This window comes from Amblyraja radiata, chromosome 43 (genome assembly GCF_010909765.2).
Source record: "Amblyraja radiata isolate CabotCenter1 chromosome 43, sAmbRad1.1.pri, whole genome shotgun sequence".
In the NCBI taxonomy this organism is placed as follows: Eukaryota; Metazoa; Chordata; class Chondrichthyes; order Rajiformes; family Rajidae; genus Amblyraja; species Amblyraja radiata.
The window spans coordinates 6,930,001-7,073,688 of record NC_045998.1 but is presented as its reverse complement, the minus strand read 5'-3'; the positions used below and the strand labels follow the sequence as shown (position 1 = coordinate 7,073,688).

The following is a 143,688-nucleotide window of genomic DNA, read 5'->3' as shown; positions in this document are numbered from 1 at the left end:
AACGCAATATCCTTCCTCTCTATTGCCGTTATTCCCTCCCTTATTAAAAGGGCCACCCCTCCTCCCTTTCTTTCCTGTCTATCTTTTCTAATTGTCGAGTACCCCTCTATATTTAACTCCCAGTCCTGAGCCCCTTGCAGCCATGTCTCCGTAATGGCCACGATATCATAACTATATATACTTAATTGCACCGTTAATTCATTTATCTTATTTCGAATACTCCGTGCATTTAGATAAAGCACTTTCAGATGATTTTTACTACCCTTCCTTTCCGTTTTTGCCCCTTTTACATCTAGAGCTTTATCTTCACACATTCTGGATCCTCCTGTCACATTTTGATTTTCCGCTTCCCTAGCCTCCCTAGATGAGCCCTCCAATCTATCCTTCCAAAGCACTGCTGTAATATCTTCCCTGACTAGCAATGCAACACCACCACCTCTTGCCCCTCCAATTCTATCACACCTGAAGCAACGAAATCCTGGAATATTTAGTTTCCAATCACAGCCCTCCTGCAACCATGTTTCACTGATCGCCACAACATCATACTTCCAGGTGTCTATCCAGACTCTAAGCTCATCCACCTTTCTTACAATGCTCCTAGCATTAAAATATGCACATTTAAGAAACCCCCCGTCTCTTCTTCTCTGTTTATTTCCTTTTTTTTCTTTCTCCTCTTGTGTCCGAGTGCTTCCCTTTTCTGCTTCCTGCCTCCCATTCGGTCTACTAGCTTTCTCTATTTGAGTCCCTCGCCCCAACCATTCTAGTTTAAAGTCTCCCCAGTGACCTTTGCAAATTTCCCCGCCAGGATGTTGGTCCCCCTCGGGTTCAAGTGCAACCCATCCTTTCTGTACAGGTCCCACCTTCCCCAAAAGAAGTCCCAATGATCCAGAAACTTGAATCCCTGCCCTCTGCACCAGTCTTTCAGCTGTTGCACTGTTTTGTATATATCTCTGAAAAATCAATCAAAATTTAAGTGAAAAAATAGGTGACGGTAGTGGAAATGGCAGAGGATGATGTGTTGTATGTAGAGGCTGGTGGGGTGAAAGATGAGAATCAATGGATCTGTTCTATCTGGGGGCAGGGGAGTGAGTGCAGAACTACAGGACACAAAGGATATAGGGGCAGGATGGAAGGAGGTGTACAGATAACATTGGAAGTCAGTAGGTTTGCAGTAGATGCCAGTCTATTGCCTGTCCTCTTTGAGGGAGACAGAGAGATCAAGAAGAGGGAGAGGGGTCAGCATTGTGCCACGTTTTTACGGACATTTTCAACTTCCCACTTCTGAGGTCTGAGGTCCCCACCTGCTTTAAAAGGGCATCAATTATTGTCCAAGAAGAGTAAGGTGACTTGCCTCAATGACTATCGACCAGTGGCACTAACGCCGGTGGTGATGAAGTGCTTTGAGAGGCTGATCATGGAGCAAATCAACTCCTACCTCGACAAAAGCCTGGGCCCACTGCAGTTCGCTTACCGCCACAACAGATCAACGGTGGATGCGATCTCGCTGGCCCTCCACTCCGCACTGCACCACTTGGACAAGTCAGGATGTTATTCATCGATTACAGCTCGGCATTCAACACAATCATCCCCTCCAAACTGGTTACCAAACTCGCAGAACTGGGTCTCTGCACATCCCTCTGCAACTGGATCCTCGACTTCCTCATCCACAGACCACAGTTTGTTCGTATTGGTGGAAATGTGTCAGCCTCGATAACAATCAGCACGGGAGCACCTCAAGGCTGTGTGCTCAGCCCCCTGCTGTACTCACTCTATACCCATGACTGCGTAGCCAACCACAGTGCGAACTCCATCATCAAGTTCGCTGACGACACCACTATTGTGGGGCGTATCACTGATGGGGATGAGTCAGAATATAGAAGGGAGATCGAGCAACTGTCCATATGGTGCCAGCGCAATAACCTGGCCCTCAACACCAGAAAAACCAAGGAACTGATTGTGGACTTTGGAAGGAGTAGGAGGGGGACCCACAGCCCCATTTATATTAACGGGTCGATTGTTGAAAGGGTCAAGAACTTCAAATTCCTGGGCGTGCACATCTCTGAAGATCTTTCCTGGTCCGAGAACACTAACGCAATCATCAAAAAAGCTCATCAGCGCCTCTACTTCCTGAGAAGATTACGGAGAGTCGGTTTGTCAAGGAAGACTCTCTCTAACTTCTACAGGTGCACAGTAGAGAACATGCATCAGGTTGCATCATGGCTTGGTTTGGCAATTTGAGCGCCCTGGAGAGGAAAAGACTACAAAAAGTAGTAAACACTGCCCAGTCCATCATCGGCTCTGACCTTCCTTCCATCGAGGGGATTTATCGCAGTCGCTGCCTCAAAAAGGCTGGCAGTATCATGAAAGACCCACACCATCCTGGCCACACACTCATCTCCCTGCTACCTTCAGGTAGAAGGTACAGGAGCCTGAAGACTGCAACAACCAGGTACAGGAATAGCTACTTCCCCACCGCCATCAGGCTATTAAACCTGGCTCGGAGGGCCGCGTCAAGGTTTTCACTACACCGGGTGAGGCAACGTCATTTCTGAACACAGAGTTAAAAGACATATCTTAAAAACTTTGACGCCACTCTGAGTGTTCAGAGGGTTGATTATGTTTCAACATGACTCTTTGTAGTTCAGAGAATTCAATTGGTCTGTATGAGACTGTCAATTTATTTAATTCAGCCGTGGCTGGCGGCGGAGCTTCTTGTAGCTTTATTCAGCTAGACACTTTTTTGTTTTTGTTGTTGGAGGTACTCACCTCGCGTGCGTTTAGCGGCCCCAGGCTTAGAGGGACACCCGTGCTTCGTTTGGGGATGCACTCTGTGGGTGGGTAGGGAATATGTTTAGGGGGTTGTGTGAGTGTGGTGTTTTGCACCACAATGTGTGGTGTTTATGTGTTTTTTATTGTCTTTTGTGTTTTTTTGGAGGAATGTCAGATCGTCTTTGTCTCAGGGATAATGTCAGTACCTGACAGCACTGCACATAGCAGCATTAATAACAACTTAACTTTAGTCTCATGGAATGTGAAGGGTCTTGGTCATGTAATTAAAAGGGGTCGCGTTTTCTCACATCTCAAATTATTGAAGTCGGATATAATTTTTATACAAGAAACGCACATCGGGGTAAACGAACAGGGTAAACTGAAAGCAAACTGAATTTCTCAGGTTTTCCAAGCACCTTTTACTCATAATGCCAGAGGGGTTGCTATTCTTTTTCGTAAAAGTATTACATTTCGCCTTGAATCTATGATAGCAGACCCTTATGGCAGATACTTAATGATTTCAGGTCACATAAATTCACTTCCAATAACTATGTTTAATATCTATGCCCCAAATGTTGATAATCCTGATTTTTTGCATAACATTTTTGATATGATACCAGCCTCTAGCCCTAATGTCATTATTGGAGGTGACTTCAATTGTTATTTAGACCCAATCCTGGACAGGCTCTCAACAAAACCGGCTCCTACCATAGCTTCAGTGCAAACTTTAAATTATTTAACTAAGACTAGGAACATGGTTGACATTTGGCGATTGCAGCATCCTACTAACAGAGATTTATCTTTCTATTCTCATGTCAACAAATCCTACACCAGGATTGACTAATTTTTGATTTTGTCTGAATTACTTTGCCCACAAGTATCAACACAATATACAGTAGACAATAAAAAATAAAACATAAAACATAATTTAGATGAGCCAATGGGAACCTAGAAATTGCAAGTTATTCAAAAGTTGGACTGTCAGGTGTCTCCAATGGTGGTCGGGAGGGACTGGACAAGAAAGACAATAGAGAAAACTAATTGGGTCTATGTTCAGGGAAAACCAGAGAGCCTCACGACCTTCCTGGAGGAGTATTGAGGTGTAGGGGGCTTGGACATAGCAGAGGGATTACAAAGAATGTTGATGAACAGACATTGAGGTCTGACATAGGATGCAGCCCTGTGGAATACACTGGTGAGGAAGGTATAGGGTGATTTCACGAAAGGTCACTGGAGCGTAGTTCCGCACCCACGTGACCGCAAAATTTAACTGGGGGATAAGCGTCACTTCCGGTACATGTTAGTGAATGGGAAAACACGCACTTTCACACACGTTAAAAACATCGAAAACGAGCTGCAATTAACTGTGCCAGTCGGGGTGACCATGAGGCACAGCTACCTAAATTTACAGTTAAAAAAAAAAATAGAAACTAAGGTAAATTCAAGAGGGAGCTGAAGGTGCAAAAACAGCGGAAGTTGTTAGCGGACATTTGTCGTGGAGATTTAAAGATCCAAAATATCGGGAATTATCGCGTTTTCTCGCTGCATTTCATCAAAAGTAAGGCATTATTGGCTTTGTTATCTTTATTCATTTGTTAGATGAAAAGTATTAAAAGTTAGAAATCCTTCAGTAAAATTGCAAAATCGCCCATAGTTCTCAGGTGGGTTTTAACATGCAAAATGAAAACGCTTCTGAAGCTCCATTTACCATTTAAATAATCGTAAACTCTCAATGCGTTTGGAAATAAATGCAAGCTAAGGAATGGGATAATTGTCAGCTGTTAGTTGGACAAAATCAGGAGATTTTATTATTTGCCAAAATATATTTCTCAATGTTTCTTGTTTAAAGCCTGCACAATCACCCAAACTACTTATTTATTTATGTCGCAATGTGAGTACAAACTTCCCCAAGCCCTGCCTTGCAATCACAGTGGGCACTACATTGAGAAATATATTTTGGCTAAAAAGAGGTGGGACTATCATTGTTTGAAATAGTTGAATTCCACATCACTTTCATTGGTTAGCTGATATCCAGGGATTGCAGTGTTTCGCAAAACTCGTAAATTATATAAATCTTACCATTAATGACAGAAATAAAAAGTTATCCTTGTTTATGAATTTCGATGTTGCAATATTTAAAATTGAGTGGGTTGGTGGAATATCTGCGGGGCCGAGTTATTTTTCGCGCTTTAATGGTGCCGGTGAAAGCAGAGGGCCTCATAATGGGGCCGAAGAGCAATCAGCTGGCGAGGTTTGCTTGGGTCGTGTACACGCATTTTGAGTCGTTATGAGATTTATAACATAAATAGATCCACCCGAGACGTTGGATCAGCGGCGTGTGATTCCGTTCAGCAACAGCGGGCGCGGAACCGTGCTAAATAAAGTCCCGCTGATAGCCCGGGCCTCCGCTGTGAAGGGATAAGAAACAGCTGGGCAAAGCACGTGAAGGACAAGACAACCCAGTGACCCAAAGGCTGTTTCAGAGCCACTCGCTGTTTTTGTGAAGCGCCGAACCCGTGGAAAAGGCGCAATAAAGACGTGTCATTGAGGTTAGAACGCGTCACAAGGGGATTCACATGGTAACCGGGTCCGTCCGGGACACTGGAGCCCGTGGGGTCAGACTCCGCTCGGCAGCTGTGACTGCGGTGCCAGTTGTGGTAAGAAAGGCCGGGACCATAATGTAAGAGGACAATTAACAGGACACAGCTCTTTCCACTGCCGGGTTGGTGGCTCTTAAAAGAGCCTTTTGTTGTCCTTGGTTCGGAGTTTAAGCGCGCTCCCCGCGGATGCGGCGGGCCAGCTGGATGTCTTTGGGCATGATGGTGACTCGCTTGGCGTGGATGGCGCACAGGTTGGTGTCCTCAAAGAGCCCCACCAGGTAAGCCTCGCTGGCCTCCTGCAGGGCCATGACGGCCGAGCTCTGGAAGCGCAGGTCTGTCTTGAAGTCCTGAGCGATCTCACGCACCAGGCGCTGGAAGGGCAGTTTACGGATGAGCAGCTCGGTGGATTTCTGGTAGCGCCGGATCTCCCGCAAAGCCACGGTGCCGGGCCGGTAGCGGTGAGGCTTCTTCACTCCGCCCGTGGCTGGAGCGCTCTTCCGCGCCGCTTTGGTCGCCAGTTGTTTGCGAGGAGCTTTCCCTCCGGTCGATTTGCGCGCTGTCTGCTTGGTCCGGGCCATTGTGCTTCAACACTTGTATTACAGCCTGAAATAGAGGCACTGGAATGACGGAGCCGGCTCTGGAGCCGACTTTTAAAGCCTTGGTGAAGGGCCGGCCCACAGCGTGAGATTGGCTGTAGTACAGATGCAAACATGTCGTTCCCGCGCAGCGATTGGCAGCAGCTCAGTCAGCAACTGGCCGCCAGTTTCAGGTCTGAGGCCGGCGGGGAAAAAATGATTCGTGACCAAATACAGAGATTTGTGAGTGGCGGGCGGAGCTCAGACAACCAGTGAGGGCAGGCACACTAGTGTGGTTGGCTACTGGTTCAATTTCAAATTGCCCGCCAATTTAACAGCAAGCGAGAACAGAGGTAAATACTCCCTTGCAATTGTGAATGCAGCATTATTTGTACCTACCAACTTAAATTTCGAATTAATTTAAATCACCTCCGTAAACCACTAAGTCTGAATATGCGGTGCGAATTTACAGACCCGATGTGGAAACTGACGGCATTCAGTTGTACCTGAGACTGGAGATAAACCAGCTTCCCTGGAAAGTTTCGAGTCGACCTTTGTGTTGCTGGATTTACAAAGCGCTATGTGGCAAAGGGGATAGCCTCTGTGATCTTCGGCCTGGAGAATGGTCTAATATAAGCTCCTCCTCAGTTTAAACCTTCAGAAAATCTGCCCAACTTCACCTTTCCTCATCACAACCGCTGAAAGCAAGAATCAATTAAATACATGCAACTGTCGGGCAATAACTAAAAGTTAATTCTTTCCATACTTTCATGCTCCCGGTCACTGCTCCCTCAATGAAATGGTGGGTGGCTCTTAAAAGAGCCTTTGTTTTGTCGATTGGATAAAGGGAAGAATTCTTCAACCGCCGAAGCCATAGAGAGTGCGGCCCTGGCGTTTCAGAGCGTACACCACATCCATGGCAGTGACCGTCTTACGCTTGGCGTGCTCGGTGTAGGTGACCGCATCCCTGATCACATTCTCCAAGAAAACCTTCAGCACCCCACGGGTCTCCTCGTAGATGAGACCAGAGATTCGCTTGACACCGCCACGCCGAGCCAGGCGGCGGATAGCTGGTTTGGTGATGCCTTGGATATTATCGCGAAGTACTTTGCGATGCCGTTTGGCTCCGCCTTTGCCCAGTCCTTTGCCTCCTTTCCCTCTGCCAGACATGTTTCTTCACTCAAGTCGCTGCACAATAAATGACCGAATGCTACTGTGTGCTTTTATATACAGCGCCCCGACCTGGTCGAGAAAGGCAGAGAGAGAGAGAGAGAGAGACAGGGAAAGAGGGGAGGAGACAGAGTCAGAGTGACAGACAGAGCAGAGAGCGGCCTCCCCCGGTTTTCTGCAGCCGCCAATTCCCAACGGTTTGCTGACAATACACCCAAGACTCAGCGCCCCACAAACTTTCACAGGCACGGATTCCACATTAAAGAGCAATCAGTAATATTTCTGTCTAAATGCATTGACAATTAATGAGTCTCCTTCCCATTCATCTTCAGAGCCCGTTCCCTCTCCCCATATCATCCCTCCAACACAATTCAGCAGTTTACAAACACATTAACCCACTGATCTGAGGATCCTCCCGAGTTGGACTTTGGGCTGTGAGCGGGAATTCACCATCAATGTTGCAGTTTCAGAGAAGCCGTAAACTGCGCCCAATCACGGTGTTTATTTCAGACACCAGGGAGGGGGCAGTGAATTACCGGGGATCCCAGGTTTAATGGGAATTATTTCCCGTTGGCAGAGCCTCGTCCTGGGACTGTAACCCTTTATTCAGGATCAGCTCTTTCTGGGGAGATGTGAGTGGCTCTGAGAAGAGCCGTTGGGTTTATGTATTTACAAGTTGATCGTTTCAATTCATTTTCTTGTCGTTTTCTTCAGGACTTTCGCCGCTGGTTTCGGCTTCGACGCTTTTCTCGACGTCTTGACCACTTTCACCTTTGTTACTGGGGCCTTCCTGGGGCTCTTGGGCGCCGCCTTCTTGGCAGCTGATTTCTTAGCCACCGGTCTCTTAGGTGTTGGTTTCTTGACCCCAACTTTCTTGGCGGGAGATTTCTTTACCCCAACTCTCTTGGCGGGAGATTTTTTGTTTACAGTTTTCTTGGATATTTTCTTTGCCGGTGGTTTCTTGGACGGGGTTTTTTTGACGGTCGGATTTTTGGTCTTCGAAACCTTGGACGCTGGTTTCTTTGCCATTTTCACGGCGCCTTCTTTCGCAGCGGCCTTGAAGGAGCCCGAGGCGCCCTTGCCCTTGGTCTGAACCAGGGAGCCGGTTTCCAATTTCCTCTTGATGGTCACCTTGATGAGCTTGTGGTACTTTTCAACATCGATACCGCAGGCGACCAGTCCCTTCGATACCGCCACCAGGGACATTCCTCGCCGTTCCTGGCAATCCGCAACAATCTTGTCGATCCGTTCCCCCAGCTTGGGACCGGCGGTCTTTTTCCGGGCGGCCGCCGCCTTCTTCTTGGGAGCCTTGGTTTGGGCGGGCGGAGGAGCCGCTTCGGCGGCTGCGGTCTCGCTCATATCAGCAACTCTGCACAAGTGATCTCTCACAGTCAGGACTGGGTGAGAAATGAAGCGAGAGGCGGCGGCACAGAGCAACTTAAAGGCAGAGAGCGGACGGGGCGGAAACATCCTGTTGGCAGCTCCCGGCGCCACTGTGTTTCTCTCTCCTCAAAAAGTCTCCGATTCTCATGAAAATCGGACACCTTTGTGTCCCAGACCGCCCCTTGTCCGTCCTTGGTGCCGGAAGGTTTGCTTTAGAGAAAGTTTGACCCGAATTAAATGCAGCATTTTCCATTTAAACTGGTTTCATTGCCGCGCTGAGCGTGTTCTCTGCCCCGATCGCTGACATACTCGCTACTTTTCGACTGAAATGTTAAAACTAACTAACACGTTGCGGTTCGTTCGTACCCCAGGATTGAGATCACTGGCGGGGCGAACTTGTGACAGGGAAACATTTTCATTTTCCACCCGGGGGGCTTGGAAATCCGGCGATATGATGGCACCCACAAACACAGTGACACCAGTCTAAATCGCGGGCCCCTTTAATATGTAGAAACGAGGAACTGCAGTTGCTGGTTTACAGAAAGAGACACCATATACTTGTTTAACTCAACGACTCAGACAGCATCCATGTGTAAATCCATGCCAAAATAGAGCCAGAATAGAACCAACATTTAGCAGAGGATTCATGCATTACAAGGCCTTTTTGGCAGAGTCTGTATTTCAGTATAAGAACCCACAAGCTGCTGGCTGGTGCCAGGAAGTTTAGGTCGCAGATCAGTGTTTCAGATAAGACATGTACAAGTATCTCTTCAATTGTCAATATGTATGAGATTCTTGTAGAGGACCTCCACCATATTGTAAATGCATGAGTTTGATTGGATTGCTGCAAAAGAAATGTAAATAATGTTGCAAGATAGTTCCCCTGCTGTTTGTTGATTGGCCAAAGTGTTAAGCCCGAGCAGAATTGTTTTGAGTTCCAGGGTAAATGTTGTATTATTCAGTAGACTAAGTAAGTTTATTGGCCAAGTATTCACGTACAAGGAATTTGCCTTGGTGCTCCGCCCACAAGTAACAACATGACATACAGTGACAGTTACGAATGACTCAGAAAACACTAAACATTTATAGTAATAAAACACCAAATGATAAAACACTTCTGCAAGAAACATTGTTTTAGGTATACTGTAATTGGTTGGCAGAACTGTCAAAAATGTATTGATGTAATTAATATGATTGATTGGACTGTAAAGAGACCACCCCTATGTAGTTTGGCCTCTTAAGGTTCACGAACCAATAAAATGTAGCCTCATTTTAAATCAGTGTCGATCTTCTGGAGGGGCGCTTGGGACTGCGCGACCTTTTGGTGTGTGTCTGCTTGCATGAGGCTGAAGGGCTTGGCCAGGCAGAGACAAGGATCGAACCTGTGGTGGTTTATGTATCGTAGAGGGGAATTTGCTGTTCATTCTCAAAATAAGGTTCAATTGGTCCAGTGCCTGAGTCAATGTTTTTTACTGAACTAGACTAGGGGGGTAAGCTGGAGAAGAGTGTATTTACACATAGAAACATAGACACATAGAAATAGGGTGCAGGAGTAGGCCATTCGGCTCTTCGAGCCTGCACCGCCATTCATTATGATCATGGCTGATCATCCAACTCGGTATCCTGTATCTGCCTTCTCTCCACACCCCCTGATACCTTTAGACACAAGGGCCACATCTAACTCCCTCTTAAAGATAGCCAGTGAACTGGCCTCAACTACCTTCTGTGGCAGAGAATTCCACAGATTCACCATTCTCTGTGTAAAAAATGTTTTTCTCATCTAGGTCCTAAAAGACTTCCCCCTTATCCTTAAACTGTGACCCTTGTTCTGGACTTTCCCAACATCGGAAATAATCTTCCTGCATCTAGCCTGTCCAACTCCTTAAGAATTTTGTAAGTTTCTATAAGATCCCCCCTCAATCTTCTAAATTCTAGCGGGTACAAGCCGAGTCTATCCAGGCTTTCTTCATATGAAAGTCCTGCCATCCCAGGAATCAGTAGGGTGAACATTCTCTGTACTCCCTCTATGGCAACAATGTCTTTCCTCAGATTAGGAGACCAAAACTGTACGCAATACTCCAGGTGCGGTCTCACAAAGACCCTGTACAACTGCAATGGAACCTCTTGACTCCTATACTCAAATCCTATTTCTATGAATGCTAACATACCATTCGCTTTCTTCACTGTCTGCTCACCTCAGTCTTAAATGACCTCCCCTTTATTCTAAGACTGTGACCCCTGGTTCTGGACTCGCCTAACATTAGGAACATTTTTCCTGCATCTAGCTTGTCTAGTCCTTTTACAATTTTATATGTTTCTATAAGATCTCCCCTCATCCTTCTAAACTCCAGTGAATACAAGCCTAGTCTTTTCAATCTTTCCTCATATGACAGTCCCGCCATCCCAGGGATCAATCTCGTGAACCTATGCTGCACTGCCTCAATCACAAGGATATCCTTCCTCAAATTAACAGACCAAAACAGTACACAATACTCTAGATGTGGGCTCACCAGAGCCCAATACAACTGCAAAAGAACCTCTTTACTCCTATATTAAATCCTCTTGTTCTGAAGGCCAAAATTCCATTAGCTTTCTTCACTGCCTGCTGTACCTGTAAGCCAACTTTCAGTGACCGGTGTACAAGGACGCTAAGGTCTCGCTGCACCTCCCCCTTACCTAACCTAACCCCATTGAGATAATAATCTGCCCCCTTGTTTTTGCCGCCAAAGTGGATAACCTCACATTTATCAATATTATACTGCATCTGCCACGCATCTGCCCACTCACTCAACCTGTCCAGGTCACACTGCAACCTCCTAACATCCTCTTCACAGTTCACACTGCCATCCAGCTTTGTATCATCCGCAAACTTGCTAGTGTTGCTCCTAATTCCCTCTTCCAAATCATTAATATATATGGTAAATAGTTGCGGCCCCAACACCGAGCCTTGCGGCACTCCACTCGCCACTGCATGCCATTCTGAAAAGGACACGTTCACTCCTACTCTTTGCTTCCAGTCTGCCATCCAATTTTTTATCCATGTCAACACACTACCCCCATTACCATGTGATCTAATTTTAATCACCAGTCTCCCGTGCGGGACCTTATCAAAGGCTTTCTGAAAGTCTAGGTACACTACATCCACAGGCACCCCTTCATCCATTTTACTTGACACATCCTCAAAAAATTCCAGAAGATTAGTCCAGCATGATTTCCCTGTCATAAATCCATGTTGACTTGGACTAATCATTTTACTGCTATCCAAATGCCCCATTATTACGTCTTTAATAATTGACTCCAGCATCTTTCCCACCACCGAAGTCAGGCTAACTTGTCTGTAATTCCCTGTTTTCTCTCTCGCTCCTTTCTTGAAAAGTGGGATAACTTTAGCTATCCTCCAATCCACAGGAACTGATGCATGGCAGATGCAGTTTAATGTGGATGAATGTGAGGTTATCCACTTTGGCGGCAAAAATAGGAAGGCAGATTATTATCTAAATGGTGCCAAGTTGGGGAAAGGGGAAGTACAACAGGATCTGGGGGTCCTTGTTCATCAGTCACAGAAAGTAAGCATGCAGGTACAGTAGGCACTGAAGAAAGTGAATAGCATGTTGGCCTTCATAACCAGAGTGGTTGAGTAAAGGAGCAAAGAGGTCCTTCTGAAGTTCTGCAGTTGTACAGGGTGCTAGTGAGACCACACCTAGAGTATTGTGTGCAGTTTTGTCCACCAAATTTGAGGAAGTACATTCTTGGTATTGAGGGAGTGCAGTGTAGGTTCACAAGGTTAATTCCCGAGATGGCGGGGCTTTCATATGTTGATAGAATGGTGTGGCTAGGTTTGTATATTCTGAAATTTAGAAGGATGAGAGGAGACCTTATTGAAACATATAAGATTATTAAGGGTTTGGACACGCTAGAGGCAGGAAACATGTTCCCGATGTTGGGGGAGTCCAGAAACAGGGGCACCTCCAGATTCAGGGACAGTTTCTTCCCGGCTGTTATCAGCCAACTGAACCATCCACTCACTAACAAGAGAGCGGTCCTGACTTCCCAGCTACCTCTTTGGAGACCCGATGATTATCTTTAATCGGAAATCACTGGACTTTATCTTCCACTAAATGTTATTCTCTTTATCCTGTATCTGTACACTGCGGACAGCTCAATTATAATCACGTATCGTCTTTCCGCTGAATGGATAGTAAGCTAAAAAAAGCTTTTCACTGTTCCTCGGTACACGTGAAAATAATGAATGCAGACTAGTAATATGTTGAGGGTTACAAATGCCTCAGATTTGGGATATTGATTGTATGGAGACTTGAATATAATACTCCAAGTGTGGATTCACCAATGTCTCGTGCAATTGTAACATGACCTCCCAACTTCTATACTCAGACGATTTACGAGGATGTTACCAAGAATCGAGGGCCTGAGCTCCAGGGAGAGGTTGGGCAGGTTAGGACTTTATTCCTTGGATTGCAGGAGGATGAGGTGTGATCTTACAGAAATGTATAGGATCACAAGGGAAATAGATATGGTGAATGCACACTCTTATACCCCCAGGCTAGGGGAATCAAGAATCAATGGACATAGGTTTGTGAGAGGGGGAAAAATGTAATAGGAACATGAGGGGCAGCTTTTTCCACAGATGGTGGTCAGTCTGGCTCGAGCTGCCAGAGGAGGTAGTTCAGACAGGTACTATCACGTTTAAAAGGCACGTCGACAGTACATTGATAGGAAAGGTTTAGAGGGATATGGGTCAAACGTGGACAGGTGCGACCTGTGTAGATGGGACATGTTGGTCGATGTGGGCAAGTTGGGCCATTTCTATGCTGTATGACTGTGACCGTGTGGGACAGGGAGGGGAAGGAGAATTGCGGAGAGAGAGAGAGAGAGAGAGAGAGGCACATTGGCTTTCATTAATCAGTGTATTTAGATGGTGGGAACTTGCATTTCAGTTGCACAAGACGTTAATGAGGCCGAACTTGGAGTATTGTGTTCAGTTTTGGTCGCCCTTTTATTTGAAGGATGTTCTTATGCTGGAATGAGTGCAGAGGAGACTTATATGAATGTGTAAGAAGGAACTGCAGATACTGGTTAAAACCAAAGATAGACATAAAAAGCTGCAGTAACTCAGCGGGATGAGCAGCATCACTGGAGAGAAGGAATAGGTCATGTTTCAGGACGAGACCCTTCTTCAGACTTGTTAGGGATAAGGGAAGTGAGAGATATAGACGGTGATGAGGAGAGATAAAGAACAATGAATGAAATATATGGAAAAAGGTTAAGGTGATATAGGAAACAGGCCATTGTAAGCTGTTTGTAGGGTGTAAATGAGAATCTAGTGCAACTTGTTGGGATAGAGAGTGGGGGAATGCCAAGGCGACCTGAAGTGAGATAAATCAATATTCAAGTTCAAGTGAGTTTATTGGCATGTGTCCCTGTATAGGACAATTAAATTCTTACTTTGCTTAAGCACACAGAAAATAGTAGGCATTTACTACAAAACAGATAAATGTGTCCATATACCATGATATAAATATATACACACATGAATAAATAAACTGGTAAAGTGCAAATAACAGAAAGTGGTTATTAATAATCAGAGTTTTGTCCACAGTGGTATTCATACCACAGGTAAAATAGGAAATGCTGTTCGTCCAATTTGCATTTAGCCTCACTCTGACAATGGAGGATATCGAGGACAGAAAGGTCTGTGTAGGAATGGGAAGGAGAATTAAAATGTCCAGCAATCGGTTCATGCGGGCTGAGAGATGCTGTTGCACAAAATGATCGCCCAGTCTGCAATTGATCTCACTCAGTGGCAGACTGGGTCTAAAAATATTGGTTGCCAGGAGACAAAGGGGGCCCACCCACAACTACAATGCTATCATTTAATGTTCGTATCGAATAAATAAAAATTTCAGAAAATTCATATGGAAAAAAGGGTACAATTAAAATTGTTGTGGAAGAAATGTGTATTTCTTAGTAATTACAATAACATGTACTGTACATATCATTGGCTGTAGATACCAAATGTAAATACAGAATGTTATAATTGATTTTTTTTTTTTTTAAATGTTTTAAAGTAATTGTTTGATATTTTTAAATAGTTTACTGCGCAATTACACATTAACAGATAGTTCAAAAGCACAATAGAGCATTGCATGCAGTCCACTATATTAAGAGCAATCATTTGTGTTCACTGATGATTGTGCGAATCTGCCAATAATTGCTTCTGCATCCAATTCATCTAACAATTCCTTTTCAATGGATAGCAACATGTATGATTCCACATTCTCCTCAGAGAGCGAATTTCTTAACCTTGTCTTTATGATCTTTAGCTTTGAAAAAGTCCTCTCACATTGGACTTGAGTAACTGATAGTGTGCAGATGACTTTATTAAGTTCATAAAGGTTATCATATGCCTTGTCATGAAGTCTGTTGGATGCCGGAGTGTTTAGTACACACGATGGGCAAGTGCTGCAAATTTTACAATTGTTGCAACTGGAATCCATATTCTCACCATCATTAAGCAATAGCTTTAATACATCAAAGTTTGAAGCAGAAGAAAACAATTCCAATATTACTTGACCTTTGCTGATTTGTGGAAACAGCTTAATAATACCTTCCAACGCTTCATCTTCAAGCCCTTCTCTGCAATAGTTTTAAACTTTGCTGGGTCCAAGCAGGACAAATCTTTATACAACTGTTTGTGTTGTACAAAGCGTGATTCTAGTGACTGGACAATGCGATCCATTATTGGGTTAAACACATTTACTCGAAAATCAGCTAGAGAATCTGAGGTACACAAAAATGCTGGAGAAACTCAGCGGGTGCAGCAGCATCTAGGGAGCGAAGGAAATAGGCAACGTTTCGGGCCGAAACCCTTCTTCAGACTGATGGGGGGTGGCGGGGAGAAGAAAGGAAAAAGGAGGAGGAGTTGCAGTTGCTGGTTTACAGAAACAGACACCATATACTTGTTTAACTCAACGACTCAGACAGCATCCATGTGTAAATTCATGCCAAAATAGAGCCAGAATAGAACCAACATTTAGCAGAGGATTCATGCATTACAAGGCCTTTTTGGCAGAGTCTGTATTTCAGTATAAGAACCCACAAGCTGCTGGCTGGTGCCAGGAAGTTTAGGTCGCAGATCAGTGTTTCAGATAAGACATGTACAAGTATCTCTTCAATTGTCAATATGTATGAGATTCTTGTAGAGGACCTCCACCATATTGTAAATGCATGAGTTTGATTGGATTGCTGCAAAAGAAATGTAAATAATGTTGCAAGATAGTTCCCCTGCTGTTTGTTGATTGGCCAAAGTGTTAAGTCCGAGCAGAATTGTTTTGAGTTCCAGGGTAAATGTTGTATTATTCAGTGGACTAAGTAAGTTTATTGGCCAAGTATTCACATACAAGGAATTTGCCTTGGTGCTCTGCCCACAAGTAACAACATGACATATAGTGACAGTTACGAATGACTCAGAAAACACTAAACATTTATAGTAATAAAACACCAAATGATAAAACACTTCTGCAAGAAACATTGTTTTAGGTATACTGTAATTGGTTGGCAGAACTGTCAAAAATGTATTGATGTAATTAATATGATTGATTGGAATGTAAAGAGACCACCCCTATGTAGTTTGGCCTCTTAAGGTTCACGAACCTATAAAAGGTAGCCTCATTTTAAATCAGTGTCGATCTTCTGGAGGGGCGCTTGGGACTGCGCGACCTTTTGGTGTGTGTCTGCTTGCATGAGGCTGAAGGGCTTGGCCAGGCAGAGACAAGGATCGAACCTGTGGTGGTTTATGTATCGTGGAGGGGAATTTGCTGTTCATTCTCAAAATAAGGTTCAATTGGTCCAGTGCCTGAGTCAATGTTTTTTACTGAACTAGACTAGGGGGGTAAGCTGGAGAAGAGTGTATTTACACATAGAAACATAGACACATAGAAATAGGGTGCAGGAGTAGGCCATTCGGCTCTTCGAGCCTGCACCGCCATTCATTATGATCATGGCTGATCATCCAACTCGGTATCCTGTATCTGCCTTCTCTCCACACCCCCTGATACCTTTAGACACAAGGGCCACATCTAACTCCCTCTTAAAGATAGCCAGTGAACTGGCCTCAACTACCTTCTGTGGCAGAGAATTCCACAGATTCACCATTCTCTGTGTAAAAAATGTTTTTCTCATCTAGGTCCTAAAAGACTTCCCCCTTATCCTTAAACTGTGACCCTTGTTCTGGACTTTCCCAACATCGGAAATAATCTTCCTGCATCTAGCCTGTCCAACTCCTTAAGAATTTTGTAAGTTTCTATAAGATCCCCCCTCAATCTTCTAAATTCTAGCGAGTACAAGCCGAGTCTATCCAGGCTTTCTTCATATGAAAGTCCTGCCATCCCAGGAATCAGTCGCGTGAACATTCTCTGTACTCCCTCTATGGCAACAATGTCTTTCCTCAGATTAGGAGACCAAAACTGTACGCAATACTCCAGGTGCGATCTCACAAAGACCCTGTACAACTGCAATGGAACCTCTCGGCTCCTATACTCAAATCCTATTTCTATGAATGCTAACATACCATTCGCTTTCTTCACTGTCTGCTGCACCTGCATGCCTACTTTCAATGACTGGTGTACCATGACACCCAGGTCTCGTTGCATCCCCCTTTCCTAATCGGCCACCATTCACATATCAGTCTACTTTCCTGTTTTAGCTACCAAAGTGGATAACCTCACATTTATCCACATTATACTGCATCTGCCATGCATTTGCCCACTCACCCAACCTATCAAAGTCACCTTGCAGCCTCCTAGCATCCTCCTCACAGCTACACTGCCCCCCCAGATTCGTGTCATCCACAAACTTGGAGATGTTGCATTCAATTCCCTCATCCAGATCATTAATATATATTGTAAATAGCTGGGGTCCCCGCACTGAGCCTTGCGGTACCCCACAAATCACTGCCTGCCATTCTGAAAAGGACCCGTTTACTCCTACTCTTTGCTTCCTGTCTGCCAGCCAGTTCTCTATCCACATCAATGCTGAACCCTCAATACCGTGTGCTTTAAGTTTGCATACTAATCTCTTATGTGGGACCTTGTCAAAAGCCTTCTTAAAGTCCAGATATAACACATCCACTGGTTCTCCCTTATCCACTCTACTAGTTACATCCTCGAAAAATTCTATAAGATTTGTCAGACATGATTTACCTTTCATAAATTCATGCTGACTTTGTCCAATGAATTCACCACTTTCCAAATGTGCTGCTATCCCATCTTTAATAACTGACTCTAGCATTTTCCCCACTACCGATGTTGTTAGACTAACTGGTCTGTAATTCCCCGTTTTTTTTATCCCTTCCTTTTTAAAAAGCGGGGTTACATTAGCTACCCTCCAATCCTCAGGAACTACCCCAGAATCTAAACAGTTTTGAAAAATTATCACTAAGGCATCCACTATTTATGGGGCTACTTCCTTAAGTACTCTGGGATGCAACTTATTTGGCCCTGGGGATTTATCGGCCTTTATTCCATTCAATTTACCTAACACCACTTCCCGGCTAACCTGGATTTCACTCAGTTCCTCCATCTCATTTGACCCCCGGTCCCCTGCTATTTCCGGAAGATTATTTATGTCTTCCTTAGTGAAGACAGAACCAAAGTAGTTATTCAATTGGTCTGCATGGAGAAAATGGATAAGTGATGTTTCGTTTCAAGATACACTTCAGACTTTCGTGCCTTTAATATGCTCCCTGTCGCAAAGTTCACATGGAGACATATAGCATGATCAAGGCCCTTTGGCCCAACTTGCTCCTGCCGACCAATATGACCCTCATACACTAGTCCCATTCTTAATTGTTGATATTAAGGTATTTTGCATTCGTCTTGATGTAAAGGTATTGTACATTTTATCTGTTCCTCTCATCATTTTATACACCTCAATAAGATCACCCTTCAGCCTCCTTCACACCAAGGAACAAAATCCTAACCTGGATCTCACTGTAGCTCAGCCCCTCAAGACATGACAACACACTTGTGAATCTTCTCTGCACTTCCAGCTTAAAGACATCCATCCTATAACAGGTTGTTAAAACTGAACTCAATACCCCATTGCAAAATTGGCAACATATTGTACAACTGTAACATGAAATCCCAACTTCTATGCCCAGTACCCTGACTGATGAAGGCCAATGTACCATGGCACGGTGGCACAGTGGTAGAGTTGCTGCCTACAAGTGCCAGAGACCCAGGTTTGATCATAACTAAGGGAGGTGTCTGCACGGAATTTGTACATTCAAGGATGTGGCCCTAGAAATCGTGGATGCCAATTTGCAGACGACGGAGAGCTGGGTGGCAGTGTGAACTGTGAGGGGGATGCAAAGAGGATGTAGGGTGACTTGGACAGGTTGGGTGAATGGACAGATAGAAATATAGAAACATAGAAAAAAGGTGCAGGAGGAGGCCATTCGGCCCTTCGAGCCAGCACCGCCATTGATTGTGATCATGGCTGATCGTCCCCTATCAATAACCCGTGCCTGCCTTCTCCCCATATCCCTTGACTCCACTAGCCCCAAGAGCTCTATCTAACTCTCTCTTAAATCCATCCAGTGACTTGGCCTCCACTGCCCTCGGTGACAGGAAATTCTATAAATTCACAACTCTCTGGGTGAAAACGTTTTTTCTCACCTCAGTCTTAAATGACCTCCCCTTTATTCTAAGACTGTGACCCCTGGTTCTGGACTCGCCTAACATTAGGAACATTTTTCCTGCATCTAGCTTGTCTAGTCCTTTTACAATTTTATATGTTTCTATAAGATCTCCCCTCATCCTTCTAAACTCCAGTGAATACAAGCCTAGTCTTTTCAATCTTTCCTCATATGACAGTCCCGCCATCCCAGGGATCAATCTCGTGAACCTATGCTGCACTGCCTCAATCACAAGGATATCCTTCCTCAAATTAACAGACCAAAACAGTACACAATACTCTAGATGTGGGCTCACCAGAGCCCAATACAACTGCAAAAGAACCTCTTTACTCCTATATTAAATCCTCTTGTTCTGAAGGCCAAAATTCCATTAGCTTTCTTCACTGCCCTGCTGTACCTGTAAGCCAACTTTCAGTGACCGGTGTACAAGGACGCTAAGGTCTCGCTGCACCTCCCCCTTACCTAACCTAACCCCATTGAGATAATAATCTGCCCCCTTGTTTTTGCCGCCAAAGTGGATAACCTCACATTTATCAATATTATACTGCATCTGCCACGCATCTGCCCACTCACTCAACCTGTCCAGGTCACACTGCAACCTCCTAACATCCTCTTCACAGTTCACACTGCCATCCAGCTTTGTATCATCCGCAAACTTGCTAGTGTTGCTCCTAATTCCCTCTTCCAAATCATTAATATATATGGTAAACAGTTGCGGCCCCAACACCGAGCCTTGCGGCACTCCACTCGCCACTGCATGCCATTCTGAAAAGGACACGTTCACTCCTACTCTTTGCTTCCAGTCTGCCATCCAATTTTTTATCCATGTCAACACACTACCCCCAATACCATGTGCTCTAATTTTAATCACCAGTCTCCCGTGCGGGACCTTATCAAAGGCTTTCTGAAAGTCTAGGTACACTACATCCACAGGCACCCCTTCATCCATTTTACTTGACACATCCTCAAAAAATTCCAGAAGATTAGTCCAGCATGATTTCCCTGTCATAAATCCATGTTGACTTGGACTAATCATTTTACTGCTATCCAAATGCCCCATTATTACGTCTTTAATAATTGACTCCAGCATCTTTCCCACCACCGAAGTCAGGCTAACTTGTCTGTAATTCCCTGTTTTCTCTCTCGCTCCTTTCTTGAAAAGTGGGATAACTTTAGCTATCCTCCAATCCACAGGAACTGATGCATGGCAGATGCAGTTTAATGTGGATGAATGTGAGGTTATCCACTTTGGCGGCAAAAATAGGAAGGCAGATTATTATCTAAATGGTGCCAAGTTGGGGAAAGGGGAAGTACAACAGGATCTGGGGGTCCTTGTTCATCAGTCACAGAAAGTAAGCATGCAGGTACAGTAGGCACTGAAGAAAGTGAATAGCATGTTGGCCTTCATAACCAGAGTGGTTGAGTAAAGGAGCAAAGAGGTCCTTCTGAAGTTCTGCAGTTGTACAGGGTGCTAGTGAGACCACACCTAGAGTATTGTGTGCAGTTTTGTCCACCAAATTTGAGGAAGTACATTCTTGGTATTGAGGGAGTGCAGTGTAGGTTCACAAGGTTAATTCCCGAGATGGCGGGGCTTTCATATGTTGATAGAATGGTGTGGCTAGGTTTGTATATTCTGAAATTTAGAAGGATGAGAGGAGACCTTATTGAAACATATAAGATTATTAAGGGTTTGGACACGCTAGAGGCAGGAAACATGTTCCCGATGTTGGGGGAGTCCAGAAACAGGGGCACCTCCAGATTCAGGGACAGTTTCTTCCCGGCTGTTATCAGCCAACTGAACCATCCACTCACTAACAAGAGAGCGGTCCTGACTTCCCAGCTACCTCTTTGGAGACCCGAGGATTATCTTTAATCGGAAATCACTGGACTTTATCTTCCACTAAATGTTATTCTCTTTATCCTGTATCTGTACACTGCGGACAGCTCAATTATAATCACGTATCGTCTTTCCGCTGAATGGATAGTAAGCTAAAAAAAGCTTTTCACTGTTCCTCGGTACACGTGAAAATAATGAATGCAGACTAGTAATATGTTGAGGGTTACAAATGCCTCAGATTTGGGATATTGATTGTATGGAGACTTGGGCATAGAAATGCAGTTTAATTTGAGCAAGTGTGTGTGATGGTGGAAGTTGGAACATGTTTTGCACCAGCTGTGAACAGTTGGATAAAGTTGTAGAGACTTTGTAACTGCGGATGCTCATTTAGTAAAAAAAGGACACAAAGTGATGGAGTAACTCGGAGGCCCAGAGCACATCTTTGGTGAAAAAGGAGAGGTGATGTTTTAGATTGGGACCCTTCAGACTTTAATTTAGACTTTAGAGATATAATGTGGAAGCAGGCCATTAGGCTCACCGAGTCTGCGCAAACCAGCGATCTCACCGTGCACAAGTATTATCCTACACACAAGGGACAATTTACAATTTTACCGTAGACAACTCAATTACAAACCTTTACTTATTTGGAATGTGGGAGAATACTGGAGCACATGGGGAAAGCACGTGGTCAGGCCATCAAAGAGCTCTGGCACATGATTCCTGGCACCATCCTTGTTAATCTTCTCTGCACCTTTTCCAGTTTAACGACATCCTTCCTATAGCACGGTGACCAAATTGAATATAATACTCCAAGTGTGGATTCACCAATGTCTCGTGCAATTGTAACATGACCTCCCAACTTCTATACTCAGACGATTTACGAGGATGTTACCAAGAATCGAGGGCCTGAGCTCCAGGGAGAGGTTGGGCAGGTTAGGACTTTATTCCTTGGATTGCAGGAGGATGAGGTGTGATCTTACAGAAATGTATAGGATCACAAGGGAAATAGATATGGTGAATGCACACTCTTATACCCCCAGGCTAGGGGAATCAAGAATCAATGGACATAGGTTTGTGAGAGGGGGAAAAATGTAATAGGAACATGAGGGGCAGCTTTTTCCACAGGTGGTGGTCAGTCTGGCTCGAGCTGCCAGAGGAGGTAGTTCAGACAGGTACTATCACGTTTAAAAGGCACGTCGACAGTACATTGATAGGAAAGGTTTAGAGGGATATGGGTCAAACGTGGACAGGTGCGACCTGTGTAGATGGGACATGTTGGTCGATGTGGGCAAGTTGGGCCATTTCTATGCTGTATGACTGTGACCGTGTGGGACAGGGAGGGGAAGGAGAATTGCGGAGAGAGTGAGAGAGAGAGAGAGAGAGAGAGAGAGAGAGAGGGGCACATTGGCTTTCATTAATCAGTGTATTTAGATGGTGGGAACTTGCATTTCAGTTGCACAAGACGTTGATGAGGCCGAACCTGGAGTATTGTGTTCAGTTTTGGTCGCCCTTTTATTTGAAGGATGTTCTTATGCTGGAATGAGTGCAGAGGAGACTTATATGAATGTGTAAGAAGGAACTGCAGATACTGGTTAAAACCAAAGATAGACATAAAAAGCTGCAGTAACTCAGCGGGATGAGCAGCATCACTGGAGAGAAGGAATAGGTTATGTTTCAGGACGAGACCCTTCTTCAGACTGGTTAGGGATAAGGGAAGTGAGAGATATAGACGGTGATGAGGAGAGATAAAGAACAATGAATGAAATATATGGAAAAAGGTTACGATGATATAAGAAACAGGCCATTGTAAGCTGTTTGTAGGGTGTAAATGAGAATCTAGTGCAACTTGTTGGGATAGAGAGTGGGGGAATGCCAAGGCGACCTGAAGTGATATAAATCAATATTCAAGTTCAAGTTCAAGTGAGTTTATTGTCATGTGTCCCTGTATAGGACAATGAAATTCTTGCTTTGCTTAAGCACACAGAAAATAGTAGGCATTTACTACAAAACAGATAAATGTGTCCATATACCATGATATAAATATATACACACATGTATAAATAAACTGGTAAAGTGCAAATAACAGAAAGTGGTTATTAATAATCAGAGTTTTGTCCACAGTGGTATTCATACCACAGGTAAAATAGGAAATGCTGTTCGTCCAATTTGCATTTAGCCTCACTCTGACAATGGAGGAGACCGAGGACAGAAAGGTCTGTGTAGGAATGGGAAGGAGAATTAAAATGTCCAGCAATCGGTTCATGCGGGCTGAGCGACGCTCTTGCACAAAATGATCGCCCAGTCTGCAATTGATCTCACTCAGTGGCAGACTGGGTCTAAAAATATTGGTTGCCAGGAGACAAAGGGGGCCCACCCACAACTACAATGCTATCATTTAATGTTCGTATCGAATAAATAAAAATTTCAGAAAATACATATGGAAAAAAGGGTACAATTAAAATTGTTGTGGAAAAAATGTGTATTTCTTAGTAATTACAATAACATGTACTGTACATATCATTGGCTGTAGATACCAAATGTAAATACAGAATGTTATAATTGATTTTTTTAATTTAAAAAATGTTTTTAAGTAATTGTTTGATATTTTTAAATAATTTACTGCACAATTACACATTAACAGATAGTTCAAAAGCACAATAGAGCATTGCAGGCAGTCCACTATATTAAGAGCAATCGTTTGTGTTCACTGATGATTGTGCGAATCTGCCAATAATTGCTTCTGCATCCAATTCATCTAACAATTCCTTTTCAATGGATAGCAACATGTATGATTCAACATTCTCCTCAGAGAGCGAATTTCTTAACCTTGTCTTTATGATCTTTAGCTTTGAAAAAGTCCTCTCACATTGGACTTGAGTAACTGATAGTGTGCAGATGACTTTATTAAGTTCATAAAGGTTATCATATGCCTTGTCATGAAGTTTGTTGGATGCCAGAGTGTTTAGTACACACGATGGGCAAGTGCTGCAAATTTTACAATTGTTGCAACTGGAATCTATATTCTCACCATCATTAAGCAATAGCTTTAATACATCAAAGTTTGAAGCAAAAGAAAACAATTCCAATATTACTTGACCTTTGCTGATTTGTGGAAACAGCTTAATAATACCTTCCAACGCTTCATCTTCAAGCCCTTCTCTGCAATAGTTTTAAACTTTGCTGGGTCCAAGCAGGACAAATCTTTATACAACTGTTTGTGTTGTACAAAGCGTGATTCTAGTGACTGGACAATGCGATCCATTATTGGGTCAAACACATTTACTCGAAAATCAGCTAGAGAATCTGAGGTACACAAAAATGCTGGAGAAACTCAGCGGGTGCAGCAGCATCTATGGAGCGAAGGTAATAGGCAACGTTTCGGGCCAAAACCCTTCTTCAGACTGATGGGGGGTGGCGGGGAGAAAAAAGGAAAAAGGAGGAGGAGGAGCCCGAGGGCTGAGGAAGGACAGCAAGGGCTAACAAAATTGGGAGAATTCAATGTTCAGGCCCGCAGGATGTAGACTCCCCAAGCGGAATATGAGGTGCTGTTCCTCCAATTTCCGGTGTTGCTCGCTCTGGCCATGGAGGAGACACAGGACAGAGAGTATCTGAGGAATTTATTTCATCATCAATAAGCTCATCTGCCATTCTTTTCTTCTTCCTCTGCCTCTTAACTGGCAATGCTGTTTCCAACACATCAATTTCCAATGTTTGATTTTCATCCAGGAAAACATACACCCAACAACTTTACGAAGATTACCAATGTAGATTTGTTTTATATGCCAAATATTATGCCGCATATATGCCACATATTATGAATATTGATGATTGCAAGAATAACTTGAAGGAACGTCAGATAAACCCCTACTTGATAAAAAATATAAAATAACTTACTTACACTTCAATAGGATATTACAGCACGGAAACAGACCATCTCGGTCCTTCTAGTCCGTGCCAAACACTTATTCTCACCTTGTCCCATCAAACCGCACTCAGACCATAACCCTCCATTCTTTTCCTAGAAACATAGAAACATAGAAAATAGGTGCAGGAGTAGGCCATTTGGCCCTTCGAGCCTGCACCGCCATTCAATATGATCATGGCTGATCATCCAACTCAGTATCCTGTACCTGCCTTCTCTCCATGCCCCCTGATCCCTTTAGCCACAAGGGCCCCATCTAACCCCCTCTTAAATATAGCTAATGAACTGGCCTCAACTACCTTCTGTGGCAGAGAATTCCAGAGATTCACCACTCTCTGTGTAACATTACATCCCAACTTCTATACTCAATGCTCTGATTTATAAAGGCCAGCACACCAAAACCTTTCTTTACCACCCTATCTACATGAGATTCCACCTTCAGGGAACTATGCACAGTTATTCCTAGATCCCCTATTCCTATTCCAAGGCTGAAGTAGGGTTGTGGCCCGAAACGTAGCCTTTCTCCTTCGCTCCATAGATGCTGCTGCACCCGCTGAGTTTCTCCAGCATTTTTGTGTACCTTCCGTTTTCCAGCATCTGCAGTTCTTTCGTTAACATTATTCCTAGATCCCTCTGTTCAACTGCATTCCTCAATTCGCTACCATTTACCATGTACGTCCTATTTAGATTTGTCCTGCCAAGATGTAGCACCTCACACTTATCAGCACTAAACTCCACCTGTCATCTTTCAGCCCACTCTTCAAAATGGCCTAAATCTCTCTGTAGACTTTGAAAATCTATTTCATTATCCACAACATCACCTATCTTAGTATCATCTGCATACTTACTAATTCAATTTACCACACCATCATCCAGATCATTGAGGTTTATGAGAAACAACAGTGGACCCAACACAGATCCCTGAAGCACCCCACTAGTCACCAGCCTCCAATCTGACAGCCATCCACCATTACTCTCTGGCATCTCCCATTCAGCCACAGTTGAATCCATCTTGCTACTCCACCATTAATACCCAACAATTGAACCTTCTTTACCAACCTTCCATGTGGAACCTTGTCAAAGGCCTTACTGAAGTCCATATAGACAACATCCACGCTTCACCCTCATCAATTTCCCTAGTAACCTCTTCAAAAAATTCAAGAAGATTAGTCAAACATGACCTTCCAGGCACAGATCCATGTTGACTGTTCCTAATCAGACCTTGTTTATCCAGATGCTTATATATATTATCTCTAAGTATCCTTTCCATTAATTTGCCCACCACTGACGTCAAACTAACAGGTCTATAATTGCTAGGTTTACTCTTAGAACCCTTTTTAAACAATGGAACAACATGCGCATTATGCCAATCCTCCGTCACCGTTCCCGTTTCTAATGACATTTGAAATATTTCTGTTCCATATCAGAAAGGGGAAAGTTAGGGAGGGTGGTGAAGACACGACAATAGTGGGGGTTAGGGTCAGAGGAGGGCCGGGGAGTACACAAAGGCCAAGGCGAGATCTGGTGGGAGAGATGGTGGATGTACAGAGAGGAGAAGGCCATGAGGACTACTGTATGATCGGGGTAACCTGGTTAAAACAAAGATACTGGAGCAAGAGCAAGATGGTCCACTCGGCGAAAAGGCCATCAGTAGTAGGTCATGGGTCTTTTTTGCGCCATCTTGGGAATTGACTTCCGTCATGGTGTCCACACCTACAAGCGTAGCATGCTATTCTGCTATAAATTGCTCGAATCGCCAATGCAGGCGGCCCAACCTGTCTTTCTTCAGGTACCCCACTAAAAACGAAAGGCGAGAAAAAAATTATTACATTCAACCGTGCAGTGAAAATTTTATTTAGCCTGCCCGATCTCTCCGTATAGCTCAGATAGTCGAGTCCTGGCAACATCCTTGTAAATCTTCTCGTTACTTTCTCACTTAATGACATCAAGAGCATTTTGTTACGAGAGCTTTGTCGTGGAAGGACAAAGGTTGTCACATAATTTATTTCTGCCTCTGTGATCTCATACAAATTCAGCTGAACATCTAGACTGTTGCACATGTGCAGCTTCCATATCGAAGGGAACAACGATATGCCATGAGGAGCACACATTAAAGCCTTAATTTCCTTCCCAATGTATGATGACTGTAACCATATACAATTCTATTCCTATGATCCCAACAATGTAATATATAAGACATAATTTGTTAACTTTTATATTAATGTCTCTGTTAATACGTCCAGCATCCTATTTACTTTATTAATTGCTATGTCAACCTGCCCCACCTCCTACAAGCATTTATACACAAATATACCCTTGTCCCTGATGCTGGAAGGCCAATGATGCTGTGTCCCCCGCAAACTCCTCGGAGACAGTAACATGTAAAGATACTAGATCAAATTTGTATCCTAACTGAAACAATTGATAATGGCACAATATTCGTGCCTCGGGTTCTGGGGGGTGTCCTGAGGCGGCTCCCAAGGGTCGGGCCATCCTAACTGTCGAACCCCTCGGCACGGGAGTGGTTCAGTCCGGAGGCGGCCCTTAACCAGAGGGATTAATAGCAGGGGTTTGGGTGCCATCTTTCTCTCGTCTGGACTCCCCTACAACCGGGAGGAACACAAATAAAGGTGCCTCTCGAAATACCTGACTCCTCTCTTTCGTTTTGAGACCTACGCACCACAATAGCATGTATGGCAATTTTATTTTAATTTATGAAATATTCATTAAAATATAATTATACATAAGGCTACACAGTTTAGGCTAATAGAATATGTACTTGTATTTAATTCAAGGAAGAACATCCATATAAAACTTTCTCAAGCATAATTTAGACAACATTTTAATGATTTAATCGGACATCAAAAAATCAAAATGATGATTTTCTTTTGGTACTGAAATTGATGCATCACATCTATTTTAAATGATAATTAGCAGTAGATTAAAAGTGGACGACATCACACTTGAAAACGTTGACCATTTTCCCAACCTTGGCAGCATTCATTCCTCAAAAGCTGAGGACGACCATCGCCTCAGTTGTGCCAGCGGAGCCTACGCCACATGAGTCTTTGAAGACTGATACCTAAAGGCCCAAACAAAACTGCTGGTCTACAGAGCCATTGTCCTCTCTACCCTGTTGTATGGAGCTGAGTCATTGACCACCTACAGCTGGCACCTGAGAGGCCTGGAACAATGCCATCAAAGATGATTCGAAAGATTCTGAGAATCAGCTGGGAGGACAAACGCATTAAATCGGCATTTTGGAGGAAGCCAACATGACCTGCATCACCACCACAATAATGCAGCACCAACTTCGATGGACTGGCCATGTCATTCACATGTCCAACACACGTCTCCCTCAACAAATCCTGCACTCTCAATTGAAAGAATGTTGGTGAGCCCCCAGTGGTCCAAAGAAACGCTTCAAGGACAACATCAAGAACAGTTTGAAGGAATTGTACATCACATCAAACAACTGGGAGCACATTGCACTGGACAGGCGCTCCTGGAGGAAACCTGTGCAGGAAGGAGCTGCACGTTATGAATAGGAACTACGCCATGTCGCAGGGACAAAGCGACAGTACCGTAAGTAGAGGGAGAAGGGGGCTCGATGACTACCAAGCACCGCCAGTCTCCACTGCCCACGTTGCACCAAGGTGTGTTGATCGCGGATCGTTCTCTACAGACATCTGCAGACCCACAAGTTGACGACACTATGTAAAGGACAGTCTTACCTGTTTCCAGTGACTGCCGATGATATGCTAAATCCATTTCATTGGTATACCTCTAATTTTTTTCCCCTTTCAAGTTTTTATTTGTCTTGGCAGTGTCACACAACATACAGACTGAACATTCTACTACAACCTGATGCCACTTTAGTTGATCCTGCCCTCATATTCATCCATCATAAAGCATATGACACATCTACATCTGACTTTGGCTCATTGATGGTGCCTTCTGAATACTTTCTAGCATTCTGTGAAGTGTGTGAGAATGTGTTTCGCACAGAATTTGACGATGTCAAAATGACGAGGATCAACATTTCCCATCTAATAAACAGCAATACACAATGCACAGGATTACAAGGGCATGAAATTGTGCTGACATGACGTCAAGACTAGAATTGTAGCAATCTTTGTGAGTGTTTACATACATTATTGACTCAAATTTAAGAATAGAAAAATGCAGGACATGACCGTTAAAAGGAAGTGTAAAAATGTTCAAAAAGTAGCACATAAGTAATGTACATAATTTTCTTAAATAATTTATTCGAAGTGATACACTTGTTTATATACAGTCTGAAATTGTGATTGCAACACAAAATATTGCAAATGACAATTTATTTATTATTGTTTATACGTTGGACATTTTATCCTTTAGGCTAAAAAGAGGAGGGACTATCTGAAGAAGGGTTTCGGCCCGAAACGTCGCCTATTTCCTTCGTTCCATAGATGCTGCTGCACCCGCTGAGTTTCCCCAGCAATTTTGTGTACCTTAGGGACTATCATTGTTTGAAATAGTTGAATTCCACATCACTTTCACTGGTTAGCTGATATCCAGGGATTGCAGTGTTTCGCAAAACTCGTAAATTATATAAATCTTACCATTAATGACAGAAATAAAAAGTTATCCTTGTTTATGAATTTCGATGTTGCAATATTTAAAATTGAGTGGGTTGGTGCAATATCTGCGGGGCCGAGTTATTTTTCGCGCTTTAATGATGCCGGTGAAAGCAGAGGGCTTCATAATGGGGCCGAAGAGCAATCAGCTGGCGGGGTTTGCTTGGGTCGTGTACCACACATTTTGAGTCGTTATGAGATTTATAACATAAATAGATCCACCCGAGACGTTGGATCAGCGGCGTGTGATTCCGTTCAGCAACAGCGGGCGCGGAACCGTGCTAAATAAAGTCCCGCTGATAGCCCGGGCCTCCGCTGTGAAGGGATAAGAAACAGCTGGGCAAAGCACGTGAAGGACAAGACAACCCAGTGACCCAAAGACTGTTTCAGAGCCACTCGCTGTTTTTGTGAAGCGCCGAACCCGCGGAAAAGGCGCAATAAAGACGTGTTATTGAGGTCGGAACGCGTCACAAGGGGATTCACATGGTAACCGGGTCCGTCCGGGACACTGGAGCCCGTGGGGTCAGACTCCGCTCGGCAGCTGTGACTGCGGTGCCCGTTGTGGTAAGAAAGGCCGGGACCATAATGTAAGAGGACAATGAACAGGAGGACACAGCTCTTTCCACTGCCGGGTTGGTGGCTCTTAAAAGAGCCTTTTGTTGTCCTTGGTTCGGAGTTTAAGCGCGCTCCCCGCGGATGCGGCGGGCCAGCTGGATGTCTTTGGGCATGATGGTGACTCGCTTGGCGTGGATGGCGCACAGGTTGGTGTCCTCAAAGAGCCCCACCAGGTAAGCCTCGCTGGCCTCCTGCAGGGCCATGACGGCCGAGCTCTGGAAGCGCAGGTCTGTCTTGAAGTCCTGAGCGATCTCACGCACCAGGCGCTGGAAGGGCAGTTTACGGATGAGCAGCTCGGTGGATTTCTGGTAGCGCCGGATCTCCCGCAAAGCCACGGTGCCGGGCCGGTAGCGGTGAGGCTTCTTCACTCCGCCCGTGGCTGGAGCGCTCTTCCGCGCCGCTTTGGTCGCCAGTTGTTTGCGAGGAGCTTTCCCTCCGGTCGATTTGCGCGCTGTCTGCTTGGTCCGGGCCATTGTGCTTCAACGCTTGTATTACAGCATGAAATAGAGGCACTGGAATGACGGACCGGCTCTGGAGCCGACTTTTAAAGCCTTGGTGAAGGGCCGGCCCACAGCGTGCGATTGGCTGTAGTACAGATGCAAACATGTCGTTCCGCGCCGGCAGGGAAAATATTATTTGTGACCAAATACAGAGATTTGTGAGTGGCGGGCGGAGCTCAGACAACCAGTGAGGGCAGGCACACTAGTGTGGTTGGCTACTGGTTCAATTTCAAATTGCCCGCCAATTTAACAGCTAGCGGGAACCGTGGTAAATACCAAAGAGCTCTAAGATCTTTGGTAAATACTCCCTTGCATTTGTGAATGCAGTATTATTCTGTTCGAACCAACTTAATTTCGAATTAATTTAAATCACCTCCGTAAACCACTAAGTCTGGATATGTGGTGCGAATTTACAGACCCGATGTGGAAACTGACGGTATTCAGTTCTACCTGAGACTGGAGATAAACCACTGCTTCCCGGGGAAGTTTCGAGTCGACCTTTGTGTTGCTGGATTGACAAAGCGTTAAGTAGCAAAGGGGAGAACGGAGATTGCCTCTATGATCTTTGGCCTGGAGTACAGTTAACTATAAGCCCTTTCTCAGTTTATTACTTCAGAATATCAGCCAATGAGCTGTCCTCATCACAACCGCTGAAACTTCAGCTTTCCTCATCACAACCGGTATGTTAGCATTCATAGCAAAAGGATTTGAGTATAGGAGCAGGGAGGTTCTACTAAAGTTGTACAGCGTCTTGGTGAGACCACACCTGAAGTGTTGCGCACAGTTTAGGTCTCCTAATCTGAGGAAAGACATTCTTGCCATAGAGGGAGTACAGAGAAGGTTCACCAGACTGATTCCTGGGAAAGCAGGACTTTCATATGAAGAAAGACTGGATAGACTCGGCTTGTAATCGCTAGAATTTAGAAGATTGAGGGGGGGTCTTTTCGAAACTTACAAAATTCTTAAGGGGTTGGACAGGCAAGATGCAGGAATATTATTCCCGATATTGGGGAAGTCCAGAACAAGGGGTCACAGTTTAATCATAAGGGGGAATTATTTTAGGACCGAGATGAGAACATCTTTTTTTTACAGTGGCGAATCTGTGGAATTTTCTGCCACAGAAGGTAGTTGAGGCCAGTTCATTGGCTATATTTAAGAAGGAGTTAGATGTGTCCCTTGTGGCTAAATTGATCAGGTGGTATGGAGAGAAGGCATGTACAGGATACGGAGTTGGATGATCAGCCATGATCATATTGAATGGCGGTGCAGGCTCGAAGGTCCGAATTGCCTACTCCTGCACCTATGTTTATATGAAAGCAAGAATCAATCAAATGCATGCAGCAGTCGGACAATAACTAAAAGTTCATTCATTACACTTTCATGTTCCCGGTCAGTGCTCCCTCGGTGAAATGGTGGGTGGCTCTTAAAAGAGCCTTTGTTTTGTCGATTGGTTAAAGGGAAGAATTCTTTATCCGCCGAAGCCATACAGAGTTCGGCCCTGGCGTTTCAGAGCGTACACCACATCCATGGCAGTGACCGTCTTACGCTTGGCGTGCTCGGTGTAGGTGACCGCATCCCTGATCACATTCTCCAAGAAAACCTTCAGCACCCCACGGGTCTCCTCGTAGATGAGACCCGAGATTCGCTTGACACCGCCACGCCGAGCCAGGCGGCGGATAGCTGGTTTGGTGATGCCTTGGATATTATCGCGAAGAACTTTGCGATGCCGTTTGGCTCCTCCTTTGCCCAGTCCTTTACCTCCTTTCCCTCTGCCAGACATGATGTTTCTTCACTCAAGTGGCTGCACAATGAAAGGCCGAATGCTACTGTCTCCTTTTATACACAGCGCCCCGACCTGCTCGAGAAACACAGAGAGAGAGAGACAGGCGAGAAGGGGAGGAGACAGAGTCAGAGTGACAGACAGAGCAGAGAGCGGCCTCTCATCCCCAGCTCCTCCCCCGGTTTTGTGCAACCGCCAATTCTGCAACCGCCAAACGCCAGTTTGCTGACAATACACTCGAGACTCAGCGCCCTGCAAACTTTCACAGGCACGGATTCCACATTAAAGGTCAATCACTAATATCACTGCCTCAATACTGTGACGTTACTTCGTCTTCTTCCCATTCATCTCCAGAACCTGATCCCTCTCCCCAAACCGCTTCTCTCTAGACCTCACCACCTCCATCGCAGGTAACAGACTACTGACCGACATCTACTACAAACCCAGTGACTCCCATGGTTATCTGGACTACACTTCTCATCTCACCCTGCTTCCTGTAAGGACTATATCCCCCAACTCCCAATTCCTCCGTCTACCAGTTATTAAAGATGGGATAGCAGCACATTTGGAAAGTGGTGAAATCATTGGACAAAGTCAGCATGGATTTACAAAAGGTAAATCATGTCTGACGAATCTTATAGAATTTTTCGAGGATGTAACTAGTAGCGTGGATAGGGGAGAACCAGTGGATGTGGTGTATCTGGACTTCCAGAAGGCTTTCGACAAGGTCCCACATAAGAGATTAGTTTACAAACTTAAAGCACACGGCATTGGGGGTTCAGTATTGATGTGGATAGAGAACTGGCTGGCAAACAGGAAGCAAAGAGTAGGAGTAAACGGGCCCTTTTCACAATGGCAGGCAGTGACTAGTGGGGTACCGCAAGGCTCAGTGCTGGGACCCCAGCTATTTACAATATATATTAATGATCTGGATGAGGGAATTGAAGGCAATATCTCCAAGTTTGCGGATGACACTAAGCTGGGGGGCAGTGTTAGCTGTGAGGCGGATGCTAGGAGACTGCAAGGTGACTTGGATAGGCTGGGTGAGTGGGCAAATGTTTGGCAGATGCAGTATAATGTGGATAAATGTGAGGTTATCTATTTTGGTGGCAAAAACAGGAAAGCAGACTATTATCTAAATGGTGGCTGACTAGGAAAAGGGGAGATGCAGCGAGACCTGGGTGCCATGGTACACCAGTCATTGAAAGTAGGCATGCAGGTGCAGCAGGCAGTGAAGAAAGCGAATGGTATGTTAGCTTTCATAGCAAAAGGATTTGAGTATAGGAGCAGGGAGGTTCTACTGCAGTTGTACAGGGTCTTGGTGAGACCACACCTGGAGTATTGCGTACAGTTTTGGTCTCCAAATCTGAGGAAGGACATTATTGCCATAGAGGGAGTGCAGAGAAGGTTCACCAGACTGATTCCTGGGATGTCAGGACTGTCTTATGAAGAAAGACTGGATAGACTTGGTTTATACTCTCTAGAATTTAGGAGATTGAGAGGGGATCTTATAGAAACTTACAAAATTCTTAAGGGGTTGGACAGGCTAGATGCAGGAAGATTGCTCCCGATGTTGGGGAAGTCCAGGACAAGGGGTCACAGCTTAAGGATAAGGGGGAAATCCTTTAAAACCGAGATGAGAAGAACTTTTTTCACACAGAGAGTGGTGAATCTCTGGAACTCCCTGCCACAGAGGGTAGTCGAGGCCAGTTCATTGGCTATATTTAAGAGGGAGTTAGATGTGGCCCTTGTGGCTAAGGGGATCAGAGGGTATGGAGAGAAGGCAGGTACGGGATACTGAGTTGGATGATCAGCCATGATCATATTGAATGGCGGTGCAGGCTCGAAGGGCCGAATGGCCTACTCCTGCAACTAATTTCTATGTTTCTATGTTTCTACGCTGCATTTGCACCCAGGATGAGGTGTTCCAAACCAAGGCATCGGAGATGTCCTCATTCTTTAGGGAACGGGGGTACCCCTCTTCTAATATAGAAGAGGCTCTCACCAGGGTCTCCTCTATATCCAGGAGCACCGCTCTCACTCCCATCCCCCTCCTCGTAACAATGACAGTGTACCCCTTGCCCTCACCTTCCACCCTACCAGCCATCGCATACAACAAGTAATCCTCTGCCTTTTCGCGGGACCCCACCACTAGCCACATCTTCCCATCTCCTCCCCTTTCAGTTTTCCATAGAGACCGTTCCCTGAATAAGTCCCTGGACAATTCGTCCTTTCCCACTCAAACCACCCCTTGCCCTGGTACTTTCTATTGCATCCACAGGAACTGCTACACTTGTCGCTTTATCTCCCCTCTGGACAATACAATACAATATTTATTGTCATTTGAGCCTCAGTGAGGCTCAAACGAAATTCCGTTTCCACAGCCATACAAACAAAGACAATTTCCTACAGACATACACACAATTTAATTCACACAAACATCCATCACAGTGAACCCACTGTGATGGAAGGCAAAGTCTTTTCTCTCCCCTGTTCTCCATTTCTCTCCCGATGTCCAAGCCCCAGGCGGGCGATAATAAGTCCCACGGACATTTTAGGCCGTGCGGGGCGATTTACCTCCCGGTCTAAAAGTCACAATGTTGGAGCCCCCGGCGGGCGCTGGAATGTCCCACGGCCATGAAGCCGCGCCGGGCGATGTACGGCCCCGCTCCGGGTCGTTCCAACCCCGCGACACGGGCTGGAGAAGTCGCGTTGCGGGAGCTCCGGGAAGCGGTCTCTCCACCCGGACCAGCAAGCTCCCGATGTCCCAGTCCACCGGACCTGCGACTGCGTTGCTGGAGCCTCCGAGCCCCAGGAGTCGAGTCGCAGCAGCGAGTCACCACCGCTCCCCACGCACCGAGGCCGGCCAGCCCCACGATGGTGAGTAGTCCGCAGCTCCGCAGTCTCCCGAGCCCCCAGGTCGTTCAGGTTGGAGGCCGCTCCACGGTGCTAGGCCCCAACAACAATGGAGACCCGACAGGGAAAAGGTCGGATCTCCCGGACAGGGAAAAGATTTTAAAGTTTCTCCCTCCCCGCCCCCCACATATACACATTTAAAACCAGTATTAAAAACCACCAACACTACATTTAACTAGACAAAAAATAAAAAAAAAGGCAGACAGGGGCCGCTGCAACGGGTGAGTCGCGCCGCCGACTCCATCCAAGGACGCAAGCAGTCTTTCCAGGAGAGGCAGAGGTTCACCTGCACCTCCTCCAACCTCATCTATTGCATCCGCTGTTCCAGGTGTCAACTGCTCTCAGTGAGACCAAGCGCAGGCTTGGCGATCGCTTCGCCCAATACCTCCGCTCAGTTCGTAATAACCAACTGGCACAGCACTTCGACTCCCCCTCCCATTCCGAATCCGACCTTTCTGTCTTGGGCCTCCTCCATGACCAGAGTGAGTCCCACTGCAAATTGGAGAAGCAGCACCTCATATTTTGCTTGGGTAGCTTACACCCCAGCGGGATGAACATTGACTTCACCAATTTCAGGTAGTCCTTGCTTTCTCCTTCCTGCCCCTCCCCTTCCTAGCTCTCCCACAGCCTACTGTCACAACCTCTTCCATTCTTTTTCCCGCCCCCCCCGACATCAGTCTGAAGAAGGGTCTCGAGCCGAAATGTCACCTATTCCTTCGTGCCATTGATGCTGCATCACCTGCACAGTTTCTCCAGATTTTTTGTCTACCTCCCACATAATTCAGCAGGTTACAACCACCCGTTAATTAAAGTAACCTCCAGAGTTGGGCTTGTGCCGTTAGCGGGGTTTCCTAAGTAACATTAGCGGGATCCCTAAGTAACATTAAATTCTCCAATTGTAGGTAATTGACCTATAAACAACCCCCAAACACCACCCCTTGTATTTTAACACCCCCCCCACCCCACTCTTCCCAATGCCCCACAGGGAATTACACCCCATTCCTCCCCTTCCACCCATATTCCATCCGCAGGCATCACAACTTGTACCTCTCCTATCCGCATCTCACACCTTTTGTTTTTTATCTCTAGAGTTTGTCCAACCATTTGCCCGTCAAACCATCCACCCCTCATCAGTAACCATGTATTAATTATGTAGGAAGGAACTGCAGATGCTTGTTTAAACCAAAGATAGTCACAAAATGCTGGAGTAACTCAGCGAGACAGGCAGCATCTCTGGAGAGAAGGAATGGGCCTTGACTTTTCAGTACAGTTAGCTCCAATCTCACTGAATCTCTTCCAGTTACTTCCCCACCACTGATGTTTATTGGCCTTTAGTTCGCTGGCTGGTACTTGTGGCCTCCAGTACCACGGCAAACCAAGTGTAGACTCGCCCATCGTTTCACTGAATATTTGCACCCAGTCTATCAAGGCCTACTACCAGTCCCCATTGCTAACCATTTTAACTCTCCTTCCTTCCCGTACTGACCTTTCTATTCTGGGCCTCTTCCAATACCGAAATGTTCCAACCATTAGTCTCTCAAAACTCCCCTCGCGTGTGTTCACCTATTACCTGCCACACTTTGTCCTGCCTCTGTCTCCCAGCTTTCTCTCCCCCTCCGACAATCAAACTGCAAAAGGGTTCCAGACCGAAAACATCACCTGTTCATGTTGCCCATAGATACTGCCTGATCTGCTGAGTTATAACCATATAACAATTACAGCATGGAAACAAGTCATTTAGGCCCTTCTAGTCTGTGCCGAACACTTATTCCCTTGTCCCACTTAGGAAACCTGAACGAAAACCTCTGGAGATTGTGCGCCCCACCCAAGGTTTCTATGCGGTTCCCGGATGTTGCAGGTGGTTGCCGGAGGGTGCAGGTAGTTGAAGCAGGTAGGAAGACTGACAAAAACCTCCGGGAACCTCATTTAACTGGACAAAAAAATACAAAAAGACAGACAGGCTGCAAGGGTCGCTGCTGCAATGTGAGTCACGCCGCCAACCGCAAATTATGAAGCTAAGGAGACATTTTTCAGTCCATGGGGCACCACATACTCTTCTGTCTGATGGGCATTTCAAAACCCAGCGCTTTAGAGATTTTGCTGCACAGTGGGACTTTACTCATTTCACCAGCAGTCCGGAATATCCCCAATCGAATGGACTGGCAGAACGGGCAGTCCACAGCGCAAAACAAGTGATGGAAAGATCGCACAGAGCACAGTCGGCCGTGTTCTTGGATCTCCTTAATCTCAGAAAAGTACCACGTGACACCACACTTGGCTCTCCAGCACAAAGACTGATGTCCAGAGAGACAGGTACCACTCTTCCTGTCTGAAAGCAACTGCTGGAGCCACACATATACAAGCCGCAGGTGGTTCACGCTCAACAACTCAATAAAAGGCTGTCACAGATGGCGTGCTATAATCAAGTCGCCCCCTCCAGTGTTTGATGGAAGGAAGGTTACAAACCCAGAAAGGTTCTGATCGCATGGACACGGTCAAAGAGGGATGCCAGTAGCCAAGATCCTATCTTGCTCAGTCAGAGGGATGCTTCTACAGAAGGAATCAAAGACACATTTTACCGGTAGATGAGCCGGTGCCGTACGATCCTATGGATTACCCAGATGAAATGATGGGGACAGAAGACATAAATGCTCTTCTAAATAATGGACATGTGACAGTGAACCGTGAAGTTTTGGGATCAGATGCCCATGTCTGCACCTGTGGAAGAACCGCCTGTGATGTTGGTCCCAGTGGAGAAATCGACTATGAAGAATACACCTGTGAAACCTGTGCCGGTGGTGCCATCACCTGTGAGAAGTACCACAGAAGGGCTCTACAAGAGACGTGCAGGATGGGTCTGCAAGCCGAATCCCAAATACAAAGACTAAATGTTTTTTTTATTCAAACCGTAGTTGCTTTGGTTTGCTTTGCTTTGCTATAGTAGTTAGTTAAATGATCATTTTATTCATTTTTTATATATGTAAGCTTGGTTACATGTTTTCTTTTAGTTTATGAGGCAGGAGCTAAAGAAAGAAGATGTAGATCAGTCACTATATTTCTGATCCATGTCAGGTATTTGTAATGACTTGTCATGGAATGTAACCTAGCTTGCTCATTACTAGTATTCAGGGTGCGGTTCGGCAGTCTGATCACAGATGCTGGAATGTATGGAGACTTTCATCTGGTCTCCACATCCAATGGTATATAAAGAACTTTATATGAAGTTGAATGACTTATCGTTAGCACCACTTCATACACCTGCCTCACTCATTCTCTCTGTAACCCCCTCTGGAGCAGTGACCATCCTCCATCTGTGGCCTCTTTAGCATCCTTGCATTCCTTCCCTTTTCAGACTGGAGGCTTCTGCTCAGTGAGTTTGCTGGTTCTTCTATTCTTTGTCATACATGAATGAATAAGTTTATTGGCCAAGTATTCACGTACAAGGAATTTGCCTTGTCCGCCCGCAAGTGACAATGACATAGAGTGACAGTTAGGAATGACACATGAAACATTAAACATTAATAATAAAACATTATTGATTAAACATGTGAATTAAATTAAATACCAGAGCACAAGGAGGCTACAGATTTTTGGTTATTGAGTAGAGCTACTACTTGTGGAAAAAAGCTGTTTTTATGTCTGGCTGTGGCAGCTTTGACAGTCCGGAGTTGCCTTCCAGATGGAAGTGATTCAAAGAGTTTGTGGCCTGGGTGAGAGGGGTCAGAGATGATCTTACCCACTCGCTTACTGGCCCTTGCAGTGTACAGTTCATCAATGGAGGGTAGGTTGCAGCCAATAACCATCTCAGCTTGAGAGGAATAGATTGTATAAATTCACACGCTTGCATATGAGTCATTGTGTGAGAATGTACATGATATCGTTGGGAAGCTTGCAGGTGACACCACAATTGGCAGTATAGTGTACAGGAATAAAGGTTGTTTATGCTTACAGCAGGATTTGAATCAATTGGGAAAGTGGACAAGGAAATGACAGATGGAATTTAACACATTGATGTGTTAAATTGATGGATTTTTGGTAGTGGATTTACTGTGGATAGTGATATCAGCGCAGGGGATTTACAAGGTATGGTTGGATCTTGCAGAGGTGTTGTTGAATAGATTGACCTTGGGATACCAGTACACAATTGCCTGAAAGTGGCAACACGGGTAGAGAGAGTGAAGAAGGCCTACGTCATTCTTTTCTTCATCAGCTGAGGCTTTGAGTACAAGAGATGGACATCAATTATACAAACTGTTGATTACAGAGTATTGAGAGTATTGCCTGTAGTTCTGGTTGACACATCACATGAAAACATTGCTTCAGATAGTGCACAGAAATTATTGCAAGAATGTTGCCTCGATTCGGTTGGCTTGCAGATGAGATTGGGAAGGCTGCTCTGTCAGGAGCGAGGAGGCTGAGAGATGACATGTTAGGGGTGCATAACATTCTGAGTGGCGTAGGTGGGGGATAGCTAGAATCTGTTACCAGTGGTAGGTGTGCTTAACTGGAGAGCACAGATTTAAGGAGGGAACATAATTTAAGTTGATTTGAGGTGTAAATGCTTCACACAGGATCGTTATTATCTGAAATGAGTTGCTAGAGGCGGTAGTGGTGCAGAAACAGAAACAAGATTGAAGACATACCTGGGCAGGTACTTGAATAAGTAGAGCACAAAGGGATATGGAATAATGCATCCAGGTGGGATTAGTATAGGGCATGATGATGATGGTGGTGTGTGTGGGGGGAGGGGGGAGGGGGGGGGGGATGGAGGGGGGGGGGGATGGAGGGGGGGGGTGGAGGGGGGGGTGGAGGGGGGGGGTGGAGGGGGGGGGTGGAGGGGGGGGGATGGAGGGGGGGGGGGGATGGGGAGGGGGAGGTGGAGAGAATATTCTCAGTGGCCTGATTCTGCACTGTACAACTCTGTGACTGTGACACACCACCACTGCCTGCACTGGCTTTGGCTGCCTGAGTGCTCAGCTCTGAGCTTGCCTCACTGAACCATTTGTTTTTTGAGATGTTACTTGGATCGTCTATTAATGAAAATTTTAAAACACAAAGAAAGATAGTGCAAGGCAATCAAGACTTTATTTAGTAGTGACAAATACAATGGCTGTGTGATACAAAGATTCATGTGATCATAGAAACATAGAAATTAGGTGCAGGAGTAGGCCATTCGGCCCTTCGAGCCTGCACCGCCATTCAATATGATCATGGCTGATCATCCAACTCAGTATCCCGTACCTGCCTTCTCTCCATACCCTCTGATCCCCTTAGCCACAAGGGCCACATCTAACTCCCTCTTAAATATAGCCAATAAACTGGCCTCGACTACCCTCTGTGGCAGAGAGTTCCAGAGATTCACCACTCTCTGTGTGAAAAAAGTTCTTCTCATCTCGGTTTTAAAGGATTTCCCCCTTATCCCTAAGCTGTGACCCCTTGTCCTGGACTTCCCCAACATCGGGAGCAATCTTCCTGCATCTAGCCTGTCCAATCCCTTTGAATTTTATAAGTTTCTATAAGATCCCCTCTCAATCTCCTAAATTCTAGAGAGTATAAACCAAGTCTATCCAGTCTTTCTTCATAAGACAGTCCTGACATCCCAGGAATCAGTCTGGTGAACCTTCTCTGCACTCCCTCTATGGCAATAATGTCCTTCCTCAGATTTGGAGACCAAAACTGTACGCAATACTCCAGGTGTGGTCTCACCAAGACCCTGTACAACTGCAGTAGAACCTCCCTGCTCCTATACTCAAATCCTTTTGCTATGAAAGCTAACATACCATTCGCTTTCTTCACTGCCTGCTGCACCTGCATGCCTACTTTCAATGACTGGTGTACCATGGCACTCAGGTCTCGCTGCATCTCCCCTTTTCCTAGTCGGCCACCATTTAGATAATAGTCTGCTTTCCTGTTTTTGCCACCAAAATGGATAACCTCACATTTATCCACATTATACTGCATCTGCCAAACATTTGCCCACTCACCCAGCCTATCCGAGTCACCTTGCAGTCTCCTAGCATCCTCCTCACAGCTAACACTGCCCCCCATCTTAGTGTCATCCGCAAACTTGGAGATATTGCCTTCAATTCCCTCATCCAGATCATTAATATATATTGTAAATAGCTGGGGTCCCAGCACTGAGCCTTGCGGTACCCCACTAGTCACTGCCTGACATTGTGAAAAGGGCCCGTTTACTCCTACTCTTTAACCATATAACCATATAACCATATAACAATTACAGCATGGAAACAGGCCATCTCGACCCTTCTAGTCCGTGCCGAACACATAATCTCCCCTAGTCCCATATACCTGCGCTCAGACCATAACCCTCCATTCCTTTCCCATCCATATAACTATCCAATTTATTTTTAAATGATAAAAACGAACCTGCCTCCACCACCTTCACTGGAAGCTCATTCCACACAGCTACCACTCTCTGAGTAAAGAAGTTCCCCCTCATGTTACCCCTAAACTTCAGACCCTTAATTCTCAAGTCATGTCCCCTTGTTTGAATCTTCCCTACTCTCAGTGGGAAAAGCTTTTCCACGTCAACTCTGTCTATCCCTCTCATCATTTTAAAAACCTCTATCAAGTCCCCCCTTAACCTTCTGCGCTCCAAAGAATAAAGCCCTAACTTGTTCAACCTTTCTCTGTAACTTAGTTGCTGAAACCCAGGCAACATTCTAGTAAATCTCCTCTGTACTCTCTCTATTTTGTTGACATCCTTCCTATAATTAGGCGACCAAAATTGTACACCATACTCCAGAATTGGCCTCACCAATGCCTTGTACAATTTTAACATTACATCCCAACTTCTATACTCAATGCTCTGATTTATAAAGGCCAGCACACCAAAAGCTTTCTTTACCACCCTATCTACATGAGATTCCACTTTCATGGAACTGTGCAGTTATTCCCAGATCCCTCTGTTCACCTACATTCTTCAATTCCCTACCATTTACCATGTACGTCCTATTTTGATTTGTCCTGCCAAGATGTAGCACCTCACACTTATCAGCATTAAACTCCATCTGCCATCTTTCAGCCCACTCTTCCAACTGGCATAAATCTCTCTGTAGACTTTGAAACTCTACTTCATTACCCGCAACCCCACCTATCTTAGTATCATCTGCATACTTACTAATCCAATTTACCACACCCTCGTCCAGATCATTGATGTACATGACAAACAACAGTGGACCCAACACAGATCCCTGTGGCACCCCACTCGTCACTGGCCTCCAACCTGACAAACAACCATCCACCATTACTCTCTGGCATCTCCCATTCAGCCACTGTTGAATCCATCTTGCTACTCCACCATTAATACACAACCATTGAACCTTCTTAACCAACCTTCCATGAGGAACCTTGTCAAAGGCCTTACTGAAGTCCAAATACACAACATCCACTGCTTTACCCTCATCAATTTCCCGAGTAACATCTTCAAAAAATTCAAGAAGATTAGTTAAACATGACCGTCCAGGCACAAATCCATGTTGACTGTTCGTAATCAGACCCTGTTTATCCAGATGCTTATATATATTATCTCTAAGTATTCTTTCCATTAATTTGCCCACCACTGACGTCAAACTAACAGGTCTATAATTGCTAGGTTTACTCTTAGACCCCTTTTTAAACAATGGAACAACATGCGCAGTACGCCAATCCTCCGGCACTATTCCCGTTTCTAATGACATTTGAAATATTTTTGCCATAGCCCCTGCTATTTCTACACTAACTTCCCTCAATGTCCTAGGGAATATCCTGTCCGGACCTGGAGACTTATCCACTTTTATATTTCTCAAAAGTGTCAGTACTTCCTCTTCTTTGATCCTCATAGTTTCCCTAGCTACTCTACTTGTTTCCCTTACCTCACATAATTCAATATCCTTCTCCTTGGTGAATACCGAAGAAAAGAAACTGTTCAATATCTCCCCCATCTCTTTTGGCTCTGCAGATAGTTGGCCACTCTGACTCTCTAATGGACCAATTTTATCCCTCGTTATCCTTTTGCTATTAATATAGCGGTAGAAACCCTTCGGATTTACTTTTACCTTACTTGCCAAAGCAACCTCATATCTTCTTTTAGCTTTTCTAATTTCTTTCTTAAGATTCTTTTTACATTCTTTATACTCCTCAAGCACCTCATTTACTCCATGCTGCCTATAACTATTGTAGATCTCCCTCTTTTTCCGAACCAAGTGTCCAATTTCCCTTGAAAACCATGGCTCTTTACAATTTTTACGATTTCCTTTCAACCGAACAGGGACATAAAGATTCTGTACTCTTAAAATTTCACCTTTAAATGTACTCCATTTCTCTTCCACATCTTTCCCATAAAACAAACTGTCCCAATTTACTCCTTTTAAATCCTTTCGCATCTCCTCAAAGTTAGCCTTTCTCCAATCAAAAATCTCAACCCTAGGTCCAGTTTTGTCCCTCTCCATAATTATATTGAAACTAATGGTATTGTGATCACTGGACCCGAACTGTTCCCCAACGCATACCTCTGCCACCTGACCCATCTCATTTCCTAACAGGAGGTCCAGTACCGCCCCTTCTCTAGTAGGTACTTCTATGTATTGTTGCAAAAAACTATCCTGCACACATTTTACAAACTCCAACCCATCCAGCCCATTTACAGAATGTGTTTCCCAGTCTATGTGTAGAAAATTGAAATCTCCCACAATCACTTCCTTGTGCTTACTACTAATATCTGCAATCTCCTTACATATTTGCTCTTCCAATTCTCGCTCCCCATTTGGCGGTCTATAATACACCACTATAAGTGTTGCTACCCCTTTCCCATTTCTCAGTTCCACCCAAATAGCCTCCCTAGACGAGCACTCTAATCTATCCTGCCAAAGCACTGCTGTAATATCTTCCCTGATAAGCAATGCAACACCTCCACCTATTGCCCCTCCAATTCTATCACACCTGAAGCAACGAAATCCTGGAATATTTTGTTTCCAATCACAGCCCTCCTGCAACCATGTTTCACTGATCGCCACAACATCATACTTCCAGGTGTCAATCCAGGCTCTAAGTTCATCCACTTTTCTTACAATGCTCCTAGCATTAAAATATACACATTTAAGAAACCCACCCTCTCTTATTCTCTGATTATTTTCTTTTTCTTCTCTCTCCCCTACATTTTGGGTCAGAGTGCTACCATTCTCTGCCCCCTGCTTCACACACTGACTGCTAGCTTTCCCAATTTGAGTCCCTCCCCCCAACCATACTAGTTTAAAGTCTCCCCAGTAGCCTTTGCAAATCTCCCCGCCAGGATATTGGTCCCCCTTGAGTTCAAGTGCAACCCGTCCTTTCTGTACAGGTCGCACCTTCCCCAAAAGAGGTCCCAATGATCCAGAAACTTGAATCCATACCCACTGCACCAGTCTCTCATCCACGCATTTATCCTCCACCTCGCTCCATTCCTACCCTCACTGTCGCGTGGCACAGGCAGTAATCCTGAGATTGTTACCTTTCCTGTCCTTCTCCTTAACTCTCTACCTAACTCCCTAAATTCTTCTTTCAGGACCTCTTCTCTTTTTTTACCTATGTCGTTGGTACCTATATGCACCACAACCTCAGGCTCCTCTCCCTCCCATTTCAGGATTTCTTGGACACGTTCAGACACGTCCCTGACCCTGGCACCAGGGAGGCAAACTACCATCCGGGACTCCTCTCTTTGCTTCCTGTTTGCCAGCCAGTTCTCTATCCACATCAATATTGAACCCCCAATGCCGTGTGCTTTAAGTTTGTATACTAATCTCTTATGTGGGACCTTGTCGAAAGCCTTCTGGAAGTCCAGATACACCACATCCACTGGTTCTCCCCTATCCACGCTACTAGTTACATCCTCGAAAAATTCTATAAGATTCGTCAGACATGATTTACCTTTTGTAAATCCATGCTGACTTTGTCCAATGATTTCACCACTTTCCAAATGTGCTGCTATCCCATCTTTAATAACTGACTCTAGCAGTTTCCCCACTACCGATGTTAGACTAACTGGTCTGTAATTCCCCGTTTTCTCTCTCCCTCCCTTCTTAAAACGTGGAGTTACGTTTGCTACCCGCCAATCCTCAGGAACTACTCCAGAATCTAAAGAGTTTTGAAAGATTATTACTAATGCATCCACTATTTCTGGAGCTACTTCCTTAAGTACTCTGGGATGCAGCCTATCTGGCCCTGGGGATTTATCGGCCTTTAATCCATTCAATTTACCCAACACCACTTCCCGGCTAACCTGGATTTCACTCAATTCCTCCAACTCCTTTGACCCGCGGTACCCTGATCCTTACATACAGAACCGTTACAGATTTCACAAAGACTCTTCAGCATTCTCCTGATATCAGATTGCTCTGACAACAGCTGTAAATCATGCAACTTCGACAAACACATCCCCGTTTGGATATTCTCAACTTCCTCCCACGGCAGCTCAACAAATGTCCTGTTGCTTTTCTGACCTAATTTTACATATTATTTTTACAATTGCCATTTGATCTTTTACATCTCCCACTGTGACCAAGCTGTCAGCCATCTCTCCCAGTGTTACCCACGGTGTTTCACCAATTTACATGTAGATGGTGTACATATGAATTTCAGCAAAACATTCAACAAGGTACCACATGGTAGGTTGCTCTGGAAGGTTAGATAGTATGAGATCCAATGAGAGATAGCTGAATGGAATTAAAATTGACTTCATGGAAGGAAGCTGAGGGTGATGGTGGAATGCTGCTTCTTGGACTGGAGGCCTGTGACCAGTGGTGTGCCTCGGCATGGTTCTGGGTCCATTAATGTTTGTCACCTATATCACTGATTTGCATGAGAACATACATGGCAAGATTAGCAAGTTTGCAGATGGTACAAAACTGGGTGCTATTGCAGTGAAGATGTTGGTCAAAAACTGCAGCGGTGTCTTGATCGGTTGATCAAATGGGCTGAGAAATGTTTGATTGAATTTAAAACAGATATGTGACGTATTGCATTTTGGAAAGTCTAACATGGGTAGGACAAACACAGTGAATGGTAGGTCTCTGGGAAGTGTTGTAGAACAGAGGGATCTAGGACTGTAGGTACATAGGTCCTGAAGTTCAAGTCGCAGGTAGATTGGAGGATCAAAAAGGCTTTTGACATATTGGCCTTCATCAGTCAGTATTGAGTACTATTCTCTTGTTTCTCTTATCCCTGATTCTTAATATGAAGAAGGGTCTCGACCCAAAACGGTCACCTATTCCTTTTCTCCAGAAATGCTGCCTGAACCACTGAATTACCACAGTTTTTCATGTCTACCTATTGAGCATAGCGGTTAGGAGGTCATGTTGCAGTTTTATAAAACATAGCGTAGGCTGCATTTAGAGAATTGTTTTCAGTTCTGGGCACTATTTTACAGGAAAGATGTTGTCATTGGAAAGGGTACAGAGAAGGTTTACAGAAATCAGAATGAAGAGGAGAAGAATTATAGAAGTCCTGGTACCAGGACTCGAGGGTCTGTAACCACGTATTAATTATGTAGGAAGGAACTGCAGATGCTCGTTTAAACCAAAGATAGTCACAAAATGCTGGAGTAACTCAGCGAGACAGGCAGCATCTCTGGAGAGAAGGAATGGGCCTTGACTTTTCAGTACAGTTAGCTCCAATCTCACTGAATCTCTTCCAGTTACTTCCCCACCACTGATGTTCATTGGCCTTTAGTTTGCTGGCTGGTAATTGTGGCCTCCTGTACCTCGGCAAACCAAGTGTAGACTCGCCCATCATTTCACTGAACATTTGCACCCAGTCTATCAAGGCCTACTACCAGTCCCCATTGCTAACCATTTTAACTCTCCTTCCTTCCCGTACTGATACTTACAGCCATGAGCGAATGGCGGTGCGGGCTCGACGGACCTGGTGGTCTACTCTCGCACCTACTTTCTATGTTTCTATGTTTCTATGTTTCTATTCTGGGCCTCTTCCAATACCGAAATGTTCCAACCATTAGTCTCTCAAAACTCCCCTCGCGTGTGTTCACCTGCCACGCTTTGTCCTGCCTCTGTCTCCCAGCTTTCTCTCCCCCTCCGACAATCAAACTGCAAAAGGGTTCCAGACCGAAAACATCACCTGTTCATGTTGCCCATAGATACTGCCTGATCTGCTGAGTTATAACCATATAACAATTACAGCACGGAAACAGGTCATTTAGGCCCTTCTAGTCTGTGCCGAACACTTATTCCCTTGTCCCACTTAGGAAACCTGAACGAAAACCTCTGGAGATTGTGCGCCCCACCCAAGGTTTCTATGCGGTTCCCGGATGTTGCAGGTGGTTGCCGGAAGGTGCAGGTAGTTGAAGCAGGTAGGGCGACTAACAAAAACCTCCGGGAACCTCATTTAACTGGACAAAAAAATACAAAAAGACAGACAGGCTGCAAGGGTCGCTGCTGCAATGTGAGTCACGCCGCCAACCGCAAATTATGAAGCTAAGGAGACATTTTTCAGTCCATGGGGCACCACATACTCTTCTGTCTGATGGGCATTTCAAAACCCAGCTCTTTAGAGATTTTGCTGCACAGTGGGACTTTACTCATTTCACCAGACACCATATCCCCAATCGAATGGACTGGCAGAACGGGCAGTCCACAGCGCAAAACAAGTGATGGGGAAAGATCGCACAGAGCACAGTCGGCCGTGTTCTTGGATCTCCTTAATCTCAGAAATGTACCACGTGACACCACACTTGGCTCTCCAGCACAAAGACTGATGTCCAGAGAGACACATACCACACTTCCTGTCTGAAAGCAACTGCTGGACCCACACATATACAAGCCGCAGGTGGTTCACGCTCAACTACTCAATAAAAGGCTGTCACAGATGGCGTGCTATAATCAAGTCGCCCCCTCCAGTGTTTGATGGAAGGAAGGTTACAAACCCAGAAAGGTTCTGATCGCATGGACACGGTCAAAGAGGGATGCCAGTAGCCAAGATCCTATCTTGCTCAGTCAGAGGGATGCTTCTACAGAAGGAATCAAAGACACATTTTACCGGTAGATGAGCCGGTGCCGTACGATCCTATGGATTACCCAGATGAAATGATGGGGACAGAAGACATAAATGCTCTTCTAAATAATGGACATGTGACAGTGAACCGTGAAGTTTTGGGATCGGATGCCCGTGTCTGCACCTGTGGAAGAACCGCCTGTGATGTTGGTCCCAGTGGAGAAATCGACTATGAAGAATACACCTGTGAAACCTGTGCCGGTGGTGCCATCACCTGTGAGAAGTACCACAGAAGGGCTCTACAAGACACGTGCAGGATGGGTCTGCAAGCCGAATCCCAAATACAAAGACTAAATGTATTTTTTTATTCAAACCGTAGTTGCTTTGGTTTGCTTTGCTTTGCTATAGTAGTTAGTTAAATGATCATTTTATTCATTTTTTATATATGTAAGCTTGGTTACATGTTTTCTTTTAGTTTATGAGGCAGGAGCTAAAGAAAGAAGATGTAGATCAGTCACTATATTTCTGATCCCTGTCAGGTATTTGTAATGACTTGTCATGGAATGTAACCTAGCTTGCTCATTACTAGTATTCAGGGTGCGGTTCGGCAGTCTGATCACAGATGCTGGAATGTATGGAGGCTTTCATCTGGTCTCCACATCCAATGGTATATAAAGAACTTTATATGAAGTTGAATGACTTATCGTTAGTACCACTTCATACACCTGACTCACTCATTTTCTCTGTAACCCCCTCTGGAGCAGTGACCATCCTCCATCTGTGGCCTCTTTAGCATCCTTGCATTCCTTCCCATTTCAGACTGGAGGCTTCTGCTCAGTGAGTTTGCTGGTTCTTCTATTCTTTGTCATACATGAATGAATAAGTTTATTGGCCAAGTATTCACGTACAAGGAATTTGCCTTGTCCGCCCGCAAGTGACAATGACATACAGTGACAGTTAGGAATGACACATAAAACATTAAACATTAATAATAAAACATTATTGATTAAACATGTGAATTAAATTAAATACCAGAGCACAAGGAGGCTACAGATTTTTGGTTATTGAGTAGAGCTACTAGTTGTGAAAAAAAGCTGTTTTTATGTCTGGCTGTGGCAGCTTTGACAGTCCGGAGTTGCCTTCCAGAGGGAAGTGATTCAAAGAGTTTGTGGCCTGGGTGAGAGGGGTCAGAGTTGATCTTACCCACTCGCTTACTGGCCCTTGCAGTGTACAGTTCATCAATGGAGGGTAGGTTGCAGCCAATAACCATCTCAGCTTGAGAGGAATAGATTGGATAAATTCACACTCTTGCATATGAGTCATTGTGTGAGAATGTACATGATATCGTTGGGAAGCTTGCAGGTGACACCACAATTGGCAGTATAGTGTACAGGAATAAAGGTTGTTTATGCTTACAGCAGGATTTGAATCAATTGGGAAAGTGGACAAGGAAATGACAGATGGAATTTAACACATATGAAAGATAGGGCAAGGCAATCAAGACTTTATTTAGTAGTGACAAATACAATGGCCGTGTGATACAAAGATTCATGTGATCATAGAAACATAGAAACATAGAAATTAGGTGCAGGAGTAGGCCATTCGGCCCTTCGAGCCTGCACCGCCATTCAATATGATCATGGCTGATCATCCAACTCAGTATCCCGTACCTGCCTTCTCTCCATACCCTCTGATCCCCTTAGCCACAAGGGCCACATCTAACTCCCTCTTAAATATAGCCAATAAACTGGCCTCGACTACCCTCTGTGGCAGAGAGTTCCAGAGATTCACCACTCTCTGTGTGAAAAAAGTTCTTCTCATCTCGGTTTTAAAGGATTTCCCCCTTATCCTTAAGCTGTGACCCCTTGTCCTGGACTTCCCCAACATCGGGAGCAATCTTCCTGCATCTAGCCTGTCCAATCCCTTAAGAATTTTATAAGTTTCTATAAGATCCCCTCTCAATCTCCTAAATTCTAGAGAGTATAAACCAAGTCTATCCAGTCTTTCTTCATAAGACAGTCCTGACATCCCAGGAATCAGTCTGGTGAACCTTCTCTGCACTCCCTCTATGGCAATAATGTCCTTCCTCAGATTTGGAGACCAAAACTGTACGCAATACTCCTGGTGTGGTCTCACCAAGACCCTGTACAACTGCAGTAGAACCTCCCTGCTCCTATACTCAAATCCTTTTGCTATGAAAGCTAACATACCATTCGCTTTCTTCACTGCCTGCTGCACCTGCATGCCTACTTTCAATGACTGGTGAACCATGGCACCCAGGTCTCGCTGCATCTCCCCTTTTCCTAGTCGGCCACCGTTTAGATATTAGTCTGCTTTCCTGTTTTTGCCACCAAAATGGATAACCTCACATTTATCCACATTATACTGCATCTGCCAAACATTTGCCCACTCACCCAGCCTATCCAAGTCACCTTGCAGTCTCCTAGCATCCTCCTCACAGCTAACACTGCCCCCCATCTTAGTGTCATCCGCAAACTTGGAGATATTGCCTTCAATTCCCTCATCCAGATCATTAATATATATTGTAAATAGCTGGGATCCCAGCACTGAGCCTTGCGGTACCCCACTAGTCACTGCCTGCCATTGTGAAAAGGGCCCGTTTACTCCTACTCTTTGCTTCCTGTTTGCCAGCCAGTTCTCTATCCACATCAATATTGAACCCCCAATGCCGTGTGCTTTAAGTTTGTATACTAATCTCTTATGTGGGACCTTGTCGAAAGCCTTCTGGAAGTCCAGATACACCACATCCACTGGTTCTCCCCTATCCACGCTACTAGTTACATCCTCGAAAAATTCTATAAGATTCGTCAGACATGATTTACCTTTTGTAAATCCATGCTGACTTTGTCCAATGATTTCACCACTTTCCAAATGTGCTGCTATCCCATCTTTAATAACTGACTCTAGCAGTTTCCCCACTACCGATGTTAGACTAACTGGTCTGTAATTCCCCGTTTTCTCTCTCCCTCCCTTCTTAAAAAGTGGGGTTACGTTTGCTACCCGCCAAACCTCAGGAACTACTCCAGAATCTAAAGAGTTTTGAAAGATTATTACTAATGCATCCACTATTTCTGGAGCTACTTCCTTAAGTACTCTGGGATGCAGCCTATCTGGCCCTGGGGATTTATCGGCCTTTAATCCATTCAATTTACCCAACACCACTTCCCGGCTAACCTGGATTTCACTCAATTCCTCCAACTCTGACCCGCGGTACCCTGATCCTTACATACAGAACCGTTACAGATTTCACAAAGACTCTTCAGCATTCTCCTGATATCAGATTGCTCTGACAACAGCTGTAAATCATGCAACTTCGACAAACACATCCCCGTTTGGATCTTCTCAACTTCCTCCCATGGCAGCTCAACAAATGTCCTGTTGCTTTTCTGTTGATGAAGAGGAGAAGAATTATAGAAGTCCTGGTACCAGGACTCGAGGGTCTGAGCTATTGGCAGAGGTTGAGCAGGCTGGGACTCTATTCCCTGGAGCACAGGAGGATGAGGGGTGATCTCATAGACGTGTATACAACCTTGAGAGGAATAGATTGGATAGACGCACAGAGTCTCTTGACCAGAGCAGGGGAACCGTGAACCAGAGTACATAGCTTTAAGGTGAAGGAGGAAAGATTAAATAGGGATCTGCGGAGTAACTTTTTCACACAAAAGGGTGGTGGGTGTATGGAACGAGCTGCCAGAGGAGATAGTTGAAACTATAGCAATGTTTAAGAAACTATTGGACAGGTGCATAGATAGGACAGGTTTGGTGGGATCTAGACCAAAGGCAGGCAGCATGTCCCATCTACACTCTATGTAGATGGGACATGTTGCTTGATGGGCAAGTTGGGCTGAAGGGCCTATTTCCATGCTGTTTTACTCTATTATCAGTGCTTGTGTCATAAATACCGGCTTCCACCATCCCCTCTGGCAGTGCATTCCAGATATTACCCAGTGCCTTGGTAAAAAACGAAATGATTCCTCATAGCCCCCGCTAAATTTCTTTCTTTTCTGCTTAAACCTGTGCCTACGACACCTCTTCATGGGGTTAAGGTTTCTTACTGTCTACCCTATCAGTGCCTCTTATAATTGTGTACATCTCCAGCTGGTTCGCTTCCATCTCCCCAGCACCATGAAAACATGCCCAGCCTGTCCTGTCTCCCCTCATAACTGAAACATTTCACCCCAGGCAACATTGTGGTGAATCTCCTCTCCTCTAGTAGACTCAAAAAATCATACAGCATTGAAAAAGGCCCTTTGGCCCAACTTGCCCATGCTGTCTAAGATTCCCCTTCTACACTTTGCTTCATCTTACACTAAACATTACACCATTTATCCTGTATCTGTACACTGTGATGGCTTGATTGTAATCATGTATACACTTATCGTCGACTGGATAGCGTGCAACAAAAGGCTGGTACACTGGTACATGTGACCATAATAAACTAAACTAGTTTAATCTGCCCAGCGTTAAGCCCATGTCCCCCTAAATCTTTCCAATCCATGTACGTGTCCAAATGCCTTTTAAATTTTGTTGTAGTACCTGCCATAGCTACCTCCTCTGGCAGCTCATGCTATATACCCGCCACCCGCTGTGTGGAAAATGTTGCCCCTCTGCTTCTGATTACTTCTGTCCACTCTCAGCTTAAACCTATGTCCCTTGGTTCTTGTATTGCCCTTCTCTGGGGAATGTGCATTTACCATGTCCATACTCCTCATGATCTTATACATTTCTATAAGATCATCCCTCAGTTTCCTGTGCTCTCAGGAATAAAGATCCTAGCCTGCGTAACCTTTCCCAATAGCTTAGGCCCACATGTCCTGGAAACATACTCATAAATACTCTGGCCACTCTTTTCAGCTGAATAACATCCTTCCTATTACAGGGGAACCATAATTGAACACAATACCTCAAATGCGTCCTCGCCAATGTTCTGCACAACTCATCACAGGCCTCCAGCCCCATTAAATATCCTTTCACCATCACCCTCTGCTTCCTTCCATGAAGCCAATTCTCTATTCTATCAACTGGCTCTCTGTGGATCCCAAGTAATCTAACTTCCAAAGCAGCCCACCGTGCAGTGTGTAAGTCATACAGTGAGTGCCAGTTATCTGTCATCAGGGGCGGGAATCCCTTGGGGGGGGGGGGGGGGGGGGGGGACACGTCCCCCCCTGTTTTGAGAGGTGGGTGACAGACCACCCCTCATTTTTTGTAACCGGTTTTAAAACCCGGTGAAATTTCCGCGAGACAGAAATTCTGCTGATCGAGGGCGACGAGAGAGATGTCGGTCAGTAGGCAATGGGGGTGGGACATGATGATTCAGCGAGATCATTGGAGGAAGGAGATGTGCCAAAACATTCTCGGCACAGACCGGGGATGGCCAGAGGCGTCGGGAGTCAGACGGGAGCTGCGCCTCCAGCCCACAGCCAGCGCAGAGAAGCAGCGCTAAACCCAGCTCAACTCTGCCTGTCCCGCCAGGTTAACCTACAGACCTGCCTGGACTTGCGTGAAATATGCCCCAGGTTTACAGCCAGTGCGTAGAAGCAGCGCTGGTGTCCCGTCAGTCCTGGCAGGGCTGTAGGTTAACCCGGCGAGACAGGCAGAGTTGAGCTGCATTTAACGCTGGATTGAGCACGTGTGTGTGAGTGTGCGCATGCGCGCGCGGCCGCCAATAAAATGTTGTCACCTTCTGTGCCCCGGTCCCCTCCATTATTTGATAGCTATTTCCGTGCCTGTCTGTCATTGTGCACAAAGCAAGAGTTTCCCACTGGTACAGTTATGAGTCTGTACAGGGATTTCAGCCATTGAAGAGCCTCCCCAGTGTTGGTTGTTCACAGTTCTATAAGATTTATTATAAGCAGGAGCAGGATCAGCTAGGACATATTTCACTGTATTTTAGGAAGTGGAGGGGTGAACTAAAAGAGGTAAACAAGATCACAAGGGGTGTAGATTAGCTGAATGCTCACAGTCTTTATGCTTGGACAGGGGAGTATAAAACTAGAGGACATTCCTCACCAAGAGTGCACTGATCCTTTGAAATTATCCAGCATCAGTGTGGAGGCTCTATCAACAGATGAAGGGAATTGAGGGTGGATGGGATTGTGAGCGGCGAGGAGGATGTGAAGAGAATTCAGCGGTGGGGAGATACAGACAGGATGACAGAGTGATTGATGTAATATCATTTAGAACAATGCAGTGATCCACTTTGATGGACAAGGCGGGCTGTTTTTAATAAACTGGGAGAGATCGGGTACGTTGGATGTTCTCCGGGAACTGTGTGTCATTGTACACCGATCGCTGAGAGACAGCATGGAGGTCCAGCAAGAGAATAGGATGATGGATGGTACGTTGGCCTTTACTACAAGAGCGTTGAGGGAGGAGCAGCGATACCTCACTGCAGAATTGTGGGGAAATGTGGATGGATTTCTGTGTAGTGGAGGAATCGAGGGAGATGGGGACGCTGCAGAAAAATGGTGCTGAGGTAGAAGGTTCGCTGTGGTCTTGATGAATGATGGGGCAGGCTTGAAGGGCCCTCATCCTGTTCTTGATATTTTCCTGAGAGCAACATACTCCGCCAATGGGGAATTCTACAATGATTTGAAACAGGAGAATTAGGAATAAATGCATAAGGTCGGGCAGCATCTCCAGGAAGAAATGGAGTTTCAGATCCAGGTCACGGCTCTGTTTCCTCCTAAGATACTGAGGATTCCAGCTGTGGCCAGGGCCAGATTTACGTATCAGCTAGACAAGCTTAAGCATAGGGTCTCGAGATCTAGGGGGGCCTCTGCTCGCTGCACCAAGGTGTGTTAAACTTTTGAGATAGTGGCATTGTTACAAATCCTACCATCAGTGATGCTGTGTGATAGTGGCGTTGTTACAAATCCTACCATCGGTGGCGCTGTGCTTGCGATTCCGGAGGCTTTGGTGGGGGGGGAGGGGGGGGGGGCATCCGCACCTGGCCGACCCACCTCACTCTGGGCCTACCCAACATCGCCGCCGCACCGGGCCCATCCAACATCGCCGCCGCACCGAGCCCATCCAACATCACCGCCGGATCGGACCTACCGAACATTGCCGCCAGACCGGGGCTCTCCGAACATGGCCACCGCCCCGCGCCCTACTCACCTCGTCGCCTCACCGGGCTGGCCGATCTGCGCCGCTCCACCGACCATCCGCCCACCAGGACCTCACACGCATCGTCCGCCGACCCCGACTCTACTGCCCGCGGACTCCTACCATCGGGTCCGCCGACTCTCGCCACTCCACTGCCCTGCAGCCATCGCCTTACCTGGAGCCTGGACTCAGCACTGGGCCTGAAGCCTCCACGCTGCTAACACCCACTCCCCTCGGTTTGACTGCACTAGGTCCTAGTGCTACTCACCCCAACCCGAGTAACCTCAGTGGCTGGTCCACTGGGTCTTCCCCATGCACCTCAAACTATGTGACCCCTGCTCTTCCCCGTCCACACTACAGTCATCATACCCCCCCTACCCCCCTGAGGCCTCGGCCTCAGTTCACTCACCTGCCTTCCTCCGGCCCCAACCCCCAACCCTGCCCTGTGATCACCATCCCCCCTGACCTCCATATCTCCGACACCAAATGGTCGGTCCTCAGCTGAGGCGTTAACTTTGTCCCCCTCCGTCACCACCTCAATGAGTTCTGCGCCCACCATGCATTGGATCTCTTCTACCGTCGCCTCCGCCTCACAGCGTTCTTCCATGGGAAGGAGTCCTTGCCCCCTATTGATGATCCCTTTTCCCTTCTCCAACGAACCACCTCCTCGTGGACCCCCCCTCATTGCCATCTTCCAGCTTTAGACCATTTTATCCAAAACTGCCGGCGGGGCATCAACCACCTCAACTTCTCCACTCCCGTCTCACTCCAATCTCTCACCCCCTGAACGTACAGCTGTCAACTCACTCCACAACAACCCAGACTGGGTGATCAAACCCGCCGACAAGGGAGGTGCCATGGTAGTCTGGCGCGTCGATCTCTACAAAGCTGAGGCCACGCGCCAACTCTCGGACACCTCCGCCTACTTACCCCTGGACCATGACCCCACAGACGAGCACCAAGGCACTATCTCTAGCACCATCACTGACTTCATCATCTCCGGCTCCCTTCCCCCCCACCCCCCCCACCCCCCCCCCCGAGCCCCCCTCATCGTTTCCCAGCCCCGCACGACCCGATTTTACCTCTCCCCAAAATCCACAAACCTGACTCTCCTGGTAGACCCATTGTCTCTGCCTATTCGTGCCCTACCAAACTTATTTCCACATACCTTGACTCCATCCTACCCCCACTAGTTAAATCCCTCCCTACCTATGTTCAAGACATCTCAGACACTCTCCGTCATCTCCGGGCATTCCATTCTCTAGGTCCCCATCCCCTCATCATTACCATGGACGTCCAGTCACTCTAAATTAAATTAAATTAAATTTCTTTATTTATATAGCACATTTTTAGTCAACTTGCATTGACCCCAAAGTGCTTCACATAATTACATCCACACACACAGGCAAAGGTGGGTGAAGTGTCTTGCCCAAGGACACACACAGGCAAAGGTGGGTGAAGTGTCTTGCCCAAGGACACAACGACAGTATGCACTCCAAGCGGGATTCGAACCAGCTACCTTCCGGTTGCCAGCCGAACACTTAGCCCATTGTGCCATCTGTCGTCCCTACACCTCCATCCCCCAACAGGATGGTCTCAAAGCATGGGCCCCAGCTACGCCTGCCTCTTTGTCGGGTATGTCGAACAATCCTTGTTCGAGGCATACCAGGGCCCCATCCCCGACCTCTATCGTTTAATTGACGATTGCTTTGGTGCCACCTCATGCACCCACACACAACTGACTGACTGACTTCATCCGCTTCACCACTAACTTCCATCCGGCACTCAAATACACCCGGTCCATTTTTTGACACTTCCCCACCATTTCTTGACCTCACTATCTCCATCGCAGGTGATAGACTTCTGACCGACATCCACTATAAACCCACTGACCCATGGCTATCTAGACTACTTTTCTTCCCACCCTGCTTCCTGTAAGGACTCCATCCCCTACTTCCAATTCCTCGGTCTAAGCCGCATCTGCTCCCAGGATGAGGTGGTTCACACCAGGGCATCGGAAATGTCCTCCTTCTTCAAGGAACGGGGGTTCCCCTCCCCTACTATAGATGAGGCTCTCACGAGGGTCTCTTCCATACCCCGTAACACTGCACACTCTCCCCATCCCCCCACTCGTAACAAGGGCAGTCCCCCTAGTCCTCACCTTTCACCCCACTAGCCGTCACATACAACAAATAGTCCACCGTCATTTTCGCCACCTCCATCTTGATCACACCACTAGCCATATCGTCCCATCTCCCCCCCCCCCCCCCCCCCCCCCCCCCCCCGTCTGCTTTCTGCAAAGACCGCTCCCTCCGCAACTCCCTTGTCAATTTTTCCCTTCCCTCCCGCACCACCCGAAGTCCACAGGCTGAGCAGGGCGGAGATTCATGCTGGCGGCCCTCGGCAAAGGGATCGCAGGGCTCCACAATGTTGAAATCAGCGCAGCCCGAAGCTGGGAGCTCCTCAAACCACAGCTCCTTGATGTTGAAGCAGTAACACCCAGTGCTTCAAACGGCGATCCAGGTAAGGCATCGCCCGACCCACGGTGAATCCAATATGTTAAAAAAAAATGCTGCTGCACCCGCTGAGTTTCCCCAGCAATTTTGTGTACCTTCGACATTCCAGCATCTGCAGTTCCCTTTTGAACACAAGAATACCTTGTTCCCTCTGTGCTTTGCCCCCAGCCAAGATGCATCCTTATACTCTGCCCTCTCCTCCAGGTGATTAATATGGACAGTTAATAATGGGGGGCCCAGTCCTACAAAAATGGTATAACATGACTGACATGTTACAACATGTGACATGTATTGCCACTTTCAGGAAAGATTTGCCCCATGATTGCTCTGTATATTGACTCTCCCTGAGGCCATACCATTTACTTGGTATGTCTGAAGCTATTACACCTTCCAAATTGCATCAAGAGATAATTCAAGAGTTTATTGTCATGTGTCCCTGATAGGACAATGAAATTCTAGCTTTGCTTTAGCACACCAGAACATAGTAGGCACGAATACAGAACAGATCTGTGTGTCCATTTACCATTGAATAAAAATATACACACATAAATAAATAAACTAATAAAGTGCAAATAAACAGATTATGGGCTATTGATGTTCAGAGTTTTGTCCGAGCTGAGTTTAATAGCCTGATGGCTGTGGGGAAGTAGCTATTCCTGAACCTGGATGTTGCAGTCTTCAGGCTCCTGTACCTTCTACTTGAAGGTAGTGGGGAGATGAGTATGGCCCGGATGATGTGGGTCCTCGATGATACTGCCAGCCTTTTTGAGGCGGCGACTGTGATAGATCCCCTCGATGGAAGAGAGATCAGAGCCGATGATGGGCTGGGCAGTGTTTACTTCTTTTTGTAGTCTTTTCCGCTGCAGGGCGCTCAAATTTCCGAGCCAAGCCACGATGCAACCAGTCAGCATGCTCTCTACTGTGCACCTGTAGAAGTTATAGAGAGTCCTCCTTGACATACCAACTCTCCATAATCTTTTCAGGAAGTAGAGGCGTTGATGTGCTTTCACTTTGATTGCATCAGTGTTCACGGACCAGTAAAGATCTCCAGAGATATGCACGCCCAGGAATTTGAAGCTTGACCCTTTCCATCGACCCATTGATATAAACGGGACTGTGGGTCCCCATCCTATCACTTCCAAATTCCACAATCAGTTCCTTGGTTTTGCTGGTGTTGAGGGCCAGGTTATTGTGCTGGCACCATTTGGTCAGTCGGTCGATCTCACTTCTGTACTCTGACTCATCCCCATCAGTGATACGTCCCACAACAGTAGTATCGTCAGCGAACATGATGATGGAGTTACCGGCTACGCAGTCATGCGTATAGAGTGAGTACAGCAGGGGGCTAAGCACGCAGCCTTGTGGTGCTCCCGTGCTGATTGCTATTGAGGCTGACACATTTTCACCAATACGCTGGAAATGAGGAAGTCGAAGATCCAATTGCAGAAGGATGCGCAGAGACCCAGTTCTGAGAGTTTGGTAACCAGCTAGGAGGGGATGATTGTATTAAATGCCGAGCTGGTATCAATGAATAACAGCCTGACATATGAGTTTTTGATGTCCAAGTGGTCCAGAGCAGAGTGGAGAGCCAGCGAGATCGCATCCACCGTTGATCTGTTGTGGCGGTAAGCGAACTGCAGAGGGTCCAGGTTTCTGTCGAGGTAGGAGTTGATTTGCACCATGATCAACCTCTCAAAGCAATGCATCACCACAGATGTTAGATAGTCATTGAGGCATGTTACCTTGCTCTTCTTGGGCACGAATATAATTGATGCCCTTTTAAAGCAGGTGGGAACCTCAGACCTCAGAAATGAGAGGTTGAACATCAGTGGTGTCAGGATTAAATCCATCTGCTATTCCACTGCCTGACATTCCAGCGGATCTATATTCTATTGTTGCCTTTGATAATCCTCACTCTCTACAAAACCACACATTCTCATATAATCTGTAAACATACAAATTATGCCGCCCACATTCACCTCCAAGTCTTTACATCATAAACATCAAGGGTCCCACACCATCTCTGTTAGCTGTCTCTCAGTGGGGGAGTGACCTCATTCTGTATCACTCAGTCTCTGATCTCTTCTGTCGCCATTTCTCTACCTGACTACAGGTTAAGCCTTCGGTCTTTGTGCCTGAGTCTCTGACTGGGACAGATGAAACCCGCATTAAATCTAATACACACGTGAGTTCATAAGGAGCAGAATAAGGCCATTCGGCCCATTAAGTCTACTCTCCCATTCAATCATGACTGATCTATCTTTTCCTCTCTATTCTCCTGCCTTCACTCACAAACCCCTGACACCCTAACTAATAAAGAATCTGTCAATCTCCACCTTAAAAATGTCCATTGACTTGGCCACCAGTCATCTGTGGCAATGAATTCCACATTCACCACCCTCTAATAAAGAAATTCCTTCTCATCTCCCTTCTAAAGGTACATCCTTTTTATTCTGAGGCTATGACCTCTTGTCCAAGATGAGTGGAAACATCCCTTCCATGTTCACTCTATCCAGGCTTTTCACTATTCTGTAAGTTTCAATGAGCCCCTCTCGTCCTTCTAAACTCACATGAACAAGGATTGAGTGAATTTTGTGGAAACAGACTCAGATAGGGGGCGCCGTCCTGTGCGAATAGGGGGTGCCGTCCTGTGCGAATAGGGGGCGCCGTCCTGTGCGTTATGGCTGCCAGCCTGCAGCTGTTAGTTTTTTACTCTTTTTTTTTGTGAGTTTTAGTGTTTTGTTTTTGGAGCTATAGTCTTTTTTATGTGGGGGTGGGGGGGAGGAAGGGGGAAACTACTTTTCAGGGTCCCTACCTGGTCGGAGAGGCAGCTTTTCTCCGGGCTGCAATTTTGACCCGTCCTCGCAGCCTACCAGAAGGCCTGAAGCGGCGTTTCCTGAGAGGACTGCCCTGTACCTCGGCTTTGGCGGCGGCACAGCGTTGGAGCGCTATCGTGGAGCGGAGCGGACGATGCCTTGCCTAGGTCGCCGCGCTGGAGCTTCGGTGAGCTGAAGACCGCCGAGAAAAACATTGCAGGGCTGCGGGACTGTGGAGCGGCGGCGCTGACTTTAAACATCGGGAGCCTGGGATCTCTCGCTGAGATCACCAGTGGTGAAGCTCCTTCCGGCGCGGCCTTGTTGGCTTCGGAAGCCACGGTCTCCGGTAAGGGAAGCGGCCGTTCCAGGGTTCCCAAGCCGCTGAGAGGATTCTCCCGACACCGGTGCACCATCACCCGGCGAGAACGGCCTGGAACATCGGGCCTCCGTAAAGGCAACTGTGGATGCCTCAATAGGCCCGACTATGGGTGGACATGGGATAGGGACTGGACTTTGTGCCTTCCCTCATAATGGGAACCATTGTGGGGGGATGTTTTTATGTTTAAATTTCTTTATAACTGTTATGTCTGTATTCTTTCTTTATGTGCTGCATTGGCAAGAAGAATTTCACTACACCTAGGTGTATGTGACCAATAAAATAACCTTAACCTTAACCTTAACCATGTCTGCCAGCTCTCACTGGTATTCCATGTGTGGTGACGGCTGTCCTGTTGTGGAACTGAGAACGTGCCTTTCACTCCGGCAGATTGTAGAGTCCCACAGGACCTGGCCTGTGGTAAAAGCCCATCTGCCGTCTTTCCCCAGCCTGGCCTCTGTGTGACTTCATCGCAACCAGTGTTCCAATGACAGAAGCTATGTCTACCAAAGATCCGCCCTCGGATCTTTGATGTCTACCTCCAAGGGATGATTGGCAGCTACCGGCCGAGTTGTATTCGGCTCTGTGGGACCGGGTGGGCCCGGACCTGCTGGAAGTGTACAACCACATGCTTCTAGCCGGCAGCATGTCAGGCTCCATGAGGAAGGGCTGCATCACTCTAATCTACAAGCAGAAGGGGGAGATGAAGGATATAAGTAATTGGAGACCCATTACATTGTTGAATGTAGATTACAAGATCCTGTCTAAGGCCATCGTCAACTGGGTCAAGTCTGCTCTGGGACGGGTGATCCACCATGTGCTGTACCTGGCAGGAAAATCTCAGACAGCCTAGCACTGGTGAGAGATACCATTGCTTACGTGCAGGACAGACGGGTGGATGCCTGCCTAGTCAGCTTGGACCAGGAGAAGGCCTTCGACAGGATATCGCACACGTACATGAGGGACGTGCTCTCCAAAATGGGTTTTAATAATAATAATAATAATACATTTTATTTAATGGGCGCCTTTCAGACATCTCAAGGACACCTTGCATAGTAATCGGAATAAAAACATATAATCGGAATAGAACAAGTAAAAAAGACATCACAGAGACACAAATTAAAAACAGAATTCAATCCAAAAACAGAAAATCAAAAACACAGTGTTTTGGGGAGGGAATCCAAAATTGGATCAAACTGCTCTACACCGATATCCGTGGTGCAGTCCAAATCAATGGGTGGGAATCAGACAGCTTTCCCATCAGGTCTGGAGTCAGGCAGGGTTGCCCTCTCTCTCCTGACTTGCTTGTCTGCTGTATTGAACCTTTTGCCGAGTCCATCAGGAAGGATGCGAGCATAAGAGGAGTGACATTGCCAGGCAGTGGGGACACTCGGGTCAAAACCTCCCTGTACATGGACAATGTCCCCATCTTCTGCTCGGATCCAGGGTCGGTCTGCAGATTGGTCAGCATCTGCGACCAGTTTGAATCGGCCACGGGAGCCAGGGTGAACCACAGGAAGAGCGAGGCCTTGCTCTGTGGCAACTGGCCTGACCGATCTTCCGTCCCCTTCACCATCAAGACTGCCTTCTTGAAGGTGCTGGAGATCTGGTTCGGGAGGGCTGAGGCATGTGACTAGTTTTGCTGGAGCAGATAGCCAAGGGTGGGAAGAAGCTGGAGCTGTGGTAGCAACGCTCCCTCTATATAACGGGAAAAAATTTGGTCATCAGATGTGAGGTGCTCTCGGGGCTGCTGTACTTGGCGCAAGTGTGGCCTGTCCCTCCCTCCTTCACCACAGGGATCCCCCGGGCCGTCTTCCAGTTCATCTTGGGGTCAAGGATAGACCGGGTGCGACGGGCCACAATACACAAGTTGGCAGACAACGAAGGTAAATGTATGCCCAACGTCGCCCTCACCCTGATGGCCACCTTCGTGTGTGTCTGCATCAGGCGGAGTATAGAGCCAAGGCACGTGGGCACCAAGTGTCACTAACTGCTGAAGTTCTACCTGTACCCGGTGTTGCGAAGGATGGGCCTGGCGCAGATGCCACGCATTGTGCCAGTCAGCTGGACATTGCCGCCCCATCTGTCATTTATGGAAAAGTTCTTCTGGACCAACACCTTTGACCACATGTCCATCGAGCAGTGGTCAGCACAGAACGTCCTGCAGGCACTGCAGGGAAAGGACTCCATGGATCCTGTGGCGTGGTTCCCAGAGCAGACTGCCCAGCTTGTCTGGCAAAATGCCTCATCGACACAACTCACCAACAAGCACCAAGACCTGGCTTGGGTGGCGATGAGGGGAGCCCTCCCAGTCAGATCCTTCCTGCACCGTCGGAACCTCACTACCAGCGCACGCTGCCCTTGGAACAGCTGCTATGGAGAGGAGACGGTTGCACACCTCTTCGCAGAATGTTGATTTGCAAACAGAGTCTGGAGAAGTATGCAGGGATCCCTGGGACGCTATATCCCGAACTGCTCCGTCACAGAGGACACTGTGATTTACGGACTGTTCCCAGGGACACATTCAGAGACTGATATCGAGTGCTGTTGGAAGGTCATCAACTTTGTGAAAGACACTCTTTGGTCTGCCGGAGCTTGTTCACCACCCAGCAGAGCGAGATGTCCGTCAGGGAATGTTGCCGACTGGCCCGCTGCAGATTGCAGGAGTACATGCTGAGGGACGCATTGAAGCTCGGTGCAGCCAACGCCAACGCTCGGTGGGGGAGGACCACCGTCTAGGGTCCTTCCGCTGCTGGACATGGGGGGCAGGGTGTGGTGGAGACGCCCCTCAAAATAAGGGAAGGTATCCCATGCCAGAGGGCCACATGAGTGTCAAGGGTGGGGGACAGATTTGTTAACTTTGAGCAATGTATATAGACTGTATTGAATAATTTGTATAGCCCCCGAAAATGTCGGATGAAATTTTTGCACGGTTCACGTTGTGAGGCAAATTAAATTTTACTTGTAATTTACTTAACTTTATTTAAGCTTTAAGCAACTTATTTCTTTAATACATAACTCAGAAACGTCTGGCTGATTCCGCAGGCCTTTCCCGCCCGAAATACTTTGCACATGCGCACACTCCGGAAAAGTCCTGCATATGCGCACACTCTAGAAGAGCCCCGCACATGTGCCCACTTCATTCTCCCCTCCTATTTATAAGTTGAGACGGTCAGGAGATTTAGTACGTCTTGATGACCATCGCAGCACTGGAGCTTCAGGAGATAATGGTGTTTCAATTGCTGGGGGTAGATATATTGCTTGGTCATCAACTTCACTCATATTGTTATTTAGATTTATAATTTTAGAATTTCTTATAGAAATTTCCATAGGTGATTCTGGAAGTGTTGGAGGAAGTTCTCGATTAGTGTTATCATGATGTGACGGAGCTGATGGAGGAAGTTCTCGATTAGTGTTATAAAGAAGTGACGGAACTGATGGAGAAGACGGACATGGTACAAGGTCACGAAGTGAGACAGTTGACTGACGTCCATCCCGATACTTGATAGTTGCATAAGAAAGGTTGACCAGTCAGTTCAACTCCATCAACAAAAGGTTCATTTTTATTTGATCGGACATAACGACAAAGCAACACAGGCCCAGGGCTAGTGAACCATGATGGCAGAGAAGTATCACTAGAAGTACGCCGTTTGAAGTTAAAGAACCGCTCATGTGGAGTAGTATTGGTAGCAGTTGACAGTAGAGATATGATGGAGTGTAATGCATCTGGTAGACCACATTCCCAATGCTGATCTGGTATATCATTTGACTTTAAAGCCAGTTTCACTGCTTTCCAAATGATTCCGTTATACCTCTCAACCTGACCATTTCCAATAGGATGATATGGTGTTGTTTTATTTGTTGCAAATCCTCTAATAGAAAGGTGGTCTTTTAAATCATTTGACATGAATGAGGTGCCCCTATCAGAATGTATGTAACTTGGAAATCCACAGAATGAAAACAGTTGATCTAAACATTTGATAACCATAGCCGCTGACATATTTGGACAAGGAAAGCAAATGGAAACCTCGAATATTCGTCAACTAAGGTAAGTATATTAACATTTCGAGAGAAGGATGGTAAAGGCCCTTTGAAGTCAATACTCAAACATTCCATAGGTTGAGTAGCTTTGATCAATCTTCCTTCTTCAGGACTGAAGAACCTTGGTTTTAATTCAGCACAGATTCTGCATGAAGCACACGTCATCTTCACATCTTCTCTAGAGAAAGGTAAGTTTTTGGAACGAACATAGTGTAACAAACGAGTGGCTCCAGGATGACACAGCCCATTGTGAAGATCAGTGAGTGCAGAAGAATTAACAGAGGCACAAAATGCTCGAGTTAATGAATCCGGAGCAACATTATCCTTACCAGGGTACTCAATTGAATAACTATATACAGATAATTCAATCCTTCATGAATTTAAGGATTTTTAAAGAAGTTTTTAATCTTCGTTCGTTTCCGATTATCCAGCATAAAAGCTACTGAACGCTGATGTTGCCTGGCTTTCAGCAACTAAGTTACAGAGAAAGGTTGAACAAGTTAGGGCTTTATTCTTTGGAGTGCAGAAGGTTAAGGGGGGACTTGATAGAGGTCTTTAAAATGATGAGAGGGATAGACAGAGTTGACGTGGATAAGCTTTTCCCACTGAGATTAGGGAAGATTCAAACAAGGGGACATGACTTGAGAATTAAGGGACAGAAGTTTAGGGGTAACATGAGGGGGAACTTCTTTACTCAGAGAGTGGTGGCTGTGTGGAATGAGCTTCCAGTGAAGGTGCTGGAGGCAGGTTCGTTTTTATCATTTAAAAATATATTGGATAGTTATATGGACGGGAAAGGAATGGACGGTTATGGTGTGAGTGCAGGTATATGGGACTAGGGGAGAATACGTGTTCGGCACGGACTAGAAGGGTCGAGATGGCCTGTTTCCATGCTGTAATTGTTATATGGTTATATGATCTGTTATCAAAGTGAAGTGCTGGCGAGCAAGGAAATGACTCAATTTCCTCACTGCTTCAATAATTGCTGTAACTTCCTTTTCGACGGGTGGGTATTGCAATTCACTACCTTGGAGAGTACGAGACATGGAAGCCACTGGTCTTCCTCCTTGATTTAATGTTAGATTTTTAGAATGTACGACATCTAAAAACCGTTGTACATTTTCATCATGTTCAGCTTGGTCTTTTCCTGCAATAGTTATATTCTCAAGATAAGGGAAAGTATCTTTAAGGTTTTCCTGTTCAACAAGTTTGTCCATCTCTGAAAAACAGCCACGCTATTAGTTACACCAAAAGAAACTGCAGTAGTGATATAATTTCCCATTTGCTTCAAACGCAGTGTGTTTCTTCTCTGATTCCTTCAAAGGAATTTGTTGGTAAACACTTTTTAAGTCAAAAGTATAGAATATCTTATATATTTATTACCTGAATAAAGTCTATTTTGAAATTTAAAAAAAATGATTGACAGCAGCAGATCCGCCGAACTCCGCCTCCCCGTCCTGTCACGTGTTACCGGACGGGGCAGTGGGCGCGCTCTGTGATTGGCCACATCAAGGTCCAATCAAAGGAATGATTGACACCATCCAATGACAACGTTCGCTTTCCCCAATCCCTCATTAGCATAGGGCGGTGGGACAATTTATTTAGTCCGCGCTCGGGTTGAGTTCCCTACATTTGTGTGTCCAAAGCCGACAGACGAAATGCCTGACGCACCGAAAGTGAAAGTGGCCAAGAAGGGCGCCAAGAAAGCCGTGTCCAAACCTGCAGGCAAGGCGGGTAAGAGGCGCAGGAGGTCGAGGAAGGAGAGTTACGGCATCTACATCTACAAAGTGATGAAGCAGGTTCACCCCGACACCGGCATCTCCTCCAAGGCCATGAGCATCATGAACTCGTTCGTCAACGATATTTTCGAGCGCATCGCGGGTGAGGCTTCCCGCTTGGCTCATTACAACAAGCGGTCGACCATCAGCTCCCGGGAGATCCAGACCGCCGTGCGCCTGCTGCTGCCCGGGGAGCTGGCCAAGCACGCCGTGTCGGAAGGGACAAAGGCGGTGACCAAGTATACCAGTTCGAAGTAAACATTCTCAATCCTGATAAACCGAAAACCCAAAGGCTCTTTTAAGAGCCACCCACAACCTCACTGAAAGAGTTGTAGCATTATTGCGACATCGAATTGCTGCAAAATTGTATGGGGACTTTGGCAAACACAGGTACAATATGTTGAATTGTGTTTATGTTTATCAAACTGCGGCCGGATTGTTCCCTGAATGCCGCTTTTACTGAGATCACAACTATAAGATCTTTGATCACAACAGGTTCAGTCACAGAACCACTTGACGCCGTAATCTCACATCCGACCGCACTTTATGAACTGACCCGACATAATTTAACGCTGTGTTATTTGTACAGAAACCCACCCGCTGTTATAATCCGTGAGACTCATTTCCTCCGTTCGATACCAGTTAATGGAGATATAAGATTAAATTGACGGGCGAAATGGTGTACGCAAGATCTGAGTTTATAATGTATTTGTATTTGGAGATTATTGGGAAAAACATTTGGGGAACAGTTCGGGACCAGTGATCACAATACCATTAGTTTCAATATAATTATGGAGAGGGTCAGAACTGGACCTAGGGTTGAGATTTTTGATTGGAGAAAGGCTAACTTTGAGGAGATGCGAAAGGATATAAAAGAAGTAAATTGGGACAGTTTGTTTTATGGGAAAGATGTGGAAGAGAAATGGAAGACATTTAAAGGTGACATTTTAAGAGTACAGAATCTTTATGTCCCTGTTCGGTTGAAAGGAAAGTAAAAATTGGAAAGAGCCATGATTTTCAAGGGATATTGGACACTTTCGGAAAAAGAGAGAGATCTACAATAATTATAGGCAGCATGGAGTGAATGAGGTGCTTGAGGAGTATAAAGAATGTAAAAAGAATCTTAAGAAAGAAATTAGAAAAGCTAAAAGAAGATATGAGGTTGCTTTGGCAAGTAAGGTGAAAGTAAATCCAAAGGGTTTCTACAGCTATATTAATAACAAAAGGATAACGAGGGATAAAATTGGTCCATTAGATAGTCAGAGTGGACAGCTATCTGCAGAGCCAAAAGAGAAGGGGGAGATATTGAACAATTTATTTTCTTCGGTATTCACCAAGGAGAAGGATATTGAATTATGTGAGGTAAGGGAAAAGTAGAGTAGCTATGGAAACTATGAGATTCAAAGAAGAGGAAGTACTGACACTTTTGCGAAATATAAAAGTGGATAAGTCTCCAGGCCCGGACAGGATATTCCCTAGGACATTGAGGAAAGTTAGTGTAGAAATAGCAGGGGCTATGACAGAAATAGTCGTTTCTCCATCCCCCCTGACTTTCCCCTTTCTGATATGGAACAGAAATATTTCAAATGTCATTAGAAACGTGAATGGTGCTGGAGGATTGGCGTACTGCGCATGTTGTTCCATTGTTTAAAAAAGTTTCTAAGAGAAAACCTAGCTATTATAGACCTGTTAGTTTGACATCAGTGGTGGGCAAATTAATGGAAAGGATACTTAGAGATAATATATATAAGCATCTGGATAAACAGGGTCTGATTAGGAACAGTCAACATGGATTTGTGCCTGGAAGGTCGTGTTTGACTAATCTTCTTGAATTGTTTGAAGAGGTTACTCGGGAAATTGATGAGGGTAAAGCAGTGGATGTTGTATATATGGACTTCAGTAAGGCCTTTGACAAGGTTCCTCATGGAAGGTTGATTAAGAAGGTTCAATTGTTGGGTATTAATGGTGGAGCAGCAAGATGGATTCAACAGTGGCTGAATGGGAGATGCCAGAGAGTAATGGTGGATGGTTGTTTGTCAGGTTGGAAGCCAGTGACTAGTGGGGTGCCACAGGGATCTGTGTTGGGTCCACTGTTGTTTGTCATGTACATCAATGATCTGGATGATGGTGTGGTAAATTGGATTAGTAAGTTTGCCGATGTTACTAAGATAGGAGGGGTTGTGGATAATGAAATAGATTTTCAAAGTCTACAGAGAGATTTATGCCAGTTGGAAGAGTGGGCTGAAAGATGGCAGATGGAGTTTAATGCTGATAAGTGTGAGGTGCTACATCTTGGCAGGACAAATCAAAATAGGAAGTACATGGTAAATGGTAGGGAATTGAAGAATGCAGGTGAACAGAGGGATCTGGGAATAACTGTGCACAGTTCCCTGAAAGTGGAGTCTCATGTAGATAGGGTGGTAAAGAAAGCTTTTGGTGTGCTGGCCTTTATAAATCAGAGCATTGCGTATAGAAGTTGGGATGTAACGTTAAAATTGTACAAGGCATTGGTGAGGCCAATTATGGAGTATGGTGTACAATTTTGGTCGCCTAATTATAGGAAGGACGTCAACAAAATAGAGAGAGTACAGAGGAGATTTACTAGAATGTTGCCTGGGTTTCAGCAACTAAGTTACAGAGAAAGGTTGAACAAGTTAGGGCTTTATTCTTTGGAGCGCAGAAGGTTAAGGGGGGACTTGATAGAGGTCTTTAAAATGATGAGAGGGATAGACAGAGTTGACGTGGATAAGCTTTTCCCACTGAGAGTAGGGAAGATTCAAACAAGGGGACATGACGAGAATTAAGGGACAGAAGTTTAGGGGTAACATGAGGGGGAACTTCTTTACTCAGAGAGTGGTGGCTGTGTGGAATGAGCTTCCAGTGAAGGTGGTGGAGGCAGGTTCGTTTTTATCATTTAAAAATAAATTGGATATTTATATGGACGGGAAAGGAATGGAGGGTTATGGTCTGAGCGCAGGTATATGGGACTAGGGGAGAATACGTGTTCGGCACGGACTAGAAGGCTCGAGATGGCCTGTTTCCGTGCTGTAATTGTTATATAGTTATATTATATGGTTATATGAATGGCGGTGCTGGGTTGAAGGGCCAAATGGCCTACTCCTGCACCTATTTTTTTATATTTTCTATGTCTTTCTAAGGAGGCTAAATCCCTGAGGCCAGACCAGGTGTATCCCAGGACATTGTGGGAAGCCAGGTTAAAATTGCAGTGGATCTGGGAGATATACTTGCATCATTGTTAGGCACAGGTCATGTATTGGGGAAGTTGCTGCGGGGGATTTTGAGAAACAGGGTCTACCTGCATTTGGACTGATTAGTGTGGCGAGGGGAGTAAACTGGAACAGGACAAGACCTGTTGAGTGATAGGTAGATACAGGTGGGGATGGTTGGTGGGCAGATGGTTTCACCATTGAAATATTAAAAAAAGAAAAGGTGAGTCATAAGGACAGAGGATGTGCGGATTGTGATAGAGGTTGTGATGAAAGAAAAATAAGGGGTGAGTTTGGGAATTGTTTGTAGATTAGTTACCTTAAACTGGTGAATTCAATGTTCATATCATCAGGTTGTAGGCTGCCCAAGCAGAATATAAAGTACTGTTCCTCCAGTTTGTGTGTGGCCTCACTCTGGCAATAGAGGAGGCCCAGCACAGAAAGGTCAATATGGGAATTGGAGGGGGAGGTAAAATGGTTAGCCACTGGGAAGTCCAGGCCTTGGTGGATTGAGTGCAAGTCTTCAGTGAAACGGTCACCCAGTCTACACCAGGTCTCGCCATACAGGAAGCCACAGCAGGAACACCAAATACAACAGAGGTGGTTAAAGGAGGTGCACATGAATCTTTGTCTCATGTTAAGGACAGCTAAGATCCTTGGGTAAATGTGAGGGAAGAGGTCAAGGCACAGGTGTTACATCTCCTGCGGTTGCAGAGGAAAGTAGCTGGGGAAGGGGTGGTTTGGGTGGGAAGGGATGACTGAAACAAGAAGTTGCAGAGGGTGTGGTCTGTTGAAGGCAGAAAGGGATAGAAACATAGACATTAGGTGCAGGAGTAGGCCATTCGGCCCTTCGAGCCTGCACCGCCATTCAATATGATCATGGCTGATCATCCAACTCAGTATCCTGTACCTGCCTTCTCTCCATACCCCCTGATCCCTTTAGCCACAAGGGCCACATCTAACTCCCTCTTAAATATAGCCAATGAACTGGCCTCAACTACATTCTGTGGCAGATAATTCCGGAGATTCGCCACTCTCTGTGTGAAAAATGTTTTTCTCATCTCGGTCCTAAAAGATTTCCCCCTTATCCTTAAACTGTGACCCCTTGTTCTGGACTTCCCCAACATCGGGAACAATCTTCCTGCATCTAGCCTGTCCAACCCCTTAAGAATGTTGTAAGTTCCTATAAGATCCCCCCTCAATCTTCTAAATTTTAGCGAGTACAAGCCGAGTCTGTCCAGTCTTTCTTCATATGAAAGTCCTGACATCCCAGGAATCAGTCTGGTGAACCTTCTCTGCACTCCCTATCTGGCAAGAATGTCTTTTTCAGATTAGGAGACCAAAACTGTACGCAATACTCCAGGTGTGGTCTCACCAAGACCCTGTACAACTGCAGTAGAACCTCCCTGCTCCTATACTCAAATCCTTTTGCTATGAAAGATGAAGATGGGAAGCTGTGACCGGTGGTGGGATCACGGTGACGGTATGTATTAGTTAAAGGAAAGCTGGAAAACAAAGTAGTGACACTGATCAATGTATATGACCCACCAGAGAGTACCAAATGTATTTTCAAAACATGTTTGACATTATTGCTTTAGAGACTGAAGGTATTTTGATATGTGGAGGGGACTTCAATGTGGTCATGACACATAATTTCGATACAACAAGCCTAAAAAAACCCAAGATGCATCTGACAAAGTTGATTAACACACCAGTGCAGGAAATGGGCCTAATTGATGTTTGGAGCGAACTTCACCCTTTAGAAAGGGACTACACAGACTAATCAGTTCCTCACTCAACCTACTCCAGGATTGACTACTTTTGAATGAATACAGGTGAAAGCCACAGGATCACAGAGTGTAAAATCGGGGTGGCAGATGTATCTGATCACAGTGCGATCAGCTTGACAGTACACCTGAATAGTAGAAAAATAAATACTGTTTGGAGGTTCAATGTGGGTATTTTAAATAATAAGGCAAATGTGGAACAAATAAGGGAAGAGATAAAAAGGTACATAGAAGAGGATGGGGATGTGGATCCTGTAATACTGTGGGATGCTATGAAGGCAGTTATACGTGGAAAGCTGATCGCCCTGACATCATCACAAAAAAAGGCCCGACTAGCTACGTATGAACATAAAGTAGAAACATTGAAAGAATTGGAGAAAAAACATAAAATCATACAGGATCAGTTGGTACTAAAACAGATTAAGGAAATAAGGGGGGAGATGAGATCCTCTGGGGAGATATGGAAAAAAGGGCAAGATTTGTAAAGCAGACCTATTATGAAGCAGGATCAAAAGCAACTAGACTCCTGGCCAGACACCTGCGTAAACAGCAGGCCTCTATTACAATTCATAAAATAAGAGATCCTAAAACCAATCAATTATCACATGAACCAGGTGAGATAGAAAGAATATTTGAAGAATACTATAAGAAACTCTATTCTAAACCACCATCAGCTGACGAAAGGACAATGAGAAGTTTTCTTAACTCACTCAACCTGCCATCCACACAATGTGGAGTGTTCTTCTAATATTATCCTGTGAGACACAAAATAATACTATTATGTCACAATTTACAGTTAAGGAGCTGGAAGCTGCAATCAGTAGACTTAAGGCGAGACTACAAATTATTTACCTCAATCATTTGCAATAGACTCGAGACTTTGGTACCAGATCTGATTAATGAAGACCAAACTGGATTTATTTGGGGGCGTCAAACACAGGATAATATTAGAAGAACACTCCACATTGTGGATAATGCTCAAAAAAAGGATACAAATATGGTTCTGGTCAGTTTTGATGCAGATAAAGCCTTTGATAGTGTTAGTTGGGTGTTTTTATATGAAGTACTAAGGAGATTTGGTTTCAATGAAGATGCAATTTGGTGTATTAAAACAATATATCAGGAGCCTACAGCTAGGATTAAGGTAAATGGAAACATATCAAAAAGGATCCAGTTAGAGAGGGGCACAAGGCAAGGATGCTGTCTTTCTCCTACTCTCTTCGTTTTGTATATTGAACCCTTAGCACAAGCAATAAGGCAGAGAGAAGACATGTAAGGGGTCAAAATAGGGGGGAAAGAACATAATTGGTCCTTTTGCTGATGATATCATTATTTTTATTGAACGACCAGATATCTGTCTCCCAAATCAAATGAACCTATTTGAAACATATGGATACTACTCGGGTTATAAACTGAATATAACAAAAACACAAATTATTTCATTCAATTATTCTCCATCCCAACAAACCAGAGATGCATATAATCTGAAATGGAATTCTAAAACAATGCAGTATCTTGGTGTAACTATAACCAAAACACTTTCCAACTTGTTTGAAACTAATTATAACAAAATTGAAGAAAACATCAAAAAGGATGTTGAAAGGTGGTCTACCCTTCCTCTAGACTTCAGTGCCAGAATACGAACAGTAAAAATGAATATCTTATATAAACTACTATATTTATTCCAATCTCTCCCAATTAATGTTCCCCAAGATAAATTCATAGCCTGGGATAAAATGATCTCTAGATTCATTTGGAATAGCAAAAAAACAAGAATAAAACTAACAACACTTCAACTGCTGAAAAGCAAGGGTGGAATGGCTTTACCAAATCTGAGGAAATACTTTTTGCAGCTCAACTCAGATCTCTGGCTTGTTGGTGTAGACTTGATTATGAATCTCGATGGAAAGAAATGGAAAGGGAGATACAGGGTTACCAGACCCAGATTTTGGTGGGAGACAAATATCTGAGAGGGGCTTTGAAACATGCTATGGATCCAATAGTAGCATTTACTTTAGAAATATGGAATGTTATAGTGGAAAAATACAAATTAAAAAGAGGGGTTCACGCATTGAAGTGGTTCGCATATGACTCAAAGTTTAAGCCAGGGGTGTATGATTCAAGATTCAAAGAGCAACACAGTGATCAAAAAACTCAAGGCCCACTTTGCCCGACAGGGGATTCCTGACATTGTTATCTCGGATAACGGACCCCAGTATGCATCACAAGAGTTTCAGCACTTCAGCCAGAAGTGGGGCTGTGAACACAGGACATCGTCGCCGGGATACCCGCAGAGTAATGGGAAGGCGGAGTCAGCGGTAAAGACAGCCAAGCGCCTGATGCTGAAGGCTGCAGCAGCGAGACAGGATCCGTACTTGGCAATGCTGGATCATCGCAACACACCGAGCCAGGGCCTCAACACAAGCCCGGCACAGAGACTCCTAAGCAGGAGGACCAGGACCCTGCTTCCCACAAAGGACACTCTGCTGAAGCCAGAGGTGACACACGACGAACAGGGACTGAAATACAACAGACAGAGACAGGAAAAGTACTACAACCGCACAGCAAAAGACATGGACACTCTGAAAAGAGAGGACAGTGTGAGAGTACAGCCCTGTGACACACACAAGGGTTGGAGACCAGCGAGAGTGGTCCAACAGGTGAGCCATAGATCGTATGAGGTGGAGTTAGAGTCAGGAGGTGTTCTGAGACGAAATCGTCGCCACCTCAGACACAATCTCACCACGCTCACACCAACACAAAACACACCCACACCAACAGTGACTGAGGCGGCCATACCGCCAGATGGCCCAGCAGAGAACCAAGACACGGTCACCAGGTCAGGTCGACAAGTTACAGTGACTGAGGCGGCCATACCGCCAGATGGCCCAGCAGAGAACCAAGACACGGTCACCAGGTCAGGTCGACAAGTTGTCACCACGGTCACCAGGTCAGGTCGACAAGTTGTCAGACCCCGTTACCTGACAGACTATACTCAGTGATTAGAGTATGGACTATGAAAAAAAAAAGAAATGAAAATGTGTTGTTTATGCACTTGTTGGAAACGGATGTTTTGAACTGTTGATTTATTATTACTTATGTTGTTAGATCTGTTGTAAATGAGCAGAGCATATGGTACAAGTGTTGTACATAATACCTAAGGGAAAGAGACTAACTTGAAAAAAGAAAAAGAAAGATGTAACAATAGGATTGTTTATTTAAGTACTGTTGTACGGGGGACTGGTTTAGAGGTGACACCGGGGCGTGGCCCAGTTCGGATGGTGACTGCATAAAGACAATAAAGTTCAAGTAAGCAAGACTGCTTTAATCGTCCATTATGTATAGTCCAGATAGAGACAGAACATAATGAAACACCTACCAACTTAATTTCGAATTAATTTAAATCACCTCCTTTTGTGAATGCAGCACTATTTTGTACCTACCAACTTAATTTCGAATTAAATTAAATCACCTCCGTAAACCACTAAGCCTGAATATGCGGTGCGAATTTACAGACCCGATGTGGAAACTGACGGTATTCAGTTCTACCTGAGACTGGAGATAAACCACTGCTTCCCGAGAATGTTTCGAGTCGACCTTTGTGTTGCTGGATTTACAAAGCGTTAAGTGGCAAAGGGGATAGTCTCTATGATTTTTGGCCTGGAGAATGGTCCACTATAAGCCCCTCCTCAGTTTAAACCTTCAGAAAATCTGCCCAACTTCAGCTTTCCTCATCACAACCGCTGAAAGCAAGAATCAATCAAATACATGCAACTGTCGGGCAATAACTAAAAGTTCATTCATTCCATACTGATCACTGCTCCCTCAGTGAAATGGTGGGTGGCTCTTAAAAGAGCCTTTGTTTTGTCGATTGGATAAAGGAAATAATTCTTCAACCGCCGAAGCCATACAGAGTGCGGCCCTGGCGTTTCAGAGCGTACACCACATCCATGGCAGTGACCGTCTTACGCTTGGCGTGCTCGGTGTAGGTGACCGCATCTCTGATCACATTCTCCAAGAAAACCTTCAGCACCCCACGGGTCTCCTCGTAGATCAGACCCGATATTCGCTTGACACCGCCACGCCGAGCCAGGCGGCGGATAGCTGGTTTGGTGATGCCTTGGATATTATCGCGAAGTACTTTGCGATGCCGTTTGGCTCCGCCTTTGCCCAGTCCTTTGCCTCCTTTCCCTCTGCCAGACATGTTTCTTCACTCAAGTCGCTGCACAATAAATGACCGAATGCTACTGTGTACTTTTATATACAGCGCCCCGACCTGGTCGAGAAATGCAGAGAGAGAGAGAGAGAGAGAGAGAGAGGGGGATGAGACAGAGTCAGAGTGACAGACAGAGCAGAGAGCGGCCTCCCCCGGTTTTCGGCAGCCGCCAATTCCCAACGGTGTGCTGACAATACACCCAAGACTCAGCGCCCCGCAAACTTTCACAGGCACGGATTCCACATTAAAGAGCAATTAGTAATATTTCTGTCTAAATGCATTGACAATTAATGAGTCTCCTTCCCATTCATCTTCAGAGCTCGTTCCCTCTCCCCAAATCATCCCTCCAACACAATTCAGCAGTTTACAAACACATTAACCCACTGATCTGGGGATCCTCCCGAGTTGGACTTTGGGCTGTGAGCGGGAATTCACCATCAATGTTGCAGTTTCACAGAGAAGCCGTAAACTGCGCCCAATCACGGTGTTTATTTCAGACACCAGGGAGGGGGCAGTGAATTACCGGGGATCCCAGGTTTAATGGGAATTATTTCCCGTTGGCAGAGCCTCGTCCTGGGACTGTAACCCTTTATTCAGGATCAGCTCTTTCTGGGGAGATGTGAGTGGCTCTGAGAAGAGCCGTTGGGTTTATGTATTTACAAGTTGATCGTTTCAATTCATTTTCTTGTCGTTTTCTTCAGGACTTTCGCCGCTGGTTTCGGCTTCCGCGCTTTTCTCGACGTCTTGACCACTTTCACCTTAGTTACTGGGGCCTTCCTGGGGCTCTTGGGCGCCGCCTTCTTGGCCGCTGATTTCTTAGCCACCGGTCTCTTAGGTGTTGGTTTCTTGACCCCAACTTTCTTGGCGGGAGATTTCTTGACCCCAACTCTCTTGGCCGGAGATTTCTTGTTTACAGTTTTTTGGGGCATTTTCTTTGCCGGTGGTTTCTTGGGAGCGTTTTTTTTGACGGTCGGATTTTTGGTCTTCGAAACCTTGGACGCTGGTTTCTTGGCTTTCTTTGCCATTTTCACGGCGCCTTGTTTCGCAGCGGCCTTGAAGGAGCCCGAGGCGCCCGTGCCCTTGGTCTGAACCAGGGAGCCGGTTTCCAATTTCCTCTTGATGGTCACCTTGATGAGCTTGTGGTACTTTTCAACATCGATACCGCTGGCGGCCAGTCCCTTCGATACCGCCACCAGGGACATTCCTCGCCGTTCCTTGCAATCCGCAACAATCTTGTCGATCCGTTCCCCCAGCTTGGGACCGGCGGTCTTTTTCCGGGCGGCCGCCGCCTTCTTCTTGGGAGCCTTGGTTTGGGCGGGCGGAGGAGCCGCTTCGGCGGCTGCGGTCTCGCTCATATCAGCAACTCTGCACAAGTTATCTCTCACAGTCAGGACTGGGTGAGAAATGAAGCGAGAGGCGGCGGCACAGAGCAACTTAAAGGCAGAGAGCGGACGGGGCGGAAACATCCTGTTGTCAGCTCCCGGCGCCACTGTGTTTCTCTCTCCTCAAAGAGTCTCAAATTCTTATGAAAATCGTACACCTTTGTGTCCCAGACCGCCCCTAGTCTGTCATTGAGGCCGGAAGGTTTGCTTCAAAGAAAGTCTGACCCGAATTAAATGCAGCATGTTCCATTTAAACTGGTTTCATTGCTGCGTTGAGCGTGGTTTCTGCTCCGATCGCTGACATACTCGCCGCTATTCGACTGAAATGTTAAAACTAACTAACACGTTGCGGTTCGTTCGTACCCCAGGATTGAGATCACTGGCGGGGCGAACTTGTGACAGGGAAACATTTTCATTTTCCACCCGGGGGGCTGGGAAATCCGGCGATATGATGGCACCCACAAACACAGTGACATCAGTCTAAATCACGGGCCCCTTTAACATGCAGAAACGAGGAACTACAGTTGCTGGTTTACAAAAATAGACATCATGTACACTCAACGACTGAGACAGCATCCATGTGTAAATCCTGGCCAAAATAGAGGCAGAATAGAACCAACATTTAGCAGAGGATTCGTGCATTACAAGGTCTTTTTGCCCAAGTCTGTATTTCGGTATAAGAACCCACAAGCTGCTGGCTGGTGCCAGGAAGTTTAGGTCCCAGATCAGTGTTTCGGATAAGATATGTACAAGTATCTCTTCAATTGTCAATATGTATGAGATTCTTGCAGAGGACCTCCACCATGTTGTAAATGCATGAGTTTGATTGGATTGCTGCAAAGGATATGTAAATAATGTTGCAAGACAGTTCCCCTGCTGTTTGTTGATTGGCCAAAGTTTTAAGCCCGAGCAGATTTGTTTTGAGTTCCAGGGTAAATGTTGTATTATTCAGTGAACTAAGTAAGTTTATTGGCCAAGTATTCACATACAAGGATTTTGCCTTGGTGCTCCGCCTACAAGTAACAACATGACATACAGTGACAGTTACGAATTACTAAGAAAACACTAAACATTTAGAGTAATAAAACACCAAATGATAAAACACTTCTGCAAGAAACATTGTTTTAGATATACTGTAATTGGTTGGTAGAACTGTCAAAAATGTATTGATGTAATTAATATGATTGATTGGACTGTAAAGAGACCACCCCTATGTTGTTCGGCCTTTTAAGTTTCATGAACCTAAAAAAGGTAGCCTCATTTTAGATCAGTGTCGATTTTCAGGAGGGGCGCTTGGGACTGCGCGACCTTTTGGTGTGTGTCTGCTTGCATGAGGCTGAAGGGCTTGGCCAGGCAGAGACAAGGATCGAACCTGCGGTGGTTTATTTATCATATAGGGGAATTTGCTGTTCATTCTAAAAATAAAGTTCAGTTGGTCCAGTGCCTGAGTCAGTGTTTTTTACTGAGCTAGACTAGGGGGGTAAGCTGGAGAAGAGTGTATTTACACATAGAAACATAGACACATAAAAAATAGATGCAGGAGTAGGCCATTCGGCCCTTCTAGCCTGCACCGCCATTCAATATGATCATGGCTGATCACCCAACCGTGTATCCTGTACCTGCCTTCTCTCCATACCCCATGATCCCTTTAGCCACAAGGGCCACATCTAACTCCCTCTTAAAGATAGCCAATGAACTGGCCTCAACTACCTTCTGTGGCAGAGAATTCCACAGATTCACCACTCTCTGTGTAAAAATGTTTTTCTCATCTAGGTCCTAAAATACTCCCCCTCGTCCTTAAACTGTGACCCCTTGTTCTGGACTTTCACAACATCGGGAATAATCTTCCTGCATCTAGCCTGTCCAACCCCTTAAGAATTTTGTAAGTTTCTATAAGATCCCCCCTTAATCTTCTAAATTCTAGTGAGTACAAGCCGAGTCTATCCAGTCTTTCTTCATATGAAAGTCCTGCCATCCCAGGAATCAGTCTGGTGAACATTCTCTGTACTCCCTCTATGGCAACAATGTCCTTCCTCAGATTAGGAGACCAAAAATGTACGCAATACTCCAGGTGTGGTCTCACCAAGACCCTGTAGCAGTGGAACCTCCCTGCTCCTATACTCAAATCCTTTTGTTATGAATGCTAACATACCATTCGCTTTCTTCACTGCCTGCTGCACCTGCATGCCAACTTTCAATGACTGGTGTACCATAACACCTAGGTCTCGTTGCATCTCCCCTTTTCCTAATCGGCCACCATTCTAGGTTAGATTATGAAAGAAAACTGGCAGGGAACATAAAAATTGACTGCAAAAGTTTTTATAGATATGTGAAAAGAAAGAGATTAGTTAAAACAAATGTAGGTCCCTTGCAGTCAGAAACGGGTGAGTTGATCATGGGGAACAAGGATATGGCGGACCAATTGAATAACTACTTTGGTTCCGTCTTCACTAAGGAAGACATAAATAATCTGCCGGAAATAGCAGGGGACCGCGGGTCAAAGGACTTGGAGGAATTGAGTGAAATCCAGGTTAGCCGGGAAGTGGTGTTGGGTAAATTAAATGGATTAAAGGCCGATAAATCCCCAGGGTCAGATAGGCTGCATCCCAGAGTACTTAAGGAAGTAGCTCCAGAAATAGTGGATGCATTAGTAATAATCTTTCAAAACTCTTTAGATTCTGGAGTAGTTCCTGAGGATTGGCGGGTAGCAAACGTAACCCCACTTTTTAAGAAGGGAGGGAGAAAGAAAACGGGGAATTACAGACCAGTTAGTCTAACATCGGTAGTGGGGAAACTACTAGAGTCAGTTATTAAAGATGGGATAGCAGCACATTTGGAAAGTGGTGAAATCATTGGACAAAGTCAGCATGGATTTACAAAAGGTAAATCATGTCTGACGAATCTTATAGAATTTTTCGAGGATGTAACTAGTAGCGTGGATAGGGGAGAACCAGTGGATGTGGTGTATCTGGACTTCCAGAAGGCTTTCGACAAGGTCCCACATAAGAGATTAGTTTACAAACTTAAAGCACACGGCATTGGGGGTTCAGTATTGATGTGGATAGAGAACGGGCTGGCAAACAGGAAGCAAAGAGTAGGAGTAAACGGGTCCTTTTCACAATGGCAGGCAGTGACTAGTGGGGTACCGCAAGGCTCAGTGCTGGGACCCCAGCTATTTACAATATATATTAATGATCTGGATGAGGGAATTGAAGGCAATATCTCCAAGTTTGCGGATGACACTAAGCTGGGGGGCAGTGTTAGCTGTGAGGAGGATGCTAGGAGACTGCAAGGTGACTTGGATAGGCTGGGTGAGTGGGCAAATGTTTGGCAGATGCAGTATAATGTGGATAAATGTGAGGTTATCCATTTTGGTGGCAAAAACAGGAAAGCAGACTATTATCTAAATGGTGGCCGACTAGGAAAAGGGGAGATGCAGCGAGACCTGGGTGTCATGGTACACCAGTCATTGAAAGTGGGCATGCAGTTGCAGCAGGCAGTGAAGAAAGCGAATGGTATGTTAGCTTTCATAGCAAAAGGATTTGAGTATAGGAGCAGGGAGGTTCTACTGCAGTTGTACAGGGTCTTGGTGAGACCACACCTGGAGTATTGCGTACAGTTTTGGTCTCCAAATCTGAGGAAGGACATTATTGCCATAGAGGGAGTGCAGAGAAGGTTCACCAGACTGATTCCTGGGATGTCAGGACTGTCTTATGAAGAAAGACTGGATAGACTTGGTTTATACTCTCTAGAATTTAGGAGATTGAGAGGGGATCTTATAGAAACTTACAAAATTCTTAAGGGGTTGGACAGGCTAGATGCAGGAAGATTGCTCCCGATGTTGGGGAAGTCCAGGACAAGGGGTCACAGCTTAAGGATAAGGGGGAAATCCTTTAAAACCGAGATGAGAAGAACTTTTTTCACATAGAGAGTGGTGAATCTCTGGAACTCCCTGCCACAGAGGGTAGTCGAGGCCAGTTCATTGGTTATATTTAAGAGGGAGTTAGATGTGGCCCTTGTGGCTAAGGGGATCAGAGGGTATGGAGAGAAGGCAGGTACGGGATACTGAGTTGGATGATCAGCCATGATCATATTGAATGGCGGTGCAGGCTCGAAGGGCCGAATGGCCTACTCCTGCACCTAATTTCTATGTTTCTATGTTTCTATTCACATAGTAGTCTACTTTCCTGTTTTTGCAACCAAAGTGGATAACCTCACATTTATCCACATTATACTGCATCTGCCATGCATTTGCCCACTCACCCAACCTATCCAAGTAACCTTGCAGCCTCCTAGCATCCTCCTCACAGCTAACACTGCCCCCCAGATTCATGTCATCCACAAACTTGGAGATGTTGCATTCAATTCCCTCATCCAGATCATTAATATATATTGTATATAGCTGGGGTCCCAGCACTGAGCCTTGCGGTACCCCACGAGTCACTGCCTGCCATTCTGAAAATGACCCATTTACTCCTATTCCTTGCTTCCTGTCTGCCAGCCAGTTCTCTATCCACATCAATACTGAACCCCCAATACTGTGTGCTTTAAGTTTGCATACTAATCATTTATGTGGGACCTTGTCGAAAGCCTTCTGAAAGTCCAGATATAACACATCCACTGGTTCTCCCTTATCCACTCTACTAGTTACATCCTCGAAAAATTCTATAAGATTCGTCAGACATGATTTACCTTTCATAAATCCATGCTAACTTTGTCCAATGATTTCACCACTTTCCAAAGTGCTGCTATCCCATCTTTAATAACTGACTCTAGCATTTTCCCCACTACTGATGTTAGACTAACGTCTGTAATTACCCGTTTTTTCTCTCCCTTCCTTTTTAAAAAGTGGGGTTACATTAGCTACCCTCCAATCCTCAGGAACTACTCCAGAATCCAAAGAGTTTTGAAAAATTATCACTAAGGCATCCACTATTCCTGGGGCTACTTCCTTAAGTACTCTGGGATGCAACTTATCTGGCCCTGGGGATTTATCGGCCTTTAATCCATTCAATTTACCTAACACCACTTCCCGGCTTACCTGGATTTCACTCAGTTCCTCCATCTCATTTGACCCCCGGTCCCCTGCTCTATCCGGAAGATTATTTATGTCTTCCTTAGTGAAGACAGAACCAAAGTAGTTATTCAATTGGTCTGCATGGAGAAAATGGATAAGTGATGTTTCGGTTCAAGATACACTTCAGACTTTCGTGCCTTTAATATGCTCCCTCTGTCGCAATGTTCACATGGAGACATACAGTGGCTTGCAAAAGTTTTCATACCCCTTGAACTTTTCCACATTTTGTCACGTTACAACCACAAACGGAAATGTATTTTATTGGGATTTTATGTGATAGAGCAACACAAAGTGGTGCATAATTGTGAAGTGGAAGGAAAATGATACATGGTTTTCAAATTTTTTTAGAAATAAAAAACTGAAAAGTGTGGCGTGCAAAAGTATTCAGCCCCCCTGAGTCAATACTTTGTAGAACCACCTTTCGCTGCAATTACAGCTGCAAGTCTTTTGGGATATGTCTCTACCAGCTTTGCACATCTAGAGACTGAAATTTTTGCCCATTCTTCTTTGCAAAATAGCTCAAGCTCAGTCAGATTGGATGGAGAGCGTCTGAGAACAGCAATTTTCAAGTCTTGCCAGAGATTCTCAATTGGATTTTGGACTTTGACTGGGCCATTTTAACACATGAATATGCTTTGATCTAAACCATTCCATTGTAGCTCTGGCTGTATGTTTAGGGTCGTTGTCCTGCTGGAAGGTGAACCTCCGCCCCAGTCTCAAGTCTTTTGCAGACTCTAAAAGGTTTTCTTCCAAGTTTGCCCCGTATTTGGCTCCATCCATCTTCCCATCAACTCTGACCAGCTTCCCTGTCCCTGCTGAAGAAAAGCATCCCCACAGCATGATGCTGCCACCACCATGTTTCACAGTGGGGATGGTGTGTTCAGGGTGATGTGCAGTGTTAGTTTTCCGCCACACATAGCGCTTTGCATTTAGGCCAAGAACTTCAATTTTGGTCTCATATGACCAGAGCACCTTCCTCCACATGGTTGCTGTGTCCCCCACATGGCTTATGGCTTTTTTTCAACAATGGCTTTCTTCTTGCCACTCTTCCATAAAGGCCCGATTTGTGGAGTGCACGACTAATAGTTGTCCTGTGGACAGATTCTCCCACCTGAGCTGTGGATCTCTGCAGCTCCTCCAGAGTTACCATGGGCCTCTTGGCTGCTTCTCTGATCAGTGCTCTCCTTGCCCGGCCTGTCAGTTTAGCTGGACGGCCATGTCTTGGTAGGTTTGCAGTTGTGCCATACTCTTTCCATTTTCAGATGATGGATTGAACAATGCTCCGTTAGATGTTCAAAGCTTGGGATTTTATTTTATAACCTAACCCTGCTTTAAACTTCTCCACAACTTTATCCCTGACCTGTCTGATATGTTCCATGTGCTTCATGATGCTGTTTGTTCACTAATGTTCTCTAACAAACCTCTGAGGCCTTCACAGAACAGCTGTATTTATAACGAGATTAGATTACACAAGTGGACTCTATTTACTAATTAAGTGATTTCTGAAGGCAATAGGTTGCACTGGATTTTATTTAGGGGTATCAGAGTAAAGGGGGCTGAATGCTTTTGCACGCCACACTTTTCAGTTTTTTATTTGTAAAAAAATTTGAAAACCATGTATCTTTTTCCATCCACTTCACAATTATGCGCCACTTTGTGTTGGTCTATCACATAAAATCCCAATAAAATACATTTACGTTTGTGGTTGTAACGTGACAAAATGTTGAAAAGTTCAAGGGGTATGAAAACTTTTGCAAGCCACTGTATAACAAGATCAAGGCCCTTTGGCCCAACTTAATCCTGCCGACCAATATGACCCTCATACACTAGTCCCATTCTTAATTGTTGATGTTAAGGTATTTTGCATTCGTCTTGATGTAAAGGTATTGTACATTTTATCTGTTCCTCTCATCATTTTATACACCTGAATAAGATCACCCTTCAGCCTCCTTCACAACAAGGAAAAAAATCCTAACCTGGGTCTCACTGTAGCTCAGCCCCTCAAGACATGGCAACACACTTGTGAATCTTCCCTGCACTTCCAGCTTAAAGACATCCATCCTATAACAGGTTGTTTAAAACTGAACGCAATACTCCATTACAAGATTGGCAACATATTGTACAACTGTAACATGAAATCCCAACTTTTATACCCAGTACCCTGACTGATGAAGGCCAATGCACCATGGCATGGTGGCACAGTGGTAGAGTTGCTGCCTTCAAGCGCCAGAGACCCAGGTTCGATCATAACTATGATTGGTGTCTGCACGGAATTTGTACATTCAAGGATGTTGCCCTAGAAATCGTGGATGCCAATTTGCAGACAACACAAAGCTGGGTGGCAGTGTGAACTGTGAGGGGGATGCTAAGAGGATGTAGGGTGACTTGGACAGGTTGGGTGAATGGGCAGATAGAAATATAGAAACATAGAAAATAGGTGCAGGAGGAGGCCATTCGACCCTTCGAGCCAGCACCAGCATTGATTGTGATCATGGCTGATCGTCCCCTATCAATAACCCGTGCCTGCCTTCTCCCCATATCCCTTGACTCCACTAGCCCCAAGAGCTCTATCTAACTCTCTCATAAATCCATCCAGTGACTTGGCTTCCACTGCCCTCTGTGGCAGGAAATTCCATAAATTCACAACTCTCTGGGTGAAAACTTTTTTTCTCACCTCAGTCTTAAATGACCTCCCCTTTATTCTAAGACTGTGACCCCTGGTTCTGGACTCGCCCAACATTAGGAACATTTTTCCTGCATCTAACTTGTCTAGTCCTTTTACAATTTTATATGTTTCTATAAGATCCCACCTCATCCTTCTAAACTCCAGTGAATACAAGCCTAGTCTTTTCAATCTTTCCTCATATGACAGTCCTGCCATCCCAGGAATCAATCTCGTGAACCTACACTGCACTGCCTCAATCACAAGGATGTCCTCCCTCAAATTAACAGACCAAAACAGTACACAATACTCTAGATGTGGTCTCACCAGAGCCCAATACAACTGCAGAAGAACCTATTTACTCCTATACTGAAATCCTCTTGTTATGAAGTCCAACATTCCATTAGCTTTCTTCACTGCCTGCTGTACCTGTAAGCCAACTTTCAGTGACCGGTGCACAAGGACGCCCAGGTCTTGCTGCACCTCCCCCTTACCTAACCTAACCCCATTGAGATAATAATCTGCCCCCTTGTTTTTGCCGCCAATCATTACTATATATAGTAAACAGTTGCGGCCCCATCACCGAGCCTTGCGGCACTCCACTCGCCACTGCATGCCATTCTGAAAAGGACCCGTTCACTCCTACTCTTTGCTTCCAGTCTGCCATCCAATTTTTTATCCATGTCAACACACTACCCCCAATACCATGTGCTCTAATTTTAATCACCAGTCTCCCGTGCGGGACCTTATCAAAGGCTTTCTGAAAGTCTAGATTCACTACATCCACTGGCACCCCTTCATCCATTTTACTTGACACCTCCTCAAAAAATTCCAGAAGATTAGTCCAGCATGATTTCCCTTTCATAAATCCATGTTAACTTGGACTAATCATTTTATTGCTATCCAAATGCCCCATTATTACCTCTTTAATAATTGACTCCAGCATCTTTCCCACCACCGAAGTCAGGCTAACTAGTCTTTAATTCCCTGTTTTCTCTCTCGCTCCTTTCTTGAAAAGTGGGTTAACTTTAGCTATCCTCCAATCCACAGGAACTGATGCATGGCAGATGCAGTTTAATGTGGATGAATGTGAGGTTATCCACTTTGGTGGCAAAAATAGGAAGGCAGTTTATTATCTAAATGGTGCCAAGTTGGGGAAAGGGGATGTACAACTGGATCTGGGGGTCCTTGTTCATCAGTCACTGAAAGTAAGCATGCAGGTACAGCAGGCACTGAAGAAAGTGAATAGCATGTTGGCCTTCATAACATGAGTGGTTGAGTAAAGGAGCAAAGAGGTCCTTCTGAAGTTCTGCAGTTGCACAGGGTGCTAGTGAGACCAAACCTAGAGTGCAGTTTTGTCCTCCAAATTTGAGGAAGGACATTCTTGGTATTGAGGGAGTGCAGTGTAGGTTCACAAGGTTAATTCCCGAGATGGCGGGGCTTTCATATGTTGATAGAATGGTGTGGCTGGGTTTGTATATTCTGAAATTTAGAAGGATGAGAGGAGATCTTATTGAAACATATAAGATTATTAAGGGTTTGGACACGCTAGAGGCAGGAAACATGTTCCCGATGTTGGGGGAGTCCAGAAACAGGGGCACCTCCAGATTCAGGGACACTGAACCATCCACTCACTAACAAGAGAGCGGTCCTGACTTCCCAGCTATCTCTTTGGAGACCCGAAGATTATCTTTAATCGGAAATCACTGGACTTTATCTTCCACTAAATGTTATTCTCTTTATCCTGTATCTGTACACTGCGGACAGCTCAATTATAATCACGTATCGTCTTTCCGCTGAATGGATAGTAAGCTAAAAAAAGCTTTTCACTGTTCCTCGGTACACGTGAAAATAATGAATGCAGACTTGTAATAAGTTGAGGGTTACAAATGCCTCAGATTTGGGATATTGATTGTATGGAGACTTGGGCATAGGAATGGAGTTTAATCTGAGCAAGTGTGTGTGATGGTGGAAGTTGGAACATGTTTTGCACCAGCAGTGAACAGTTGGAAAAAGTTGTAGAGACCTTGTAACTGCGGATGCTCATTTAGTAAAAAGAGGACACAAAGTGATGGAGTAACTCGGAGGCCCAGAGCACATCTTTGGTGAAAAAGGAGAGGTGATGTTTTAGATTGGGACCCTTCAGACTTTAATTTAGACTTTAGAGATATAATGTGGAAGCAGGCCATTAGGCTCACAGAGTCTGCGCAAACCAGCGATCTCACCGTGCACAAGTACTATCCTACACACAAGGGACAATTTACAATTTTACCGTAGACAACTCTATTACAAACCTTTACTTATTTGGAATGTGGGAGAATACTGGAGCACATGGGGAAAGCACGTGGTCAGGCCATCAAAGAGCTCTGGCACATGATTCCTGGCACCATCCTTGTTAATCTTCTCTGCACCTTTTCCAGTTTAACGACATCCTTCCTATAGCACGGTGACCAAATTGAATATAATACTCCAAGTGTGGGCTCACCAATGTCTCGTGCAATTGTAACATGACCTCCCAACTTCTATACTCAGACGATTTACGAAGATGTTAGCAAGAATCGAGGGCCTGAGCTCCAGGGAGAGGTTGGGCAGGCTAGGACTTTATTCCTTGGAATGCAGGAGGATGAGGTGTGATCTCACAGAAATGTATAAGATCACAAGGGAATTAGATATGGTGAATGCACACTCTTCTACCCCAAGGCTAGGGGAATCAAGAATCAATGGACATAGGTTTATGAGAGGGTGTAAAATGTAATAGGAACATGAGGGGCAACTTTTTCCACAGATGGTGGTCAGTATATGGAATGAGCAGCCAGAGGAGGTAGTTCAGACAGATACTATCACGTTTAAAAGGCACGTCGACAGTACATTGATAGGAAGGTTTTAGAGGGATATGGGTCAAACGTGGACAGGAGAGGGGGGGGTGGTGGGAGAGGGAGGAGAGAGAGAGAGAGGAGAGAGAGAGAGAGAGAGAGAGAGGAGAGAGAGAGAAGTCTCTCTCTCTCTCTCGTCTCTCTCTCTCTCTCTCTATCTCTCTCTCTCTCCTCTCTCTCTCTCTCTCTCTCTCGCTCTATATCTCTCTCTCTCTCTATCTCGCTCGCTCTCTCCTCTCTCTCTCTCTCTCTCTCTCTCGCTCTCTATCTCTCTCTCTCTCTCTCTCTCTCTCTCTCTCTCTCTCTCTCTCTCTCTCTCTCTCTCTCTCTCTCTCTCTCTCTCTCTCTTCTCTCTCTCTCTCTCTCTCTCTCTCTACTCGTCTCTCGCTCTCTCTCTCTCATCTCTCTCCTCTACGCTCTCTCTCTCTCTCTCTCTCTCTCTCTCTTCTCTCTCTCTACTCTCTCTCTCTCTCTCTCTCTCTCTCTCGCTCTCTCTCTCTCTCTCTCTCTCTCTCGCTCGCTCTCTCGCTCTCTCTCGCCTCTCTCCCTCTCTCTCCATCTCTCTCTCTCTCTCTCCCTCTCTGCCTCTCTCTCTCTCCCTCTGTCTCCCTCTCTCTCTCCCTCTCTCTCTCTCTCTCTCGCTCTCTCTCTCTCTCAGCTCCTCTCTCTCGCTCTCTCTCTCTCTCTCGCTGCTTCTCTCTCTCCTCTCTCTTCTCTCTCTCTCTCTATCGCTTCTCTCTCTCTCTCTACTTCTACTCTCTCTATTCTTGGCTTTCATTAATCAGTGTATTTAGATGGTGGGAACTTACATTTCAGTTGCACAAGACGTTGATGAAGCCGAACTTGGAGTATTGTGTTCAATTTTGGTCGCCCTTTTATTTGAAGGATGTTCTAATGCTGGAATGCGTGCAGAGGAGACTTATATGAATGTGTAAGAAGGAACTGCTTGTACTGGTTAAAACCAAAGGTAGACCCAAAAAGCTGGAGTAACTCAGCGGGATGATCAGCATCACTGGAGAGAGAGTGTAGGTTATGTTTCGGGTCGAGACCCTTCTTCAGACTGGTTAGGGATAAGGGAAGTGAGAGATATAGACGGTGATGAGGAGAGATAAAGAACAATTAATGAAATATATGGAAAAAGGTTACGATGATATAGGAAACAGGCCATTGTAAGCTGTTTGTAGGGTGTAAATGAGAATCTAGTGCAACTTGTGTGGGGTAGGGATAGATTGAGAGGGAATGCCAAGGTGACCTGAAGTGAGATAAATCAATATTCATACCACTGGGCTGTGAGCTGCCCATGTAAAATAGGAAATGCTGTTCTTCCAATTTGCATTTAGCCTCACTCTGACAATGGAGGATATCGAGGACAGAAAGGTCTGTGTAGGAATGGGAAGGAGAATTAAAATGTCCAGCAATCGGTTCATGCGGGCTGTGCGATGCTGTTCCACAAAATGATCGCCCAGTCTTCAATTGATCTCACTCAGTGGCGGACTGAGTCGAAAATTATTGGTTGCCAGGAGACAAAGGGGGCCCACCCACAACTAAAATGCTATCATTTAATTTTCATAACGAATAAATAAAAATTTCAAAAAATACATATGGAAAAAGGGTACAATTAAAATTTTTGTGGAAAAGATGTGTATTTCTTAGTAATTACAATGTACATGTACTGTACATATTATTGGCAGTAGATACCAAATGTAAATACAGAATGTTATAATTGATTTTTTTTTTTTAATTTTAAGTAATTGGTTGATATTTTTAAATAGTTTACTGCACAATTACACATTAACAGATAGTTCAAAAGCACAATAGAGCATTGCATGCAGTCCAATATATTAACAATCGTTTGTGTTCGCTGATGATTGTGCGGATCTGCCAATAATTGCTTCTGCATCCAATTCATCTAAGAATTCCTTTACAATGGATAGCAACATGTATGATTCCACATTCTCCTCAGAGAGCGAATTTCTTAACCTTGTCTTTATGATCTTTAGCTTTGAAAATGTCCTCTCACATTGGACTTGAGTAACTGATAGTGTGCAGATGACCTTATTAAGTTCATAAAGGTTATCATATGCCTTGTCATGAAGTTTGTTGGATGCCGGAGTGTTTAGTACACACGATGGGCAAGTGCTGCAAATTTTACAATTGTTGCAACTGGAATCCATATTCTCACCATCATTAAGCAATAGCTTTAATACATCAATGTTTGAAGCAGAAGAAAACAATTCCAATATTACTTGATCTTTGCTGATTTGTGGAAACAGCTTAATAATACCTTCCAACGCTTCATCTTCAAGCCCTTCTCTGCAATAGTTTTAAACTTTGCTGGGTCCAAGCAGGACAAATCTTTATACAACTGTTTGTGTTGTACAAAGCGTGATTCTAGTGACTGGACAATGCGATCCATTATTGGGTTAAACACATTTACTCGAAAATCAGCTAGAGAATCTGAGGTACACAAAAATGCTGGAGAAACTCAGCGGGTGCAGCAGCATCTATGGAGCGAAGGAAATAGGCAACGTTTCGGGCCGAAACCCTTCTTCAGACTGATGGGGGGTGGCGGGGAGAAGAAAGGAAAAAGGAGGAGGAGGAGCCCGAGGGCAGCAAGGGCTAATAAAATTGGGAGAATTCAATGTTCATGCCCGCAGGATGCAGACTCCCCAAGCGGAATATGAGGTGCTGTTCCTCCAATTTCCGGTGCTGCTCGCTCTGGCCATGGAGGAGACACAGGACAGAGAGTATCTGAAGAATTTCTTTCATCATCAATAAGCTCATCTGACATTCCTTTCTTCTTCCTGTGCCTCTTCACTGGCAATGCTGTTTCCAACACATCAATTTTGATTTTTATCCAGGAAACATACACCCAACAACTTTACGAAGATTACCAACGTAGATACGTTTTATATGCCAAATATTATGCAACATATATGCCACATATTATGAATATTGATGATTGCAAGAATAACTTGAAGGAACGCCAGATAAACCCCAACTTTAAAAAAATATAAAATAACTTATAGGCTATTACAATACTTCAATAGGCTATTACAGCACGGAAACAGGCCATCTCGGTCCTTCTAGTCCGTGCCAAACACTTATTCTCACCTAGCCCCATCTAACTGCACTCAGACCATAACCCTCCATTCCTTTCATAGAAACATAGAAAATAGGTGTAGGAGTAGGCCATTCGATCCTTCGAGCCTGCACCGCCATTCAATATGGTCATGGCTGATCATCCAACTCAGTATCCTGTACCTGCCTTCTCTCCATACCCCCTGATCCCTTTAGCTACAAGGGCCCCATCTAACACCCTCTTAAATATAGCCAATGAACTGGCCTCAACTACCTTCTGTGGCAGTGAATTCCAGAGATTCACCACTCTCTGCGTAGCATTACATCCCAACTTCTATACTCAATGCTCTGATTTATAAAGACCAGCACACCAAAAGCTTTCTTTACCACCCTATCTACATGAGATTCCAGTTTCAGGGAACTATGCACAGTTATTCCTAGATCCCCTATTCCTATTCCTAGTCTGAAGAAGGGATTTGGCCCGAAACGTAGCCTATCTCCTTCGCTCCATAGATGCAGCAGCACCCGCTGAATTTCTCCAACATTTTTGTGTACCTTCGATTTTCCAGCATCTGTAGTTCTTTCTTTAACATTATTCCTAGATCCCTCTGTTCAACTGCATTCCTCAATTCGCTACCATTTACCATGTACGTCCTAGTTTGATTTGTCCTGCCAAGATGTAGCACCTCACACTTATCAGCATTAAACTCCATCTGCCATCTTTCAGCCCACTCATCAAAATGGCCTAAATCTCTCTGTAGACTTTGAAAATCTATTTCATTATCCACAACACCACCTATCTTAGTATCATCTGCATACTTACTAATCCAATTTACCACACCATCATCCAGATCATTGATGTTTTTGACAAACAACAGTGGACCCAACACAGATCCCTGAAGTACCCCACTAGTCACCGGCCTCCAATCTGACAAAAACAGCCATCCACCATTACTCTCTGGCATCTCCCATTCTGCCACTGTTGAATCCATCTTGCAACTCCACCATTAATACCCAACAATTGAACCTTCTTTACCAACCTTCCATGTGGACCCTTGTCAAAGGCCTTACTGAAGTCCATATAGACAACATCCACCGCTTCACCCTCATCAATTTCCCTAGTAACCTCTTCAGAAAATTCAAGAAGGTTAGTCAAACATGACCTTCCAGGCACAAATCCATGTTGACTGTTCCTAATCAGACCTTGTTTATCCAGATGCTTAAATATATTATTTCTAAGTATCCTTTCCATTAATTTGCCCACCACTGACGTCAAACTAACAGGTCTATAATTGCTAGGTTTTCTCTTAGAACCCTTTTTAAACAATGCAACAACATGCGCATTACGCCAATTCTCCGGCACCATTCCCGTTTCTAATGACATTTGAAATATTTCTGTTCCATATCAGAAAGGGAAAAGTCAGGGTGAAGACACGACAATAGTGGGGGGTGGGTTCAGTGGAGGGCCGGGGAGTAGACAAAGGCCAAAGCGAGATCAGGTGGGAGGAATGGTGGATGTACAGAGAGGAGAAGGCCATGAGGACAACTGTATGTTCGGGGTTACCTGGGTAAAACAAAGATACTGGAGCAAGAGCAAGATGGTCCACTCGGCGAAAAGGCAGTAGTAGGTCATGGGTCTTTTTTTGCGCCATCTTGGGAATTGACTTCCGTCATGGTGTCCACACCTACAAGCGTAGCATGCTATTCTGCTATAAATTGCTCGAATCGCCAATGCAGGCGACCCAACCTGTCTTTCTTCAGGTTCCCCACTAAGAATGAAAGGCGAGAAAAAGATTATTACATTCAACCGTGCAGTGAAAATATTATTTAGCCTGCCCGATCTCTCCGTATAGCTCAGATAGTCGAGTCCTGGCAACATCCTCATAAATCTTCTTGTTACTTTCTCACTTAATGACATAAGAGCATTTTTTTATGAGGGCTTTGTCGTGGAAGGACAAAGGTTGTCACATAATTTATTTCTGCCTCTCTGTGTTCTCATACAAATTCAGCTGAACATCTAGACTGTAGCTCATGTGCAGCTTCCATATCGAAGGGAACAACGATATGCCATGAGCAACACCCATTAAAGCCTTAATTTCCTTCCCAATGTATGATTACTGTAACCATATACAATTCTATTCCTATGATCCCAACAATGTAATATATAAGACATCATTTTTTAACTTTTATATTAATGTCTCTGTTACGTCCAGCATCCTATTTGCTTTATTAATTGCTATGTCAACCTGCCCCACCTCCTACAAGCATTTATACCAAATATACCCTTGTCCCTGATGCTGGAAGGCCAATGATGCTGTGTCCCCCGCCATCTCCTCGGAGACAGTAGCATGTAAAGATACTAGAGCAAATTTGTATCCTAACTGATACAATTGATAATGGCACAATATTCGTGCCTCGGGTTCAGGGGGGGGGGGGGAGGGGGGGGGGGGGTTGGTCCTGAGGCGGCTCCCAATGGTCGGGCCATCCTACCTGTCGAACCCCTCGGCACAGGAGTAGTTCAGTCCGGAGGCGGCCCTTAACCAGAGGGATTAATAGCAGGAGGTACACAAAATTGCTGGGGAAACTCAGCGGGTGCAGCAGCATCTATGGAGCGAAGGAAATAGGCGACGTTTCGGGCCGAAACCCTTCTTCAGACTGATGGGGGGTGGGGGGGGGAAAGAAAGAAGGAAAAGGGGAGGAGGAGGAGGAGCCCGAGGGCGGGCGGATGGGAGGGTGGGAGGAGACAGCTAGAGGGTTAAGGAAGGGGAGGAGACAGCAAGGGCTAGCCAAATTGGGAGAATTCAATGTTAATGCCATAAGGACGCAAGGTCCCCAGACGGAATATGAGGTGCTGTTCCTCCAATTTCCGCTGTTGCTCACTCTGGCAATGGAGGAGACCCAGGACAGAGAGGTCGGATTGGGAATGGGAGGGGGAGTTGAAGTGCTGAGCCACCGGGAGGTCAGGTAGGTTATTGCGGACTGAGCGGAGGTGTTCGGCGAAACGATCGCCCAACCTACTCCTTGGTCTCACCGATGTAGATCAGCTGACATCTAGAGCAGCGGATGCAGTAGATGAGGATGGAGGAGATACAGGTGAACCTTTGTCGCACCTGGAACGACTGCTTGGGACCTTGAATGGAGTCGAGGGGGGAGGTGAAGGGACAGGTGTTGCATTTCTTGCGGTTGCAACGGAAAGTGCCCGGGGAGGGTGTAGTGCGGGAGGGAAGGGAAGAATTGACGAGGGAGTTGCGGAGGGAGCGGTCTTTGCGGAAGGCAGACATGGGGGGAGATGGGATGATGTGGCGAGTGGTGGGGTCACGTTGGAGGTGGCGGAAATGGCGGAGGATTATGTGTTGTATTTGCCGGCTGGTGGGGTGAAAGGTGAGGACCAGAGGGACTCTGCCCTTGTTGCGTGTGCGGGGATGGGGAGAGAGAGCAGTGTTACGGGGTATGGATGAGACCCTGGTGTGAGCCTCATCTATGGTGGCGGAGGGGAATCCCCGTTCCCTGAAGAACGAGGACATTTCCGATGCCCTGGTATGAAATGTCTCATCCTGGGAACAGATGCGGCGTAGGCGGAGGAATTGGGAGTAGGGGATGGAGTCTTTACAGGGGGCAGGGTGGGAAGACATGTAGTCCAGATAGCCATGTGAGTCAGTGGGTTTGTAATGTATGTCGGTCAGGAGTCTGTCCCCTGCGATGGAGATGGTGAGGTCAAGGAATGGTAGGGAAGTGTCGGAAATCGTCCAGGTGTATTGGAGTGCCGGATGGAAGTTGGTGGTGAAGTGGATGAAGTCAGTCAGTTGTGTGTAGGTGCAGGAGGTGGCACCAAAGCAGTCGTCAATGTAACGGAGGTAGAGGTCGGGGATGGGGCCCTGGTACGTCTCGAACAAGGATTGTTCAATGTACCCGACAAAGAGGCAGGCGTAGCTGGGGCCCATGCGTGTGCCCATAGCTACGCCTTGTGTTTGGAGGAAATGGGAGGAGTCAAATGTAAAGTTGTTGAGGGTGAGGACCAACTCCGCTAAGCGGAGGAGAGTGTCAGTGGCTGGGTATAGGTTGCTCCTCTGGTCGAGGAAGAACCGGAGGGCTCCGAGGCCATCCTGGTGGGGGATGGAGGTGTAGAGTGACCGGACATCCATGGTGAAGATGAGGGGGTGAGGGCCCAGAGAGTGGAATGCGTGGAGGCGGCGGAGAGTGTCTGAGGTGTCTAGAACATAGGTGGGGAAGGATTTGAACAAGGGGGATAGGATGGAGTCAAGGTATGTGGAGATGAGTTCGGTGGGGCACGAACACGCAGAGACAATGGGTCTGCCGGGAGAGCCGGGTTTGTGGATTTTGGGGAGAAGGTAAAAACGGGCCGTGCGGGGCTGGGGAACGATGAGGTGGGAGGCTTGGTCAGGTAGGGCGTGGGAATTGATGAAGTCGGTGATGGTGCTAGAAATGGTGGCCTGGTGCTCGTCAGTGGGGTCATGGTCCAAGGGTAAGTAGGAGGAGGTGTCCGAGAGTTGGCGCGTGGCCTCAGCTTTGTAGAGATCGGCGCGCCAGACTACCACGGCACCTCCCTTGTCGGCTGGTTTGATGACCCAATCTGGGTTTTTGCGGAGTGATTCGATGGCAGTGCGTTCAGAGGGGGAAAGATTAGAGTGAGACAGGGGAGTGGAGAAGTTGAGGCAGTTGACGTCGCGGCGGCAGTTCTGAATGAAGAGTTCCAGAGCCGGGACTTTATGAGGGGGGTTCCACGAGGAGGGGGTGCGTTGGAGACGGGAAAAGGGGTCATCATTGGGGGGCGAGGACTCCTTCCCATGGAAGTGCGCTGTGAGGCGGAGACGACGGTAGAAGCGCTCCAAGTCATGGTGGGCGCGGAACTCATTGAGATGGGGGCGGAGGGGGACAAAGGTGAGACCTCTGCTGAGGACAGACCGTTGGGTGGGGGAGAGGGTGAGGTCGGGGGGGATGGTGAACACCTGGCAGGGGTGGGAGTTGGGGCCAGAGGAAGGCAGGTGGGTAGACTGGGGACGGGGCGATGTGTGGGGGGGGGGTTGTGGGTGTTGGAGGGGTGGTGGGTGGTCAGGGGGTGGGGGGGAGAGAGGGCTGTAATGTGGGTGGGGAAGAGCGGGTGTGACATGGTTGGGGGGGGATGGGGGAGGGTCAGTGGAGCAGCCACTGAGGTTAGCAAGGCTGGGCAGGCGGGCGCTAGGACCCGGTGGAGTTAAGTTCAGGAGAGTGGGAGTAAGCAGCGTGGAGGCTGCAGGCCCAGTGTAGAGTCCCGGCTCCAGGTAAGGCGACGGCTGTGGGTTGCTGGAGGGGGGTGGAGTGGCGCGGGTCACCGGACCCGATGGTCGGAGTCCAGTGGCGCGGGTCAACGGACCCGATGGTCAGAGTCGAGTGGCGCGAGTCACCGGACCCGATGGTCGTAGTCCAGTGGTGGTTGAATCGGGGTCCGCGGGCGATGCGAGGGTGGTCCCGGTGGGCGGATGGTCGGCGGGTCGGCGGCGAGATGAATCGGGTGCGTTGCGGCGGCCATGTTGAGAGGGCCCCGGTCCGGCGGCGACGTCGGGTCGGGCGGCGATGTCGGAGGAATCGGCGATGGGGAGGGAGTCCAAGTTACCGTAGAAGCTGCGAGGCTGGGCGTCATCGGTCGGCAGGTGAGGGTCGGCGGCGGCATCGATGTGGAGGTCGGGGAAGGCGGCGTCCCGGTGAGTATGGAAGTCGCTCCTCGTGGCCAAGATGGCGTCGTGGGACTCGGGCAGGCGATGCGGGCCAGAGTTGGGGCCCGGAGTCTGCGGGCGGTCGAGTCGCGGAGTGTAGGCGTCGGGAGCGGCCTGGAGTCGCGATAATTTAAGGTCCTTAGTGGAATTAAGGTAGGCCAGGAATTTTTTATTAAAGAGGTGGATCTTCCGGCGGATGAAATACAGCTGGGGTCCGTTGCAGGTCTGGGTTAGTGAGGCCTGAAGTCCAGGGAGTCTCGATGTGAGGTCCTGTTGGTGCCGGCGCATCGCGACCAGGGTGGAGCTCAGTGCCCGGTTGGAGAATTGCTGGGTATGCCGGTGGATAGCCAGTCAGTACCGATGGTCCGGTTGGGGTCCGAACTGGGAGGTAGGGAACTGGAGCTGGAAGCCGTGGGGTATGAGATGATGGCGCAGGCAGGACCCGAGGAAGCAAATGTGGCTGTGGTATCGAGTCTGGGTAAGGGTATGGTCGTACAGTTGGAGGGCAGGGGGGATCACAGAAGGTGTGCAGTTAGAGAGGAGGTTGTGAAACTGTCTCCGGAGAGAGGAGGAGAACTTCTTCAAAGTAGGCATACCTTGAGGAGACATCGCAGTGGAGTAGACAAAGTGTTCAAAAGGGAACTGCAGATGCTGGAATATCGAAGGTACACAAAATTGCTGGGGAAACTCAGCGGGTGCAGCAGCATCTATGGAGCGAAGGAAATAGGCGACGTTTCGGGCCGAAACCCTTCTTCAGACTGATGGGGGGTGGGGGGGGGAAAGAAAGAAGGAAAAGGGGAGGAGGAGGAGGAGCCCGAGGGCGGGCGGATGGGAGGGTGGGAGGAGACAGCTAGAGGGTTAAGGAAGGGGAGGAGACAGCAAGGGCTAGCCAAATTGGGAGAATTCAATGTTAATGCCATAAGGACGCAAGGTCCCCAGACGGAATATGAGGTGCTGTTCCTCCAATTTCCGCTGTTGCTCACTCTGGCAATGGAGGAGACCCAGGACAGAGAGGTCGGATTGGGAATGGGAGGGGGAGTTGAAGTGCTGAGCCACCGGGAGGTCAGGTAGGTTATTGCGGACTGAGCGGAGTTGTTCGGCGAAACGATCGCCCAACCTACGCTTGGTCTCACCGATGTAGATCAGTTGACATCTAGAGCAGCGGATGCAGTAGATGAGGTTGGAGGAGATACAGGTGAACCTTTGTCGCACCTGGAACGACTGCTTGGGACCTTGAATGGAGTCGAGGGGGGAGGTGAAGGGACAGGTGTTGCATTTCTTGCGGTTGCAACGGAAAGTGCCCAATAGCAGGTGTTTGGGTGCCATCTTTCTCTCGTGTGGACTTCCCTACAACCGGGAGGAACACAAATAAAGATGCCTCTCGAAATACCTGACTCCACTCTTTCGTTTCGAGACCTACGCACCACAATAGCATGTATGGCACTTTTATTTTAATTTGTGAAATATTCATAAAAATATAATTATACATAAGGCTACACAGTTTAGGCTAATAGAATATGTACTTGTATTTAATTCAAGGAAGAACATCCATATAAAACTTTCTCAAGCAAAATGTAGACAACATTTAAATGATTTAATCGGACTTCAAAAAATCAAAATTATGATTTTTTGTTTTTGGTACTGAAATTGGTGCATCACATCTATTTTAAATGATAATTAGCAATAGATTAAAAGTGGACGACATCACACTTGAAAACGTTGACCACTTTCCCAACCTTGGCAGCATTCATTCCTCAAAAGCTGAACGACTCTGAGGACGACCATCGCCTCAGTTGTGCCAGCGGAGCCTACGCCACACTCCGGAAAAGAGTCTTTGAAGACTGAGACCTAAAGGCCCAAACAAAACTACTGGTCTACAGAGCCATTGTCCTCTCTACCCTGTCTACTGAGTGATTGACCACCAGGCACCTGAGAGGCCTGGAACAATACCATCAAAGATCCTTCGAAAGATTCTGATAATCAGCTGGGAGGACAAACGCATTAAATCAGCGTTTTGGAGGAAGCCAACATGACATGCATCACCACCACAATAATGCAGCACCAACTTCGATGGACTGGCCATGTCATTCACATGTCCAACACACGTCTCCCTCAACAAATCCTGCACTCTCAATTGAAAGAATGTTGGTGAGCCCCCAGTGGTCCAAAGAAACGCTTCAAGGACAACATCAAGAACAGTTTGAAGGAATTGTACATCACATCAAACAACTGGGAGCACATTGCACTGGACAGGCGCTCCTGGAGGAAACCTGTGCAGGAAGGAGCTGCACGTTATGAAATGGAACTACGCCGTGTCGCAGAGACAAAGCGACAGTACCGTAAGGAGAGGGAGAAGGGGGCTCGATGACTACCAACCACCGCCAGTCTCCACTGCCCACGTTGTACCAAGGTGTGTGGATCGCGGATCGTTCTCTACAGACATCTGCAGACCCACAAGCTGACGACACTGTGTAAAGGACAGTCTTACCCGTTTCCAGTGACCGCCGATGATATGCTAAATCCATTTAAATGTATACCTCTAATTTCTTTCCCCTTTCAAGTTTTTATTTGTCTTGGCAGTGTCACACAACATACAGACTGAACATTCTACTACAACCTGATGCCACTTTAGTTGATCCTGCCCTCATATTCATCCATCATAAAGCATATGACACATCTACATCTGACTTTGGCTCATTGATGGTGCCTTCTGAATATTTTCTAGCATTCTGTGAAGTGTGTGAGAATGTGTTTCGCACAGAATTTGACTATGTCAAAATGACGAGGAACAACATTTCCCATCTAATAAACAGCAATACACAATGCACAGGATTACAAGGAAATGAACTTGTGCTGACATGGCGTCAAGGCTAGAAATGTAGCGATCTTTGTGAGTGTTCACATACATTATGGACTCAAATTTAAGACTAGAAAAATGCAGGACATGACCATTAAAAGGAAATGTAAAAATGTTCAAAAAGAGGCCCATAAGTAATGAACATAATTTTCTTAAATTATTTATTTGAAGTAATACACTTGTTTTATATACATAGTCTGAAATTGTGATTGTTAGCCGCACAAAATATTGCAAATTTATTTATTATTGTATGTACGTTAGACATTTTGTCCTTTAGGCTAAACAGAGGTGGGACTATCATTGTTTGAAATACGTTGAATTCTCATCACTTTCACTGGTTAGCTGATATCCAGGGATTGCAGTGTTTCGCATAACTCCTAAATTATGTAAATCTTACCATTAATGACAGAAATAAAAGGTGTTATCCTTGTTTATGAATATCCATGTTGCATTATTTAAAATTGTGTGGGTTGGTGCAATATCTGCGGGGCCGAGTTATTTTTCGCGCTTTAATGGTGCCGGTGAAAGAAAGCAGAGGGCTTCATAATGGGGCCGAAGAGCAATCAACTGGCGGGGTTTGCTTGGGTCGTGTACACACATTTTGAGTCGTTATGAGATTTATAACATAAATAGATCCACCCGAGACGTTGGATCAGCGGCGTGTGATTCCGTTCAGCAACAGCGGGCGCGGAACCGTGCTAAATAAAGTCCCGCTGATAGCCCGGGCCTCCGCTGTGAAGGGTAAGAAACAGCTGGGCAAAGCACGTGAAGGACAAGACAACCCAGTGACCCAAAGACTGTTTCAGAGCCACTCGCTGTTTTTGTGAAGCGCCGAACCCGCGGAAAAGGCGCAATAAAGACGTGTTATTGAGGTCAGTACGCGTCACAAGGGGATTCACATGGTAACCGGGTCCGTCCGGGACACTGGAGTCCGTGGGGTCAGACTCCGCTCGGCAGCTGTGACTGCGGTGCCCGTTGTGGTAAGAAAGGCCGGGACCATAATGTAAGAGGACAATGAACAGGACAAAGGTCGACTCGAAACTTCCCCGGGAGGCAGTGGTTTATCTCCAGTCTCAGGTAGAACTGAATACCGTCAGTTTCGGTATTCCTAGTATCTTCTAGTATCTTTGGAAAATATTATTTGTGACCAAATACAGAGATATGTGAGCGGCGGGCGGAGCTCAGACAACCAGTGAGGGCAGGCACACTGTAGTGTGGTTCAATTTCAAATTGCCCACCAATTTAACAACAAGCGGGAACCGAGGTAAATACTCGCTTGCAATTGTGAATGCAGCACTATTTTGTACCTACCAACTTAATTCGAATTAATTTATATCGCCTCCGTAAACCACTAAGTCTGAATATGCGGTGCGAATTTACAGACCCGATGTGGAAACTGACGGTATTCAGTTCTACCCGAGACTGGAGATAAACCACTGCTTCCCGGGGAAGTTTCGAGTCGACCTTTGTGTTGCTGGATTTACAAAGCGTTAAGTAGCAAAGGGGAGAACGGAGATAGCCGCTATGATCTTTGGCCTGGAGAATAGTCTACTATAAGCCCCTCATCAGTTTAAACCTTCAGAATATTGCCTAACTTCAGCTTTCCTCATCACAACCACTGAAAGCAAGAATCAATCAAATGCATGCAGCGGTCCGGCAATAGGAAAAAGTTAATTCAGCACATAATGTGATCATGCTCGCGGTCACTGCTCCCTCTGTGAAACGGTGGGTGGCTCTTAAAAGAGCCTTTGTTTTATAATTGGATAAAAGGAGGAATTATTCAACCGCCGAAGCCATACAGAGTGCGGCCCTGGCGTTTCAGAGCGTACACCACATCCATGGCAGTGACCGTCTTACGCTTGGCGTGCTCGGTGTAGGTGACCGCATCCCTGATCACATTCTCCAAGAAAACTTTCAACACCCCACGGGTCTCCTCGTAGATCAGACCCGAGATTCGCTTGACACCGCCACGCCGAGCCAGGCGGCGGATAGCTGGTTTGGTGATGCCTTGGATATTATCACGTAGTACTTTGCGATGCCGTTTTGCTCCGCCTTTGCCCAGTCCTTTACCTCCTTTCCCTCTGCCAGACATGTTTCTTCACTGAAGTCGCTGCACAATAAAAGTCCGAATGCTACTGTCTCGTTTTATACACAGCGCCCCGACCTGCTCGAGAAATGCAGAGAGAGAAAGAGAGAGAGAGAGAGGCGAGAAGGGGAGGAGACCGAGTCAGTGACAGACAGAGCAGAGAGCGGCCTCTCATCCCCAGCTCCTCCCCCGGTTTTCTGCAACCGCCAATTTCCAACGGTTTGCTGACAATACACCCGAGACTCAGCGCCCCGCAAACTTTCACAGGCACGGATTCCACATTAAAGGTCAATCAGTAACATCACTGCCTAAATACTGTGACGTTACTTCGTCTACCCCCTCCCTCTCTGCGCCCCTCCTCCCTCTCTGCCCCCCTCCTCCCATGCTTCCCCCCTCCTCTCACGCTGCCCCCTCCCTCGCTGCTCCCCTCCCTCTCTGTCGCACCCCTCCCTCTCTGCCCTCCTCTCTACCCCCCCTCTCTGACCTGCCCCCCTTATTTGCCCCCTCCCTCTTTGCCCCCCCCAGCCCTCTCTCTCTCTGCCTCCTCCCTCTCTGCCCCCCCTCTCTCTCTGCCCCCTCCCCCTCTGCCCTCCCTCCCTATCTGCCCCCTCCTCTCTTTCTGCCCCCCTCCTCCCTCTCTGTCCCTCTCCTCCCTCTCTGCCCCCTCCTCCCTCACTGCCCCCCTCCTCCCTCTCTGCCCCCTCCACCCTCTCTGCCCCCCTCCACCCTCTCTGCCCCCCTCCTCCCTCTCTGCCCCCCTCCTTCCTCACTGCCCCGTCCTCCCTCTCTGCCCCCCTCCTCCCTCTCTGCCCCCCTCCTCCCTCTCTGTCGCCCTCCTCCCTCTCTGCCCTGCCCCTCCCTCGCTGAGCTGCTCCCCTCTGCCCCTCTCCCTCTTTGCCCCCTCCCTCCCTCTCGCCCCCCCCCCCCCAGTGGGCGCTCTCTGTGATTGGTTGCTTCGGAGGTCCAATCAAAAGATGGATTGACATCAACCAATGACAATGTTCGCTTTCCTCAATCCATCATTAGCATAGGGCGGTGGGGCAATTTATTTAATCCGCGCTCGGGTTGAGTTCCCTACATTTGTGTGTCCAAAGCCGACAGACGAAATGCCTGACCCACCGAAAGTGAAAGTGGCCAAGAAGGGCGCCAAGAAAGCCGTGTCCAAACCTGCCGGCAAGGCGGGTAAGAAGCGAAGGAGATCGAGGAAGGAGAGTTACGGCATCTACATCTACAAAGTGATGAAGCAGGTTCACCCCGACACCGGCATCTCCTCCAAGGCCATGAGCATCATGAACTCGTTCGTCAACGATATTTTCGAGCGCATCGCGGGTGAGGCTTCCCGCTTGGCTCATTACAGCAAGCGGTCGACCATCAGCTCCCGGGAGATCCAGACCGCCGTGCGCCTGCTGCTGCCCGGGGAGCTGGCCAAGCACGCCGTGTCGGAAGGGACAAAGGCGGTGACCAAGTATACCAGTTCGAAGTAAACATTCTCAATCCTGATAAACCGAAAACCCAAAGGCTCTTTTAAGAGCCACCCACAATCTCACTGAAAGAGTTGTAACATTATTTCGACATCGAATTGTTGCAGAATTGTATGGGGACTTTTGGAAACAGGTACAATATGTTGAATTGTGTTTATGTTTATCAAACTGCGGCCGGATTATTTCCTGAATACCGCTTTTACTGAGATCTCAACAGGTTCAGTCACAGAACCACTTGACGCCGTAATCTCGCATCCGTCCGCACTTTATGAACTGAGTCGAACATAATTTAACGCTGTGTTATTTACACAGAATCCACCCGCTGTTATAATCCGTGAGACGCATTTGCTCCGTTCGATTACCAGTTAATGGAGGTGGGGAAGAGCCGACTATGGACTGGCTCTGGACTCTGGTCCCGACCACGGGGGAAATGGAGGAGGACTGGACAATGTTTGTGTCTTCCACCTGAATGCTGTGGTGGATGTTTGTGTTAATTTTTTATTGTGTATTGTGTGTTCTTTCTCATTGTATCGCTGCTGACATATTCATTTCACTTGCACTTTATGTGCAATGTGACGAATAAACCCGTATTGTATTGTATTTAAGATTAAATTCCCTGAATCTCTCTTGTCTATTGTAAATGGATCGGTATCAAGTGAGGGCTAAATGGGTTACGCAAGATCTGAGTTTAAAACGTATTTATTTTTGGAGATTATTGGGAAAAACATTTTTGGCGGACTTTTTCAAACTCTTGGGGTCCGACGGTTGGTTTCCGCGCTTCTCTTGTTGCCGCCTGTTCACTAGTATACGACTACTCTCTGATTGGACTGTTCCTCTCACCAGAGATTCATCTTGGGCGGCAGCACCCCGCCCTGAGCCATGGTCACCCTTCCCATCCGCCTGAATCTGTGGAATTCTCTGCCAGTGGAGGGCAATTCACTGTATGTTTCCAGGAGAGAGTTACGTTTCGGTCTTAATGCTAAATAAATCAAAGGATATGGGGAAAAAGCAGGAATGGGGTACTGATTTTAGATGATCAGCCATGATCATATTGAATGGCGGTGCCAGATTGAAGAGCCAAATGGCCTACTCCTGCACCTATTTCTTTATATTTTCTATGTCTTTCTAAGGCGGAAAAATCCCTGAGGCCTGACCAAGTGTATCCCAGGACATTGTGGGAAGCCAGGGTAAAATTGCAGTGGATCTGGGAGATATACTTGCATCATTGTTAGGCACAGGTCATGTATTGGGGAAAGTCACTGCGGGGGGGCTTTTGAGAAACAGGGTCTACCTGCATTTGGACCAATTAGAGTGGGGAGGGGAGAAAACTGGAACAGGACAAGGCCTGTTGAGTGATAGGTAGATACAGGTGGGCAGATGGTTTCACTATTGAAATATTTTAAAAAAAGTAAAGGTGAGTGATAAGGACAGAGGATGTGCGGATTGTGATAGAGGTTGTGATGAGGGAGGGAGAAAAACAAGGGTTGGGTTTGGGAATTGTTTGTAGATTAGTTACCTAAAACTGGTGAATTCAATGTTCATACCACAGGTTGTAGGCTGCCCAAGCAGAATATAAAGTACTGTTCCTCCAGTTTGTGTGTGGCCTCACTCTGGCAATAGAGGATCCCAGCACAGAAAGGTCAATATGGGAATTGGAGGGGGAGTCAATGGTTATCCACTGGGAACTCCAGGCCTTGGTGGATTGAGTGCAAGTCTTCAGTGAAACGGTCACCGAGTCTACACCTGGTCTCTCCATACAGGAAGCCACAGCAGGAACACCAAATACAACAGAGGTGGTTAAAGGAGGTGCACGTGAATCTTTCTCTCATGTTAAGGATAGCTGAGATCCTTGGGTAAATGTGAGGTCAACACGATAGTCCCCACCAGATTGGCTGAGAAGCTATTGGAATTAGGGCCCTGTGTGCCTGGGCCCTGGACTTTCTCACCGCCAGGCCCCAGGTAGTCACGATGGGAGGGAATACATCAAAGTCCCTCACCCTGAGCACAGGATCACCCCAGGGTTGCGTCCTCAGCCCCCCATTGTACTCCCTGTACACACATGACTGTGTGGCAAGGTTCAGCTCCAACTCAATAATCAAGTTTGCTGATGACACTGTGGTGGTGGGCCTGATCTCAGACAATGATGAGAAGGCCTACCGGGAGGAGGTGGCTGATCTGGCACTCTGGTGTCAGGGCAACAGCCTCCTCTTGAACATCAAAAAAACTAAGGAGCTGACCGTGGACTTTAGGAGGGCACATCATCCGAGGACGTACACTCCATTGAGGATAAATGGGGATACTGTGGATAGGGTGAGCTGTTTTAAATACCTGGGAGTCCACATCTCTGAGGATATGACATGGACATCACACACCGCAGCACTCATGAGTAAGGCAAGGCAGCGCCTTTACCACCTCAGCCAATTGAGGAAATTCAGAGTGTCTCTGTGGATCCTCCAGTGCTTCTATTCAGCGGCTGTGGAAAGCATCTTGTCCGGAAATATTACAATCTGGTTTGGGAACTGCTCTGCCCAGGACAAGAAGGCTCTGCAGAGAGTAGTGCGTTCGGCCGAACACACTATGGGAACTTCACTCGCCCATCTGCAGGAACTCTACATCAGGAGGTGCAACTCCAGAGCCAATAAGATCATGGGAGACCCCTTCCACCCCTGCAACGGACTGTTCCAGCTGCTACGTTCAGGCAAACGCCTCCGTTGCCATGCTGTGAGAACGGAGAGGTTGAGAAGGAGTTTCTTCCCAGAGGCCATTAGGACTGTAAACTCGTGTCTCACCAGGGACTAACTTTACTGTACCACTCTACTGCTCTTTTTTAAATTGCTGTTTTCTTCCCTTTTATTTACGCCCACAATATTTAATATGTAAAATAATATGTGATTCTGTTACATTCTTTTTTTAGTTTGTTTGGGTGTTTGTTTGTTTGTCGTTTTGCACAAAGTCCGCGAGCATTGCCACTTTTCATTTCACTGCACATCTCATATGTGTATGTGATGAATAAACTTAACTTGACTTGGGAGAGGTCGAGGCACAGGTGTTACATCTCCTGTGGTTGCAGAGGAAAGTAGCTGGGAAAGGGGTGGTTTGGCTGGGAAGGGATGACTGAAACAAGGGGTTGCAGAGGGAGTGGTCTGTTGAAGGCAGAAAGGGATGAAGATGGGAAGCTGTGACCGGTGGTGGGATCAAGGTGAAGGTAGCGGAAATGTCAGAGGATGATGTATTGTATGTAGAGGCTGGTGGTGTGAAAGATGAGAATCAGGGGATCTCTGTTCTATCTGGGGGCAGGGGAGTGAGTGCAGAACTGAAGGACACAAAGGATATAGGGGCAGGATGGAAGGAGATGTACAGATAACATTGGAAGTCAGTAGGTTTGCAGTAGATGCCAGTCTATTGCCTGTCCCCTCTGAGGGAGACAGCGAGATCAAGAAGGCGGAGAGGTGTCAAAGGTATGCAGTGTAGAATTAATGGTAAAGTTAATGGAATCAATGGTTTCTGCACGGGTGCAAGGGAGAGTCCCGATGCAATCATCGATGCGGCAGGGAAGCATTTGGGCATGGTGCCAGTGCACATTTGGAACAAGAATTGTTTGACATAACCAACTAAAAGGCGGAATTGCTTGAGTCCATGCAAGTACTCATGGCTACACGTTTAACCTGAAGTAAGTGAGGAGCCAAAAGACAAATTATTGAGGGGAGGACAGCTTCTGCCAGGCAGGAAAGGTTGTTCATAGAGGGGAACTGATTGGGTCTCTGTTCCAAGAAGAACTGTAAGGCCTTTCCTGGTGGGTGATGGAGGTGTAAAGGGGCTGGTGGATCATGGTAAACATTGAAGGCATTTGTTGTCGGTGAAAGCAGCGAACTTCACAAAGGAGGCCGTCGGTTTTCTCGGGTCGTGTACACATAGTCGCTATGAGATTTACAACATAAACAGATCTACCCGAGACATTGGATCAGCGGCGTGAGATTCCGCTCAGTAATAGCGATCGTGGAACGTTGCTAAATAAAGTCCCGCTGATAGCCCGGGCCGCCACTGTAATTATATAATGAACAGCTGGGTAGAGCATGTGAAGGATAAAACAAACCCAGTGACCCAGACATTATTTCAGGACCACTCACGGTGTTTGTGGATGGGCCGAGCAATGACATGTGACGCGGGGTAAATGATCAAACCGGGATACTGGAGTCCATGGGGTCAGACACCGCTCGGCAGCTGTGACTGCGGTGCCAGTTCTGGTAAGAACGGCCGGGACAATAATGTAAGAGGACAATTAACAGGAGGACACAGCTCTTTCCACTGCCGGATTGATGGCTCTTAAAAGAGCCTTTTGTTGTCCTTGGTTCGGAGTTTAAGCGCGCTCCCCGCGGATGCGGCGGGCCAGCTGGATGTCTTTGGGCATGATGGTGACTCGCTTGGCGTGGATGGCGCACAGGTTGGTGTCCTCAAAGAGCCCCACCAGGTAAGCCTCGCTGGCCTCCTGCAGGGCCATGACGGCCGAACTCTGGAAGCGCAGGTCTGTCTTGAAGTCCTGAGCGATCTCACGCACCAGGCGCTGGAAGGGCAGTTTACGGATGAGCAGCTCGGTGGATTTCTGGTAGCGCCGGATCTCCCGCAAAGCCACGGTGCCGGGCCGGTAGCGGTGAGGCTTCTTCACTCCGCCCGTGGCTGGAGCGCTCTTCCGCGCCGCTTTGGTCGCCAGTTGTTTGCGAGGAGCTTTCCCTCCGGTCGATTTGCGCGCTGTCTGCTTGGTCCGGGCCATTGTGCTTCAACACTTGTATTACAGCGTGAAATAGAGGCACTGGAATGACGGAGCCGGCTCTGGAGCCGACTTTTAAAGCCTTGGTGAAGAGCCGGCCCACAGCGTGAGATTGGCTGTAGTACATATGCAAACATGTCGTTCCCGCGCTGCGATTGGCAGCAGCTCAGTCAGCAATCAGGCAAAGATCTTATAGCGGAGATCTATGGTTTCAGGTCTGAGGCCGGCGGGGAAAATATTATTTATGACCAAATACAGAGATTTGTGAGCGGCGGGCGGAGCTCAGACAACCAGTGAGGGCAGGCGCACTGTAGTGTGGTTGGCAACTGGTTCAATTTCAAATTGCCCGCCAATTTAACAGCAATCGGGAAGCGAGGTAAATACTCGAGGTGAATGCAGCACTATTTTGTACCTACCAACTTAATTTCGAATTAATTTAAATCACTTCCGTAAACCACTAAATCTGAATATGCGGTGCGAATTTACAGACCCGATGTGGAAACTGACGGTATTCAGTTCTACCTGAGACTGGAGATAAACCACTGCCTCCCGGGAAAGTTTCGAGTCGACCTTTGTGTTGCTGGATTTACAAAGCGTTAAGTGGCAAAGGGGAGAACGGAGATAGCCTCTATGATCTTTGGCAAGGAGAATGGTCTACTATATGCCCCTCCTCAGTTTAAATCTTCAGAATATCTGCCTAACTTCACCTTTGCTCATCACAACCGCTGAAAGCAAGAATCAATCAAATGCATGCAACTGCTGTTTCTCCAGCATTTTGTGTACCTTCGATCTTCCAGCAACTGCAGTTCCTTCTTGAACACCAAATGCATGCAACTGTCGGGCAATAACTAAATGTTCATTCATTCCATAGTTGCATGCTCTCGGTCACTGCTCCCTCAGTGAAGTGGTGGGTGGCTCTTAAAAGAGCCTTTGTTTTGTCGATTGGATAAAGGGAAGAATTCTTCAACCGCCGAAGCCATACAGAGTGCGACCCTGGCGTTTCAGAGCGTACACCACATCCATGGCAGTGACCGTCTTACGCTTGGCGTGCTCGGTGTAGGTGACCGCATCCCTGATCACATTCTCCAAGAAAACCTTCAGCACCCCACGGGTCTCCTCGTAGATCAGACCCGAGATTCGCTTGACACCGCCACGCCGAGCCAGGCGGCGGATAGCTGGTTTGGTGATGCCTTGGATATTATCACGTAGTACTTTGCGATGCCGTTTGGCTCCGCCTTTGCCCAGCCCTTTGCCTCCTTTCCCTCTGCCAGACATGATATTTCTTCACTCAAGTCGCTGCACAATAAAAGGCCGAATGGTACTGTCTTCTTTTATACACAGCGCCCCGACCTGCTCGAGAAACGCAGAGAGGAGGGGAGGAGACAGTCAGAGTGACAGACAGAGGAGAGAGCGGCCTCTCATACCCAGCTCCAATCCCCGGTTTTCTGCAACCGCCAATTTCCAACGGTTGCTGACAATACATCCGAGACTCAGCGCCCCGCAAACTTTCACAGGCACGGATTCCACATTAAAGAGCAAACAGTAATATATCTGTCTAGATGCATTGACAATTAATTCACCATCAGTGTTGCAGTTTCTCAGATAAACCTTAAACTGTGTTTATTTCAGACACCAGGGACGGGGCAGTGAATTACCGGGGATCCCAGGTTTAATGGGAATTATTTCCCGTTGGCACTGAGACTCGTCCTGGGACTGTAACCCTTGATTCAGGATCTGCTCTTTCCAGGACGATGTGAGTGGCTCTGAGAAGAGCCGTTGGGTTTAGGTATTTACAAGTTGATCGTTTTAATTCATTTTCTTGTCGTTTTTTTCAGGACTTTCGCCGCTGGTTTCGGCTTCGGCGCTTTTCTCGACGTCTTGACCACTTTCACCTTTGTTATTGGAGACTTCTTGGGGCTCTTGGGCGCCGCCTTCTTGGCAGCTGATTTCTTAGCCACTGATTTCTTAGGTGTTGGTTTCTTGACCCCAACTCTCTTGGCGGGAGATTTCTTGTTTACCGTTTTCTTGAACATTTTCTTTGCCGGTGGTTTCTTGGGCGAGTTTTTTTTTACGGTCGTATTTTTGGTCTTCGAAACCTTGGACGCTGGTTTCTTGGCTGTCTTTGCCATTTTCACGGCCCCTTCTTTCGCAGCGACCTTGAAGGAGCCCGAGGCGCCCTTGCCCTTGGTCTGAACCAGGGAGCCGGAATCCAATTTCCTCTTGATGGTCACCTTGATGAGCTTGTGGTACTTTTCAACATCGATACCGCTGGCAGCCAGTCCCTTCGATACCGCCACCAGGGACATTCCTCGCCGTTCGTGGCAATCCGCAACAATCTTGTCGATCCGTTCCCCCAGCTTGGGACCGGCGGTCTTTTTCTGGGCGGCCGCCGCCTTCTTCTTGGGAGCCTTGGTTTGGGCGGGCGGAGGAGCCGCTTCGGCGGCTGCGGTCTCGCTCATATCAGCAACTCTGCACAAGTGATCTCTCACAGTCAGGACTGGGTGAGAAATGAAGCGAGAGGCGGCGGCACAGAGCAACTTAAAGGCAGAGAGCGGACGGGGCGGAAACATCCTGTTGGCAGCCCCCAGCGCCACTGTGTTTCTCTCTCCTCAAAAAGTCTCAGATTCGCATGAAAATCGGACACCTTTGTGTCCCAAACCGCCCCTTGTCCGTCCTGGAGGCCGGAAGGTTTGCTTTAGAGAAAGTTTGACCCGAATTAAATGCAGCATTTTCCATATAAACTGGTTTCATTGCCGCGCTGAGCGTGTTCTCTGCCCCGATCGCTGACATACTCGCCGCTTTTCGACTGAAATGTTAAAACTAACTAACACGTTGCGGTTCGTTCGCAACTCAGGATTGAGATCACTGTCGGGGCGAACTTGTGACAGGGAAACATTTTCATTTTCCACCGGAGGGGCTGGGAAATCCGGCGATATGTTGGCACCCACAAACACAGTGACATCAGTCTAAATCGCGGGCCCATTTAGTTCAAGTTCAAGTTCAAGTTTTATTGTCATGTGTCCCTGTCTAGGACAATGCAATTCTTGCTTTGCTTAAGCACACAGAAAATAGTAGGCATTTACTGCAAAACAGATAAATGTGTCCATATACCATGATATAAATATATACACACATGAATAAATAAACTGGTAAAGTGCAAATAACAGAAAGTGGTTGTTAATAATCAGAGTTTTGTCCGAGCCAGGTTTAATAGCCTGATGGCTGAGGGGAAGTAGCTATTCCTGAACCTGGTTGTTGCAGTCTTCAGGCTCCTGTACCTTCTACCTGAAGGTAGTGGGGAGATGAGTGTGTGGCCAGGATGGTGTGGGTCTTTGATGATACTGCCAGCCTTTATGAGGCAGCGACTGCGATAGATCCCCTCGATGGAAGGAAGGTCAGAGCCGATGATGGACTGGGCAGTGTTTACTACTTTTTGGAATCTTTTCCTCTCCGGGGCGCTCAAATTGCCGAACCAAGCCACGATGCAACCGGTCAGCATGCTCTCGACTGTGCACCTGTAGAAGTTAGAGAGAGTCTTCCTTGACAATCCGACTCTCCGTAATCTTCTCAGGAAGTAGAGGCGCTGATGAGCCTTTTGATAATTGCGTTAGTGTTCTCGGACCAGGAAAGATCTTCAGAGATGTGCACGCCCAGGAATTTGAAGTTCTTGACCCTTTCAACCATCGACCCGTTGATATAAATGGGGCTGTGGGTCCCCCTCCTACTCCTTCCAAAGTCCACAATCAGTTCCTTGGTTTTGCTGGTGTTGAGGGCCAGGTTATTGCGCTGGCACCATATGGAGAGTTGCTCGATCTCTCTTCGGTACTCTGACTCATCCCCATCAGTGATACGCCCCACAATAGTGGTGTCCAAAGATCTTATAGCGGAGCTCTGCTATAAGATCTTTGGTGGTGTCGTCAGCGAACTTGATGATGGAGTTCGCACTGTGGTTCGCTACGCAGTCATGGGTATAGAGTGAGTACAGCAGGGGGCTGAGCAGGCAGCCTTGAGGTGCTCCCGTGCTGATTGTTATCGAGGCTGACACATTTCCACCAATACGAACAGACTGTGGTCTGTGGACGAGGAAGTCGAGGATCCAGTTGCAGAGGGATGCGCAGAGACCCAGTTCTGCGAGTTTGGTAACCAGTTTGGAGGGGATGATTGTGTTAAATGCCGAGCTGTAATCAATGAATAACAGCCTGACATATGAGTTTTTGTTGTCCAAGTGGTCCAGTGCGGAGTGGAGGGCCAGTGAGATCGCATCCACCGTTGATCTATTGTGGTGGTACGCGAACTGCAGTGGTTTTTGGTTTTTGTCGAGGTAGGAGTTGATTTGCTCCATGATCAACCTCTCAAAGCACTTCATCACCGATAGTGCCACGCGTAAGTGCCACTGGTCGATAGTCATTGAGGCACGTCACCTTACTCTTCTTGGGCACTGGTATAATTGATGCCCTTTTAAAGCAGGTGGGGACCTCAGACCTCAGAAGTGAGAGGTTGAAAATGTCCGTAAAAACTTCCGCCAGTTGGTCCGCACAGGTTTTTAGAACACGACCGGGTATATCATCAGGTCCAGGTGCTTTTCGGGGGTTCACCCTTCTGAAGGATTACCTGACATCGGCCTCTGTGACTGAGACTGAAATGCCATCACAGCGAATGGGAGATTGGGATCGGGAAGGCACATCAGTATTCTCCCTGTCAAAGCGTGCGTAAAACGCATTGAGCTCGTCAGGGAGTGATGTTACACCGGCATTCGAGCTGCCTCCTGGTTTTGCCTTGTAGGAGGTGATTGTATTCAGGCCCCGCCACAGCTGCCGAACATCTGTCTCGTCCTCCAGTTTGGAGCAGAAGTCCCTTTTGGCCTTTTTGATGGCCTTACCAAGGTCGTATCTGGTCTTCATGTAGGCCACTGTTTCATTGGAGGTGAATGCCCTGTGTCTGGACTTCAGGAGAGTGCGGATCTCAAAGTTCATCCAAGGTTTCTGATTGAGAAACACTCGGAAGGTTTTTGTAGGGATACAGTCCTCCACACATTTCTTTATGAAGTCTGTAACGACTGTGGCATATTCGTTCAAGTCCGTTGCCGAGTCCTTGAACATTGCCCAGTCTACAGACTCCAAACAGTCCTGGAGTTGTTCTTCTGCCCCCCCCCCCCCGACCAGCTCTGTGCTGCCCTCACTTCTGGGGGTGCGCTCTTTAATTGCTGCCTGTAGGCAGGAAGAAGCAGCACCGCGGTATGGTCGGACTTACCGAAGTGAGGGGGAGGGATAGAACGATAGGCATTCTTGATGGTGGTGTAGCAGTGGTCGAGGGTGCAGCAGGAGACATGTTGGTGGAAGTTGGGGAGTGATTTCTTGAGGTTCGCCTTATTGAAGTCCCCAGCAATGGTGGTAAATGCCTCGGGGTAAGACGTCTGGTGTTTGTTGACCACGGCCTGCAGCTCCTCCAGTGCCAGACGGACGTCTGCCTGGGGTGGGATGTAGACCGCGGTCAGGATAACGGAGGTGAATTCTCCTGGGAGGTAGAAGGGACGGCACTTCACCGCCAGATGTTCGAGGTGTGGAGAGCAGGAGTTGGACAGGACTGTCACGTCTGAACACCACGCAGAGTTGACCATGACGCAGACGTCCCCTCCTCTCCCTTTCCCAGATGCCAGGGTACGGTCCATGCGGTGGATGGAGAACCCTTCAGGCTGGACCGCTGAGTCTGGGGAGCTGGGGGTGAGCCATGTCTCTGTGAAACAGAACACAGAGCATTCCCTCAGCTCCCTTTGATAAAGCAGTCTTGCCCTTAAGTCCTCCACTTTGTTTTCAAGGGACTGTACATTAGCCAGTAGGATAGTTGGGAGAGGGGGCCGAAGTCCCCTGCGCTTCATTCTGACCTGAAGTCCTGCCGGACGGCCACGTTTCCGGACACAATGGAGGCTTCCCCTTTGTTCCCAGGTACTGTGTTTACTGTACCTGCTGTTTCTGCGGACCTGCGCTGGAACGGGGATTCCCTCACAGACGGCAACTCCATAGAAACATAGAAACATAGAAAGTAGGTGCGAGAGTAGACCACCAGGTCCGTCGAGCCCGCACCGCCATTCGCTCATGGCTGAACACTAAACAGACACACTTACCCACAAACAGTAGACACAAGACACAGAACACAAGACACTACCCTCCCCTTTATACCGCTATCACCCCTCTCCACCCCAAAAACCTCGTGATCTCCTGGGGGAGGCAAAAAAACGGATAAAAACCCAGGTCCAATTCGGGAAAAAAATCCGGGAAATTCCTCTCCGACCCCAATCTAGGCGATCGACACTTGTCCAGGAGATCACTCAGGTCTTACTATACTAACCATACCTAGGTCCATATCGCTGCCCTCTCCCCGTAGCCCCTTATCCCCTTGGCAGCTAAAAAACCATCTATTTTAGTCTTAAATATATTTAAAGTTTCTGCTTCCACTGCCCCCTGGGGCAGTGAATTCCATAAATTAACCACCCTCTGGGTGAAGAAGTTCTTCCTCATCTCAGTTTTAAAAGAGCCCCCCCTTATTCTGCAACTATGTCCCCTAGTTCTAGTTTCCCCGATCATTGGGAACATCCTCGGTGCATCCACCCGATCAAGGCCCCTCACGATCTTATATGTTTCAATGAGATCGCCTCTCATTCTTCTAAACTCCAAAGAGTAGAGTTCCAGCCTACTTAACCTTTCCTCATATGTCAATCCCCTCATTGCAGGAATTAATCTTGTAAACCTTCGCTGCACTGCCTCCAGGGCTAGTACATCCTTTCTTAAGTATGGACCCCAGAACTGTACACAGTATTCCAAATGTGGTCTCACTAATACTGTGTACAGCTGCAGCAAGACCTCCGTGTTTTTATACTCAATCCCCCTAGCAATAAAGGCCAAAACTCCATTGGCCTTCCTGATTGCTTGCTGCACCTGCATACTAACTTTTAGTGATTCATGTACTAATACCCCTAGATCCCTTTGCGTTGCATTACAACGCAGCTCCTCCTCATTTAGAAAATAACTTGCCCTATCATTTTTTTTCCCAAAGTGAATGACTTCACATTTATTAGTATTAAACTTCATCTGCCAAGTTGTTGCCCACTCACCTAGCTTATCTATATCCTTTTGCAGACTCTTCCTATCCTCCTCATCCCCTACTTTTCCTCCCATTTTTGTATCGTCCGCAAATTTTGATATATTACACTTGGTTCCCTCCTCCAAATCATTTATATAAATTGTGAACAACTGGGGTCCCAGCACCGACCCTTGCGGAACCCCGCTAGTTACCGGTTGCCATCCCGAGTATGAACCATTTATCCCCACTCTCTGCTTCCTATTTGTTAGCCAATCCTCTACCCATGCTAATATATTACCCCCAATTCCATAATTTTTTATTTTTAGCAATAGTCTCTTATGTGGCACCTTGTCAAAAGCCTTTTGGAAGTCCAAGTATACCACATCCACCGGTTCCCCTTTATCCACCCGGGTTGTTACTTCCTCAAAGAATTCGAGCAAATTCGTTAAACAGGACTTCCCCTTCACAAAACCATGCTGGTTCTGTCCGATGAAGTCATGTTTATCCAAGTGCCCCGTTAGTGTTTCTTTAATAATTGTCTCTAACATTTTACCCACCACCGATGTTAGACTAACCGGTCTATAGTTACCCGCTTTCTGTTTACTTCCTTTTTTAAATATAGGTGTTACATTGGCCATTTTCCAATCCACTGGGACCGTTCCTGCCTCCAGGGAGTTTTGGAAAATTATCACCAATGCATCCACAATCCCCACCGCTATCTCCCTCAAGACCCTTGGATGTAATCCATCAGGCCCAGGGGATTTATCCTCCTTCAGTCTCATTAATTTCCCTAATACCACCTCCTTGGTGATCTTAATAGTATTTAGCTCCTCCATTCCTACCGCCCCCTGTTTATCCAACGTTGGAATATTTTTTGTGTCTTCTATGGTGAAGACTGATACAAAATACTCGTTTAATGCCTTTGCCATTTCCATGTTCCCCACCAACAACTCTCCAGTCTCACCCTCCAATGGACCAACGTTCACCTTAGCCACCCTTTTTCTTTTTATATAGCTATAAAAACTCTTACTATTAGTTTTTATGTTGTTTGCTAAATTCCTTTCATAGTCTATTTTCCCCGTCTTAATTAATCTCTTAGTTATTTTTTGCTGACCTTTAAATGCTTCCCAATCCTCTACCCTCCCACTATCTCTGGCTACCTTATATGCCATTGCCTTCAGCCGAATACTATCCTTTATAGTTTTACTGAGCCATGGCTGACTGTTCTTACCCTTACCCCTTTTTTTCTTCATAGGAATAAATTTTTCTTGAAGGTTATACAGTAGACCCTTAAACGTACACCACTGCTCATGTACCGTCTTATTCTTGAGTCTGCTATCCCAGTCAACTTTGATCAGCTCAGTCCTCATACCTTCATAATCCCCCTTATTTAGACTAAGCACCCTAGCCTGAGTTTCAACCTGCTCCCCTTCTATTTGAATATGGAATTCGACCATATTGTGGTCACTTGTTCCCAACGAGTCCCTAACTATGACATTTTTAATTAATCCTGCTTCATTACACAGGACCAGATCCAAGATTGCCTCCCCCCTTGTCGGTTCTGTGACATACTGTTCTAGGAACCCGTCTCTAATACATTCTATAAATTCTTCCTCTAGTCTACCCTGCCCAGTTTGGTTTGCCCAATTAATATGAAAATTGAAGTCCCCCATGATTACAGCAGTTCCCTTTTTACATGCGTCAACTATTTGCAGATTTATGTTCTGACTAACAGCGTCACAGCTATTTGGAGGTCTATAAATTACACCCACTAGTGTTTTTTTCCCCTTGTTATTCTCTATCTGTACCCAAGCTGTTTCACTATCCTGATCCTTCAACGCAATATCCTTCCTCTCTATTGCCGTTATTCCCTCCCTTATTAAAAGGGCCACCCCTCCTCCCTTTCTTTCCTGTCTATCTTTCCTAATTGTCGAGTACCCCTCTATATTTAACTCCCAGTCCTGATCCCCTTGCAGCCATGTCTCCGTAATGGCCACGATATCATAACTATATATACTTAATTGCACCGTTAATTCATTTATCTTATTACGAATACTCCGTGCATTTAGATAAAGCACTTTCAGATGATTTTTACTACCCTTCCTTTCCGTTTTTGCCCCTTTTACATCTAGAGCTTTATCTTCACCCATTATGTCTCCTGTCACATTTTGACTTTCCGCTTCCCCACTGATACCCTGCTCTATTTCCTCTACCCCTGCCGTTATTACCCCCCTTGATACCTCCCCCCCGCTACTTAGTTTAAAGACCTCTCTACTGCCCTAGTTATATGATTTGCCAGGACCCCAGTCCCAGCACCGTTCAGGTGAAGTCCGTCCTTACAGAACAGATCCCCCCTGTCCCAGTACTGGTGCCAGTGGCCCAAGAAACCAAACCCATTATTCCCACACCAGTCTTTGAGCCACGCATTCAGCTTTTTAATTTTACGTACTCTCGCCGATTTGGCCCGTGGCTCAGGTAGCAATCCGGAGATCAGTACCCTCGAGGTTCTGCTTTTTAATTTATTCCCTAACTGCTCAAACTCCTTCAGCAGATCCTCCTTCCTCGTCCTTCCTATGTCATTGGTCCCCACATGGACCACGACCACTGGATCCTCCCCCTCCCACTGCAAATTTCTCTCCAGCATCGCAGAGATATCCTTAACCCTAGCACCGGGTAGGCAACACAGCCTTCGGGACATGTTCTGCTGGCCGCAGAGAACCTTATCTACCCCCCGAATAATACTATCCCCTATCACTACGGCATTTCTTCTAACTCCCCCCTCTTGAATGGCCCCCTGATCCACGGTGCTGCAGCCAGGTTGCTCATCCCTCCCACAGCCCCTGATCCCGTCCTTACATTGAGTAAGAGCCTCGGTCATGCTCGTCAGGGACAAGGGCTGTGGCTCCTGCCGCATCTCCTCCTGGTTCCCCCTACCTGCCTCGCTTATGGCCACACCTTCCTTTCCTTGCTCACTGCCTACTGAATTAGTTAAACTGGTCGGTGTGACCATCCCCTGGCACAAAACATCCAGGTAATACTCCCCCTCCCTGATGTACCGCAGCGTATGAAGTTGGGTCTCCAGCTCATCAATGCGGAGCTGGAGTTCCTCTAGCCTCAAACACTTACTGCAGCTGTAGGGATCTTCTACATCAATGGTGTCGACAAATTCCCACATCTCGCAGTATTGGCACATCTCCTGACCGCCCATCTTATATAAATAATTAACTGGTCCTATTTAAGAATCCCCTACTGTATTGATACACCCCTTATTTATATAATCCTACCTCCTATAAATGGGAAAGTACTCACCCCAGCCGTAAATTACCTACTGGTTTGGCTGTCTAGTGGTAATTCCGTCCGCTCTTCCTGTCTGATCCACTGCTCCCTTGCAGTGCGTGGCAAACCTCTTTGCCTCTGTTTTATATCTACAGTGCGTGGCAAACCTCTTTGCCAACCTCTTTGCCTCTGTTTTATATCTACAGTGCGTGGCAAACCTCTTTGCCAACCTCTTTGCCTCTGTTTTATATCTACAGTGCGTGGCAAACCTCTTTGCCTCTGTTAGTCTCTGTTAGTCTCTCGAGTCTCTCGAGCCGCGGCTCCGTCCGTCCGTCCTCCCTCGGCGACAGCACCTCTACTTGTTTTCTTTTGCTCTTGAAACTGGTGGGGTGTGAGAGAGTGCTAACTCCAGCTCCGTAACGAACAAGGGTTCCCCCAAAGTCGGCAGCTCCAGCTCCGTTGTTCCTGGAAGATCCAGCCCGTCGGCTCTGGGGGTCATCCCGGGGGTTTTAAGGTACAGTACCTGGGATCCACAGTCGGGTCGGGAGTTCCACAGCCAGCGTGGGAAAATTTAAAGTCCGGATTCCCGCAGCAGCGGGAGTTCGCAAGATTGCGAGAGCCTTGAGGTGCTCCAGCAGCTTGTCCGAAACGGCACCGATTTCTGCCGTTTTTCTGATCCAGGTAAGTTGTTGGAAGTTGTAGTTGAGCCTTTTCTTTTCCGGAGCTCCGCAAAAGTCGCCGCAGGCAGGCGCCATCTTAAGAGTCAACATCTTAAGAGATTTAACATGTAGAAACGAGGAACCGCAGTTGCTGGTTTACCAAAATAGACACCATGTACTGGAATAACTCACCGACTCAGACAGCATCCATGGAGAAAATGGATGTGACGTTTCGGTTCGGGATACGCTTCAGACTTTCACCTCTTTAATATGCTCCCTCACATGGAGTCATACAGCACGAACAAGGCCCTGAGGCCCAACATGCTTCTGGCTACCAATATGCCCCTTATACACTAGTCCCACCTGTCTTCTTTTCACCCATATCCCACTAAACATTTCCAATCCATGTACCCGTCCAAATGTCTTTTAAATGTGATTATAGTACCTGTCTCAAACTACCTCCTCTGGCACCTCATTGGACGGACCCACTACCCGCTGTGTGAAAATGTTGCTCCTCTGTTTCTCATTGCATCTTTACCCTCTTCCCTTAAACCTCTGCCTCCTGATTTCCCTTGATTCTTGATTCTTAATGTAAAGGTATTGTACATTGTATCTGTTCCTCACATCATTTTATACACCTCAATAAGATCAACCTTCAGCCTCCTGCACTCCAAGGAACAAAATCCTAACCTGTCTCTCACTGTAGCTCAGGGCCTCAAGACCTGGCAATACACTTGTGAATCTTCTCTGCACTTCCAGCTTAAAGACATCCATCTAAAGGCAGGTTGTCCAAAACTGAACGCAATACACAATTGCAAGATCGGCAACATATTGTACAACTGTAATATAAAATCCCAACTTCTATACCCGGTACCCTGACTGATGAAGGCCAATGTACCATGGCATGGTATCGCAGTGGTAGAGTTGCTGCCTTCAAGCGCCAGAGACCCAGGTTCGATCATAACTATGGGTGCTGTCTGTACGGAATTTGTACATTCTCCCCGTGATTGCCTGTGTTTTTTCCACACTTCAAAGACATATGGGTGTGTCGGTTAATTGGCTTGGTATGAACGTAAAATTGTCCCTAGTGTAGATAATGTGAATGTGTGGTGGGCTGAAGAGCCTGTTTCCGTGCTCTATCTCCAAACTAAACTAAACTAAACTACGAAAACCCTTCTGGGTCCTCCTGTCTGTCTGTGATACCACTGTCAGGATATGATGTACCTGTAAGCCTAGATCTCTCTGCTCTACAAAACTAACCATGCCCCAGCTATTCACTGTGAAGGTCCTGCCTTTGTATGACTTCTTAAACTGCAAAACCTCACACTTATCTGCAATAAACTCGATTAAGCAAACGATCATCAGTCACTTATCCAGCTGATCAAGATTCTGCTGTAATTTTTGATAACTATTTACACTATCTATGATACCACCCTGTTTAGTGTAATCGGCAAATTAGCTCTTCATGCATTGTACATAAAATCAATCAAATAAACCACAGAGAAATGGCCCCCACACGGAGTCCTGAGGCACACCACTCATTACAAGCCTCAATCCGGAAAAAAACCATACTCGATCACTTTTCTCCTTCCATGAAGCCAACTCATGAAAGAAAGCTTGCGGGGAATATAAAAAAACTGACTGAGAAAGCTTATTCAGATAATTGAAGAGGAAAAGATTAGTGAAGACAAATGTAGGCCCTTTACAGTCAAAAACAGGTGACTTGACAATGGGAAACAAGGAAATGGCAGATCAGTTAAACAAGTACTTTGGTTCTGCCTTCATCATGGAATACACAAACAATCTCCCAGAAATACTAGGGGACTGAATATCTAGTGGGAGGATGGAACTGAAGGGAATCCACATTAGTCAGGAAATAGTGTTTGGTAAACTATGGGACTGAAGGCGGATAAAGCCCCATGGCCGGATGGTCTGCATCCCGGAGTACTCAAGGAGGTGGCCCTAGAAATTGTTTGTGATCATTTTCCAATCTCTTCTCGACTCTGGATCAATTCCTGTGGACGGAGGGTAGCCAATTTTAAGAAAGACTCCACTTTTTAAGAAAGGAGGGAGAGAGAAAAGGGGTAATTATAGAGCAGTCAGCCTTAGAGCAGTAGTGGGGAAAATGCTAGAGTCAATTGTTAAATATGTTATAGCAGCGCATGTGGAAAGCAGTGAGCGGATTTGTCAAATTCAGCATGGATTGATGAAGCAAAATCATGCTTGACTAATCTTCTGGAATTTTTTGAGGATGTAACAGGTAGAGAAGATCAGGGACAGTGGATGTGGTGTATCTGGATTTCCAAAAAGCCTTTGACAAGGTCCAACACAAAAGATTAATGTGCAAAATTACAGCACATGGTAGTGGGGGCAGGGTATTATAGACAATATTATTATTATTATTAAAGCTTTATTACAGACACAGGTCCATATAACACATCAAACAGAAAAAAAAAAAGAAGATACAAAAATACATTTAAAAATTTGCATATTAGCCTATAAAAGATACAAGCTATTGCACCAATGCAGTCTTAGCCTAGAAGTGAATCTATAGCAGCTTTTCAGAGGGCTGACTAGGGCTTCAATTATATGGTTCTCTGACTTGTTCTCAGACGACACATAAAACTAAACATCAGCTGTCTTAAGAGTGCCTCACAGGTTGGCACTCTAGTGGACATGAACAATTGACTGGCACTATGCCACCTAGGGACACAAAGCAGCATCCTCATTGCATCATTGTATGCTACTCGGTCTTTTGGCTAAGATCAAGTGTAGTATCTGTGTTCTTATCAGTGGTAAAAGAGTGCTAAAAGAGAGCGTCTGTTCTTGTTAGAACAGGGAAAGGGGCTATCTGTTCTTGTTAGAACAGTCCTGGCGGTCCATTAAGGACAAGAGCTGCAGATTGCGATTTAAAAAAATCGTTGCAATGGCAGCTGCAATGGGAGCTAGAGGACAGGGTATCCGCAATACCCTGAGGATTAGTGTCAAGGATCTCAGCGAGGGGATGCCCTTCAGTCGAGATACTTTTGTAAAGAAGGTCTTGCTGGAGACCTGCAAGTTCGAGCCCAGGGATATCTACTGCCTCCAGGACTTCCCGGGTAACGGTTACTTCGACGTTATATTTGTGCTTCCGACAGGATGGCAAAAGCTGATAAAGGATTTCCAGGAGAAGGGGAATGAAGCTCCGCTGTCGTTGCTGAAAGTGCAGCCACTCTTCACCCTCCCAAACCAAAAAGAAAGGACGATCACGGTGCATATGTTCAACCCACATGTGCCCGTAGTGGATGTCCTCACCTTCCTTGCTCGCTACGTCGACGGAGCAGGGAACAGCGTGGACGTGAAGGATCTGCATGGGATTTGGACGAGCAAGCGGCAGGTCAAGGTAAAGCTGAGGGTGGACAAGGAAGGAGCTCTCCTCCACCCTCCCTCGGTGTTCGCAATTGGAGGAAACCGAGGATATTTAAGTTACGTGGGGCAGCCCAGACTATGCAGAAGATGTAACAAGCCTGGGCATGTGGTGGCCCAATGCAATGCAGTGGTCTGCAAAAACTGCAAAACGGAGGGCCACGAGACAAAAGACTGTCAGGCCAGCAAGGACTGCAACCTGTGTGGGGAGGGAGGCCACCTTTACAGGGCCTGCCCAAAAAGAGCCTGTACATACGCACAGGCAACAAGAGGGGCGGCTTCCAGCACCCCCAGGGTAGGTGAGACACCCACTACCACTGCCAAGTCCCCAGCAGAAAGGGGAAACAGGGATGAGGACAGCCCAACCACCTCGAGCCCCCAAGTGCCAGGAGAACTCCAGCACCAAGCCCAGGAGGGAGTGTCGATGGAGGAGGGGGGAGAGCAGACTTGGACGACGGTGAAGTATAAAAAACACCAGAAGGGTCAGCACACGGAGCAGAGGCCAGAAGGGGATGGCAAGCCCAAAAAACCCCCCCAAAAATGGTCTCTCTCCCTGACAGAAGGCAGCAACCTTTCCTCGTCGGAGGATGAGGCGAACGGGAAACCCCACAAGAAGAAAACCGGGGAGGAAAGGAGAAGGTCGAGGCCGATTGTACACCTGCACCAGGAGACCGAGAGCAGAGCAGCGGTCGAGGGGCTCCAGCCCCAGGGCATCGGGAGCAGAGCAGCGGTCGAGGGGCTGCAGCCCCAGGACATGGGGAGCAGAGCAGCGATCGAGGGGCTCCAGCCCCAGGGCATCGAGAGCAGTGCAGCGGTCGAGGGGCTCCAGCCCCAGGGCATCGGGAGCAGAGCAGCGGTCGAGGGGCTCCAGCCCCAGGACATCGGGAGCAGAGCAGCGGTCGAGGGGCTCCAGCCCCAGGGCATCGAGAGCAGTGCAGCGGTCGAGGGGCTCCAGCCCCAGGGCATCGAGAGCAGTGCAGCGGTCGAGGGGCTCCAGCCCCAGGGCATCGAGAGCAGAGCAGCGGTCGAGGGGCTCCAGCCCCAGGGCATCAGGAGCAGAGCAGCGGTCGAGGGGCTCCAGCCCCAGGACATGGGGAGCAGAGCAGCGATCGAGGGGCTCCAGCCCCAGGGCATCGGGAGCAGTGCAGCGGTCGAGGGGCTCCAGCCCCAGGGCATCGGGAGCAGAGCAGCGGTCGAGGGGGTCCAGCCCCAGGGCATCGGGAGCAGAGCAGCGGCCGAGGGGCTCCAGCCCCAGGGCATCGGGAGCAGTGCAGTGGCCGTTGGGCCCCAGGGCATCGACAGGAGTGCAGTCGCAGTTGGGCCCCAGCTCCGGGCAACCGGGAGCATTGTAGCGGACGATGGGCCCCAGCTCCAGGCAACCGGGAGCATCGTAACGGCCGATGGGTACCAGCTCCGGGCAACCGGGAGTATCGTAGCGGCCGATGGGCCCCAGCTCCGGGCAACCGGGAGCATTGTAGCGGCCGATGGGCCCCAGCTCCGGGAAACCGGGAGCATCGTAGCGGCCGATAGGCCCCAGCTCCTGGCAACCGGGAGCCGTGCAGCGGCCAATGGGCCTCAGCTCCGAGTTTCCGGGAGCAGTAAGCCTGTCACCGTGCCCCAGCCATGAGAGACGGGGGAAGCGGCGCACCCAGAAGGGGGAAAAACAAGTAGCCCCCCCCCCCAACGACACCTCGGGTTACGACACGGGAAACCCAACCCGTTGAGGAGGCCGGGTACCTGAGCCCAGGAAAGGTGAGGCAATTCACCGAAGCGGTGGGCATGAGGGAACAGGAAAATGGCCAGTGACTCTAAAGGACAATGGAGCTCAAACTGGCATCCTTAAACGTGCGCAGTGTGAATGCCTTACAGTACCTGGCCAAGGTCAAGGCAGATGTGACTTTTCTACAGGAGTGCGGGTTGCCACACCTCCGCTGCTATCGGAGGTGGTCGCGATGGTGGCCCCACGGACTGTCGGTGTGGTCGGGGGGCAATGATTGTCGTTCTTCCGGCCTGGGGATCTTGCTGCGGGGAGGGAACTTCGCCATCACTGAGGTCAGGGAGGTGGTTGCGGGGCGTCTCCTCGTGGTGGATGTTATGTACCGTGGTTCTCCGCTCCGGCTGATTAATGTGTATGCCCCACCCGTGCGGAGCGAGCGGCAGGCCGTTCTCCAGCAGCTCCCAGTGCTGTTGGCCACGTCCCGGCAGCTCATTCTGGCCGGTGACTTCAACTGCATCATTGATGCGGCTGGACGATCCGGCAGTGCCGACAACAGACTGGACAGCACGTCCAAGTTCCTGATGGAAACGGTAAAAGACGCAAAGCTGCACGACGCCTTCAACGACCCTGCAGGCGGGTCCCAGCCGCGGTTCACCTGGTCGAGATCAGACGGTTTAGCCCGATCCCGGATAGACTTCGTCTTCACCACGAAGACCGTCACGGTGAGACACACCGACCTCACGCCGGTGTTCTTCTCTGATCACTGCCTCCTTCAGGCTTCCTGTCACCTACAGGAGGACCGGAAGGCAGGCAGAGGGACGTGGAAGTTAAACGTGAAGCTGTTGACCCCAGAGAACGTTGAGGAGCTAAAGAGGGACTACGCACGTTGGAGAACGGTGAGGCCCCTCTTTGACTCCCCGACACTCTGGTGGGAAGCAACCAAGGAGAACATTAAGAGGTTCTTCATAGCCAAAGGGTTTCAGAGAGCAAGACAGAGTCAGAGGGAATTGTGCCAACTCCAGACAGAATTGCAACAACTGCTCCTTCTGCAGTCGAGGGGGGTGGATGTGAGGGAGGAACTTAGAGAGGTGAAGGACCGGCAAGCTCGGCTCTTTACCTCTGAATCCTCCAAGATCATCTTCCGATCCAGGGTCCGCCATGTGGAGTAGGATGAGACGTGCTCACGTTTCTTCTTCCATAAGGTTCTCAGGGGGAGCTCTGTGATCAACAGCCTTAGGGAGGAGGACGGCTCGGTAGCATCCTCGCAGACAGACATGCTGAGGGTCTGCAAATCCTTTTACTCGGAATTGTATGAACAAAAGGCCACAGACAGCACCGCCTCCCAGAACTTCCTGTCCTCTATCACGGAGGTCTTGGAGGACAGCAAGCAGGAGAGTCTGGACCAACCACGGACCCTAGAGGAGCTGACTGGCTCCATCCGCTCCTTTGACTCGAGTAAAACTCCCGGAAGCGATGGCTTACCGGCCGAGTTGTATTCGGCTCTGTGGGACTGGGTGGGCCCGGACCTGCTGGAAGTGTACAACGACATGCTTCTAGCCGGCAGCATGTCAGACTCCATGAGGAAGGGCAGCATCACCCTAATCTACAAGCAGAAGGGGGAGAGGAAGGATATAAAGAATTGGAGACCCATAACATTTTTTTGAATGTAGATTACAAGATCCTGTCTAAGGCCATCACCAACTGGGTCAAGTCTGCTCTGGGACGGGTGATCCACCCGGACCAAACTTGTGCTGTATCTGGCAGGAAGATCTCAGACAGCCTAGCGCTGCTGAGAGATACCATCGCCTACGTGCAGGACAGATGGGAGGATGCCTGCCTAGTCAGCTTGGACCAGGAGAAGGCCTTCGACAGGATATCGCACACGTACATGAGGGACGTGCTCTCCAAAATGGGTTTTGGGGAGGGAATCCGAAATTGGATCAAACTGCTCTACACCAACATCCGTAGTGCAGTCCAAATCAATGGGTGGGAATCAGACAGTTTCCCTGTAAGGTCTGGAGTCAGGCAGGGTTGCCCTCTCTCTCCTGTCTTGTTTGTCTGCTGTATTGAGCCTTTTGCCGAGTCCATCAGGAAGGATGCGAGCATAAGAGGAGTGGCATTGCCAGGCAGTGGGGGCATTCAAGTAAAAACCTCCCTGTACATGGACGATGTCGCCGTCTTCTGCTCGGATCCAAGGTCAGTCCGCAGATTGATCAGCATCTGTGACCAGTTTGAGTCGGCCACGGGAGCCAGGGTGAACCGCAGGAAGAGCGAGGCCATGCTCTTTGGCAACTGGCCCGACCGATCTTCCATCCCCTTCACCATCAAGCCTGACTTCTTGAAGGTGCTGGGGATCTGGTTCGGGGGGGCTGAGGCGAGTAACAAAAATTGGCTGGAGTGGATAGCCAAGGTGGGGAGGAAGCTGGAGCTGTGGAGGCAACGCTCCCTCTCCATAACCGGGAAAAATTTGGTCATCAGGTGTGAGGTGCTCTCGGGTCTGCTGTACATGGCACAAGTGTGGCCTGTCCCTCCCTCCTACGCCACGGGGATCACCCGGGCCGTCTTCCAGTTCATCTGGGGGTCGAGGATGGACCGGTTGCGACGGGTCACAATGTACAAGTCGGCAGACAACGGGGGTAAAAGCGTGCCCAACGTCGCCCTCATCCTGATGGCCACCTTTGTGTGTGGCTGCATCAGGCGGAGTGTAGAGCCAAGGCATGTGGGCACTAAGTGCCACTACCTGCTGAGGTTCTACCTGTCCCCGGTGTTGCGAAGGATGGGCCTGGCGCAGATGCCACGCAATGTGCCGGTCAGCTGGACATTGCCGCCCCATCTGTCGTCTGTTGAAAGGTTCCTCCGGACCAACACCTTTGACCACAAGTCCATCGGGCAGTGGTCAGCACGGAATGTCCTGCAGGCACTGCAGGGAAAGGACTCGATGGATCAGGTGGCGTGGTTCCCAGAGCAGACTGCCCAGCTTGTCTGGCAAAATGCCTCATCGCCAGAACTGACCAACAAGCACCAAGACCTGGCTTGGCTGGCGGTGAGGGGAGCCCTCTTAGTTAGATCCTTCCTGCACCGTCGGAACCTCACTACCAGTGCACGCTGCCCCCGGGACGGTTGCTATGGAGAGGAGACGGTTGCCCACCTCTTTGCAGAGTGTGGATTTGCAAAACGAGTCTGGAGAGGTATGAAAGGGTCCCTGGAACGATTTATCCCGAACAGCTCCGTCACAGAGGACTCTGTGATTTACGGACTGTTCCCAGGGACACATTCAGAGACTGACATCGAGTGCTGCTGGAGGGTCATCAACTCGGTGAAAGACGCTCTTTGGTCTGCCCGAGCGTTGCTCACCACCCAGCAGAGCGAGATGTCCGTCAGGGAATGTTGCCGACTGGCCCACTGCAGACTGCAGGAGTACGTGCTAAGGGACTCGCTGAAGCTTGTTGCAGCCAACGCCAAGGCTCGGTGGGGGAGGGCCACAGTCTAGGGTCCTTCCGCTGCTGGACATGGGGGGCACGGTATGGTGGAGACGCCACTCAAATTAAATTAAGGGAAGGTATACCACGCCAGGGGGCCACATGAGTGGCACGGGTGGGGGACATTTTTTGTGGAACTTGAAATGTCAGATGGAAATTGTATATATTTTGTATATATTTATTACTTGGACAGGGGCCACAGAGTGGCACTGGTGGGGAAATTTGACAAATGTAAAAAAAATTGTACTGGAAAAAATTTGTATAGTCTCCGAAAATGTCGGATGAATTTTGTTTGAATGGTTCAGGAATTGTATATATTTACCAATTGAATAAAGTATATTTTGAAATAAAATAAAAAATAAAAAAATCATTGTATGCTACCTTGAGTCTTTGCATACACTTTTTCTTATACTTCAACCACAATTGGGCTGTATACAACGGTGTGATGTAGGTTCTGAACAGGGAACATTTCACAGAGTCAGAGCACATATAAAACTTCCTTATAAGCATGTTCGCTTGAAGATAAATTTTACGGCGCTGTCGGTAGAGGTCTTTGTCATCCGTCCAGTCATCGGATATGACATGACCTAAGTATTTAATTTCCTCACACACAGCAAGAGGACCGTCTGACAAATAAAAGGCCGGAAAAGTTGATTCCCTGTCCTCAGCACTCCTAATTACCATTATGCGGCTTTTCTTAGCGTTGTACTTAATGTCATAATCAAGGCCATACTGAGAGCACACCTTCAGCATCTGCTGCATCCCAGCACTATATGGACAGAGCAGGACCAGGTCGTCTGCATACATAAGATGGTTAACAATAGTGTTGCCCACAAGACAGCCAGTTTTTAACCTATTTATCTGATTTGACAGTTCGTCCATATAAACATTAAATAAAATAGGAGACAAAATTCCTCCTTGCCGCACTCCGTTACTAACACAGAATGGAGCAGATACAACATTGTCCCATTTAACCTGAAACGTTTGATGGGCATACCAGAATACTAAAATTCTCACTAATAATTTAGGGGCACCTCTATCTAGCAATTTTACAAACAAGTGTTCGTGATTAATTCTATCAAATGCCTTGGACGCATCAATAAAACATAGAAATACAGATGAATTCAGGCTTGTGTACCTGAACACAATCTCTTTAAGAGCATAGATACACAGGTCAGTTCCATGTTACCTTTTGAACCCAAACTGATTGTCAGTGGTAAGGACAAACATTTCCAGCTTTGTCAACAGTATTCTCTCCAGTACTTTAGATAAGATACTGGCTAAAGCAATAGGTCGGTAATTATCCATACTGTTGAGCCTACCAGCCTTATCTTTAAGCACAGGCACTAAAATTACAGACATAATAGCATTTGGCAGGACATCATGAACCAGACAACCATTAAAGCACATGGAAAGCAAAGGGCAGAGCTTATAGCTGGCATATTTTAGATGTTCTGCAGTAATGCAGTCCATACCGCAGGCTTTATTGTTATCCAACATGTTAATGGCATCATAGACATCTGCTGCCCTAACTACCAAATCTACAGACAATAGACGATAGGTGCAGGAGTAAGCCCCGCGAGCCCGCATCGCCATTCAATGTGATCATGGCTGGTCATCTCCAGAATCTTCTTGGAATTTTTGCGGACATAGAAACATAGAAACATAGAAAATAGGTGCAGGAGTAGGCCATTCGGCCCTTCGAGCCATTCAATATGATCATGGGTGATCATCCAACTCAGTATCCTGTACCTGCTTTCTCTCCATACCTTTAGCCACAAGGGCCACATCTAACTCCATCTTACATATAGCCAATGAACTGGCCTCAACTACATTCTGTGGCAGAGAATTCCAGAGATTCACCACCCTCTGTGTAAAAAACCTCAGTCCTAAAATATTTCCCCTTTATCCTTAAACTGTAACCCCTTGTTCTGGACTTCCCCAACATTGGGAACAATCCTCCTGCATCTAGCCTGTCCAACCCCTTAAGAATTTTGTACGTTTCTATAAGATCCCCCCTCAATCTTCTAAATTCTAGCGAGTACAAGCCGAGTCTATCCAGTCTTTCTTTATATGAAAGTCCTGACATCCCAGGAATCAGTCTGGTGAACCTTCTCTGTACTCCCTCTATGGCAAGAATGTCCTTCCTCACATTAGGAGACCAAAACTGTACGCAATACTCCTGGTGTGGTCTCATCCTGGTGTGCTATGAATGCTAACATACCATTCGCTTTCTTCACTGCCTGCTGCACCTGCATGCCTACTTTCAATGACTGGTGTACCATGACACCCAGGTCTCGGTGCATCTCCCGTTTTCCTAATCGGCCACCATTCAGGTAATAGTCTACTTTCCTGTTTTTGCCACATCTACAATCTCTCCTTATTTAGCTCCTCGGTTCCCAAATGAGCCGAATGACTTTATGACCTTCCCACCTGCTTAAAAAGAGCAACAATAATACACCAACACCCAAGAAAACTAAGATGACACGTCTCAATGTCTAGGCCAGTCCTGCTAGCTCTCCACTCTGCACTGGGCCACTTGTACAATAAGAGTATATGCGTCAGGCTGCTGTCAGGCTGTTACAACCATCAACACCATCATTCCCTTCAAACATGTACTTTTATTGCTCATTTCTATGCAACTATGACATCCTCACCAACAGACCATAATTAGTATGAATTGACAACAACGCTTCCATCTTGATAGCCATTAGGCTGGAGCGCCTCAGGGGTGTGTGCTCAGTCCCTTGATCTAATCACAGTATTCATATGACTGACATAAATTCACAGATGACACCACCGATGTTAGAATAATGAGTAGTGAGTCAAAATATAATGGGGGGGTGGGGGTATGTGTGTGTGTGTGGGGGGGGGGGGGGGGGGGGGGGGGGGGGAGGGGGGAGGAATGTGATTGAGTGATGCCGAAGTAACACAAATACATGATCTTGTATTCATCGGCGAGATGGTGGTGGAGAGGGTCAATACCTTTCGTTTCTTGGGCATGCATATCTCTGAAGATCTCTCCTGGGCCAGCACAATACATACAATATAATACCATTTATTTGTCATTTGAACCTCACATGAGGTTCAAACGAAATTTGGTTTCTGCAGCCATACAAGAAAAGAACCAAGACACACACCAACACAATTTACACAAACATCCATCACAGTGAATCTCCTCCTCACTGTGATGGATGGCAAAGTCTTGTCTCTCCCCTGCTCTCCATTCTTCACCCGATGTCAAAGTCAAAGCCCCCGGCGGGCGCTAGCAAGTCCACGGCCATTTAAAGCCACGCCGGGCGATGTAAGGCCCTGCCCCGGGTCTTGATGTTGGAGCCCCCGGCGGGCACTAGCAAGTCCGCGGCCATTTAAAGCCGTACGGGCGATGTAAGGCCCCGCTCCAGGTCACTCTCAACCCCGCAATTCGAGCAGGAGAAGTCGCCGTTGCCGGTGCCCCGCAAAGCGGTCTCCCCCCAAAAACAGACAGACTGCACCTCTCTCTCCCTCAAGAGTCTCCCACATAATTGTAATAAAATTTAGACGAGCATTAATGCAATTGTTTTGATACTTCCTTTTGGGTGATAATTCTTATTCGATGTTTGCTGTTGCTGTTTTAATTGTGGAGTGAATGCCTTTTAGTGGCTGATGTCTGTGGTTCGACAGGTGCCGTGGATCCAGGGCCAGATTTAGATGAAGAGGCTATTCCACTTGTGAGGCCCCTCCCAATCCCCCACCCCCACGACAAGATGGAAGAGTCCACCAGATTGACACCCTTGTGCAGCCAAGTGTGGCCAATGAGATAACGGCTGGAAAGCTGCACTTTTTATTTATTGCCAGTGCTAGTGTTGAGTTATCGGCTTAAAACATTATTATTCTGAAATGGAGGGCAAGGAAAATAACTGGTGTTGTTTAGAGACCACAGTGCGTTGTGTCAAAAATATTATACACCAGGCCCGTACAAAGCTTTTCAAAAAGGGGGGCGGCATGGCATGATTACCCAAATTTTATGTGAAATAAGTGCACACAGCGCATATCACAAGCGCTAAGCTCAAAGACCCTTGCGGCTGGGGTCCAGGGCCTGCTTAAGGGCCATGGAAACTCTGGGGTTTTGGATGCTCTCTGGTGCATTCTGAGCCTTATTTTGGAGCATTTATGCACCAAATTTATGACCAATATTTCAGAAATAATTTTGTTTGAGTCAAGAGTAATGAGTGGTTGGGATGGGATGATTGTTGTATACATTTTTTAATCAAGAATTGAAGCTGTCCTTGTTTTAATAATCAAGTTGTACAGTAAAATGTTATGTAAAACTTTATAAAGGAGCATGCAACACTGCAAATAAAATTCTGTAAGTTTTTGCAGTAAATAAACAATTTATTTAGAAAATGTTTTATGTGTTGATTTGATTGCCTGTTAATGTTCGGCTGCATTAGTGTGTGCACATTAAACATATGATGCAAAAAGAAAGTCGCAAACTGTGGAATACATATTTTTTTAGTATTTTTATCAAGGAAAATGAAGCAGTTCCAATTGTTTGATATTATTCATATGGAGGAGAAAATATAATTGCTCTAAAACATACCTTAATTTTGCAATCTCACTAAAGATAATCCCCCTTTCCCTCTCTGCCCTCATCCTTCCCCTCCTTCAACCTCTCTCTCCCTCCCCATCTCTCTCTCCCCCTCCCTCCCTTCCCCTCTCTCTCTCCCCCTCTCTCTCGCTCCCCCTCCCCTCCCCTCCATCTTTCTCCGCCCTGTCTCAACCCCCCCCTTTCCCCATCTCTCTCCCTCCCCCTCTCTCTCCCTCCCACGCAGACACCGCAGCCCCACCCCCCCCCCCCCCGACCCGGAGAAACGAGGACTCCCGCAACGCAATATTCCACTACTTACCTGGAGTAGACACCTAGGATCTTTGGTAGACACGAGGCATCGAGGTGATTATGTGGAGTGCAAATGGAGATCTGAACCCGCACGGGCCCACTGCGCATGCGTGGAGAAACAGCATCATGTTGCGTCGCTACTGCATCACTGGCTTCCCCCAATTGCGCAGGCGTGGATGGTCGCAATTTTTTCTCCAAAACTTCCAGCGGGCCGGAACCAGAATTTTGGGTCATTTCCGTCAAAGTGGAAATGCTGAAAGCGCTCCAATTTATTTTTTTGCCTGGATTTTTTTACTCTGGGGATAAAACACCTTGGCTGGAGGCCCCCTAGATTTTGAGGCCCTAGGCTTCAGCCTATGAAACCTATAAGTAAATCCGGCCCTGCCGAGGCCCCCCTAGATCTCGAGGCCCTAAGCTTAAGCTTGTGAAGCTTATGCATAAATCAGACCCTGCGTGGATCCCATTGTTGATTGCAGAGCACAATCAAGCAAGTGTTCACATTGCTGTTTGGCCTATGACCACAGCGCAGTTTGTAGACCATGTTGGAAGGGACAAAAGAATTGACCAAGTACACCAACGGCATGTAAAGGTTCAGAGTAGTGACATGGCAAACAGAGAACGCAACAGCTCTTTTAAGAATGTATGGGGGAACAGCAGATGCTGGTCTAAACTGAAGAGAGATGCAAAACAAATCTTCCCAAACCCACCCCTTTCTTTTTTTCACAGAGACCGTTCTCTTATCAACACCCTGGTTAACTCATACCTTCCTACACAAAATCCCACTCTCCAGGTAGCATCCCCTGCAATCATAGGAGATGCAACACCTGTTTCTATATATTAACCCTCGACTCTGTTCAGGGACCCCGATAGTGCTTTCAGATTTGGGGGTGGGGGGGGGGGGGGGGGTAAAGGGACAGATGTTGCATCTCATGGAGTTGCAGGGGAAATAACCTGGGGAGGGGGTGGTTTGGGTGGGAAGAGACGAGTTGACCAGGGAGTTAGGAGGGAACGGTCTCTGCGGAAAGCAGAAAGGGGTGGAGATTGGAAGATGTGGCAGTAGTGGGATCACTTTGGAGGAGGCAAAAATGTTGGAGGATTATATGCTATACTAGACTAAGTGGGACCCGTTGGGTCCCATGTTCACACATTTGGGCCCCCGATGCAGTATGGGTACTGTGGGCTGAAGGGACTGGTTAGTATAGACATTGTGGGCCAAATGGATTCTTGAGGTGGCAGCTCAATCACTCAAGCCTGATGTGCTGGCAGCACACTAACGGCTGGTGTACTAACAGTTCTCACGGCCATTCTTTGAAATTCCACTTCAAGCAGGGTGCAAGGCCACCAAATGCAAGTGCAGTTTCTGACCACTTCAATCAGGCTGCAAGGCCACCAAATTCATGCAGTTTCATACCACTTCAAGCAGGGTGCAGGACCACCAAACTCAAGTGCTGTTTCCTGCCATTTCAAGCAGGGTGCAAGGCCACCAAATTCAAGTGCACTTTCATGCCATTTCAAGCAGGGTGCAAGGCCACCAAATTCAAGTGCAGTTTCATGCCACTTCAAGCAGGGTGTAAGGCCGCCAAGTTCAAGTGCAGTTTCCTGCCATTTCAAGCAGGGTACAAGACCACCAAATTCAATTGCAGTTTCATGCCACTTCAAGCAGCGTGCAAGGCCACCAAATTCAAGTGCAATTTCATGTCTATTGAAGCAGGGTGCAAGGCCACCAAATGCTAGTGCAGTTTCATACCATTTCAAGCAGGGTGCAAGACAACCACATTCAAATGCAGTTTCATACCATTTCAATCAAGGTGAGACCACCATAAAACCACTATAAAACCACACAAATCACCACACTCACAGTTCAGTAGACATTCAGTGTGTTCAGTTTATTCACAGCTATGATAGTCTCTCTCCCCCATCTTGCAGAGACTGAACCACACCCACACTTACGGGTTTTATAATCCCTCCCCCTCCAACTGGAAGGGGCGTGGCCTTCATGGCATGATTGACAGTAGAGAGATTCTCAAATTTTTTTTATAACACTAACACCACTTTTATTTTTAATTGATGGAAATAATCCTCTGCACCTGATAAGTGGCGAGGAACTGAGTAAGATGGTCAAAAATCACAGCAGTAAGTGGTAGCATTTTATCTAAAATCAATATTCGTGTAAACATGAAGTTGTCAAATTTCGAACAACAGTCATTTTTTTTGCAGTGCAACACCCTTTCAAAGCAGTTACCACCACCAACAACAGCCATTTTTTGTTTGCAGTGCAGCCTTTCAAAGCAGTTACTACCACCAACATCAGCCATTTTTTTTTGCAGGGCAGCCTTTCAAAGCAGTTACCTCCACCAACAACAGCCATTTTTGTTATGCAATGCAGCCTTTCAAAACAGATTTACCACAACCAATAGCCATTTTGTTTGCAGTGCAGCCTTTGAAAGCAGTTACCACCACCAACAACAGCCATTTTTTTCCCAGTGCAGCCATTTAAAAGCAGTTACCACCACCAACAGCCATTTATTTGCAGTGCAGCCTTTCAAAGCAGTTACCACCACAACGCCAGCCAATAGACACTTTTTGCAAGCATTTTAGAACCACAGATGAAAACTTTTTTCACACAGAGAGTGGTGAATCTCTGGAATTCTCTCCCGCAGAAGGTAGTTGAGGCCAGTTCATTGGCTATATTTAAGAGGGAGTTAGATGTGGCCCTTGTGGCTAAAGGGTATGGAGAGAAGGCAGGTACAGGATACTGAGTTGGATGATCAGCCATGATCATATTAAATGGCGGTGCAGGCTCGAAGGGCTGAATGGCCTACTCCTGCACCTATTTTCTATGTTTCTATGTTTCTAATAGACACTTTTTGCAAGCATGTTAGAACCAATAGAGACACTTTTTGCAAGCATTTTAGAACCAATAGGCACTTTTTGCAAGCATTAGGACCAATAGAGACACTTTATGCAAGTATTTTAGAACCAAAAGACAATTTCTGCAAGCATTTTAGAACCAATAGAGACACTTTATGGAACAATTTTAAAACCAATAGACACACTTTGTGCAAGCATTTTAGAACCAATACACACTTTTTGCAAGCATGTTAGAACCAATAGACAATTTTTGCAAGCATTTTAGAACCAATAGACACTTTTTGCAAACATGTTACAACCAATAGATACACTTTTTGCAAGCATTTTAGAACCAATAGAGACACTTTTTGCAAGCATGTTAGAACCAATAGACACTTTTAAAGCAATTACCACCACCATCAACCCCATTTTCTTGCCGTGCAGCCATTCAAAGCAGTTACCACCACCAACAGCAGCCAGCTTTTTTTGCAGTGCATCCTTTCAAAGCAGTAACCACCACCAACAACAGCCATTTTTTTTTGTAGTGCAGCTATTTAAAACAGTTACCACCACCAACAACAGACATTCTTTTTGCAATGCAGCCTTTCAAAGCAGTTACCACCACCAACAACAGCCGTTTTTTTTGCAATGCAGCCTTTCATAGAAACATAGAAAATAGGTGCAGGAGTAGGCCTTTCGGCACTTTGAGCCTGCACAGCCATTGGATATGATCATGGCTGATCATCCAACTCAGTATCCCATCCCTGCCTTCTCTCCATACCCCCTTATCCCTTTAGCCACAAGGGCCACATCTAACTCCCTCTTAAATATAGCCAATCTACTGGCCTCAACTACCTTCTGTGGCAGAGAATTCCACAGATTCACCACTCTCTGTGTAAAAAAAGATTTTCTCATCTTGGTCCTATAAGACTTCCCTCTTATCCTCAAACTGTGACACCTAGTTCTGAACTTCCCCAACATCGGGAATAATCTTCCTGCATCTAGCCTGTCCAACCCCTTAAGAATTTTGTAAGTTTCTATAAGATCCCCCCTCAAGCTTCTGAATTCCAGCGTGTACAAGCCGAGTCTATCCAGTCATTCCTCATATGAAAGTCCTGCCATCCCAGGAATCAGTCTGGTGAACCTTTTCTGTACTCCCTCTATGGCAAGAATGTCCTTCCTCAGATTAGGAGACCAAAACTGTACGCAATACTCCAGGTGTGGTCTCACCAAGACCCTGTACAACTGCAGTAGAACTTCCCTGCTCTTATACTCAAATCCTTTTGCTATGAATGCTAACATATCATTTGCTTTCTGCACTGACTGCTGCACCTGCATTCCTACTTTCAATGACACCCAGGTCTCGTTGCATCTCCCCTTTTCCTAATCGGCCACCATTCAGATAATAGTCTACTTTCCTGTTTTTTTCCACCAAAGTGGATAACCTCACATTTATCCACATTATACTGCATCTGCCATGCATTTGCCCACTCACCCAACCTATCCAAGTCACCTTGCAGCCTCCTAGCATCCTCCTCTCAGCTAACACTGCCCCCCAGCTTCGTGTCATCCGCAAACTTGGAGATGTTGCATTCAATTCCCTCATCCAGATCATTAATATATATTGTAAATAGCTGGGGTCCCAGCACTGAGCCTTGCGGTACCCCACTAGTCACTGCCTGCCATTCTGAAAAGGACCCGTTTACTCCTACTCTTTGCTTCCTGTCTGCCAGCCAGTTCTCTATCCACATCAATACTGAACCCCCAATACCATGTGCTTTAAGTTTGTATACTAATCTCTGATGTGGGACCTTGTCGAAAGCCTTCTGAAAGTCCAGATATAACACATCCACTGGTTCTCCCTTTTCCACTCTACTAGTTACAGCCTCGAAAAATTCTATAAGATTCGTCAGACATGATTTACCTTTCATAAATCCATGCTGACTTTGTCCAATGAATTCACCACTTTCCAAATGTGCTGCTATCCCATGTTTAATAACTGACTCCAGAATTTTCCCCACCACCGATGTTAGACTAACTGGCCTGTAATTACCCTTTTTCTCTCTCCCTCCATTTTTAAAAAGTGGGGTTACATTAGCTACCCTCCTGTCCTCAGGAACTACTCCAGAATCTAAAGAGTTTTGAAAAATTATCACTAATGCATCCACTATTTCTGCGGCTACTTCCTTATGTACTCTGGGATGTACTCTGGCCCTGGGGATTTATCGGCCTTTAATCCATTCAATTTACCTAACACCACTTGCCGGCTAACCTGGATTTCACTCAGTTCCTCCATCTCATTTAACGCCCGGTCCCTTGCTATTACCGGCAGATTTTTAATGTCTTCCTTAGTGAAGACAGAACCAAAGTAGTTATTCAATTGGTCTTCCATGTCCTTGTTCCCCATGATCAATTCACCTGTTTCTGACTGCAAGGGACCTACATTTGTTTTAACTAATCTTTTCCTCTTCACATATCTATAAAATCTTTTGCAGTCAGTTTTTATGTTCCCTGCCAGTTTTCTTTCATAATCTATTTTCCCTTTCCTAATTAAGCCTTTTGTCCTCTTCTGCTGGACTCTGAATTTCTCCCAGTCCTCTGGTAGGCTGCTTGTTCTGGCTAATTTGTACGTTTCATCTTTTTTTTTGATACTATCCCTGATTTCCCTTGTTATCCACGGATGCACTACCTTCCCTGATTTATTATTTTGCCAAACTGGGATGAACACTTGTTGTAGTTCATCCATGCAGTTATTAAATGCCTTCCATTGCATATCCACTGTCAACCCTTTAAGAATCATCTGCCAGTCTATCTTGGCCAATTCACGTCTCATATCCTCAAAGTCACCTTTCTTTAAGTTCAGGACCCTTGTTTCTGAATTAGCAATGTCACTCTCCATCCTAATGATGAACTCAACCATATTATGGTCACTCTTGCTCAAGGGGCACGCACAACAAGACTGCTAACTAACCCTTCCTCATTACTCAATACCCAGTCTAGAATAGCCTGCTCTCTCGTTGGTTCTTCTACATGTTGGTTTAGAAAACTATCCCGCATACATTCCAAGAAATCCTCTTCCTCAGCACCCCTGCCAATTTGATTCACCCAATCTAGATGTAGATTGAAGTCACCCATTATAATTGTTTTACCTTTGTTGCACGCGTTTCTAATTTCCTGTTTGATGCCATCCCCAACTCCACTACTACTGTTAGGTGGCCGGTACACCACTCCCACTAGCGTTTTCTGCCCCTTAGTGTTTCGCAGCTCTACCCATATCGACGGCCAGCGGTCCTGGGTGCCAACGATCAGGTACAGATACCTTTAGAGACGGCCGACGACCCGGTTGTCCTATTGCGCAAGTTCAGGGAGCTTTGTGACCTGCCCTCAAACCGTATTTTAGAAAGGGCGCGATTCCTTACGCGAAAGCATTTGCCAGATGAACCTGTTGAATGCTTCATTGCTGATTTACGCTACCTAGCCCAGAGGTGCCGCTTCGATGCGATGACAGACCAGCTGACTAGAGACATTTTGGTGACAGTGATGCTCAATCAAAAGCTGAGATCCGAGCTCCTTTGGAAACATGATCTGACCTTAAGTGAAGCCATGCATGCCTGCAGAATGGCTGAGGTCGTTGACCCGCCGGACAGTCAGCGTGATTCGGACTCTAAATCAATCAACCTGACCGGGCTTAACAGACCGCGACCTCGTGTGGATAACTCAATGTTTGTGCCACGGGCCAACACCGGACCTGGGGTGGGGGCCCCCAGGAAATGCCCGAACTGCAACTATATGCATCACAGGCAGTCGCCTTGCCCTGCCTACGGTAAAGCCTGCAACTTTTGTAAAAAGTTAAACCACTTCTCTGCTGCCTACCGCTCTCGTGGGAAAGTTCCACAGGCTTCCAGACCTGACCTAAACATGCTGATGCAAACAGATAACAAGTATGGCTCCCAGTCCTCGCTCGACACTGCCCACAAAGCCGATTCAATTAATTCTCAAAGGGAGGCGAGTGTGTACTCACTCCGTCATGCACCTGGCCCATTACCTGATCCAACCATTCTGGTAACTGTCAACAATTCCAACTTTCTCGCTAAGCTCGACACTGGTGCGAAGGTCAACGTAATGTCAACAAGCCTTTTCAAGCAGATTAGAAATAATGAGCTCCTGATTGCAGACCGATCCACTCTGCATGCTTACCGTGTTGAGGTGCTGAGACCGCTGGGAAAAGCTACTTTCACTTGTGTGCTGAAAAAAACAACACGGGCCTTGACTTTCTATGTTTTGGACTCTGACTGTGTGACTCTGTTGGGCAACCAGGCATGCCAGGACCTGGGACTGGTGTCGTTTGACCGAACGGTCCACAAGGTTATGATATCGATGGACCCGATGAAGGAATACCCTGACCTGTTTAATGATGAACTGGGCAAGCTGCCCATCACCTACAAAATTGCCACTGACCCGAAGGTGGCACCTGTGGTCCGTGCACCGCACAGAGTGTCTCACGCCATGAAGGACAAAGTCGAGTCAATGTTGAACGACATGGTCACCATGGGGGTGCTAGAGGCGGTCAGCGAACCCACCGAGTGGGTCTCCACCATGGTTGCCACGCTGAAAAAGGACAAAAATGAAATCCGTGTGTGCATCAATCCTAAGGACTTAAACCTCGCCATCAGGTGCCCCCACTACCCCTTGAGGACAGTTGAGGATGTTGCAGCTCAGGTTGGACAGGCCATCGTCTTCTCTGTCCTCGATGCAAAGAGCTTGTTTTGGCAGATACCGCTGGACAAGGGGTCCTCCGATTTAACCACGTTCTCGACACCGTTTGGCAGATTCAAGTTTCTGCGAATGCCATTCGGCATCAATTCTGCCAGAGAGGTGTTCCAGAGGACAATGGAACAGCTGTTTGCTGGCCTGCCGTGTGCTATCATTGTGGATGACATCCTGGTCTACGGAAAGAACATAGCGGAGCATGACCAGAACCTACGCCGCGTCCTGGACAGGGCACGACAGATCAACCTCAAGCTTAACCCCAAGAAGCGCAGGTTCCGGGTCTCCTAGGTCATCTACGTTGGACATGTCTTTACTCCTGCCGGGCTCAAGCCCGATCCCTTGAAAGCCGCTGCCATCACTGAGATGCCGGCCCCCACCGACGTGCTCGGCCTACAACGCTTCCTGGGTATGGTGAACTATCTTGGGAAATTTATACCCAATCTCAGTGAGCTGAGCTCGCCTATGCGACAACTGACCAGAAAGGACACCGCCTGGTCCAGGTTCCCGCAACATCAGCAGGCCTTCGACTCTTTAAAGTCTAAATTGATCAGCACCCCGGCTCTGACGTTTTTTGACCTAAAGCGCCCCATCACCGTCACCTGCGACGCCTCCCGATTCGGGCTCGGTGCAGCCTGCCCAGAGTCCTCTGTTGATGGATCGCTGCATCCTGTCTCTTACACCTCCCGCACCATGACTGACACTGAACAACGCTATGCACAAATTGAGAAGGAGCTGCTTGCTGTTGTCTTCGCCTGCTCTAAGTTCAAGGACTTCCTTTTCGGGAACTGTTTTACTGTCGAGACCGACCACCAGCCGCTGGTGACCATTTTGAACAAGCCGATCCACGTTTCACCTGCCAGGCTGCAGCGCATGATGTTGCAGCTCCAGCGTTTTGACTTCAAGCTCGTCTATATAAAAGGCACTGAGATGCACGTTGCTGACGCTCTCTCTCGCACCCCCCGGGCCTCCTGCGACCGCCACCCCTACGAGCTCCTAGTGCTCGGAGTTGACTTTGTCCCCACCAAGCAGCTTCAGTGCCTAGCCGAGCACACCGCTGCCGACCCCGCTCTGCAGCGACTTTCTTCAGTGATCAAACGGGGCTAGCCAAGCAAACGAGCCAGCGCACCGACAGAGACACAGCCTTTTTGCCTGGTCCGTGACGAACTGGTCATCCAAGACGGCGTTATCGTTAAGGGACACAAGGTCGTGGTCCCCTCCTCCCTGTATGACCAGTACTACAGCATAGCCCACAGCGGGCACCCGGGCGTTGATGCCACGATCGCCCACGCACAGTGCCAATTCTAATGGCCTGGAATGGCTAAGTACATTCGGGACCGTGTCTCGTCCTGCTCCACCTGCAACAGCCTTGCCCCCCACCAGCAAAGGCAGCCCCTCTTTCAACAACCCGTGCCAGCCCTGGCCTGGACCTCATTGGCCGCCGACATCTTCGAGTGGCGTGGCAAGCAATATCTTGTCCTGGCCGACTCGTACTCGAACTGGTTCGAGGTGGACCTTCTGACTTCCCTCACGTCTGAGATGGTCATCCGCAAGTTAAGGAGACACTTCTCCACTTTTGGTTCGCCGGTCCGTCTGCAGGCCGACAACGGCAGGCAGTTTACCAGCCATGAGTTCAAGACCTTCGCTAACAAATGGAACTTTCTCCACTTCACCAGCAGCCCTGAGTACCCGCAGAGTAACGGTCTTGCGGAGCGGGCTGTCAGGAGTGCCAAACTTCTAATGGAGCAAGCGCGCCTGGCGAACTCCGAATTTTACCTCGACCTCCTGAACCTCCGTAACATTTCCAGAGACCCGACCATGGGGTCCCCTGCCCAGCGGCTGATGTCCAGAACGACCAGACCTCCGATCCCGATTGCTCAACAAAAGCTGCTGCCTCGTGCTGGAGCCTGCCTCCGTCCAGACATGCATACAGGAGAAACACGACATCCAGAGGCGGTCCCACGACAGATCGTGCAAACCACTCGAGCCTCTGCGGCCGGGACAGACCGTTCGTCTACAGAATGCCAGTGGCTATTCCCGTCTGGCCACCGTGGCTGGTGTGGCCGATTCGCCTCGCTCTTACCTTGTTGACTTTGAAGGGACTGTTTACCGCAGGAGCCGTCAGCACCTGCTCGCCGTGAATGAGCCGAGCCCACCGCCTGCGGGACCCTACGCTCCATCGCTGCTGTTCCAGCCGCCTGCTGGCGTTCCCGTTACCGGACCCTGCATGCCTCAAACCCCTCACGCGTTTCGTTCTCCTCAGCGTGGGATGCCCAGTGCAATCCGCGGTTTCACCCCTCCTGCATGTCCATTCCCTCTGCCGCTCTCAGTCTCCCCCGCGGTCTCGCCGCCTCCGGGTCCGCCCACCTCCTCTGGTCTTTCCGGTGAAGGGGGGGAAGGTTTGGTCCGTACGCGTTCGGGCCGTGTTAGTAAGCCGCCTGTTCGTTATGGTGATTTTGTTTAATTTCGTTGCCATGGTTCTCCTCCATGTTTGATTTTCTAAGGGGAAGGATGTAGATGGTTTATGCATGCAACCAATAATATAGCTACCTCAGTACTACTAACCCCGCCTTGGTTATCATTTATAATAATGCCTTCTTCTCCCTCTGCGCAGTACAGTAGCAGACTGGGATCAGAGACTACTCATGTATTGTTTAACCCTGTGTTCTCATTAAAGACCATTGTAAAGTTACACGTGTGTAATGACTTATTTACAATCAGCATCTGCGACCAGTTTGTGTCGGCCACGGGAGCCAGGGTGAACCGCAGGAAGAGCGAGGCCTTGCTCTTTGGCAACTGGCCCGGCCGTTCTTCCTTCCCCTACACCATCAAGCCTGAAGGTGCTGGGGATCCGGTTCGCGGGGGCTGAGGCATGCAACAAAAATTGGCTGGAGCGGATAGCCAAGGTGGGGAAGAAGCTGGAGCTGTGGAGGCAATCTCCATAATCTCCCTCTCCGTAATGGGGAAGAATGTGGTCATCAGGTGTGAGGTGCTCTCGGGGCTGCTGTACTTGGCACAAGCGTGGCCTGTCCCTCCCTCCTACGCCACAGGGATCACCCGGGCCATCTTCCAGTTCATCCGGGGGTCGAGGATAGATCGGGTGCGACGGGCCACAATACACAAATCTGCAGACAAAGGGGGTAAAAGCGTGCCCAACGTCGCCCTCACCCTGATGGCCACCTTCGTGTGTGGCTGCATCAGGCGGAGTGTAGGGCCAAGGCACGTGGGCACCAAGTGTCCCTACCTGCTGAGGTTCTACCTGTCTCTGGTGTTGTGAAGGATGGGCCTGGCGTAGATGCCACGCTATGTGCCAGTCAGCTGGACATTGTGCACAATCT

At 46.9% G+C, this 143,688-nt stretch overlaps 10 protein-coding genes and 1 pseudogene across 10 annotated transcripts; 2 read left to right on the top strand and 9 right to left on the bottom strand.

Annotated features, from left to right (window-relative positions):
* Positions 1–5,492: 5,492 nt before the first annotated feature.
* Positions 5,493–30,682, bottom strand: LOC116968014. The gene is made up of 5 exons (XM_033014646.1): positions 30,270–30,682; positions 28,137–28,200; positions 7,869–8,511; positions 6,808–7,103; positions 5,493–5,955 (listed from the first exon to the last, which is right to left on the bottom strand). The coding sequence occupies exons 1-5, from the start codon at positions 30,675–30,677 to the stop codon at positions 5,537–5,539; spliced, it is 1,830 nt and encodes a 609-aa protein (XP_032870537.1). The 5' UTR covers positions 30,678–30,682; the 3' UTR covers positions 5,493–5,536.
* Positions 6,574–7,116, bottom strand: LOC116967982 (histone H4). The gene has a single exon (XM_033014617.1). It carries the CDS (start codon positions 7,112–7,114, stop codon positions 6,803–6,805), a length of 312 nt encoding a protein of 103 aa, XP_032870508.1. The 5' UTR covers positions 7,115–7,116; the 3' UTR covers positions 6,574–6,802.
* Positions 7,238–8,513, bottom strand: LOC116967981 (histone H1-like). Its single transcript, XM_033014616.1, has one exon. It carries the CDS (start codon positions 8,471–8,473, stop codon positions 7,805–7,807), a length of 669 nt encoding a protein of 222 aa, XP_032870507.1. The 5' UTR covers positions 8,474–8,513; the 3' UTR covers positions 7,238–7,804.
* A 1,464-nt stretch (positions 30,683–32,146) lies between the features above and the next one.
* On the bottom strand, positions 32,147–32,656 carry LOC116967983 (histone H4). Its single transcript, XM_033014618.1, has one exon. The coding sequence runs from the start codon at positions 32,482–32,484 to the stop codon at positions 32,173–32,175; it is 312 nt and encodes a 103-aa protein (XP_032870509.1). The 5' UTR covers positions 32,485–32,656; the 3' UTR covers positions 32,147–32,172.
* A 34,236-nt stretch (positions 32,657–66,892) lies between these two features.
* LOC116968034 (late histone H2B.L4-like) lies at positions 66,893–67,348 on the top strand. The gene has a single exon (XM_033014662.1). The coding sequence runs from the start codon at positions 66,917–66,919 to the stop codon at positions 67,292–67,294; it is 378 nt and encodes a 125-aa protein (XP_032870553.1). The 5' UTR covers positions 66,893–66,916; the 3' UTR covers positions 67,295–67,348.
* An 8,518-nt stretch (positions 67,349–75,866) lies between these two features.
* LOC116967990 (histone H4) lies at positions 75,867–76,256 on the bottom strand. The gene has a single exon (XM_033014626.1). It carries the CDS (start codon positions 76,252–76,254, stop codon positions 75,943–75,945), a length of 312 nt encoding a protein of 103 aa, XP_032870517.1. The 5' UTR covers positions 76,255–76,256; the 3' UTR covers positions 75,867–75,942.
* A 295-nt stretch (positions 76,257–76,551) lies between these two features.
* On the bottom strand, positions 76,552–77,668 carry LOC116968053 (histone H1-like). Its single transcript, XM_033014675.1, has one exon. It carries the CDS (start codon positions 77,619–77,621, stop codon positions 76,944–76,946), a length of 678 nt encoding a protein of 225 aa, XP_032870566.1. The 5' UTR covers positions 77,622–77,668; the 3' UTR covers positions 76,552–76,943.
* A 24,009-nt stretch (positions 77,669–101,677) lies between these two features.
* LOC116968096 lies at positions 101,678–108,344 on the bottom strand (annotated as a pseudogene).
* LOC116968088 (histone H2B-like) lies at positions 103,078–103,533 on the top strand. Its single transcript, XM_033014715.1, has one exon. The coding sequence runs from the start codon at positions 103,102–103,104 to the stop codon at positions 103,477–103,479; it is 378 nt and encodes a 125-aa protein (XP_032870606.1). The 5' UTR covers positions 103,078–103,101; the 3' UTR covers positions 103,480–103,533.
* A 784-nt stretch (positions 108,345–109,128) lies between the features above and the next one.
* Positions 109,129–109,576, bottom strand: LOC116968091 (histone H4). Its single transcript, XM_033014719.1, has one exon. The coding sequence runs from the start codon at positions 109,514–109,516 to the stop codon at positions 109,205–109,207; it is 312 nt and encodes a 103-aa protein (XP_032870610.1). The 5' UTR covers positions 109,517–109,576; the 3' UTR covers positions 109,129–109,204.
* Positions 109,577–109,659: 83 nt separating this feature from the next.
* On the bottom strand, positions 109,660–110,735 carry LOC116968080 (histone H1-like). Its single transcript, XM_033014708.1, has one exon. The coding sequence runs from the start codon at positions 110,698–110,700 to the stop codon at positions 110,053–110,055; it is 648 nt and encodes a 215-aa protein (XP_032870599.1). The 5' UTR covers positions 110,701–110,735; the 3' UTR covers positions 109,660–110,052.
* Positions 110,736–143,688: the final 32,953 nt, after the last annotated feature.

What these genes read in the sequence shown, in the direction of transcription:
- LOC116967982 (XM_033014617.1), bottom strand. Translation starts at nt 7,114, where the DNA reads ATGTCTGGCAGAGGGAAAGGAGGCAAAGGACTGGGCAAAGGCGGAGCC.
- LOC116967981 (XM_033014616.1), bottom strand. Translation starts at nt 8,473, where the DNA reads ATGAGCGAGACCGCAGCCGCCGAAGCGGCTCCTCCGCCCGCCCAAACC.
- LOC116968014 (XM_033014646.1), bottom strand. Translation starts at nt 30,677, where the DNA reads ATGGCCCGGACCAAGCAGACAGCGCGCAAATCGACCGGAGGGAAAGCT. An exon ending in GCATCCGCGGGGAGCGCGCT is followed by an intron (nt 28,201 to 30,269) that starts TAAACTCCGAAC and finishes TTGTCCTCCCAG; the next exon opens with CTGATTCTCAGAATCTTTCG. An exon ending in AAGGTGAAAGTGGTCAAGAC is followed by an intron (nt 7,104 to 7,868) that starts GTCGAGAAAAGC and finishes CATGTCTGGCAG; the next exon opens with AGGGAAAGGAGGCAAAGGAC.
- LOC116967983 (XM_033014618.1), bottom strand. Translation starts at nt 32,484, where the DNA reads ATGTCTGGCAGAGGGAAAGGAGGTAAAGGACTGGGCAAAGGAGGAGCC.
- LOC116968034 (XM_033014662.1), top strand. Translation starts at nt 66,917, where the DNA reads ATGCCTGACGCACCGAAAGTGAAAGTGGCCAAGAAGGGCGCCAAGAAA.
- LOC116967990 (XM_033014626.1), bottom strand. Translation starts at nt 76,254, where the DNA reads ATGTCTGGCAGAGGGAAAGGAGGCAAAGGACTGGGCAAAGGCGGAGCC.
- LOC116968053 (XM_033014675.1), bottom strand. Translation starts at nt 77,621, where the DNA reads ATGAGCGAGACCGCAGCCGCCGAAGCGGCTCCTCCGCCCGCCCAAACC.
- LOC116968088 (XM_033014715.1), top strand. Translation starts at nt 103,102, where the DNA reads ATGCCTGACCCACCGAAAGTGAAAGTGGCCAAGAAGGGCGCCAAGAAA.
- LOC116968091 (XM_033014719.1), bottom strand. Translation starts at nt 109,516, where the DNA reads ATGTCTGGCAGAGGGAAAGGAGGCAAAGGGCTGGGCAAAGGCGGAGCC.
- LOC116968080 (XM_033014708.1), bottom strand. Translation starts at nt 110,700, where the DNA reads ATGAGCGAGACCGCAGCCGCCGAAGCGGCTCCTCCGCCCGCCCAAACC.